Genomic DNA, 135,543 nt, shown 5'->3' on the forward strand with positions numbered 1-135,543 from the left:
GTACTAGACAAAAACATACATATAAAAAGGGCAGTCTCAAATTTCTTCCACGTTTAGGTTTCAATGTATATGATTAAACCAGTTATCTCTATAGACGTTTTATAGTATAATCTGCAATGCGCAATGAAAATATCCAGGCTAACTCTCCATTAAGAAGAAACATAATGAGGCACATTTTCCAGTGGCTGGGATCCTCTTCCAAACCAAAAGAAAAAGGAAAAAAAAAAAAAAAGAAAAGAAAAGAAAAAAAAAAAAGTAGTGGTATGTAGTATTTTCTGGTTCCAATAATTTTAATTACTCTGGACACTTTAGAAAATATACTCATGTTTTAGCTAAATACAAAACTATCTGTTGCTTTATTTGTAGATAAAGACTCCTACAAATATGCACAGTAAGTCCATGAAGCACTTTTAACTATCCATATGGATATTTTGATATTAAATATATACAAACATTGCTATTAAACAAAACAATGGTATTCACAAGAAGCTGCAGAAATGCATGCAATCAATGAAGGTTGAACTTTATAAATTAAAGTCTTCTATACACAATGTACAAACAGTCATGCATTTAAAAGTGAACACTATACCTCATAAGAGCACATTTTCACAGGAATATGCTGCTGCACAAATATTTGTCAATGCCAAATAAATGGAATGTTAGTAACTTAAAAGCATTGTTATTTTACGCCCAGCAAGCTGAAACTTGGTCCTTCTACAGGTGTTATCTGAAGGAAAAGCTCTCATTGTTTTGCATCTCAGTACAGGTGTTTCACCTGGCACAACACATATAAATATTTTGAAAAAGTATAGACACCTTTATCAGTTCAATATATTGTAAATAAAACTTTTCTATCTTACTTAAAATATTTGTATTATGAACTACACCAAAATATGCATGAGTTAAAGTATTGAAAAAAAAAAGTATGTATATCTCGTTTGCTTTCAAGTTTCAGTAACATTTATATTTCTTAAAAAACTATGTATACTGGCCAAGAAAATACAGTAGGGAATTATCTTTACTAACGAACTTATAAAACTGCCCTAATAATTCATTGTCCTTCGGGATTTGATATTTTATCGACTTTGCAAAGTTTCCTCTTTAAAATGTTGCAGGTATTTCTAAAAGCCAAAAAAATAATAATAATAAAATAAAATCTGCTGGTGGAAAAAAACTTTACATTTCTCTTAAAATACTAAGAATTTTCATGGGCTGGTGATCTCCAACGTGACTGTAGATTTCTTATTATAGAGTTTGCCATGGTACCAAGTTTCTCATGCATTTCAAAAAGCTGGCTTCCAGAGTAACTGTAGAGATCTTCTGAATCCAGTTGAAGAGCAAGAGCACTAATTTGTGCCATAAGATTTTTAGACAACGGGGTGTCTAAAGTCACAGGATCAATCAAATCTAAGAGAAAACAAAACACATTAAATCTATACCAGTTTAAAAAAAAAAAAAAAAAAAAAAACGATTTGTATCTCCAAACAAATTGAAAAGGAGAAAAAAGGCTAAGTACACTTGTTCAAGAAAACAAAATGCCAAAAAATACTGTTATTCTGTGTGATGTAACTGAACAAAAATTTAATGTACTTATTCTATACTTTGAAGGACTAGAAGACTGACACAATAATTAGAGAAAACCAAGTAAGACACACCTAAAATTATAGGTTTTCTTCCCCCATATACTCAGCATGAAGGATGGGACACAATTGGGTGAATTAACAGTCCGTTCAAATTAATATTGGGCTGGGAAGATGTCTTGGATATTAAAAGCCTATTCTTCTACAGGAGCAATATTCTTCCCAGCATCCATATGGCAAAACACAGCTGTTTCTAATTCTAGTTCCAAATACATACAAATACATACAAGGCAAAAATGTAAATGGCAAAAATAAACATAAAAAAACCTTTTTTCACATTGGTGGCACATACCTTTAATCCCAGCACTCCAGAGGCAGAGGCAGGTGGATCTCTGTGAGTTCAAGGTCAACTTGATCTATAGACTGAGTTCTAGGACAGGCTCCAAAGCCATAGAGAAACCCTGTCTTGAAAACCCAAAAGAAAAGTAAACCCCCCCCCAAAAAAAAATTTCCCTCCCTAATCTAAGGGTATGAAGAAAGTTAAATTTTTCCAAAAAAGTTTTGTCCTTCAAATGCAACTATCATGCTTGGCTAACATACCTGAGGCAAGCCTTTCTTCATCAGTTGAGAGGGGCTTGCTTTCTACTCCATTTACTGCCTTCTCAGAAATATCAAAAACTGGAATATCTTCAAGGCCACGAGATTTCATCTTGATCATACATTTATAACAGTAACAAAGAGAAATAAAACTTATTTTTAACTGAAATGCCCAGTCTATAATCAACACAGTTAATACTGTTTAAAAAGCCCACTCCTACTCAATACACAAAAACAGTATCCCAGCAGGCATGGTAGAGCAATTCCGTAATCCCAGCATGCTGGGAACAAATGCAGGGGGTCAGGCCAGCCTGATCTCTATAATGACTTCCAGGCCAACCAGGGAGATATAGGGAGTCTCAGCCCAAAGTATTTCTTCAAAGAGCACAGAAATTTATACTATATAATTGATATATATAATTTATGATATATGATTGGTATAGTTGGTAAAACTAATTACCCAAGCTCAGAATTTGTAAAACAGCAACTCTTAGCAAAACTAATTACGGATAAATAATCAGTGGCTATCTTTTATTTTCAAAGCTACAGAGAGCTCACTGGCAGAACACTGCCCAGCATGAACACAAGATCCTGGACAAGGATGGAAATCAGAATAAACTCTCATAAGGTGTTTCCAGGTTTGATAGATCACTGCTCAAAGAAATTACTACGACCATCAATCCTATAGAACAAACAAGATGAAAAAACAGCCACGTAAAAACTTTGGTATCAACAATTTTAGAAGGATTTCTTATGAAAATCAAAGGAGAAAAGCAAGCGATAACCCCATCCGTACAGGAATGAATAAAGAAAATGTGATATCCATGGAATATTGTTCAGCCATAAAGAGAGTAAGATTCTGACATATAATAATATATTAAAAACCTAGAAAGTAAAGTTTAAGCAAAGAAGTTAACAACCAGAGTTGGTGGTGTTCTAATATTTAAAAGTTCCAGAGTAGGTAAGACTATAGAAAAAGCATAAATAGTGAGTACCTAGAAACAGCGGGTAGAAATGAAGCATGACAGATAATGAGTTCAGGTATTCCTTATTTTGGAGTATTTCTAAAATTACATAAATCATAGGAATGGTATAAATCTAATATATTAGACTGCATGTGTCAAATTTTATTTATATGTGTACTAAATATTAAAGCTATTTAGAAATGTACATAAACAAGAAACCTTTTAATATATAAATCTAAGGATGTAAATAAAATTTTTCATAGCTAATTCTAGAGCCTATTAATAATTCAAAAAATAAGAAACCAGCCATGATGGCACACACTATTAATCCCAGCACAAGGATGGCAGAGGCAGGTGAATCTCTGTGCGGCCAGTCAGATCTACATAGTAGACAGCCAGACCTACATAGTAAGACCCCATCTCAAAAAAAGGAGAAGAAAAAAAAAAAAAAAAAAAAAAAGACTTTTTAAATAAAGATGTCACTATTAACATTATTAGCATTTTCACTGATTTAATTATATCATATGAACATATATAGAATGTGTGTATGAATAAAAGGTGTATCTCTCCCTCTCTTCTTCTCTCTCAAATGTGCTTTGGACACAATCAGCTTGTTCCAAGGAATCTGACACACTATTCTGGTATCTTTTAGAGTTCTGCATGCACATAGTGTGCATGCAAACATATAAACTGAAAGCTTTTAAAAAGAGAAAGTATTTCAGAAATTCTACCTGAGATTGCAAATTAACAGTATAGTTTATAGGTTTTGCTTGCTTTAATACAATTAACCCATGAACAAAATGTTTTTAAGCATCATAAACAATACAAAAAACAAGTAATTTCAAAAATACAGTGCACATAGCATATACCCTGAATATGTGGCAATGAGGAATCCTAACAGACAATGATTTTCATCCATTTACCCACAATTTCTAATACTATCAACAAATAGATCATGACCCCTCATATATTTATCAAGTGAACATTTTCATGGGGGTGGGGGGGGGGAGAGACACACGCATGTAGTTTTAGAATCTAAATAAAATCTGTCCCTGGATGGATGGGTGGGTGGGTGCGTGAGTAGGAGGGGAACAATTAGGAAAGTTTATACTATGTATAAAAAGTTAAAACTTGATGTCTCAACTATACACATACATTTAAAAAAAAAAAAACTGATGTATAAATCTGCAATAGTTTTAGACATATTTGAATTTGAGCCTTTAGGTTTTAGGAAAGCTGTAGCCATGGAACCATGAGTTGGTGGAAATGAAAAAGGAGAAAAGATTAACAGATTCTGAAAAAATAAATTTAAAAGTGAGTCCCGGGTACAGTATATAAAAAACAGAACTAAATAAAAGAACAAACTTCCCAGTCTAGATAAAAGTTTTTTATTGCTGTTGGTGAGCACTTTCGCTGGGTCTTTCTTTCTTTTCTTTTCTTTTTTTTTAAAGGCAAGATCTTGCTCTGTGGTCCAGACTATAGTCAAAAAGTATTGATTCAATTGTCTGCTTCCTAAGTACAGACATTAGCGAGGCAGACACTGCTCCCACCTGGATCACCTACTAAAAACATGATTCTTAGGCTAGAGAGAGCTCAGCAGTTAACAGCACTGGTTGCTTTTCCAGAGAGCCTGGGTTTGTTTCTCAGTCAGAACCCACAGGGCTGCTCACAAACATTTGTAACTCCAGTTCCAAGGGATCCCATGCCCTCTTTCTGGCCTCTGGCCTCTGTAAGCACTGCACACATGTGGTACACAGACATGCATGCAGGAAAAACACTCAAATAACAAGTTTTTACCTGTTGCTCATGGTATACCCTGAGAGCCTTTTTTACATTAAACACCTTTGGAGAGCGAATGGGAAGAGTTTTTATTTCAGATGCAGTAAGAGTACTCAAATCACCAATCGTTTTTATATTCTTGGCTCTGATAAGTTGTCCTAGACCTCTTGCCCTTTTGAAGAGAAAAAGAGAAAACATAAGTATTCTTTTATTGATTGTACCTACCTGTGTTTACTTCTCCACTTAAACTCAAAGAGTTTATTTATATAGTCCACATAATGTAAAATATCTGGAGAATTCAAAATAAAATTTGAATCCTAATGTGTATCTGGGCTTTAAAAAAATAGTGGAAATCTAATGATTCTTTTTATTCCACACTTTAATAACATAGGTATGTTCTCACTGTTGCACTTATATAAATAGTCACAGCAGGGATGGAAAACTCACTTTCACACCAGCTTTCTATTTATGGCTCAGGTCCTTCATCAGCTATAAGCTATTTTCAGTTTTTTAACCTGTCTTATCCTAGACCTTTTTAATGTGACTTCCTTCTAAGCTTATCTATGTACATGTCTGACACACTTCTTTAGAAGAATATTAAGAAATGTCTTACTGGGGAAGTATGCAGTTACATGTAATAATTCTCTTAAGATTTGGTAGTCTGGGGCTAGAGAGACAGCTCAGAGGTTAAGAGCACTGCCTGCTCTTCCAAAGGATCTGAGTTCAATTCCCTGCAGCAACCACATGGTGGCTCACAACCATCTGTAATGAGATCTGGTGCCCTCTTCTGGCTGGCTGGCATACATGCAGACAGAACACTACACAGTAAATAAATAAATCTTAAAAAAAAAAAAAAAAAAAATTGGTAGTCTGGGCCTGGAGAGAGTGCTCAGTGGTTAAGAGCACTTATTGCAATTTCAGAGGACCCAGATTCAATTTTCATTACCCACATGGCAGCTCACTGGAATGAATACAGTTCTAAGTAATACCCTCTTCTTCAGGTTTCTAGGGGTACCATGATCACACTCATACATAACTCATACATAAACTCAAAAATATGTGAATTACAAGACAAATAACGAACAAGATTTAATTGAAGCACAAACAGAAGCTCTTCAAGGAGGTCTCTATGTGAATCTATATGACAACTTATTTAGCTATGCAATTTTCATGAACTAATCTTTCTAATCTTTCATTTTTTACAATACTTACAATCCTCAGAGGGTTTACAATAAGACAATACAAGATATGTATGCAAAAAGATGCAAGTACTTGTTCATATTAGGATTTATGCATGGCTTTACTTCTGAAGTGAAATGTGTAAGAAGTAAATGCCAATTAATTCTAAACATTACAAGCTTAACCACTAAGACATTCCTCATAAGCCAGGCCTAGCAATACAGTACTGTAATACCAGATAATATGAAGGAAGGGAAAAAGAGAATCCAAAATACAACGACACTTTAGGACACAGAGCCTGTGTGTGAAGCATGTAGTTCATACAGGAAAAGCTCATTAATGTATTTTATTTTTTTTGTGTCCCTCCTCATTAAGTATTAATGTGAATTTAATCCTTATGGATCAAAAATCCACAGAGTAACAAAGAGCTCAGACTGACTTCAAATTTGATGTGCAGTAGAAGATGCCCTTGAGCTGGTCCTTAAGGTTCAGAGCTCAGGATGACCTCAAGCTGTGTAACCAAGAATGCTTTTGAACTGGCCCTACACTCCTGGCACCAGCCCAGCACCTGGCTTATACAGTACTGAGAACAGAACTCATACCTTCATTAATGTAAGTACTCTACCAACTGAACTTGAACCCTAGCACCAGATTACCCCCATCATTACTACAAAAAAAGAAAAAGAAAAAAGAAAAAAAAGCTGCATCCCAAGCAGGCTATTAACTGGTAGTCCTCCTGCTTCAGTTTCCTTAGTAGCTTAGACTCCCCTCAACAAACTGGGAAATCTTAGCAAAACTATGCCTCAAAACCACAAAGTATGAACCATAAACTTAACCGCTTACCACATGTTTGATGTAATTTGAGGTAAAATAATGTCAACAGATGCTGCACAGTTCACCAAAGCTGGGTAAACACTCTCTGTTGTTGGGGATAGCATGGATTCTTTAGCCATTTCTGTAACCTTAGAATAAATTTCAAAACCTATTAAGCAACAGAACTGAACAATAAAGTATAAAGTTACATAAAAACTAAAGCACTTCTTACTAAACACTTCTTTGAGCTCTTAAATTTAGAGCTCTGTGATCCTGGGGACAGAAATCCTTTGATTGAAGTGGTGTTATGCTAGATAGAAGTACAGAGGGGAAAAAAAAAAAAAACTCAGAACCCCAGACAACTATAAATGTTACAACTTAAAACATACAACTAAAATTGTGGTCACCTCTGTAAAATTTTAGGAAATGAAAATGAACAGGATAAACTAATGATTTACCTGTGGGATAGCTGATTAGCATGAAAAAAATTCAAAGCAGTCTGTTTCTTAATCTTCAAATACAAATTTGTATACAGATATATATAGATTTTAAGTCCATAGCTTACCTTAGTGTGTGAAGTAGGTGAAGTTTTAACACTTTTTATTATGGGAGAGCTATTTGAAGAATGAGACCTAACAACAGAGCAACGCCTATCAATGTCATCTGCCAATCCTGCTTGGTATATTGGGTCTGCAAAGGAGACACGTCTAACCTGAAAGTACAGGACAAGTTTTCATTAAGAAGACAACACCCCACCTAATGTGTTGAGTTTGTGCAAAAGCAAGACAGTGTTTGCAAACAAACTTCTTGCACAGTTGTTGCTTCGTTCAGATATTATTCATTCTAACTATACTCTCCACTATCTCTGCAGTGACAGAAAACTTTAAACAAACTCTTCTAAGTTAACAAAGTACAATATACAGAGTGTGGTGGTACAAACCTTTAATGTCAACACTCAGGAGGCAGTTTGAGGCCAGCCTGGTCTACATAGTATAGACTTGCATGTTCCAGGCCAGTCAGGGCTATATAGTGAGACCCTGTCTTAAAAACAAAATAATTAAAAAAAAAAAAAAAAAAAAAAAAAACCACAGGAGTGAAATCCCAGCAATCTGGGGGCTGAGGCATGAAATCTCCAAATTAAAGCCAATCTGGAGCTACATAGTGAGACATGTATCTCAAAAACCAAAACAAGGGCCAAAGAGACAGCTTAGTGGTTAAAAGCACTAGCTACATAACCTTGACAGCCAGAGTTCAAATCCTAGCATCAACATAAGAAGCCTGTTCTACAAAAGTCTGTAACTCCTGCTCCAAGGGTTCTGATTTGCCCTCTTCTGGCTTCACCAGGAGCACTGGCTTATGCATACTCACACACGTTGTGGTTATTCCTTTACACTATAAATATGAAGATTTATTATTATGGTTGGTTTAATAAAAAGCTAAATGGCCACTAACTAGCTGGGCAGAAGGTATGACAGGACTTCTGAAAAGGGAAACTCTGGGAAGCAGAAAGGAGAGTTGACAGCCAGACATAGAATAATCAGGATTGAGCATAATGGAGATGAGTGTGTGGAAGAATGTAGATTAAAAAATATGGGTTAATTTAAGTTCTAAGAGTTGCTTAGAAACAAGACTAATTGAAGGCAAGGCTTTTAATAATTAATTCATCTTTTGTGAATTGGTCGCCCAAAAAGTCTACACACACACCAGTAAGAATCCTGTATAATTTGATTTCAGTTAGCCAGTGGGTTTACAAATAGACAGTAATAACTAACTTATATATCTGATTTAAGCAACCATCCTAAACGTGTTTGTGAATGTGTAATATATGTATACAGACACATATGTGCATGAAGAATCAAAGGACAACTGGAAGAGAAGGAGGTCATACCTTATGTGCTTGTTGTACAACTTTTGGTGAGATGGCACATCTCATTGGCCTGGAACTCCCTAAATAGACTAGGCTACTGAGCAGAAGACCCAGGAATATATTTATCTCTACCTCCCCAACACTGGGTAGCACATGCCACCCAAGTCCAGGATTTTTCTTAAATGTGGATTCTGGGAATACAACTTGGGTCCTCATGCCTGCCTTGCAAATCACTTTACCAACTAAACTAACTTCCTAGCCCAAGTATCATGTTAGCAATTTTAACTATATTAACCTCATTGTGTCTAATTTGGCTTCTTCTCAGGGTCTACAATATGTTCACATTCAGTTATTAGCTATAAATATATAACAGAAGTCATTCCACATCACCTAGGATTGACTTTCAAGAATGGGCAGCACATAAATATCTGTCATAAAAACAATGTTAGCCTGTTTTATCTTAAGACAGACAATAGATCTGCCCTCACTGGTATAACAAAATTTTAATCTCAGCATTTAGGAGGCAGAGACAGAAGGATCTGAGTCCCAAGACAAGACTACATAAGAGACCCTGTTTCCAAAAAAAACAAAACAAAAAAAAAAAAAAAAAAGCACAAGCCTTTGGTCCCAGCACACTGGGGGGAGAGGAGACAGAGGCAGAGTTTTAGACCAGCCTGGTCTACAAGAGCTAGCTCCAGGACAGCCTCCAAAGCCACAGAGTAACTCTGTCTCGAAAAAAAGAAAAAGAAGGGGGGTGGGGGATGGGGGAGAGAGAAAGACTACCAAACAGTAGTAATTGCTAGTTAAGCCTTTGGAAGAATTCTGCAGCAGTAAATCAAACTCCAAGTGTTGTCTCATCTGGTTATTACCTCCTTACCCTTTGCAATCTACAATAAACCTGTTTTTCTAAGAGAAATAGAAAGGGGGGGGGGGAGGCTTATTTACAGCTACTGAGATGTGAACTCCAGACCAGCCAGGGATGCATAGTGAGGCTCTTTGATATAAAACAAAGAAAGCCAGCCGTTGCTGACACAGGCCTTTTAATTCCCAGCACTTGGGAGGCAGAGGCAGATGGATCTAGTTCCAGGACAGGTTCCAAAGCAATACACAGAAATCCTGTCTCAAAAAAACAAACAAAAAACCTTGTAACTGTTACATCTTCCTAAATGACTTCATCTTTTAAGTCTCAGAAGCAGTTTTCAATGTATCTTCCCAGTTTGTAAAGCAAGGCCAGAAGGAGGATCTAACAGAGTTCATGATGCAGCTGGGCGGTGGTGGCGCATGTCTATAATCCTAGAACTCAGAAGGCAGAGGCAGGTGGATCTCAGTTCAAGGCCAGCCCACTCTACAGAGCAAGTTCCCATAACAGCTAGCTAGGGCTACACAGAGAAACGCGGAGGAGGAAGGGAGGAAGGAAAAAGAAAGCTAAAAGAAGAGACAAAAAAGCAAACTGCACTTACACAAGGTCCTAGCACCCACATCAACCAGCTTACAACTTGATGCCTCTGGTTTTGATAGTCACCTGTACTCCTGTGTACATATCATAATACAGATAACTAAAAGTATAAATATCTAAAAAAAAATGTACTTGCTGGCCAATCACAAGACTATGCCACCAGACTATAACCCTAGATAGCTGAGGCATAAATGACAGTTCATTACAAGGTCAGCATGGATGACATAGAAAGGTCCCCACACCCAAGAAAAGGTAAAGATCAAACAAAGCACCATGTGCTCACTCTCGGAATCTCTCTCTCTCTCTGTGTGTGTGTGTGTGTGTGTGTGTGTCTGTCTGTGTCTGCCTGTCTCATAATTCAATTTCTTTAACAGAATTAGAGTGACCATTAAGACATCATGTCCAAGTATCTATAAGTAAGTGCTGAGCCTTCTCAATCAACAGCAATCAATGCTGCCTGCCTGGCTTCTTAAATCTTAAATTATAGAAAAAAAGGTCCTAATATGACCCAGTCATTATGCTTACAGTGGACCCCATACACACCTGCATCAAGTTCTTCAGTATGAGACCCAAGACTACATGAACGATTCCTGTCCTTTCCACACCAACCATGGCAAATAATCAGTGAGTGGCCACCACCCTAATACCCTATCCTTTGCTAGGTTTCACCGATAATACAAGCAAACAATAGATTGATTACAGTTACCATCATTCTTACCTTGTTAACTGGTGATGAGATCTCATCTTCGTGGGATCTTTTAAGTCCTCTCTTTAAAATGCTTGTGGATGGTGAAGCCAAAGGAGACCAGACACAGCGTGCCTGCATACCACTAGGACTTTCATTTGCTGATCCAAAGGAAGGATCCAATTCTCTCAATTTTTCAGGAGAAGCATTATTGTTTTCTGATACTAGTTCAGAAGTCACTTCAGATGTCAGAGACTGTGGTAATTCCTCCACTTTCTCTGAAGTAAGACAAACTTCCTGCAGATTATCATTATCCACTCCAGTTGGATTGCCACTTAATTCTGTCTCGTCCAATTTATCAAGCTCAATGTTTCTTTCAGTTTTGTGATAAACACTTCCTTCTTCAGAACTCTTTTCAGGTGTGTCACAAACAAAGCTTTCAGTTTTGACATCTGGTCTTCCAACTGGTGCTTCTTCAGATGTAGAAGTACTAACAATCGTGTCCCTATTGTTTGCCCCAGTGTTGTCAATTTCAGCCTTCAACTGAGCTGATACTGCTGTTATGTAACTTTCTGTTTCTTTGTTCATTTCCTCACATGAGCTTGAATCAGATTCAATGCTATCTACCTCGGATTCCACCCTTGCTGGATGCTCAGTCTGAATACTCTTGCTTACAGGTGAGATTTTATCAGAAAAACCCACATCAGAATTCAAGCCCTCAGTGGCTGTTCCTTCAGCATTCACTTCAGGTGTGACTGCTTCAAAATCATCTTTATTTTCTTCCTCCGTTGCCATATCTACAGAAACATCCAGTTGGCCACTCTTCTGTTCAGAGAAGGAAGCTCCAAACGTGTCATCTCCTACATTTAATTCCATAGCTTCAAGCCCCTCTGAGTTGGATCCAGCTATTACTTTGCATACATTCCCTACATCATTGATGTCAAATTCTCTTTTCAGAACAGCGCCTGGACTTTCTACTTTGTTATTTGAAAAATATTTCTGTGAAGTGTCCTTAGAATCACTTAAGCATGGGTCTTCAGCATTAAATGCCTCTTTACATGTCTCTTGGATTTCAGATACTGTTTCACTAAAATCTTTATCTACTATTTCAGATGGGAGAATGTTTTTCCTATCTTCTTCCAATCCAGTTTCAGACATAATTAAGTCACCAGTAGTAGCATTCTCTTCTTTAAGACCCAAATAAAAATTCATGCTAGGTTGTTCATCTACCAACTTTGTTTCAGTGTCATGCTCATTAGCATCACAAGTTTCATGTGTAGTCTCATGTGCTTGCAAATCTGTCTTTGTCTCCATGTTCTTCACAGCACAATTCTCTGTGTTCTTTAACCCAATAAATGACTTTTCCTGGGATAGTGATTTTTCCCCACAGCAGTCACAGCTCTTAGATCTCCTGACTCTCCTGCTTCTCTTGTGTTGGCATTCAACTGCTTGGGCCCATTTCTCAGAAGGCACGGAAATGTCTGATGTCTCCACTTTTGAGCATTCACCCACAGTATCAGAATCTCGTTTATGTAATCTCTTACTGGCATTCCTAGTCCTGAGATTTGATTCAGGCACAGGTGGACTTGCAAATGAGTTATTTACACATTTGCTAGTCTTACTTTTGTCCTCACCTGTAACTGGTGTATCAGTAACTTGCAGTGAATCTGAAGAACCAGTGGCCTCCTGAAGGATGACCCTGTTTGTACTTTCTTCACAAATCTGAGCCACTGCATCTACATCAACTTCAGGAACTGTCTGGCCATCATATGTCTCATTTGCAGTTTTTATACATTCCTCTTGGACCATTTTTTCTTCTTGCTCTCCAATGTCAACACTATCACTGCTTTTATTTTTCCATTTTCCAGATCGTTTCTTCCTAGAAATTTCTTCCTTTGCCTCAGAACTATCAGATTCTGAGTTTTCAACATTTGAAAGCAACCCCTGAGATGCTCTTCTCGTCTGGTAACGTGTACGTCCTCTCAAAGGCTTCTCAGATGACTTATCTACATTGTCCTGGGTACCACCTCCCTCAGAACTAACATCCTCATGGTCCGATTTTCTTTTATTTTGGCCAATTTCAGCATTAACATTGGGTTCCTCTATAGTTTTCTCATCATGTAAACTATTTCCTTTTTCAGTTAAGTTTTCCTGTACAGGTAACTCAGCAGGTAGTTTTTGCTTGGGCAACTTGTCGTCTTTTATATGCAATGGACTCTTTGGAACTGTTTTTTCTTCTTCCTTCCGTCTTTCCTTTTTTGGTTGACCATTATCCTTATCTTGGCTGTCAGTTGAAGACTCTATTTCTGCACGCCGCCTTGAAGACCGTCTGAGGGTTTTTGGATTTGCAGCTACTGCAGCTTGACTATCTTCGTTTACTATTTGATCTGCTAGTGTTGCAACTGGGGGTGTGTTTTCTTTAGATTCCATATTAATGCCTACGTTTTTCTCTTCTGTATTTAAGTCTTCCAATAAAGAATTTTCAACTACTGGTTTAGGAGTTCTATCTTCATGCTCTTGGACGGCTTCAGAAGGATGATCGTGATTTTTTGACTCACATTCTCTTTGACTGAGCAAGTCAGGAGACTTATTTTCTGATACATGTTCCTCCTGTTCAGATCTCAGGGAAGGCTTAGACTTTTTATTAGCTGACTGCTCAGCTTTACTCCATCTCCGGCCTGATTTCTTACTTCCATTAACTAATTTTTCTGAATCAGATTTTGAGTGAGTAACTTCTCTTTTCCTTGCTTTTGGTGGTATATCAGTTTTAGTTGTGTTTTCCTGGTTATTTCTCACTGTAACAGTGGAGGACATGTTATTCAAAGGGGATGGGCTAAAAGGTCTATTTTCTGAACCATCAAATTTCTCCAAAGTAATAAAGGTTTGCCTCCGACTTGTAGGCTGTGGAGGAGTTCCAGAAACAGTGGCATTAGAAACTGAACTACTGTTGAGCACCAGTGGACTTTCTGTACTAGATGAACATTCAGCTTTTGTCTTTGACGAAATTAACATATTTTTTGTAGCATCAACATCAGAGCTCAGCATTTCTGAATTGGTTTCAGCAACAGAACCACAGTCATTTGGTAAGGATTTTTTTTCAGGATGTTCATCCACATCACAGTTTTCCATGGCATCTTGAGGGGTGAAAACTGCACTCTCCATTTGCTCCTCCTAAAAACAAATTACATACTAAGAAATTACCTTAGGAAATTTAAATATAATACTGTAATAACTAAGATTTTCTTGGGAAACAAGTATAAACTCTGATAATTCAATATACTTCCAAAGCACTGCAAATGTTCCCAAAATATCAGCAAACAACTGTCTAAACTGCTAGTGTTAGCTAAAGCCACACTGGAGGCCAAGACTGCTTGGTAGGCAGAGATTAAGAGAAACCATAAAACTACAGCTCCATAGGAGCTACAGGCCATCCTGGACTACAGGAGGCACTACTTTGATCCCTTCAACTCCAGGTGCCACTTACAATGTATTTGAACTACATGTATCATGTACAATTCTGTTATAAATGCATGGTTCAGAACTAGGAGATTATTATAAATTGTAATTAATGAAACAAAGATCTAAGAAATGTTACACTTTTCTACATCTCATAACAGTAGGATGATTATAAAAACACTGAAGTATCAAACAATGGTTATACCTTAATTATCCTGGTATCTTCTTTTGATTTTTCAGTTAAAGTGGGGCTTTCCCTAAGAAATACAATTATACACATATTAGATTTTTTAACTATATAATTAAGAAACTAATCATAAAAGTTATGTACTCACATAGATTCTTCTTGACTAAACTGAGCAGAAAATAAAGTGTCTTGTGAAGCATCCAGATTATTATACAAGGCAGGAATATCACACCTGGGGGCGGGGGGAGAAATGTTATACATAAAATTCCCAAAACCTGGTGATATTCCCAGCCAAGTTATGGCTGGCTGGTAGTGGCACACCATCTGTCAACTATCAAGATTTCCGAGGCACCAAAAAACAAAAAAGCCAATAGGTATGATGACATCTTAGTTCTCACAACAAAGTTGCATAGAGCTCAAGATAAAAAGCCCACAAACCGTTTTGTCTTAAGAACTTCTTTCTGGTGCTCAGTCAGAACCCTTGCCTTTGCCTCTTTTCCTTCTGGAGGTATGAACACAAAGTCCGTAGACTTTTCCTCTTCCAAAAGTTTACTGCTCTTTAGTTTTGGAGATGATGATTCTAGTTTCAGCTGTAGGTTTTTAAGAAGTAAATATATGAGTTTCCACATTATTTTCTAATTCTTGTTTTCTAACACTGATATTTTTTCAAAACTGACTAGAAAGTTTAAATTAACACACACCCGTATATATAATCTGTCTATTAAAGCAGTCCAGGTTGACCTGAACTTATGATTCTATCTTGACCTACAAAATGTTAAGATTACAAGCACAGAAACAATATTCACAATAAGAAATTAAATGTCCTATGTGTTCTCCTAACTCTAATATTCAAAAGATAAAAGTAGTAAGCTTTTTAGGAGGGAAGTCTATAGAGTTAGAGATAGGTGCTTTACCTAAGCAACAATTAAAGTTCTTCTAATCAAAGCACCTAAACTACTGTAATGTACTATGCTGTTTTCATTCTCTCTTCCTCAGGAAAGCTGCCCAAGATAACTAAATGTAATACTGAGAATGACCACGAGGCTAAGCATCATACAGATTTGCCACTCTGGGCTTCTTATCGACACACTATCACAGCTGTCACTATCATCCTAACACAAACCCAAAATTTACTTGGACTTCCATAGCTCTTTCCTCCAAATAAGAGTTTTTTGTGTACTTAAAATTCCAGTAAATATACTTTTGAAAACATACTTTGCCCGACAGCTTCACATTTTCTTTTTTATCCTTTGTTTGAGCCAAAAAGGAATCTCTTTTTCCACTTGATTTTCTTTCCATGCCACTTATCTTGACATTTAATTGTGAATTTTCTGCCTATTAAGTTAAAAATGAACACATCAAGTACATGCCTACTCTACTTGCTTCTCCTTTTCAGAGTATAAAAATTTGTCTAATGATTATTCGTTTTAAACAGTATAAATTTCTGACAATTTTAGTCTACTGAAAACAGGAATGCCACTATGCAAATATACTTACCTACTGCTATAGTCAAAATTCTTTCAGAAAAAAAAAAAAAACAAAAAACAAAAATCCCACAGTATTCCACTGTGTTTTTTTCTTCTGATTCTAAACACACTTATTCCTGAATGAAAAGCTTCATGTAGGCTAAGGAAAAGGTTGCGTTACTGAATTCTTTCCTGTTCAAGTTCTGATTATTGCTGCTCACTCATAACAAACTACTCAAATTTTAAAAAGTGGGGGGGGGGGAGAACCCCAACTTACAGCATCTGAATATGGTACACTGCATTCATCCATCATTTCAACATTTTCCAAACCAGGCAAGAGAAGCAAAGTCTTTTGTTTGGCTTGTCTTAATATCGGTCTGTAAAGAAAAGTGCACTGATATTTTAAAAAAGCACACCAGTAATATTAACAATATTACATTAATTTAATTATGGGAATGAATCCCTGGCTGGCCTCAAACTTGTGATTTAGCTCATTGACCTTGAGTTTGCAGCCATATCTAATTTATGCTGTGATGGTAATAAAGCCCAAGGTTTCGTGTATGCTAAGAAAACAAACACTATCATCAACATAGCACCAGTCCTGTTTATAATTTTTATGTAGCAACTATACCTGATTTGTGTCTATTTACACATATACAACACTTTTTCTCTATACTTTTCACATCACTTCCAATCTTCCTTAACTTTCAAGCAAGGCATAAATATGCTTTGTGACTATAATTCCATCACACTGGAAGGTGAGACAAATCACCTGGTATTCAAGACCAAACTATGCTACAAGTGTGAAACTTAAAAAAAAAAATTAAGAAACGGGGGGGGGGGGGGGGGGTTGTAAGTGGTACTTTAATCGCTAAATGCAGTGACACTTCCACAGGATCCAGGTTCAATTCCCAGCACCCACAACCAGTTCCAGGTGATCCAATTCCCTCTTCTTCCCTCCAAACCACCAGGTATGCACATGTCATATAGATGCACGTAAATGCACCTATACACATTTTTTTTAAAAAAAATTCAACAGTTTTTAAACTATCAGAAATTAATGAGGTGGCTCAGCAGTTGGATTAATAAATGATAAATTAATATATCACTACATTTCTCTTATCTAATATAACAAACAAGAAAAACTATATACAACAAGATCACTGACTTGCTCTTCCAAAGGATCTGGCAGCTTCACAGTCTAACTCCAGTACAAGGAAGCTGCAATTAGTAGTGCCCAGTAGAGACAGAGATCAGACATGAAAGTGATGTTCAGACACTCATCCAGAGGAAACACTCCTTCATATAAAGTATTTTCTCAATTTCTTTTTAGGATATGCTAGACTTTCTGGCATATGCTTTTAATTCTAGCACTCAGAGGCAGGGAGAAGTGAACCTGTGAGTTTGAGGACAGCCTAGGGTTATATAGCAACCCTGTCTAGCTTCATTAATAACCTTCAAGTCTATACCCTTGTTTATTTATGGAGTTTTCCAATGTATATACTGATTCCCAGAATGTTAAGTCTAACAGAAGTCAACCCAAGTTTAATGGCTACTACATAGTTTAAGAATACAATTAAGAAACTATATAGTTTACATGATAGAGCATGTAGCTATAGGAAGTTGTGATGCTAACTTACTTTAATTCCTCGGGATAAACGAGAGCTGTCGCTTTAGCAAATGTAGCATTCCACAACAAAGCACTCTGTTTCCGAATCTGTTTGTTCTTGTGAAGAAACACTATGCACAGAAGTGGAGAAAGCTGTCCAAGAAGTTCGCTGTCATAAGCTCCAGAGTAGTTGTACTGTAGACAAGCAACAACTTCTCCTAATAGCTTTTCTAACTAGAAAAGAATGGGAGAAGCAAAATGTATAAATAGAAATTTACAAACATGTTACTATTTCAATTTTTAAAATCTAGACCATCTTTAAACACCATGGTCACAACATACACTACTCTGTCAATGAACAATCAGGTAAATTTAAGTACTAATATTGTAATTTGAAGTTGTCTGTTAGCAGGCTAAAATGTATTGATAAATTGTAAATTACAGCCAACAATCATCACATTAAAAAGACCTGAGGAATTTCATGAATTTAAAATAGTAAATTCTAAAGAAAAAACCCAGCTCCCTAAGAATGTATCCATATATTATTTTATGACCATTAAAATACAGCAATGGGGCTAGAGGTTCAGTGGATAAGAGCACTTACTGTTCTTCCAGAAGACCTGTTTATTTAGTCCCAGCACCTGAACTATCTGTGCAGGGGATCTAATGCCTTCTTCTGACCTCCAAGGTAGCATATATTTACATAATTATACACACATGCACATATTTAAAAAAAAAAATTTTAAATGCGGCAAGATGACAAGGAGTGAAGGCACTTGCCATTAAAGCTGATAGGCATGTCAGTCACTGAAACCTACATGGTAAGAGAGTACCAATTCCCACACATCCTCAGACCTCCACTCACACCATGGCATACATACATGCACACATATATGCGCGCACACAAAATGTATATACAAATGTAAATAATAACCACTTAAAATCAATTATGTTTGAAATTGGTAACTGCATAAACCATATGCTGTCTTCATTGACCAATAAAAGGTATATTTTATGGACACTATCTACTTACCTTGCTGTTCAGACTACTATACACTTTAGGAACTTCATCAAGCCTGGGAAGACAGATATAAATTTGTTACCATTTATATTCTAAGATGGCATCACTTACACTAGTTATCAAGCTAATTCTCCAAGAGAACAAACATACACACAAAAACAAGGAGAACCATGCACATTGTAATGTGAAATATCCCAAGAATTACAAAAGATTGCCAAATATCAAGCACAAAGTAAACATATAAACATTAAGAAAATGAATCTTTAAAAGTGACCTCAAAGTGTTCATGGTAACTACTTGTCTATCATCCTGTCTTTTCTTTGTGCGGGGTTAGGAGTGGAAGCCAGGGCCTTTACTAAGCTATTTCACCATACCCACACATACTTTTTTTTTTTTTTTTAAAGTGTGGGCAGGTGCCTGGAGGCCAGGGAAAAGGCAGAAGTCAGAAGAGAATTACTTGAAGCTGGAAATACCAGCAGTTTAAGCCTCCCCATTGTGGATGCTGAAAGCTAAACTCCAACCCTCTGTAAGAGCAAACACTCTTAACTACTCAGCCATCGCTCTGGCTTCTGCCTGTACATTTTTTAATAAAATAATGATTAAACTATATAACAATCTGTGGCTGGGGGGGTTATGATGCACACCTTTAATCCCAGCACTCAGGAGACAGAGTCTCTGTGAGTTGAGGTCAACCTGGTCTACAAAGTGAGTTCCAGGACAAAAAGAACCTTAATCAAAAAAAACAAGGAACTTTGTTCATCAGACATAATGGTTAATACAAATAATGATATACATACAAATAATGCTTAAATGTATCTTGATACGAAAAGCTGGGTATAGAACCATAGAAGCCCACTGATCAGAAACTGGGATATGCGTTTAAGAGAATGAGATTTCTGTGTGTGTAATTGAATAGTGTTTAATTACATACTATCAAGTCAAACATCTATACTATACATTTAATAAGTATGTTTCTTTGCATAAACAACGAAAAATCACTTGCAAAACTGAAAAGTGCAAAGGGAGGAAAAAAAGTCAAATGAAATAGTTCTAAGCCCTATCTCAAACTTCTATATACTAGACTTATTCTAGTATACCATTCAGGACAACAAATCTGATAAGAAAGCAAGTTACTAATCATACGTAAATTACGCATTATCATGGCTGAGAAGACAGGCTCAGCTGGTTAAGTGGTTGTCACACAAACACAAGGACCTGAGTTTGATCCTGAAAACCTGAATGAAAGCTAAACATAAGGGCACACAGACTTACAACTGTAGGGCTAAAAAGGATACCTAAGTGCTTCCTAGAGTTTGCAGCTGGAATTGATGAGTTCAGGGTTAATGAGAGGCTGTCTCAGAAAGCAATGACAGTTAATAGAAGGCAGTCTATGACTTCTACATGTATGTGCATACATGTAAACATATTTATGAACATGTACACATAAAAAAATCATATATACTTGATTCAACATGGATAAGCTAAAAATACTTACTTTGAGTTTTCATACAATAAAGCCAGAGGTCTTGTAAAAGTTGCAAATATTTCTCGAATCATAGAAGGCAAGGAAATATGTCCAAATATATTGGAAAGCATGCTGATGATGGAGTTACCAATAGTAAGCAATGCATCAGAACACTTTTCCTTGAAGCTCATAGTGTGGAAAGAATGGATCACTCTCACAATTAGCTTAAATAAAGAAGCCAATTTCCCAAGGGGTTCCTTCTTCTTTCTGGACCAATCTGAAGATCTCTGTGGTGCTAAGACATAATTGGATTGATTACAAACTTAAGTACGTACTTTGGTATGTGTCACTATCACTTTTGTATTTTGCGTTCAAATGCTAAATACATCAACTATGTATGTTCTTGCTGTTAACTAAAACCTCAGATAAACCTTCAAATAATAAAGCATTACTGAATAAATATCACTAGAGTAGTTCTAGAAATGAAGATCAAATCCAACATGAGCTAGCAGATCTCAAATAAACCCCCCCCAAAAAATACATTTCAATTTCTTTTATTCCTCAGAATTTCAACAACTAGTTTATAATTACTAAATCACATGCATAATTGGCAAAGACAAATTATCATGAATTTTCAATAATTATAATAGAAATTAATCTTCCTAACTCATCTATATACAGTTCATTGATTCCTGCAAATGAGAAAATACAAACACTATTTTCTAGACTGTAATATTTACTTTAAAGTACATTTTCCTTTTCAGTTCCTCTTAGATCATCATTTCTCTCCAGATTCCAGGTACTAAACAAAGCCCATGTTTCTCTTGCCCTGAAAGTCACTCTTATTCCAAAATTATCTGTTTCTATAAAACAATCAAGTCTTAGAGAGCTCATATTTAAGGGTGGGGAAAAGTCTACCTCACACCTTACAAACCTCATGGTCAACTCAAACTAGAGTTGCTACTAAAATATATTCTCTCTAGGATCAGTTTCTTCAACATAAATACATGTTAAAAATGATATTCAAAAATTCTTGTATAAAATGTTGAGTCTGGGGTGCCAGGATATGGCTTTGGTAAGACAAGGGATGTCAGGAAGCTGTCCCAAAATTGTCTGACAAAATTTTATCACAAAAATTACCTGAGCAAACTTCAAAACCTGCAGCAAGGTCCTCACTTAAATTGGAGAGGTACAATGGCAGCAAGAACCATGAATCACCACATGACAATGAGAAGCATATCCACAGAAATAGGTAACACATATCACTACACATCCACACCCCAGCTTTCCTCAGAAAGAAGATCCAGAAACAATGGTACCTTAGTAGCAATGAATTGCTCTAGCTTTTTACACCCCAGCCTCAGATAAAAAGAACTATTTTTCTGGGGGAAAGTACAAAATATAACTGAATAATCTGCAAAACTCACAAACAGAAACTTGTCAAAATACTTTGATAGATGTCATTCAGTAATAAAGTGCTTTTCTAACAAAGATTCTGGGTTTGATTACCCCAATACAAAAGTGGGGTAGGCTGAATATTGTGTTATATAATCCCAATGCTGGGAGGAATAAACAGGAATATTGGGGGGGGGGGGAGGCTTTGCTGACCAACCAGTCTAGCCAATCAGTGAACTCAAACTTTAGTGAAGTCCTGTTTCAAAAAAATTAAGCATTAAGAAATAGAGCAGTGATTCTCAACCTTACACTTCCTCATGTTGTGCTGATCCCAACCATAAAATCCAAGCATCAACACTGATAGCTTGAGCTGTTATGTTGGAACATGTTATCTACACTTCTAGAATTCAAACTATGATTCTATTCGATAACTGAAATAAGAGAATGACAGTTTAAAACAGGGATTTTTACGCTGTAACTGGTTTTAAAAAAAAAAAAAAATTTGACTTGGGGTAGGAGAGGTTATCTGTTGAGACAGGTTTCTCTGGATAGCAGCCCTGGCTGTCTTGAAACTCTATACACCAGGCTACCCTCGAACTGTCTGCCTCTGTTTCACAAGAGCTGGGATTAAGGCGTGTGCCACTACCAGGTAAGAAATTGACTTCAGACACAAACTAATTTAATATAATCAAATGAAAACAGTGTGATCATTTCAGAAATCATTGTTGAGTGGCAGCCATGGAAGATCATGCCTGTAATTCCACAAGATCAACCAATAAATTCTAGAACTATCATCTATAAAGTCCCAAGCTAGCCTCGGGTACCATGTAAAAGCCTATATCCAAAAAACAGTTTTACAACCAAAGTATCAAAGAATTAATAAGATACATTAGTAGTCATGATAAAATCATGAGTCAGTGTCATAGAGAACAAGGTACTTTGGACTAGGATATATAGCTAATTTGGTAGAGTGCTAGCAACCATGTATAAAACCCTGGGATGGATCCCCAAACATAGCAACTCAGTATGTAGAAATAGGAAGATATGAAGTCAAGAACATCTTTGGTATATATGGAGTCGAAACCCGGCCTCATGTAAGTAGATGTGTAAGTGAGTTCCTCCTTGTGGCAAGTTATAAGGCCAATCTGGGCTGTTTGCCTCTGCCTCAAACAAAAAAACCAAAAACAAAGTGGATATTTACAATCTCTTATGGTGGCCACAATATACGATTTCTTGCCTGGTAGTGGCACATGCCTTTAATCCCAGTTCTCGTGAAACAGGCTAGGTCATGTTATGTAGCACAGGCTGACCTGACTGTAATCCTCCCAGATAACCCTGCTAGCTACAGGCATGCACCCATCTGGTGACAGTTACTGGAGAATTTAAAGATCTGGTGATATTAGCAAAATACCCTGATAAGAAGTTTGTAAAGTGAAGGAAAACAATGTGTTAGGAATTACTTAAAATGCTATGAAATACTGTATAAGCCAGTAAAGGTAAAGAAAATACTTACATTTGATTTTGGGCTGATATTTAATATTATATGGTGAAAAGTCGATACAATCAACCATGACAATAATAATTTGAGAGATCCTATCCAAGAACAACAAATCCTACGAAAGAATTTAAGTACCATAATTAGAAAATCTTATTACAGGAATAGTACTCAGTCAATACACACACACAATAATAAACATTTTTTTTTGTTATTTATGCTACAAATACATGATCATAAGTACTTCCCAGTGAGGTGTTCTATGGCAAACATTATTTACATCTTTACATTATCCAAAAAAAAAAAAAAAAAAAAAAAAAAAAAAAATAAGGCATATCCACCAATAAACTCTATTTGCTTGGGATCTATGCAAGGTATCTGCCATACTTCCATTTAACAACTCTCCCTCACTAGAGTGACAACTGAACTATGGAACTTGTTGGTTTGGAAAATAGGCACCTACATGAGGAAGTTCCAAGGGACTGAAACAAGATCTATCTATATCTACATATATCCAAGTCTTAAAAATTATATTAAACCCTGTGAATTCAAACACTATGAAAGAGCCGCTAATAAGCTCCTCTACCTTGTTTGCTCATCCTTAATTCAAAAGAAATAAAAGTAGGAACTAAAAATGTGGAGCAGCGAGGACAGAAAAGATATGTCTTTTCCCTCTAAAACTACTACTTCTTGGGGCATGCAGATTGTCTAACAAAGAAGGTACAGAGAAAAGTGGGATTCTTCACCAATGAGATGAACCATCAACCTTCATAAGGGTTACATGGAGTGAATGGGATTCAGTGCTCAGGATATCCAAACATATTCCATGACAAAGACAAGATGCCACAGTGGGAACAATAGCAAGCTCAACAAAGCCGTCTAAGCCAAAGAAATCAAGAATATTTATTTAGCATCATATCAGAATGTTGGTCCAAAATATGTGAGGATAAGGATTCAAACAAGTCTGTGCTTAATTAATTGAGTCACCGTTAAAATGTCCAAAAATCTAAAAAAGCCAGGTGGTGGTAGCCCATGTCTTTAATCCCAGCACAGAGGAGGCCAGCTTGTTCTACAGAGTACGCTCCAGGAGCTCCAGGACAGTCACAAAGCTACACAAAGAAACCTTGCTTCATAAAAACAATTATCTACTACTAAGAAGGCTGGTGAGTTGGCTCTGTGGGTAAAAGTGCTTACAACCAAAACTAACAATCTGAATTCAATGTTAAGATTCATAATGTAGAAAGAGAGAACTGACTCCCATAAGCTGTTCTGACTTCAAAAGGTGCACTGATTACACACACACACACACACACACACACACACACACACACACACACACACACACACACAATGAGAGAATAGTATAATAAAAGAAAAATCTAGTCAGTGTAGATGAGAACTACTAAGTGTCAAAGTTAAAAAAAAAAAAAAAAAGTTACAAATCAAGCAAAATGGCCAAGAACAGTAACAAAGGCTTGGAATGCCAAAGTTGAGTCCAGTCAGGGCTACAATATTTCCCTGCCTCAAAATACACAGAGCTGGGGGTGGGTGGTGGTTGGGGGAAGGGGTGGGTGGTGGCTGCATACACCTATAACCCAGCACTGTGGAGAACAGAGGCAAGAAAATAGCTTGGGCTTGCTGGCTGACAGTCAAACATTTAATTAGAAAGCCCCAAGCTTAGTAAGAGACCCTGTCTTAAGAGGATAAGACAGAATTATAGACCAAGATAGCCAATGTCCTCCTCTGACCTCTACAAGCACATAAGTATCACATTTTCATACACCGCCATCCCACACATATATCCTCACACCCAAAGAGAAGGGATCAAGGTGGCTCAGGAAAGGAAAGCAATTGCCACACAAATCTGACAACTTAAATTCAACCCCAGAACCTCTTGTGGAAAGAAAAGACCAACGTCCAAAAGTTGTTCTCTGGCCTCTACAAATATTACAACACAACTTTCCAAGTTCCCACCCTAATATCAATAGTAAATTTTAAAGTAATATTAATGGGAGATTAATTGAGGTCAGTTGGTATGGCAGAGTCCCTGCATTGCATGCATGAAGTCTGACAAAGTAAACCAGGTAGGGTAGGCCACACCTATAATCCCAGCAACTCAGCACTCAGGAGGAGGGGAGAAAAATCACAAGTTCAAATTTCAAACTTCCATAGTGCCCCAAGTTAATTCACAACACTAACAGACATGTGATCTCACAGTTCCCCATTCTTCAGACCCTCATCCCTATTACCAAGCTTCTATTCAACTAGCTACATATGGTAAGTCCCACACAAAAACAAAAAAGCCAAAGTCCAAGACATCCCATGCTTAAAAACAAATTCCATATTAATAAATACAAATAACAACCTGCAATGACTTCCAAAAAATAACAATGTTTTATTCTAACAGAATAAAACAAAGATGATTGAAGATGGGCTGTGGTGGCACATGCCTTTAATCCCAGCACCCCCAGGAGGCAGAGGCAGATAGATGGATCTGAGTTTAAGACCAGCCTGATCTACAGAGCTAGTTCCAGAACAGCCAAGGTGAACACAAAGAAACCCTGGGGGGATGGAGGGTGGGATAGTTCTAAAACCATAAAAGAAAGCATATTGAAAAGCTACAAGGAGGAAAATCCAAGTCTCAGACCTAATTATATCAGAAACCAAAAGTGCCTGGAAAGACATATCTCAAGTTCTGGAAATTTCTCCACTGTCAACAAAGACCATCATACCCAGCAAAATATAAAAAATTCAAAGAGCTGGATATGGTGGCATCATCTTTAGTCCCAGCATTAAGGAGACAGAAGTAGGAGGATTTATTCAGTGAGTGAAACTGCTATCACTCCTTCCTGAAATAAGAAGTAAATACTTTCATGATAAACACAGGTTAAAGGAATGTCTGACCACCAAGAGAGTCTATCAGTCTGAAGATAAGAATGACTATAACCCAAGGGGTTTCAGGGAATAAATAAGTACTTGGCTCAAAAGATTAGAAAAGGCCTTTCAAAAACCCAAAATGGACAGGCAGTGGTGGCACACGCCTTTAATCCCAGCACCCAGGAGTCAAAGGCAGGAGGAGCTCTGAATTTGAGTTCAGCCTGGTCTACAAAGCAAGTCCCAGGACAACCATGACTACACAAAGAAACCCTATCTCAAAGGGAGGGGGGGGGTTTAAGAGGGGTAGGAGATAAACATAAATCATTCAGTATCTCTGAACATCAAGAATCTCAATTCCTCAATAAAATGACAAGACTAGGCCCAGAGACATGACCCAGTGGTTAAGAACATGTGCAGCTCAGCTCTCCTAAAACAACCATGTGCAAGCTCATGACAATCTAACTACAGCTCCAGTTCTTCTGTGGGCAGTGGTGAACACACACAGTACAGATACAAGCAGGCAAGGCACCTACACACAAAACACCAACTCGCCTTTTCAAAATGAAAAACTTGAGTAGCACATGGTTGTTAGAAAATAGGATCCATTTCTGCTGCCTCCAAGAAACACACTTCGCCATCAAAGAAAGAAACCACTTTAAGGTAAAAGGAAGGAAAAGGGTATTCCAAACAAAAGGTTTTAGGAAGCAATCAAGTAATTTTAGTATCTGGCAAAATAGACTTCAAACCAAACAACTCAAATGAGTTAAGGTCATTTCATACAATACACCAAGAGAATATTACAATCTTAAGCATATGCACAAAAACAGGCATACCCAGTTTTAGAAATATTTTAGATGCAAATATCAGAGATCACCCCAACACAATGGAAACAACAGGTGACTTCAATACAAAATTTTCACGAATAGACAGGGCATCAAGACAAAAACTAAACAAAATATCAATTAGAGTTTAATGACACCACACAGCAAATGTATTCACTCTACAGATTGACATAAACACTGAATACACACACTTTTTAGCCGAGTCCATAGAACTTCCTCCAAAACTGACCACAAAGCAAGCTTCAACAGATAACAAAATTAAAATAACATCCTGCATTCTAAAGCTAGGTATCAATAGCAAAACTATAAAACATAAAAATTAAACAGGACTATCGAATGACAATTGAACTACTGAAGAAATTAAATTTCAAAAATTCCTAGAATTGAAGGAAAATAAAAACATAATACAACAAAATCTATGGGGCATAAAAAAGGCAATACTGTAAACTTCCTATATGACTAAGAGCTTAATATCAAAGTGTAAGATCATATCAATAAATTAATGATGCACCAGGGACCCAGGAAAAACAATAGCAATCCAAACCCAGAAATAAATAGGAAGGGATAATCAAAAATCAATTAACAACAATACCAAAAATCAACAAAAGGTGCTTTGAAAATATAAGCAAGATTGACCAATGTCAGCTGGGTAGAGTATGCCATTAATCCCAGAAATGGGACAGACAGAAAGAACAGAGTTATTGTATTGCTTTCTGCTTTCTGGTTGTATCTGGGGTGTACTTTACAAGGAGGTAATTTCATGCTCACACGAGAAGTTCTTGGAAAAAGTTCTTGGCTGGGGAAGTCATATAGCACAGGGATTCAGGCCTACTCACCAGAATGCCAAAGGTTGGAAACCTCAATGAAGAGGCAGAAGACAACATACTGGGGCTAGAGAGATGGCTCAGCCGTTAAAGGCTAGGCTCACAAACAAAAATGTAAGAACAGACTGAAGCTGTCAGCCCAAGCAAGTGCTGCACAAAAAGTCCCATTCAGCAGTCATATCCCTCTCTAATGGCCAAAGCCCATAAATAGTCTCTCTGCATGTCAGAACAGCTATGTAATTTTGACCCATTCAAAGGAGAAAAGCTGTTCAAGGTGCTTCCCTTTCCATGCCAACTACTTCAATCCAGTAAGTTCTACAAAGAAAGATGATCTCATAGCCTACAGCATAAAGGGGAAACAATCACAGCTCCATGCAGCCACACTCAGTAGATTGCATTCTCCTTATCATTTAGGGATTTTTAACTCAGACCTAACCAAGATTCATGCTTTGATGGACAGAATTTCAGAACTAGTCAATATAAAGGAGAGCTGTAGTACAAAGATATTTTAAGAAAAGTTTAGACTAGGGTCAAGATAAAGAGGCATCCCAAATTAAAAGCACTAGTATTTTCTGCATTAACTGAACCTCTTATACAGAAGCTTCAGTAAACTGGTAATTGTTTTAATGTTATCTCCAAATTTCAAAATATATACAGGGGGAACACTCACTGAAAGGACTTCATCTTCCAAACTGCACATTATTTTAGAAGAAAGTTCTTCACAGCACAAATTCTCTTCTGCTGTTGCCACCAAAGCAGCACAGCGTGCAAACGCCCTATACAATTCTGACCAAGTTTTAAGTAAAGTCTTCATAGTAGCCTAATAACAAAAAAGAAATTTGTTAAACTGACACCAACATAACCAAATATGTAACAGGAGTAATACATTAAGACTGAAAAGAATGAAACATTTAATGTGTCAGAGGAATCAGTTATTAATTCCCAATTAAATTCTATATGAACAGTATCAGAAATTATCAAAGGTCAAAAATCAAATACACCTCATTTCAGTGTCCTCCGCCTCCCCATATTCTTCCAACCCACATTAATTCAAGAAAAATTAGAGTTGATGATATTCATATTTAAAAATAGTATTTCCAGAAAGACACAAAATCCTTACATGAACAATATACATTCTTACCATGGGAAATGACTGAGCTGAAAAAATATGATTTATTGGTAAAGTCAATGCACCATAGATGGCACTAAAATTATGTTCTAAGGCATCACCTTGATTCACTTCATTGGTCTGAAATAAAAAAACATGGAGTTAGACAAATTACCATCTAATTCTAATTCTACCTGGTAATATAACTCATATAACAGATTCTCAGGGCTCTAAAACAGAAAAACAGATTTCTTTTAGTCTTCAGAACTTATTGTTGGAGATAAAAGTACATACAGCCCAGTGATTATCTGGAGATAAACTTTTTTCCCTTAGGCTTGACTCTACCACTTAGCAGCAGTTAATTAAAAAAAAAAAAAAAAAAAAAAAAAAAAACGTAATGAAAGATTTTAGTTTGCTGAGCAAGGATGTAGGAAAGGGGCATGAGAATAATTCTTGCAAGCGGAATATAAAAAATCATAAAGAATGGACATTGACATGGGAGGAAAGGACAAAAATTATGAGAACAAAGTAAGTTACTATGGTGATGTGGCTAGTTAGTGGTCATGCTAGGCTGATTCTGTTAAATAAGGTTAGTAACTGAATCAATCTCTTGTAAAAATAACTGAAGTCTCTTCCAGGTCTGGCCCACATCAAGGAAATGGGCCCCAACCCTGAACAGATGGTTCCAGATGAATGGTCCTGGCTGGGTCATACCTGACCAATGGACAGTCTGGGGTCTTTCTTTACCTGTCATCCTGTTGTTTTTCCTTTAAAGAATAGGTCACACCTGGGTGATCTCTCAAACATGAAATTATACTTTGTAATTATACTATGTATACCTTGTGCCCTATGCATGCATGCACTCTTTAAAAAGGGCTTGAACCCTCTGAGGGGTGTGCAGCTTTCCCCGAGATTGCTGTCACCCGAGTGCACTCATTCAATAAACACCTCTTGCTTGTTGCATTTGGGTGTGTCGTGGGGCTCTCCAATCTGTCCATCAGGATCCCAGAATTAGGGTCCAACAATAATTCTCTTGTTTACACCACCTAGTCATGTGAAATTATTGTTCTCAGAAACCTTCAGGAACAGAGAGAAAAGAAGGGGAAGAGAAAGAGAGGAGGGGGGAGAAAGAGAAACAGGGCCAGAGACCCTGAAATACACTAGGAAACAATCATGCTGATTATGTTGGTTTGAAAGAAAGTGGCCCCCAAGAGAGTGGCACTATTAGGAAATGTGGCTTTGTTGGAGTAGGTTTAGCCTCGTTGAAGTACATCACTATAGGGGTGGGCTTTGAGATCTTTTGTTCAAAATCCACTCAATGATACTGAGTCCACTTCCTGTTGCCTTCTAATCAAAATTTCACAAGCACCATGTCTGTCTGCTTACATATCACCATGCTGCCCACTATGATGGCAATAGACTAATCCTCTGAAACTAGAATCCACCCAAGTATAATGTTTTCCTTTATAAGGGCTGCTATGGTCATGGTGCCTCTTTATAGCAATAGAGGCCCTAAGATGTTAACTTTAAGTTCTGAAACAACCTTAATCTCCCAAACTACAAGTTATAATTCATACATGTAATCGCAGTATTTAGTAGACTGAGGCAGGAAGAGTTGGAGGCCAACCTAGGCTATTCTGAGTTCCAAGGAAAGATGTTATAGAGGGACATCATCTCAAGACAAAAACTGCAAACACACAGAACTCTCACAAAGGGCCTCTGCTACCATTCAAGGTGAAATTCTTAGAAATACAGTCTAATATCCTTCTAGAACAGTACTAGCTTAAGATTAAGAGACCAATTTTTGTGGTTTAAAAAAAAAAAATCTCCTGGAGCTTTTATTCCATGAGTTACTTGTATCAACCTAAAGAATACTCAAAAGCAAACAAAATAAACCAAAACAAATAACAAAAACACAAAAGTGAATTTGCATCCCATATTAATAATATTTAAAACTTTATTAACACTAAAATGTAAAAACTAATCAACTCTTAACAGATTTCAAGCTTCAGAAGGCTAAATATGGAGGCACGACGACTGGACACTATGCATGTAACCTATTAAAAGTAATTACAGGTCAGCACACTATGGTAAGCACACACTAAAAATTCCAGCTTTGGGAAGCTACAACATAAAATGAGCTTGGCTGCAACAGAGTAAGAGTTTGTTTCAAGGAGAAAACAAACCAAAGACTATCTTTTATTTTTCCCTACCTGGTACACTTCAATATAAGTATTCTAATTATCCAAATATTGGGAGGATGGGGCAGAAAGTCACAGGAGGCCAGCAGAGATTACACAGGAGATACTGACACAAACCCCCCCCCCAAAAAAAAAAAAATTTAAGAGAAAAGTACCCAACCCATAAATACACTTATCAATACAGATGCTGGTTTAATCAGCACTATTAGAAGAGAAGGAACTGTTGTTTGCCCTACACTACCTTCTTAACACTAAGGAAAATGGAATCAAATACACGATCAATCACAAACTGTTCATTTTTCTTTAAACTCAAACTTGTGATCTGTCTAAAGGGGGAGGGAGCACCTCATAGCCCTGAGGGAGCAGAGGCAGTAAGCTGTTCAGGCTGATGTACAAGTATGCTTTCTAAGTACCAGTCCAGGACTCTGGGAGGGAGGGAGGGATGGAGGGAGACATAGCACGCGTGTGCCTTACCTGATGGATCACATCAGTCAGGGGAGTGACTATAATACTCCACATTCTCCAGAGATGTTCCTTGTTTGCCAACTGCTTTGCATTCTGATTAATCACACTTAGTACAGAATCACTAAAAGCCAATGGTGAAGTTGGACCAGAAAGTACACAACCTACAAGTGTTTCTAGATTGAGAAAAAACCTTAAAAAATAGAAACAATTTTCAGAATAAGTATTTCTTCTAGAAATACATTATGTATTAGCAAAATTCTAAAACAGCTGAACACAAGAAATGAGTTTTTTATTATTATGGCCCTAGCCTCTAACACCACTACCAGCTTATCTCTAGTTCGTACTTCTGTACCACCACAACCTCCTTCCCCAACATAAAATATTAAAGTAAGAGAGAAAGAGAAAACCCTATGGTTAAGAGTACTTGTTCTTCCAGGAACCTGGGTTACCGTTCCCAGCCTCCACGCTGTCCCCATCCATGACTACACATTCAAGGGATTTGACACCCTCTTCTGGTCTTCAAAAGCATTAAGGCATACATAAGCTATAGACATGTGCAGGCAAAACACACACATAAAATCTTTTTTAAAAAAATTATGGTAAACCCCAGCATTACAGAATCTGACGCAAAAAGATCTACAATGAGCTGGATGGTGGTGGTACAAACCTTTAATCCCCACAGAGGAAGGCAGATCTCTGTGAGTTCAAAGCCTGCCTGGTCTACAAAGTGAGTTCCAGGACAGCTAGGGTTGCACAGAGAAACCCTATCTCAATAAATAAATCTATAATGAGATGGGCCTGGGCCACAAAGCCGCATCACAAAACACAAAATGATCAACTGAGTTTGGTGGCTTATTACCCATAATCTAGCACTTAGAAGTTGGAGGCAAAATTGCCAAAAGTTTGAGGCCAACCTGGACTGTATATAGAAAGGGTATCTAAATTACATAATCATCTTTCATGAGAAAAAAAAAAAAAAAATCAGGAAAAAAAAAAATCAGGCATGAGAGTAGATTAGTGTTCTATACAACTAGGCTAGACAGGGTTAAATAAAAATATGGTTTAAATATAAATGCCAACAAACAGACAAAAAGGCCATGGCAATACACTTTTGCTATCCTAGAAAAAGAAGGTAGAGAGAGAATTATCAATTCAAATCAATTACACAGCAATTCTAGGCCATCCTGAGACTCATGCCATGAACAGGATTTAAAATAAAAAACAAGGTACAAACTTACTTTTCATCTGCTACACCACATTCTACAAGATTGTTGTTGAAAATTAACTGAATTAAGAATAAAGCTGGAGTTCCCTAAAAAGTAAAGAAAAGGAAGTCACAATTTCCAGTAAAAAGAATAGTTTAAGACTTATTTAATGATTTATTTTGGCATGGAAACTTTAGCATTATTTAGTGTATGATAATAACAAGTTCATTTCTTAAGACTACATACCAAACCAGACACAGTGAGTGTCACATATTTGTAATCACAGCAACCAGTAGGGTGAAATGGAAGGAGTCTGAGTTCAAGCTCAGTATGGGATACCTAGGGAGACCCTTGTCTTCAAAACAAGTCAGGCATGTCCATAGCACTTAGGAAGCAGACGCATAGAGATATGTGAATTTAAGATTTAGTATCAAGAATGGTTTATAGATCAAGTCCTAGGCCAACTAGGGCTACATTTAAAAAAAAAAAAAAAGAGGCTAAACAGATGGCTCACTGGTTAAGATTGTGTTCTGCTCTTACAAAAGACAAAGCTCAGTTCCCAGTAACCACACCAGGTAAATCACAACCACCTTTAACTCCAACTCCTTGCCCTCTGAAATTACTGCACTCAAACATCCAAGCACAAAGACATAATTAAATAAAATGAATAGTAAATAAAATTAATATAAAAAAAATCAAATCCATCTATATGCTCTGATCATAGTTCTCGTGAGAAATCAAAGATGGTGAGGTGTCAGATAATAAACACACAGATACCCATGCTGGACTCACAATACCTGTTTCACACAACAAAGTATATGTCATATACTTACTATATTAGCATACTAAGCTTTCACATATTTTAGCAGTAGCCAGTAATTTTACTCCATGCAAACAGAAAACATTCTTTCTAGAGTCTACTATTCAATCCAGGAAAAGAAAAAATGTTCATCTACTGACATAGCACCATCTTAAATTTTTCACAGTAATCTACTATCTTGCATAGAAGTTTAACTTAATCAACCAAATCCAATTAATGGTCACATTAAGAACTCTAAGGGAGTTTGTTTCGCCAATCTTTATCATTATCACTACACTACATGTAAGATACTTGCATTAAGAATATCCATATTAGCAACCTGATATGCTGGTGAACCTAATACTTTCTGAGGAAGTCCTTTAACTGTAATTTCCATGAGGACCTAAGAAAGAAAGATTTTACAATAGTTAGCAATAAAAAAAAAAAAAAAAAAAAAACCTGTTACTCAGTAAAAACTTTATGTCATCTATATTTGACAATTTATCAGTAATACCACTCGTGATTCATTACATAAATTAACTAATACAGTGTGTGTGTGTGTATATATATATATATATATTCACATTACTTCTACCTTGTAAGTTTTTGTGTTACTATAAAAAGTAGCCACTAAATGAACAAATATCCATACTTTAACTGTTTTTCTAAAAATGAAACTTCACAGCTTTTTTTTTTTTACATCACAAGAAATTTTGCTGCTTTAATCTCAGAACACAGGAAGTAGAGGCATGTGGATCTGAGTTTGAGGCCAGCCTGGTCTACAGAGCAAGTTCCAGGATAAGCTCAAAAACTACAGAGGAAACCCTGTCTCAAAACACTATCCCCCATACACAAACATATACACCAGAAAGAAAACCAGAAAGAAAATTCTGCAATGACATACATACTAAACAGGCCTAGAAGCAAATACTTCAACAGCTTGCTAACTATAAATCAAATCTCAAGATTACAAATCCAGAGATATTTGAGTCTTCTAAACTGTTCTCCAAGTCTTCCTGTGCTTATTATTATATGAACTACAAGGTGTTAAGTATCAAAATAATTACCTTAGCAAATAAAATCCTATTTTGAACAAGATTTAAAAATACACTAAAGTTGACAGTATTAATTTGTGCCTTGTCCAGAGTGTTTGGCAAGCATAAACCCATTTAACTATTTAAACTACTACTAACTACACACTACATATACTAAGTTCAGACTGACAGGCCAAGAAAGCAATTAACTGCCCAAATTCTGCACTAGAGTTCCTGATACCATCTACTATGTTCCACCAGCACACTGTATTTAAGTAACAATATCATTTGTTCATTATGAAAATTAAATACTTATTTTCATTACTACTATTTAAGTTTAAAGCCTATTTAATACACAAGTGACAATGTGCTATTGTCACTAAGTACTCTGAACATTAAAATTTCTTCAGTTCAAGTTGCATGTCCTATTGCATTTTTTTTTGTATGAAGCTGATCCCTCTAACATTCTGCAGATGTTTGCAGCTACTGCTACAACTATTTACTATAAAATTTTCAAAGGACATTTGAATGACTTGGAATACAGCTAAACTACAAGCCAATATTCAGTATTATAAAGGTCTGTGCCAAACATATTTGAGCAAGTCAATATAAACTAAGTTTCAAAATGAGACCTTAATATATTTACCAGTGTTTTTGATACAGGAAATACTTCTGACTTCACTATGTTTTCCAAAGATTTTAGTAGGAGGGTCAAAACTTCAGAGCCTGATCTTTCTTTTCTGTTTCCTATCAAAGAGTACAAAAGGAAGCATATAATTCCAAACTTGTTTTTAGGTGAGCATATCTAAGAGTTAAGAAAATTAACTAAGTAACCATTTCTAGTTACACATAACACAAATAAGGCTTACATTTGCAAGTGCAAGTGAAGCACTGCACTTGTGCTTGCTATGAAGGCCACTTAGCAATGTAATACGCTTACCTGATTCAGTAACTGACTTCACCAAGCTAATTAGCTCTTTCCAGATAGCACTGACTACAGCATCTGTCAAGGAATAAGAACTTTTAAGATAGGGTTTAGAGCTGAGCATTGGTGGCTCATGCCTTTGATCCCAACATTCAGAAGGCAGAGAGAGGCAGGAAGATTTCTTTGAGTTTGAGGTGAGCCTGGTCTGTAGAGCGAGTGCCAGGACAGGCTCCAAAGTAACACAGAAACCCTATCTCAAGGAGAAAAAAGTTCAGTTCCTAGTACCCCATAAATCTTCAAGTACAGTTCCAAGGAAATCCGATGCCCTCTTATGCTCTACTTGAGCACCAGACACATTTGTAGTTCACACATACAGGCAAAATATTCATACATATATAACTCCAACAAAACCTAATCTTCTGTTCTTTACACTAATAGCAAACTGAGCACAAATTTGAATATTATGTCCTTATATTTATAAAACCACCATTACAAACTTTCTCTGGAGAAATTACACCTTTGTAAAAGGACATGTTAGCAATGGGCCTACCATATTACAAAGGATAAATGTTTTCGTTTTTTATCTGTATTTTCTATGCTGAATACCCCATCACTTTTGCAAAAAGGAAAGCAAAAAAGAAAGACACCAGAGCTGTGCCTGGTGTACACACACCACTCCTGCACTTAAGAGGCAGAGACAAGAGGACTACCACTCGTTTCAGGACAGGTGAGCTGCAAAGATGCTTTTCTCCAAAGAATGCAAATTTCCCCAGTCTAGACTACATGAACAAGCACACAGCCACACCCACAATACCCTTTTATTTAAAAAAACAAAACACAAAGAAGTGCAACGATATGGCTCAGCAAGCACTTACTGATGGTAAATCTGAAGCCTGAGTTTGACACTAAGATACCACACAGGGGAAGGAAAGAACTTTTAAAGTTGTTCTCTGTCCTCCATGTTAATGCCTGAATAGACACATACATGCACAATGGGTGAAAATATATGCTTCATTTTACAAACAACTAAGAAGTGTTTTTATTTTATCTACTTATTTTTGGGTGACAGGCTCTAGGTTTGAAAACTGGGTCAGTCCCAAATGAGTAATCTTTGTCTCCGTTTCTAAAGTGCTCAGATCGTGTTTGCCACCATAACATACACATATATGTTTTGAAGCAAGGTCTTGTGCGGTCCAGGGCAGCCTCCAACTTTTAGCAATCCTCCTGTTGCCTTACCATCCCTAATACAGGTATTACAAAGGTAAACCACAATGCCTGGCTTTACATTTCTTGCATTCATTTCTTTTAGGCCATGAACATAAATTTAAATGCAGATACTAAAGCCACAGAGCCTAGGCTTGAATCAGATCTACCAGTCCCTATATGATTTTATGCATTGATTGTCTCTTAGTACAATCCAATTTCTTTTCTTGTGTAGCCTTGTTTTCTGAACATGCTACACAGACAATGTAGACAGGCATTAAATATCAGAGACTGGCCTGCCTCTGCCTCCCCAATGCTGCCAGTCACTCCTATCTCCCTATTTAGAAAGGTTTAGCACAAGTGACTTCAAAGAAATACTACAAACTTTTGGTGCACAATCTGGTCAATGAGTTAACACCAAGTAAATATTTGTTTTTTGCCTATTAATTGAGAAAGGGTTTTTGTGTGTAGCCCAGACTGGCCTTGAACTCAGAGATGCACCTAATTCTGCCTCCTGAGTGCTGGGATTAAAGGCATGTGCCACACCACCCAGCAATATTTGCTTTATGGTTCTTTAAAGGGCTGGTGACTGCTTCCAACCGCGATAACCTAAACTCCCAGGACCCACACAGTGAAAAATGTAAGCCCCAAAATATCCTGACATCCCCATGTCCTATGGCACATGTATGATCACACACAAACTACATAAATGCTTAAAAATAAATAAACTTTTTGTATTAAAAATTTTCCTAAACTTACCAGAAGCATCTCTGCCAACTGCAACAAAGCTATCATGAACAGCAGTGATAAGTGTATGTGCATGCTTGGAAAAAAAAGAAGGGCTGCTGATTAGGGGGTGTTCCAGTGGCTCTAAAAGGGAAACCAAGACAAGAAGTTAAGATTTATAAAGCAAATTTCTCAAGAAAACAAAAAAAAAAAAAAAGTATCTAAAAACTTTTTACTTAAAAGATTTAAATTCACTTCACACACAAGTTTATCCCTATTATTGAGATGTTGTGTAAAACAGAGGCCTCTCCTCCATACAGTAAATTTCAAAAACAAATACCTAGGCTCAGTACAAGCTTGTGTTGCTTAGCAAAATTCAAGACTTCTGGACCCAACAAAAAATGAAGCATCATTTCCAGTCCCAAAAGCTGAATGGAAGGGATTGAAGCCATTCCACCTATATTTGAACTCGTGTTCATGCGTGGAGTTGTGGGGACTCCATAAGGAGAAGCACCTTTAAAAGAGAAAGATCCATTTATTCAAGTTATAGTTCCTATCTGAATATCTTTAAAGACATGATATAAATTTCTCAGACATTAATACACACCCTGAAATTACCAAGCCTTTCTGTTCCAAGATTTTCTGTAAAAAATCTAAAATGCTGAAAAAGGCTAATAGAGTAATGACAAATAATTGCTTCTGAATGCTGTTAAGACCCATTTTCCATACTAGCACGTAAGTCTAGTCATTCTGAGTTGCTTATTGGCAATCAATTCAAGTAGCATGAAAGGAGCTGGGTTTTATTTGTACACACTTGCAGTCTGAACATTTGGAGCATGAGGAGTTGTCAGTTCAAAGCAATCTTGGTCAAGAGAGTGAGTTCCAGGCTAGCCACAACTACATAGTTGTCTAATACACAAGTTCAACTCAGTCTAACAATAGATGACCACTGTCTCAAATAATTAAATAAAAATAAAATAAAATAAAATCTATCTAGGCTACATACATAGTGAAAGCTAGCAACAAAGCAAGATTAAGAAACTGAAAATCAAAACTTTTTTCCCCACCACTGATAATAATCCAGTTAAAATTATCAATACCAAAGAAAAGAATATAGATAGGAATACATTTGAGGTATGGCCTCTAATCCCAATATTTGACAAGTACACATTCAGGAATTCAGGACTAGTCTACATTATGGGATTCTGTCTCAAAATCAAAAGCAAAATAAAAAGAACTTTTTACTTAAAGGACCTAGTCTCCAAAGAGCGACTACTCCTTCAAAGACTTTTCAAAAGAAAAGGAAGCAAATCTTTCACCTTTATGTCCAGGAGTCAGTGGACTTAAGCCAGGAGAAGTAGACCCTCTAGATGAATTGCATTGCTGGGAAGCAATACTATCAACACTTATTGTACTCTGAATCAGAGGCACACAAACCTAATAGATGAAAAAGAAACAGCAATAATTCCATTGTAAAATGGTTAAAAAAGAAATTTTATAAGATTTTTGTTTTTGTTTTAAAGACATGGTTTCTCTGTGTATCCCTGGGTGTCTATTGACCAGGCTGACCATGAACTCAGGGATCCACCTGACTCTTGAATGCTGGGATTAAAGGTGTGTACCACCACCACCCAGCAAGATAATGTATTTCTTCAAGAAGCAATCTTAATTCTTCTGACACAGAGGTAGATCAGGCCAATTAAAAACTTAAGATCTGAAGCCAGGCAGTGGTAGCACACGCCTTTGATCCCAGCACTCCAGAAATAGGAGTTTGATGCTAGCCTGGTCTACAAGTATAAATGTACCATAGTGTCTTTATCCATTCTTCCATTCAGGGAGCTAGACTGATTCCCATTTGGGGCTACTATGAAGAGCAGCAATGAACATGGTTCATATTTATATTTACCTGAGGTGTCATCTGTGTTTCAGATAGTTCTAAATCCTGAACAAAATTGCACACATTAATAACTTTTGCAAATAAATTGCGTTAGTTGCATATGCTAATGATTTGTTTGTATATTTTTTCTCCCCAGATCTCTTGCAGCCCGGGCTGTCCTTAAACTCAACATGTGCTTTCCTTAAACTCAACATGTAACCAAGTTGACTGACTTCTTATTCTTTGGTGTCTACTTCTCCAGTGCTAGGGATAGACATACACTAGTACACTCCATTTTTGTGATCCAAAAGTTTGACTCTAGGGCACCCAGCATGCTGAGCAAGCACCCTGACTAAAATGACATCCCCAACCTTTAAGTTCTTTAATTCTTCTTTGGTTTTGACTATTAAACCCATGGTGAGGAACAGGCTAAACACATACTCCCTACAAGCAGTATTTCCCTAGCTAACCAAAGCTTCTGTGAAAATTCAAATTAGAAAATATCAAGACAGGGCTAGAGAGATGGCTCAGAGGTTAAGAGCACTGACTGCTCTTCCAGAGGTCATGAGTTCAATTCCCAGCAACCACATGGTGACTCACAACCACCTTCCATGAGATTTGGTTCCCTCTTTTGGTGTGTAGCCAAATATGCAGATAGAACACTGTATATGTAATAAAAATAAGTAGATAAAATTTTAAAAAGTTATTTAATATATATACATATATATACATACATACATACATATATACAATACATCAAGATGGTTAAAGCTCACTTCTAAAATCATCCACAAGTCTCATCTATGTTCTCCCAAATAAATAAGTTGTACAACCAGATTAGGCTCTTAGAAGCTTATAATGGCAGAATTTGGTAATTACATTCATTATTTGTTTAATGCTGATTTTCAATTATGTTGTATAGGAAACTTCTATCTAAAACTCAGAAACTACGGCCGGTGATAAAATTCAGTGGTAACTTCTCTAGTATATATTCAGAGTCCCAAAGTTCAATGCAAGGCTGTCTAAAAACAAACAGTATTGGGCTGGGGATGTAGCTCAAGTGGCACGTATGGGTTTGATAACCTGGTGCTACAGCTGTAAACTCTATAATCCCAGCACTTAAGGCAAGAGGATCAGAAAGCTACTCTTGGCAACAAAGCAAGTCCTAGCCCTGGACCATGAGATCCAGTCCCCCCAAAAACAATCAAAAAACAAAATGGCATGATGGCTCAATCATTATCCATACAAAAATCATTAACTCAAGAGAATGAAAAACATGGCCTTAAATTCAAGGCCAGCCTAGTTTAAAGTATGAGAGCCTGCCTTTAAAAATGAAAGGGTACCTTGAAAAACAAAAACAAAAAAAGAAAAAGGAAAAAGAAAACAAAGGATACCAATGAGGACAATGGCTGGAGAACAAACACCTTCCAAGAAAGGAGTTCCTGCTTTATTAATATGTACTTAGAATGTAAGAAATACACTACAGATTACAAATAAAAGTTATCTTTTAGTATTTTAATTATAAACCACCAATGGAATTGCCACACAAAAATAGCTTAGACCAAATTAAATTAATTTAGTGTTAGTGAATGTATTAAATGACTACTTATAAATAAGTCATCCAGAAAAAGAAAAAAAGAATTAGAATTTGTATTTCAAACCTTGTGGTATGTTGCTTGCTATTTCATTAATGTTGATTGCTAAACACTAAGAGTTCACCTTTGTAAATAAAGAGCTGTCAAAAGATGGCTCAACACCTGGTGCTCTTAAACAGACCCTGAGTTTGATTCCCAATGCCCACATAGCACCATTGCAACTATCTGTAATTCCAGTCCCAGAGATCTAACATCCTTTTCTGGCCATCCCTGGTACCAGGCACAAAAGCAGTGCAGACATACACACAGGCAATATACCCATATAAATAAAACAGAAATTTTAAAGGGTGAAGGAGAGATCATTAGGCAATTTAACAAATAGCATTGACTGTTCTCCTAAAGGACCTGGATTTGATTCCCAGTATCCAGAGTACTCACAACCATGATAACCCCAGCCTCTTCTGTCAGAGGATACAAACATGCTATATACAGGCAAGACACGCATACATACAAAATAAACTAGATAAATTTTTCAAATAAACAAATTAATGTTCTATACTGTTATGTTGGCATTTACTGATTAGAGGTTTATGGATACTCCATCTTAGGCCACTGGAGAATACACTGTAAGAAATACACTCAAGTTTTTATAAAGCATAGAAGTCCTTAAATAAAGCCTGGTGGTGGCGCACACCTTTAGTCCCAGCACTCGAGAGGCAGGCAGATCTCTATGAGTTCAAGGCCAGGCTGGTCGACACAGTGAGTGCCAGGACAGGCTCCAAAAGCTATACAGAGAAACCCTGTCTCAAAACAAACAAAACAAAACAAAACAAAACAAAAAAAAAAAAAAAAAAAAAAAAAAAAAGACCCCATCACAAACAAAAGTACAACAAAGACACATCAATTTTTAAGTTAACAGTTCATAATTCTGTTACCTGCTCAAAATTGCCAGGGAGCTGAGGTCCAAGTCTCATCAGTAAATACCACCAGACTTCTAATTTTGTTAATGCTAATGTCTCTGTTCTCACATGGATGGAACTCAAAGGCTGCATTAATAACTTGAGTCTTTTTGCACTACAAAGTATATCTTAAAAAGAAATATAAATAAGATTACTGTAGCAAAAGAAGTCAGACTAAACTTCTTTGACAAATCCTAGTACAGCTGGACCAAAAACACAGAATAGAAATTTTAATATCAGATACAGTGTAACAAACATAAAACAGGGTTGCTATTCCCACCAGCAATATGGACCTGTGGCAATACCTAAAAATTTCAGGTTGTTACAACCTGGCATTTAGTGTACTGAAGCAAAGGATGCAATTTCCTAATGCCTATTAATCCCAGGCTCCCAGGCCAGGACAAGACGACCAAGAGTTTCAGGCCAACATTGGCACACTACAACAAAGATTATTCTAAAAATCAACTAGTAACTTAAATCAAGCACCATCAAATTTTCAGAAAGCAACACATTTACTCAGCTGTATCCTATTTTTAATAATTGTTAGAACTCAACATACAAAAATTCAATTACCACTTCTTAAGAGTTCTAGATGTTGTGTAACAAGACTACCAACACATATGAGCAAACCAAACACCTAGCTACAGTTTTTTGTTTGGAGACAGATTTTTACTATGTAGCCTTGGTTGGCCTAGAACTCACTATATAGATCAGACTGACCTCAAGCTTTATGAGATCCACCTCCTGAGATTCTACCTCTTGAGAATTGGGATTAGAGGGATATGTTAAATTTTTATTATACTGATGTTTTAGGCTATTTTCTCATCTCATACATACATTTCAAATACTCCACTGAGCATTATGATAAGGTGAAGACAAGACTAAAGAATCCAGTTTGGAGCACATTTCTAGAACTACAGGGAGAAAAACTAAGTTACTGATATTTTCATTTCATGGCTACCATTTTTCTTACCATCTGTTGTCTGTATTGCTCCTGATAAATCAAGTTTTCTAAAATAGTTTGATTAAGTCAGGCCTACTATAGTGATTTCAAATAGATACAACACACATAATGCTTAACATTCAGTTTAGAAAGCCACAAACAGATTTTTATTTTGTCTTCTAAACTTATAAAATAATTTAGGATAAATATAAAATTTTCAATGTCTCGCAAATAACATTTACATATTTATTCCTATTCCCTTAAGGTAAAGTTATTAATCAAAGAATCAGAAAAAGCTTCATCACTTAATCTTTACTAACAGTAAATTAATTCATACAAAATTAAAAATTTGAATAGTTTCAGTCTCATCTACATTTTTAGAACCCACCTTGAACAAAGCATATCTCAGGCTTGCAAGTCTCCTAATGTTGGCCATGAAATAATGCCAAAAGATTCTACTAAATAGTTCTCTGTCCTTATCATGGCCCAAATGCCCACCTTCACCACACACAGACACACATAAATATTAAATTATGAAAATAAACTAAAAAATCCTTTAAAAATAAATAGAATGATTTACATACATACCTGGGTTTAAGGCAAAATTATCTATTAAGCTTTTCCAAGCAATGAAAGCTATCTTTTTAATCATAGGTATTCCACTACGGAAGCCCAGTTCTTCCAATTGTAACAAAGAATTGATGAAACTCCCACTTCGGTGTAAGGTCTAAGAAAAGAGAAAACATGATTTTTGTAGTTCATAATCAAATAAACAAAGCCACACTGCTTGCAAACATACCTCTAACACAAGTAATGGGGGTGTTTTAAGCAAATTAAAAGAAACAGTATGGGGAAAACAGCTTGTTCAAATAAAGTGCTTGCTGTACAATGATGAGGACGCAAGTTCAATCAATCCCCGGAACCCAGGCTCAAAAGCTAGGCAGATAGTGATGGTTGTACACTGGACGCAAAAGCATGCAAATGTGCTTTCAAGGTCAGTCTGACCTACAGCACTTTAGCCTAGGCAGACAAAACCTGGACAGAAAAGCCAGTGAGATGGCTCAGCTGTGCAAGTGGCTGCCATGCAAGAAGCCTTTGAAAACCAGACTTTGACAGATCTCCAGTGGTTGGAAATGAAAACTCCACAAAGTAGCACACATCTACTACCTGTAAGTGCATACGAATCCAACACGTTTTAAGGATGGGCATGGTGGCAAACACTTTGTAATCCCAGTGCTAAAAGCAGAAACAGCTGCCTACTCAATGAATGCATATGCATGTAAGAATCCACCCTCAAAGACAGAAGCTGGGCAGACAGTGGCACATGCCTTTAATCCTAGCAGAGGCAGGAAGATCTGGCAAACTGAGTTTACCAGGAGCTCACATAGTGGGAGTGAACAACTCATCCAAGTAGTGCTGATGGGTGTTATACAGATCATTCACACAAATGTAATAAAGATTAAAAAAGGGCAAATGGCACCTAATGATCAACACCTGAGGTTGACTTCTGGACTCCACATGCATGTACACCTGTTAATGTGCATCGGTGTAAACATGAGCATACCCACACAAGCTGGGCACAATGGTTCATAGCTATAATCCTCTTGAGCACTGTAAAGAAATGTCACTATTGGTTTAATAAAACACTGATTGGCCAGTAGCCAGTCAGGAAGTATAGGCAGGGCAACAAAACTAAGAATGCTGGGAAGAGGAAGAGTAAAGTCAGGTGTAGGTGTAGACAGCCAGATGCCGAACCAAGAAGAGAATGCCAAAAAGGTACCAAGCCATGAGGCTAAATAAACATAGATAAGAGTTATGGGTTAATTTAAGTGTAAGAGCTAGTTAGCAATAAGCCTGAATTACTGACCAAGCTTTTATAATTAATGTAAGCCTCTGTGTAGTAATTTGGGAAGGGGCTGCTGGCTATTTGGGAGTTGCTGGTGGAATAGTAACTTCCACCTACACTGATACATGAGGATTGCTGCAAATGTCAGGTCTACAGTTTGAGCTACATGGTGAGTGGTAAGCTCCAGAGCAGTTTGAGTATGGATGGGGCTACTCAAAGTAAAAATTCTGACATGGCCGGGCATTGGTGATGCACACCTTAATACCAGCACTTGGGGAACAGAACAGGTGGATCTCTGTGAGTTCAAAGACAGCCTGATCTACAGAGCGAGTTACGGGACAAGCTCCCAACACAGAGAAACCTTGTCTCGAAAAACCAAAATAAATTCTGACATGTTCAAATTATGCAAATACCAACTAGTTCGTCATCTGTGACACTTACCTTTCCAAGAAGTTTGACAAACAAAGGCCATAGTTTTAACACATAAGTCTCGTTTTTACTCATAAATAGCTTTTGAAGTTCTGAGATTAATTTCTGTAAACAAAAATAACATTTATCAAATACTTTGAGAGAAAATCCACTATCCAAGCCTAAAAAAATATTCAAACTTTTTTTGAGCCAAATAACCTCTCTACAGTTAAAGTATACATCCTCAAAAAAATACAAAACTGCATCATAACAAGTAACTAACATGTGACTTTCCATATAAAGCATGATGCCAATAAAATCTTCATGTGCTTGCTATGCAAGCATGAGGACCCAAATTTGATCTCTAGACATATGTCTTAAAAGAAATGTATGCATATTTGAAATCCTGAACCTGGAAAGATAGAGAAAAGAGGGGCCCGCAGTCTCACTGTCCATCAAGTTCTAGGCCAGTGAAACAATCTTTAAAAAAAAAAAAAGATTGCTCCTGAAGAACACCAGAAACATGGGCCTCTCTATGTACCCATAAAACACAAACATGCACATATGCCAAATAAAAAAATAATCAACACCTCATAATGAACCTGGCTTGGTGGCACATGCCTTTAATCCCAGACTCTGGAGGCAGAAAGTCTGAATTCAAAGCCAGCTGGGTCTATGCAAAGAGCTCCAAGCCACTCAGGCCTACAAAATGAGATCCTATTCTCAGAATAGCAGAAACCAACTTAAAATCGTCCCCAGGTCCCATTCCTATGTAGTTATGAGCTGTGTATTTGTCCATCCCCTGCCTCTTAAAGTGTTCTACAACATTCCCTGAAAAGCAACTGGGGGTGTTGGCACTAATGACCCTCTCACCTAAAATGAGCAGACACTATCCAATTATTATACACATGGCCAATTCTTTTTTAATCACTAATCACACATTCTGTTTTTAACACCTTTCCTTACTATTATGCCTATCTTTTTTTCTTACAAAAAAATACATCACAGATTTACACAGTAACAATGTCTTTGGAACAACTCACCATAAAACACACACAATGCTCAATAAAGGTCGCTAAGAATAGAAGCTAGTAAACTTAAGATCTGAAGCAGTAGCTAGGAAACTGCACTTACAAGAGCTTATTATAAGCTTTAAATGTGTATATACTGAGATGTTAATCCATTACAACTCTTTTTCAGAAATAATCCCTCTTTATTCACCACTCATTAGATAAGGGAATAAAATATCTAGACTTTAGTAAAACCTATAACAATTCACTTATTATCAGAGTAACTTGTGTAAGCTAACTTTTCTACATTTGTTTCTGATGCTTGAAATGGTACACAAGGCATGCAGTGGTGGCACTCAGGAGGCAGAGGCAGGCAGGCAGGCCTGGTCTACTGAGCAAGTTCCAGGACAGCCTCCAAAGCCACAAAGAAATCCTGTCTCAAAAAAAACACCACCCCTATCATTCCCCCCCCCACACACACACACACAAGAAATTTCTACACAAGGCTTTGTGTATTCTAAACTAGCACTCTACCATCTAGTTAAAAATCTTTGTTTTGATTCAAAACTCCTTTAGTCTTGTAACTACACCAATGAATTCAAGCAGAATTCAGTAGACTTACAAAAGGCAATACTTACAGTAGTCATAAGGTGCTCTGTAATCAAGGCTATTTCTTGTTGTTTCTGAAGCAGCAATGGCATCCCCATCTCCAGAGCGGTGGCTCCCCGCAAATGTACCTTTTGTGCTGAGTGAACTACTAATGGTATGACCAATTTGGCCCACCTCACAGATTCTTCTCCCATTTTAAGTGGGGCTTGTTCAATTAGCCTACAATAGAGAAATTGATGACTAAATTAAACTTAAAAAGTGAGGTCAAGTTAAATTATCAAGAAGCAAGGCCAGGTGATGCCTATAAATCCAACTGTTCAAAAGACTATGATCACAAGGTTCAAGGCCTATGTGAATGACATACTGTGGTGAGTTCAGCCTTAGGCACCTTGGTGAGATTTCATCTCTAATTTAAAAAAAAAAAAAAAGAAAAGAAAAAAAAGAAAAGAAAAAGAAAAAGACATCATGTTTGAGGTGCAACTTAGTGGTAGAGTATTTTTGCCTAGTAAGCTCAAATCACTCCCTCACACTGTAAAAGAAATTACCAGAAAAAATAACCATAGAAATATACATAATATGGCCCAATTAAATATATATTCTCAAATGAATATTTGTACAGACAAATACATTAATGTGTATACAGAGAAACAGATTAAATTGTACCTGTATACATCTGTATTGCACAGTGCATATGCACTGGAATTTCTTTTCTTTTTTTTTTTTTTTTTGATTAGTATAGTTTATTTTTTTACAGCACTTAATCCTTCTAAAGCACTCTACCACCAACTTTCAGGAGCTATACTCCTAGACTTTTCACAAAATGTTTAAATCAAGTGTAATCTTAATCTTAGACTTGAACCTTTTTTCCCCCCCAAGTATAAGACAGCCTAATGTCCTTAAGTTTTGATGTCTGGAAGATACACTGGGGGGAAAAGAACTGAATTCCTCAATTTGTCCTCTAACCACCACAAAAGTACAACAGTATGTGCAAACCAACAATTGTAATTACAACAGCTATACTATCAAACTCAACAGTATTAAAGGCAATCAGAGAAATAGGACATAATCTACAAGTCAGTCATACATCAACACAGTTTAAGCAAACAGCTGAACTAAAGACATCTTAGAAAATTAAACTACACAAACTGTGCTGCCAGCATGTCTAAGAGGAAGGTGCAAGGATGCTCCTGGCTAGCTCGTTTAAAGGAGGATTCTGAAAGTAAGACATACAATTTTTAGATCTGAACTATGACCAACAAGAATATAGCCAAACAAAAACCAGCAACTTACAGAGCCTGTCTTGGAACTAGTTCTGTAGAGCAGGCTGGCCTCGAACTCAGATTTTTTTTCTTCATCTTATTACCACCTTTCTCTTGTTCAAGTTTGTCGTCTAAAGGATATTCACTTGTATTTTGGGGTTTTTTTTTTTTTTTTTCTGGTTTTTCAAGACAGGGTCTCTGTGGTTTGGGGGCTGTCCTGAAACTAGCTCTTGTAGACCAGGCTGGTCTCAAACTCAAGAGATCCTGCCTGCCTCTGCCTCCTGAATGCTGGGACTAAAGGCTTGCCCCACCACCTCCCAGCCACTTTTGTTTACACCCTACTGTTCTAAGTTTGTGTGTGTGTACATGTATATGAGTACTAAATGTACCAGCATGTGTGTCTATACATCCACCCAGAATGGAGGTCTCTCCTTTCACATGGACTCCAGGGATTGAATTTGGGTTGCCAGGCTTAGTAGCAAATTGCAAGCCCCACTGTTTAATATCTACAAATCTTCATATATACAAATCCTAAAGCATAACTATTCTAATTTATACAAGAACCAACTGCATACCTTATAATAACATTTAATGCTTCAAAATCAACAACAGCAGAATGTACCTCTCCTTTACTAAGTAGCACTTCCAATGAATCAATAATACTGGATACCTAAACAACAAAACAAATACATATAAATCAAATAAGCCAGGACTGTATTGTTGGCACATAATTTAGATGCTCCTGAATTATACTCACCATTTTGCTAACAAGTTCACTGGGAAATGTCTGTTTGGATATTACCCACAGTGCCCTAGTACACACATTTTTGTCTGAACTCTTAATGATATCATTCAAGGTTAAAAGCAGTTCTTGAATATTTGCCTCTGAAAAACAAGCGCAAGTTTTAATTTCAATTATGTAGCATAGTTAAAATCTTTAAAATCTCAAACATAAAAGTAAAATAAAAATAATAAAGGCAGATGGGGGAAATCAGAAATTGGAGATAATCAGTCTCCAGAGATTCTGACAGATATCACATTTTTTGCCAAAATACAAAAACCTGACCAAAAGCACAAGACAGTAAAGAAAACTAACATTAGCAGACTGTAAACCATTCATTCATCTTCCACAATTCAAACAACTACAGTCATCTAAAGATACTAAGTCTTACACAAAAAAAAAAAAAAAAAGCTGGAACTCTTGATGGGGGAGGTCCTTCTGTATGTGTTTCTCTTACTGGCTGATGAATAAAACAGATTGACCAATAGCCAGGCAGGAAGCACAGGCAGGGCGACCAGACCTGCCTGTGGGGATAGGATAGATGAGGATAGGAAGGCAGAGGGAAGCCAGAAGAGACGCTATACTGCCAAAGGAGTAACATGCCGGATTAAGGTTAAATCATAGCCTTGTGGCAACATAGATAGAAATGGGTTAATTATTAATTATTAAGACAGAGGTAGCCAGTAAGAAGCCTTAGCCATCGGAAAACAGTTTATAAATATAAGTCTTTGTGTGTTTATTTGGGGCAAAGCAGCTGTAGGACCAGGCTGGAACAAATGTCCATCTTCAAACTCTTCAATGAGGGAGGATAGTAGCAACTTTATATCCTTATTACCCAACCTCTCAGTCCCTCTAATAGTAACCTTGTAGGTTTCCTTTAAAATTGCAAACTACTAATGACAAAATAGTATTACTGAACATTTGGAAAATATACTTTTTATTTGTTTAAGACAGGGTTTCTCTGTGTAACCCTAGTTGTCCTGGAACTTGCTCTGTATACCAGGCCTGCCCGTGCCTCCCAAGTGCTGGGATTAAAGGCATTGGCCACCACCACCCAACTGGCTCTTTATTCTTTCAATACCACTTCCAAACTGACATTTACCACTGTTATATAAGACCTTTTCATCATGATAAGTTCCTTAGAAAATAAATATGCCTGTCACATAAATCAGATAAATTACTGTTAACTTCAGATTTAAAAAATATATTCTAGCCAGGGGTGGTGGGTACAACTTTAATCCTAGCAACTGAAGAGGTAGAGGCAGGGTGATCTCTGAGAGTTCAAAGCCAGCCTGCTCTACAGACTGAGTTCTAGGACAGCCAAGACTTTATAGTGAGACCCTGTCTCAAAAAAAAACAAAACAAAAAGGGAGCCAGGAGTTGGTGGTGCACACCTTTGAATCCAGCACTTGGGAGTCAGAGGCAGGTAGACCTCTGTAAGTTCGAGGACAGCCTGGTCGACAAAACTAGTTACTTTCACGACAGGCCCCAAAGCAATACATAAAACCCAGTCTCAAAAAACACAACAAAACAAAAAACCCAAAAGGGGGGAAAAATTACATACATACATTTTTTATAGTATTTGTAACTATGTGTGTTTGTACATATATACACACTTTTTAGTAGGGTGTGTGTGTCCTACTAAAAAAAGGTTTGGGACCAATCAAGCAAGACTAAGACACTTAAGTCCCTTGCCATCAAGTCTATAATGATAATTTCAATCCCAGAACCAACTTGGTATATAGGACTCCTACCAAGTTGCCCTCTGAGCTTGAGTGTAGGTGCACATGGACCAAGTAAATGCCTTCCTAAATGAGGGGGATGTCCTAAACTACAAAGTATAAAATTAATCCATAAATGACAGTACTTTAACTGTATTAAACTATACTTTACACTCAACAGATATTAATAGTTATAATCATTTTACCTACCTGATAATCCTGAGGTAATTTTGGGATTATATAAGCAAAATCCCAAGGCCTGTAGAGCAGCACTACTCAGTTCAGAGTTCTGACTGGAAATGTGAGCCTACAAAAACAAAATCACATTCACAACAGTTTCTTGAATCAAAGCCGCCTACAAGCCAAATTCAATGCATTTCAAACCAATCAATCACCCAACCTTTTGGGAGTAAATGAAAACCAATAGGGAAATTTGGCAAAGGAGAAGATAACTAGAAAAAGATCAACTGAAGGGGTTGGAAAGATAGCTCAGCAGTTACTGTTGTAGACTCGTAGACTATCTAGATATGGTTCCCAGCACCCACATGGCAGCTCACAACCTGTTAACTCCAATTCCTGGGATTCGGACATCCACTTCTGGCTTCCATGGTCCACATGTGGTATACAGACATGCATGCAGATAAATACCCATATACATAAATGTTTTTACATTAACTGAAAGAACATTTTTAAGTAAAGATAAATGACATCTCCCACATATCCATGCAAAAAAAAAAAAAGAAAAAGAAAAAGAAAAAGAAATGGCCAACAAATGAAAGATGTTAAAATTATCAGACAGGAAATAAATGGGAGCATGATTCTTCTACAATGAATAAGCAAAGACTCAAATGCAAAGTTTACATCCTAGTTTTAGAATGGAGTAATGCCTTCTTCCTCTAAGACTAGGAAAGGGAAGCAGTCACAATGTAGCAATTCCCAGGTAGCTATTAGGCATTTTATCTCAATATTAAAAGTTAAAAAAAAAAAATGTTCAAGAAATGTGTGGCTGGGGATGTACTTCAATTGGTATAGTACTTGTCTAGCATGCATAAAGCCCGGGGTTCAATCCCCAGCACTGCATAAATGCAAAGTGGTGGCACATGCCTGTAATCCCAGCACTTGGGAGGCAGGAGGATCAGAAGTTCAAGGTCATCCTCAGCTATATAGAAGTCCAAGGCAAGCCTGGACTAGAGACCCTGTCAAAAAAAATAGTAATAATTTCAATAAGGTTGGGATATTTAGTTCAATCTTTTTATTCTAAAAACAAGAATATTAAGTGTTCATGTTATGTCATGAAGTCACTAAATGGTCAAGTGAGGCTAGTAAGACTACAGACTGATAATAAGTATTACCAACAAAAGAAAACAATTAACTATAATTTTTTAAAGTGTTAACAATTTTCCAACCAGGCATAATTATCAAAAATTGAACATGAATGAAAACAAAGAACATATAAAATGGGGTTTACCAATGCCAGCCTACAATCCCAAAAACTCGGGAGTCAGAGGCAGGAGGATTGTCATGTAGCTAGCTACCTGTTTCCCAGTCACGGTTTCACTGGGAAACGGTCTCAAACTCACTATCTCAATCAAGTGCAGACCAAAAATAAGGATAACATACTCATATACTTATAAAAAAACAAAGAGATTTTATCTGTGACGACTGTTTTTATAAGAGACAGGCTTTGAATTCAGGCAGCCCTGAACATTTTAACGGGGGAAAAAAAAATTTCCCAACCTGCAAAGTGGGGCTTAAAGAGCAAACTCAGGCTGTGGATATAGCTTGATGTCATGGACAGTGAACTTTACTAGTATGTCAGAGGCCCTGAGTATAGAAAATTAAAATGAGGTAATTACAAGGTAATTAAGAGTACCTGATGAACCATAAGTTATCAATAAAAGATAAAACAATCCTGTCAATATAACTGCAGATGTTGTGTATTCAGGGTAATGCACTGGCTAATTCTACTGCCAAAGTGAAGAAGCATTTACTAGAAAGCTACTTAGAAGTTGCACCTGGAATCCCAGCATTTGGGAGGCAAAGGACTCAATCTAGTGAGTTTTATCCAGACCAGTCAACGGCTTCAGAGGGAGCCCTGTCTGTAGTCATTAAGTTTAAAAAAAAAAAAAAAAAATAGATGAATAAGCACAGACCTTTAATACTGTATAAAGCCGAGGAAGGTTCTTCTCAATTTCTGTAATGACTTCTTTTCCTTCTTCTCCAGTCATACGACTTTAAAGGAAATAGAACATAAGCTTGGGCAAAAAAAAAAAGCATAAACAAAAAAGTACAGTAATCACTTTAAGGATTATTTTCAGGGTTGAAGAGACGATTCTGTGGTTAAGGACACATACCACTCTGGCAAAGGACCTGAGTTCAATTCCCAGCACCCCTGTCCTGAAGGCTCAAGAACCAAGGCCCATCCAACACTTAAAAGATTACTTTCAAGCAGTTGGAAAAAATTAATAAATCTATACTTAGAAATGCTTAAGAGTATATAGAAATCATTGTAAATTACGTCAGAAATAAGCGATAACTGGCACAAAAAAAAATTTCCCTCTAACCATGGATTCAACTTTTTTTTTTTTGGATGAGAAAAGGAAAAGGGAACCCCTTTCCCTAGTCTTTCTAATTTTATGGTCATTTGCCAAGAATCAGAAAACTTCTGAAGTCTTTCAAATAAAGCAAATATCGGGTTCCCGGCTCTATTAAAAAATAAAATGCGGGGCGTGGTAGCACTCTGAAGGCTGAGACAGGCGGATCACTTTGAGTTACAGGCCAGGCAGATCAGCAGACTGAATTCGGGGACAGCCAAGGCTACTTACTACAAGAGAGAAACTCTGTGTCTAGGGGAGGAGAGTGGGGAGGGGAGTAGCCAATTCTGGTGCTGATTTGATGGCTCCCGCACCTGTAATCTCAACCACGCGTAAGCTACCGCAGGATCCTAAGTTCGAGACCAGCAGGGTCCACCTGACCCTAACTAAACACAACAATTGCGGAACGCCGACTCTCTCAAACCCCATGCCTGTAGCAGGCTTGCAGTGAGAGCCGGCCCTCTTCATACTCTCGGCTCCAAACTTTTCAGAAACGCTCCCGTCTGCTACCCAAACAAAAACGCTCCTCCCCGAAGGAGCCCGCGGACGCCGACGCCGACGCCGACGCCGCTGCGCCCCGCAACGTCACTGGGCAGCACTGGCCCGGTTGCACCGCAAGCTGCCCGCGCCCGCCGCGTCCCCACGCCTCCCCCGGCCCCGCGCCCCGGGCTCGTCCCCGGCCGGCCTCACCTGGTCAGAGTTAGGTAGGCGTCCGTCTGCTCTCCGGGAGACGCCGAGGGGTCTTCCCAAGTCTCCAGGAGCGGCTCCAGGGGGCTGCGACCTGCGGCCGTCATGTCGGCCACCCTGAGGTGAGGCCGGAAGACACCGTGACCGGTGGCACGGCCCGCGCGGCGCCCTCACCCTCACCTGCACGCCGGGCCGCCGCGCGCTCGCAGGCCGCCCTCCCGCCCGTCCGGCCGCCCGCCCGGTTCCCGCCGTCGCTTCCCGGGCAGCGCAGCCGCGAGGGGGAAGAGGCAGCGCCGGCCGAGCCTCCCGCTCCTCACCCCACGCGGGAAGTCCGCCCCGCCGCACTCCGCCCCGGGCCGCCGTCTGCTCCCGGCTCGCGCTATTTACTCACGCGTGCCGCCCGCTCCTCCACGACCAAGATGGCGGCGGGGGGCGGGCCCAGTGGCGCGCGGGAGCCGGGGCAGGCCTGGCGGGAGAGGCTCGAGCCAATCCAACGAGCGGCGGCGCGCCGGGCTGCTCGATGGCCTGCTGCCCGCCCCCGCCCCCGCCCCCGCCCCCGCCCCCCGGGTCACCTTCAGGTGTGGGGTATCTATCTCCTGGGCCGGGGGCTAGAAATAGGTAATGGAAATGAGCGCTCCGTAACACCTGACTCAATCCGGTGCTCCTCCGACCAAGTTTCCAAACTCCCAAATCCAGTGCTTCTAGAGTGAGCAAACCAAACCATTGGATTGAGAGTCAAAGGCAGGCTTGTTAGGCTTGGTTTGGTTTTTTATTGTTGTTGTTTTGTTTTGTTGGTTTTTTTTTTTTTTTTTTTTTTTTTTTTTTTTTTTTTGGTGTTGGGTTTTTGTTTTCTGGGGGTCCAATGCTGAGCCTTGTGCCTGGTGAGCCTAGCATTTTAAGCCACATGCCCCAACCCAATGGCTAAGTCAGACGCATCTCAAGCATGCCCACTTTCAAACAGATTTACCCCGTCTCAATTTTCCTCTGAGATGAGGACTAGTTGCAGCACATTTGGGTGCAAAGAAAAAGTATAGGTACAAGAGGCCAATGGCGTGCATAACAAAGGCCTGGAAATGGCAGTATTGGTGTGCAGATTTCAAAATACTGCCCATTGGCCACTGCCTAGGTTGCTTTCTTCAATTATACTCCAGGTGTTGAGAGTGAGCTTGTTACACGGTGCGGAGAAACTACAGCAAACCCCTAAAGAAGGTGCTTCTCATTAATGTCATTTGGTGTACCTCTAAGCATGCCCTCCGCAGAAGTATCTCAACGTTAAAGACTGAAGGACCGGGAAGCAGGACCTTGGCCCACACCTTTACTCCAAACACAAGAGTATGCAGAAGCAGGCAGATGAATTAAAGACACCCCCCTCCCCCCCCCCCCCCGTCTTCCTAGGGAGTTCCAGGCCAACTAGGAGTACATAAGGAAACCCTGCCTCAGAAAACAAACAAACAAAATACTGTGAAAGCAACAACAAAGACTAATAAGTCCTCCCAGTGCTGGGCTAAGCTGAGTGCTTGCCTAGCACACATGAAGCACGGAGATGTAACCTCAGCACTGCTGCTTGTCCTGAGCAATTCACCACCTCTAACTTCCCTGTGAAAACCCTTATTTTTAGAATTATGGTCAGTTTAGCACAGTGGTACACACTTGTATCCCAGCACTCAGGCTGAGGCAGGAAGAATCCCCCAGTTCCAACCCAAACTCACTTAGGACTCATTTAGTAGGATTTGAATCCACCCTTCAGATGAAATCTTTCCCTCATTTGCACTTTTACCACCCACATTCCTTCCATAGAGATTTAAATTCCTCTGCCTCCCCAGTGCTGGGATTAAAGGCATACATCAACACACCTGGTTCTTGATCTCCTAAAAAGACTTAATTTTCTGTTCAAAGGTAATTGCAACAGAAGTTTTGAGTGTATAGTTAGATCCACCTACAGTCTCAGTGGGTTCCTTACTCTGCTCTTTGGTGTTTTCTGTCTCATTTGAAAAACTGAAAGATTGGGCTGGAGAAATGGATCAGAGGTTAAGAACACTGGCTACTCTTCCAGAGGTCCTGAGTTCAATTCCCAGTGACCACATGGTGGCTCACAACCATCTAAAATGGGATCTGGTACCACCTGGGGTGCAAGCATACTTGCAGGCAGAACACTGTGTACATGACAAATAATAAATAAATAAATAAATGAGTTTGAGGCAGGAGAATAGCTATTTGAGGCTAGACTGGTCTGTATAAGAAGATCCTGTCAGGTGCAGCAATAGAGGCAGTAGCTGGAAGAAGAGGTAAGGTAAACATTTTTTTTTTAAAGCCTGAAAGATTAAAGTCAAAATAAGCTCCCTTCCCCACAGAGACACTTCCACACATCTTCCAAACTGCTGGCTTCCTCCAAGGTTCTCTTTTCTAGAAAATTAGTCAACACAAATATGTGATCGCTTACAAGTCTGAAGCAGTAGGATGGCTATGAGTCCCAGGCCAAGCTGAGCTATATAATGGATACCAGGACAGTCAGAGCTATATAAGAAGACCATTTTTTGTGTCCAAGAAACAAGTCAGGTGTGGTGGTACTCACCTTTAATCCCAGAATTTGGGAGGCAGATGTAGGAGGATCTCTGAGTTCAAGGCCAGCCTGAACTTGCTATATAGTAAGTATAGCTATAGATACAGCAATTTCCTGGATAGCCAGAGCTATATAGAAAGGCACTGTTTATAAAATTAAATATATATATATATATATATATGTGTGTGTGTGTATATATATATATATATATATATATATATATATATATATATATATTACATAAAGTCCCAGCACTTGGAAGGTAGAGGTAGAAGGATCAGGAATTCATCATCCTCAGCTATACAGTATGTCTCTGAAAGAATTTGCCTATGCATAGCAGAAATCTATCTTTGTTTGTTTGTTTGTTTGTTTTTTATTGGTCAAGGGCAAAGTTAAGACTGGGTTTCCCAGTATAGCTTTGACTATAGAGTTCACTGTGTAAACCAGACTGTCTCCAAACTCATAGCAATTGTTTACTTCTGCCTCCTAAATTCTGTGATTAAGAGCATGTGTCTCCACACTTAGCTTTTCTTAATTTTTTAACATTTGTCTGTGTATGTGTGTGTGTATATATATATATGTCAGAGGATAGCTTGAAAGAATTGCTTCTCTCCACCATGTGGGGTCCAGGGCTCGAACCCAGGTTGTTAGGCTTTCTAATAAAAACTTCTACTTGATGAGCCAACTCAGCAGCCCCCTTTTTTCTCTGTCTTAAACGTGTCATGAGGGAGAGGGGAATTTGGAATCTCAAGAGCTACAAATATAATCAAAATTGTGCTGTGCGATCGGGCAGCTATAAAGTTCTGGGGAAGGGAAAGCTCCCTAAGCTGCCTGTATCGTGACAGCCAGATTTTTCAGCTGAAGAGCTGAAGAGAAGATAAAGGGTGTTGGAGGTGCCTGTGTCCTGGTGGCTTGAACCACCCAGGGAGGTTAATTAAATGCTAACATTTTCAAAAAACAAAACAAATAATCAAACTGACGATCTTTTTTTGTTTTGTTTTTCAAGACAGGGTTTCTCTGTGGCTTTGGAGGCTGTCCTGAACTAGCTCTTGTAGACCAGGCTGGTCTCAAACTCACAGGGATCCACCTGCCTCTGCCTCTCGAGTGCTGGGACTAAAGGTGTGTGCCACCACTGCCAGGCTAATTGACAATCTTGAGAAGAGGAAAAATGGTGTTTTATAATGTGATGGGCCTTCTGAAAGAATTTAACCTTGTTTTGACAGTGTCTCATTGTGTATCCTGAGCTAGCCTTAACCTCCTGACACTCCTGTCTCCATCTCTTGAGTGCTGGGGTTACAGGTATGTGCCCTCTTGTCAGGGTTCAATCTTTATTTGATTGTCACATGAAGTATTTTCCTGGGCTGTCAGGTATTCCATAGAGAAAGTGTTTTCTCTATGGCTGTGAGGGCCTGAGTTCAGATCCTTGGCACCAATCAAATTCTGGGTGTAGTGGCATGTATGCATCGACACAGTCCACCCATAAAATCTACTTTATTTCTCCCTGAGAAGGAGGTCTATGTGTTTCCGCTAGTCCCTTCCTCTGTATCTAACCTCTTTGGATCTATATGTTGTAACTTGGTTATTGTTTATTTAATGGCTAACATCCACATAAAGTGAATATATACCATATTTATCTTTCTGGGTCTGAGTTAATTCAATAAGGATGATTTTTTTTTCTCATTCTATCCATTTGCCTGCAAATTTGATGTTGTCATTTTTTTAAACAGCTCAATAATACTCTGTTGTGTAAATGTACCACAGTGTCTTTATCCATTCTTCAATTCAGGGAACTAGATTGATTCCCATTTGGGGCTACTATGAAGAGCAGCAATGAAGGTGATTGAGGAAGTGTCCTAGTGGTTGGATGAATAGTACTTTTGGTACACGCCCAAGAATAGTATAACTGGGTCTTGAGGTAAATTGAGTCTCAAATTTCTGAGGAACTATCATATTGATTTTCATAGCGGCTGTACAAGTTTTCACTCCCACCATAAATGGAGTGTTCCCCTTGCTCCATATCCTCATCAGCATCAGCTGTCACTTAGCCATTCTGACAGGTTAAAGTTGAAATCTCAAAATAATTTTGATTTTCATTTCTCTAATGGCTTAAGAAGTTGAGCATTTTTTAAATTTACATTTGAAACAATGTTTTACATGTTAATCCCAGTTCTCTCACCCTCCCATCCTCCCTTATCACCCCCACAAACTCCAGCCCATCCCCTTTCTGCTCCCCAGGGAGAGTGAGACCTTCCATGGGGAGTCTTTAAAGTCTGTCATATCATTTGGGGCAGGGCCTAGGCCCCATGTGTTTAGGCTGAGAAAATATCTATGTGTACTAGGGATAAATACTGATCCATTACCAGAGGCCCCATAGACTGACCAATCTCCCTAACAAACACCCACATTCAGGGCGTCTGGATCGTTCCTATGCTAGTTTCCCAGCTATCAGATTGGGGTGCATGAGCTCCCCCTTGTTCAGGTCAGCTGATTCTGTGGATTTCTCCAGGTTGGTCTTGACCCCTTTGCTCATCATTCCTCCCTCTCTATAACTGGATTCCAGGAGTTTGGCTAGTGTTTAGCTGTAGGTGTCTACTTCTGCTTCCATCAGCTACTAGATGAAGGCTCTAGGATAGCATATAAGATAGTCATCAATCTCATAACTGTGCAAGGGCATTGAATATAGCCTCTCCACTATTGCTTAGATTGTTAGTTGGGGTCATCCTTGTAGATCTCTGGGCTTTTCCCTGGTGCCAGATTTCTCCTTAAATCTATAATGGGTCCCTCTATTATGGTATCTCTTTTCTTGTTCTCCTCTATTCTTTCCCTGTCTCATTCTTCCTGTTCCCTCATGCCCACATCTCCCCTCCTCTTCTCCCCTTCTCTTACTCCTAGCTCCCTCTCCCTTCCCTCCATGCTCCCAATTTGCTCAGGAGATCTTGTCCCTTTCCTCTTCTCGGGGTGGGGTAGGGGGACCATGTATGTCTCTCTTAGGGTCCTCCTTGTTTCCTAGCTTTTCTGGGGGTGTGAATTGTAGGCTAATAATCCTTTGGTCTATGTCTAATATCTATATATGAGTGAGGACATACCGTGTTTGTCTTTTTTTGTGTGTGACTGAGCTACCTCACTCAGGATGGATTCTTCTAGTTCCATCCATTTCCCTGTGAATTTCAGGACTCCATTGTTTTTCTGCTGAGTAATAGTTGAGCATATCTTTAAGTGTTTCTCAGCCATTTTGGTTTGCTCTATTTCAGAATTCTCTGTTTAGATCTGTACCCCAGTTTTTTTAATTGGATTAGTTTTTTGACATCTAGTTTTTTAAGTTCTTCATATATTTTGGATATATATATATATTTATATATATATATGTGTATATATATATATATATTTCAGATAGTCTTTTATCAGATGAGTTGGTTAAAAAAAATCCTTTCCTATTCTTTAGGTTGCCATTGCCATTTTGTCAGAATGACAGTGTCCTTTGCCTTACAGCTTTTCAGTTTCACAAGGTCCCATTTATTAATTGTTAAGCTTGGTGCCTGTGCTATCAGTGGGAGGATCAGTTGGAGATAGGGATGAAGGAGGGAATGCAGGAAAAGAGGCTTGGGGGCATTTGAGGGACAGTAGGGAAATAGTACAGTAGAAAATTCCTAAAATATATGAAGGCAATCCTAGTGAAATCTCCAATGAAAGAGATAGAGCCCCTAGTATCACCATACTAGGCGTCCAGTACTAGGACTGGGTTATGTCCAATTGAGCTGTTGGCCAAAGGAGTCCCATTGAAATCTCCAAACACCCCAGACTGTTGGCAAGACAATAGATAGCTCTCCACAAAATGACACAAAGGCATCTTTGCTGAAGACAACACCCATACAACTCATTGAACAAGGAGAGGCAATGCTAGTGTCTACATACAACCTTCAACCCCTTGTACTAGTGTCTTTGGTACAGGAAAGTACTCTGTAGGCTACCTACCAAAAGAGAAATATAAAATACCAATCCAGCCACAAAACCTTTGATCTACGATCTGTTCAGCCAGCAAAGTATTGTAAGGCAATGGTAACACAAAGCTTGTGAGAGTAGCCAACCAATGTCTGATTTGACTTAAGGCCAACTCCACAAGATGGAACACATACTGGACACTGCTTAAGTGACCAAAAACCAGAGACTAGATAGTCCAGAGACCTAGGGTAAAACCAAACACTAAAAAATTCTAATGATATTCTGCTATGTGTTCTCATAGACCATTGCCTTATTCACCCTCCTCAGAGAGGCTTCCTCCTACAGCAGATGGGAAAGATGGGAACAGATGGGAACAGATCCACAGCCAGACATTGTGAAGAGAGAGAGACCTTTGAACACAGTTGTTCTAAACAAGATGTTACCATCAAATCCTCCCCTCATAGCAGAAGAGGCAGAAGGAATGTGGGAGCCAGAGGGAATGGAGAATTCTAGGAGAACAAGGCCCTCCAAATCAACTGAGCAAAGCTCATATGAACTCAGAGACTAAAGCAGCACAGGGCCTACACAGGTCTGCACCAAGTCTCATATATATGTATATATATATATATGTGTGTGTGTGTGTGTGTGTGTGTATTATATGCATATGTGTAATATATATATATGTGTGTATATATATATGTATATACATACATATATATATATAGTAACAGACTTCTTATTAGTTATGAATGCTTGGCCTTATCGTGCTTATCCCACTAGATCATAACTTTAACCTGTTTCTCTTCATCTGTGTTTTGCTTTGGGGCTTTTTAATCTTCATTTCATACATACATGTCCTACTCCTTGTCTGGCTGGCTGGCAGCTGCCTGACTGACTGGTGACTGCCTGGTTGGCAGTCCCTGTGCATCTCCCTCTCTTTTTCCCTTGTTCTCTCTTCTTTCTCTCTCAAGCCTAGATTTCTCCTCCTACTTAATTATCTCTGCCTGCCAGCCCCACCTATCCCTCCTCTGATTAACTATTGGCCATTCAACTATTTATTAGACCAATCATGTGCCTTAGGCAGGCAAGGTAAAACAGCAACACATCTTTACATAAGTAACCAAATGCAACATACATAAACAAATGCAACACACCTTTACATAGTTGAAGTAATATTCCACAACATAGTATAGCTTTCAGTTTAGTACTTTTATGGCACTTTTAAATGTGTGAATGAGTGGGTTTCTGATTCTTGTGCCTTCTTCTTGAGCTCTTCTTTCTATTGGTTTGCCTTGTCCAATTTCAATGCATTGGCTTTTGTTTTATCTTATTACATTTTGTTTTGTTAATTATTCGTTAAAAATAGGAAATTAAAAAATTAAATGTGAAAAAAAACAACCAAACAAAAACCCATGCCTTCTACCACCAGTCATGATCTGTAGTCTTCTGGGGTATGCCATATGATTGGCTGACTGAGGAAGAGAAGATTAGGACCTGATTTATTGATGGTTCTACCCATAATGCAGGTACCCCTCAGAAATAGAAAGCTACAGTATTACAGTGCCTTTCTGGGACAATCCTGGAAGATACTGGTGAAGGGATTCTTCACAGTGGGCAAAACTTCAGGCAGTACACATGGAATTACAGTTTAATTGGAAGGAGCGATGGCCAGGTGTGTGGTTGTTCACTGATTCATGAGCTGAAGCAGAAGGACTAGCTGGATGGTCAGGTACTTGGAAAGAGCATGATTGGAAAATTGGTGACAAAAGACACCTGGAGAAGAACCATGTAGATAGATCTTTCCAAGTAGGCAAAGGATGTGAAGATACTTGTGTCTCATGCAAATGCTCACCAAAAGATGACATCAGCTAAGGAGAAATTCAGTAATCAAGTCGTCCACCTCGCCTCAGTATTCCTGTCATTCCTCATCTTGTGCTGACCCCAAATCATAAATTATTTTATTGCTACTTCATAACTAATTTTGCTACTTTTATGATTCATTATGATAGTGACCCTAAGGGGGTCGCACCCCAAAGGTTGAGAACTGCTGCTCTAGACTGTGTTTTTACCCAGCAGCAGTCGTAGGGCAAACAAATCCTACCAGAGAGGGCTTCTGAAAATTGTGCACAAATGCCAAGCTTTGGGCATTAAAATGTATTAACACATAAGCATAATTTCTTGGACTATTGGCAAGAAAAGATGAGCATTGCTCCATAACAATGTCAGAAGGTTTAAAATCCAGTGTCCAATCAATTCCTAATAATTCCTCTGTTGCATCAAGCTTTTTTAAAAACTTGTTTCTTTTTTCTTTGTTTTTGTTTGTTTGTTTGTTTTTTGAGACAGGGTTTCTCTGTGTAGTCCTGGCTGTCCTGGAACTCATTGTAGACCAATCTGGCCTCAAAATCAGGAGTCACCAGCACTTGTCTATCTTCAAGTTTTAATAGCATAGAATTTATGAAATACATTAAAGAACTCAAACTTGGCAAAGCATACCCAAGCAGGATATTAAATTAGATATACAGAATGCCAATAATGCAGGATATAAAAGTTCAAGACATCTTTGACATTAATAATGAGTTAATGGCTTTTTAAAATTGTTTCTGCCCTTCTTCTCCTTACACTGATTTTACCAGTACTCACTGAGGCAAATTAATCCTTTATTGAGGAAGTCTTAAGGAAATTGTGTGCAAATAGCAAGTTTGCCTAGCATGCTCAAACTCTTAAGTTTAGTACCCAGCATGGGTTTTCAAACATGGTACATTCCTATACTTCAGCCCTTAGAAAGCCAAGCAGGAAGATAAGAGTTGAAGGTTATGCTTGGCTACAAAGTAAGCTTGAGATCACCTTGGGCTACAGGAGACACTCCCTCAACAAAACCAAAACCATTCATTTGGAGATTAATGGCCCAGCACAAGGTTTTTTGCTTTGGGAGGCTTAGGGGGAGGGTTTTTTTCTTGGGAGAATTTTTTTTCTTTCAGTTTTTCGAGATAGGGTTTCTCTGTAGCTTTGGAGCCTGTCCTGCTCTCCTGGAACTCTCTCCATAGATCAGGCTAGCTTCGAACTCACAGATAAAACACTTGCCTCTGCCTCATGAGTGCTGGGATTAAAGGCTTGCACCATCATTGTCCACTCACTACACAAGTTTTAACAAAAATAATCACACCATTTTACCTATAAATCAACCACAGGTAGAAATGAATATAATCAGCAGTTAAAAGCACTAGCTTCTCTTTCTGTGGATCAGGGTTCAATTCCAGCACCCATATGACAGCTCCTAACCATCTGTAACTCCAGTTTCAGGGGATCTGAACTGACATCGTCACACAGACATAACAAACACAAATGCATATGAAATAAAAGTCAATAAATTATTTTAAAATAAATAAAATAGATATCATATACTATAAAAACTCTGCTTCATTTTATGACCTTGTGACAGGATGAAAGGGCTACTGCCTTGGCTTCTCCTCTATCTGGAATCTTCTGTGTTGCCCCTTCATTACTATCATTTTCACAAAGATTTTACACCAATTGTGAAGTCACACACTGGCTGCAATCTCTGTAGCAATAAGCACTGTTAGCAATGTCTGCATTGTTGATGCTGCTGCATTTGGATAGGCATACTATGTTCCCTCAGTGCCAGGCCCGCTACTTTCAGGATTACAAGTACAGGCAGAGCACACTGTTATGTAAACCTTTAGACTTAACTCCTAGGTAAATACTCATTCCCTGAAATTATTTTCCCTTGAGATCTAGAATGTCACATCTTAGCTTTTGTGTAGTAATAAGATATAGGATTAAAGGCCCACCCATCTAGGAGAGTGTCATTCTTGTCATAAATCCTTCTTAGAAGAAAGAAATGAAAGGTGTGGTCATCTCTATAAATGTTGCTAAAAAAAACAGCAAAAGCAATTTGAAAATATACTTACTATCCAGTATGATGTGGTTTATGGAAGCAAGTCTATAAAACGACAGCATCCAAGTACCCACCTACATAAAATTATAGCATCTGAATATCCATCTTTGGGGCTGGGGAGGTAGCTCAGTTGATAGCTTGCCTAGCATACAAGAAATCCTGAGTTCCATTCCCAGAGTCACAGAAAACCAGTCATGATGGTGATCACCTGTAATCCCAGCCCTTGGGAGGTAGAGAGGGAAGAATCAGGAACTCAAGGTCAAGAGTCCCATGAAGTATGTTATGATGAATATCTTTTGTCTGTGAGGTTCTTTCAATACCAGTGTCAGTGTAATAATATTCAGGGTTGTGTTAATTGGGTCATGTGTTGGTCTGAATGAGAATAATTCCATAGGCTCATATAATTTGAATGTTGGTCCCTAGTTGGTGTAACTGTTTGGGAAGAATTAGGAAGTGTGACCTTATTGGAGAAAGTGTGTCCCTGGGAGCAGGCTTGGGGTTTTTTAGAAGTCCCCAGCACATCATTCCCAGTCTCTGTCCCTCTCTCTGTCTTTTTGTCTCTCTCTGCCTCTAACTTGTGGATCAGAACGTTACCTGTTATGCTGCCCCAGCTCCATGCCTGCCTGCCTGATGCTACGGTCACTGCCATGATGATAAAGGACTAACTCTAAAACTGTAAGCAAGCCTGCAGGTAAATGCTTTCCTTTATAAGCTGCCTTGTTCATGGAGTTGCTTTACAGAGATAGAAAAGTAGCTAAGAGGTCAGTAGTTCATACAAATGGACAACTTTTGGATATTACAATTCATGAAGTATTACTACTTTAGAAACAGGCCTCTGTCTCTAGGCTTCCATCATGAAGCCAGGGTCAAGTACTTTCCACACTTTCTCTCTTGGCATCTGTCTTCCTTGGGATCTTTGGCAGCAGCCACAGAAACCCGGGTGACAGTGGAACCTCCCACAGCCTTGCACTCCAGTCAGCAGTCCACTAGACATAAGCAGGTTATGCCAGAAACATGGAAGAGCACACCCGTATCTTCTCTCAGTGTCAGAATTTATTGTATGACAGTAAATTCACAAGGTTCTATGCTTTCAGCGGCTGCAACTTACCATATAATACTACCTTCCTTGGTGATCTGGCTGAGGGGGGGGTGTAGGTTCTTTTATTCCAATTTTAATCACTGACATTAACTCATATCACACAGAGCACAGCACTCAGTACATATATGTGTATATCCCTATGTATTCATGTGCCTTACAAATGAATACAAGTTGAAGAAGCTGCAGCAGAGTTCAAGAGGTTTCAGAAGTTGTCTGAGAGCCTGAAGGAACCAGAGGAGGGAGCTGCTACTGGAGTTCCCAAAATGCTAGGATTATGGGTACCACCTCACTGGGCTTGCTTGTGTCTTATCTGCTCCTTGCTACTCTGCTTGCATTGGTACTATTCCATATTGGTTGCATAATGGTCCATATTGAATAGTTTCCTATTTGAGTTACTATCTTTGTCTTCTGAATGGACCACACTTGTATGCTCCAGTCCTCAATGTTTGGAATATAGATTGTTTTGTTTTGTTTTTATTTTTTCAAGACAGGGTTTCTCTGTGAAACAGTCCTGGTTGTCCTGGAACTCACTTTGTAGACCAAACTGGCCTCAGACTCACAGAGATACACCTGCCTCTGCCTACAGAGTACTAGAATTAAAGGCATGGGCCCCTACCCCCCCAGCTTGGAATATAGATTGTGGTTGTTTATAATAACCCAAACTTTCATTGTCATACTGTGCTGAATTTTAAGTTGATTATGCTTCATTTTGGGCATGGGAGTAATGCTAATTCTTTGCTTCATTTCATTGACCCTCTGTATGTCAGGTTCTTATGGAGACAGTATGTGGATGCATCATGCAAGAAAGCCACTGTTTCTAATGAAGCTTTCATTGTAGTGAGGGCGAGAGAGGAAGGAAAATGTGTTGAATGATAAATGGGTTAAAGAAAACAGGGGAGGGGATGTACAATTTTGCAGAGAGGGAGTTGAAATAAAAGACCCAGAAAGACTTCTATGGTACTTGTGATGGAAAATGAGTGGAGACTGAAGTAATCGGGATTGGTCATTTGAAGTGAACTGCAGCTGAGCCACTAAGTGGCCAGTACACCCTTTGCAAGCCTTTTCTGCCCAATTGGAGGAGTAACCCTGTGTTGATCAGGGAAGTACTCATGAATCATGGTCTTGTTCTTCCACTCTCTCCCAACTTGTTTTACTTGTTTTGTAGGCTTTTGATTAACTTCCCTTTCCCAGTCCCACTACATAACTAGTTTATAGTCTATGCCTTTCGTGTTAAATATTTTCTCCCATATGCCTTCTTCTACCCTCCCTCCCATTCCATAAGGTACTTAATCCTCCCTGTGCCATTATTCTCCTTTCCCCCTTTGATACCACTGGCATTCCATACCCCTTTATATCACCAACATTCTATACCCTTCTCCTTGAAGACCCTTTGCTACCACCACCCATGACCCTTTACTAGTTAGTGTACTGCCTTCTGTGGGTATTTCAATTTAAATACACATATCCAAAGATATAAAGCTAATACGTGTAAGAAAGAATGTGTGGAATCTCTCTTTCTGTATTTGGGTTACTTCATTTACAGTGATTGTTTCTAATTCCATATATTCATTAGTGAATTTAATAATTTTATTTTTTCCCCCAAGCTGTGATCATTTGTTTGTTACTCTTTTTTGTTTGTTTGGCTTTTTGAGGCAGGGTTTCTCTGTATTGCTTTGGAGCCTGTCCTGAAACTAGCTCTATAGACCAGGCTGGCCTCGAACTCACAGAGATCCACCTGCCTCTGCCTCTGCCTCCCGAGTGCTGGGACTAAAGGTGTGCGCCACCACCACCTCCCAGCTGCTTTTATTTTTTTTTTTTTTTGAGGTGGGGGTCTTTCTTTTAAAGGGGTCCTTTGTATCTGCATGCAGACTAAGCAACCATAGAACCCTGGGCTGACCAGGCTCCTGTCTGAGTGCTTTCTGCCAGGTGATAGGGGCAGGCCAGCGTAATGCCTGAACCCTTACACTTACTGCAGTGTTTGTCTGTCCCTTCAAGGAATCCAGAGAGCTAAAAGTCAAATTATCAACTACACTACACTGTTGTGTCTTTGTTTATTTCTATGTAAAGAAGAAAAGTTCTGGGCCTGGAGAGATGGCTCAGTGGTTAAGAACACTTGTTGCTTTTCCAGAGGACTTGTGTTCAGGTCCTAGAACCCACATGTCAGCTCACAACAGTAAGTCTAGTTCCAGGTTATCTGATATCCTCTTCTGACTTCTACAGGCTCCTGCATGCACATGGTGTATAAGAATACATACATACACACACACACACACCACTCAATAACTTTAAAAAAGAAAGATTCTATTTTAATTAGCTTCTGATTCATATTTCTACATCTAGGCCTATGTCTCCATAAAATTAAAGACCTGCAAGATATTTATGTCCAAAGATATTTATTACGGCAATATTTATGAAAACAATCTAAAATCCTAATATAGATTTGGCTTAAATAAAGCAGGAAACGATCATACTAGGGGATATTTACAGCTGCTCAAAGTCTCATTTTGTAGAAAAGTCAGTGATCTTAGGAATTACTCAAGCAGTAAATGTTAAATTATAAAACTATACATAATGCAGAATGCCAAAATATATAATCACATATTTACATGTACTACAAGTAAAAAAACAAATTGAAGACAATTACTGAAAAATCTTAGACATCAGTTATTTCTACAGAGTAGAATTATGAGTTTTTTTTTTTTAACCCATTTGAAGTTTTCTGTATTTTTCCAATTTTTCCTACATTTACATATTGCTTTCACATTTGGAAAAATAATAAATACATGTTAATAATAAAATACAAAAGTGAGAACAAAGGAGGTCCAAAAGCTACAAACATAAATATTGTATGTTTTGAATATTTCTTTTAAAATGTTTATAGATGGCTATATCTTCCAGCTAAGAATTTTTTATTTCCAGTAGTACTTGTATTTTTGGTTTGGTTGTATTTGGATGCAGGATCCACTGTGACGTATTTAATCTGGAAACCTCCAGCTGTGACAGATGCATCACTCAGAAACTTCAAGGTCATGACATTTCCTGTGGGGGGGAAGGCACACATAGGAACAAAGAAGTTACTTCAGTTTGCTTTGTCTAACAATTCAATGACTTATCATCTCACAAAAGAGGTGAATAAGACTGCAGAGTCCAGATGTAGATTCTCAAATTTTATAGTCTGTGCTTGTCACACTCAGTGTGGAGCTAGTGAGGGACTTGGTGTTTGAGGCAGATTCTCAGTGGAACCCTGGATGTCCTGAAACTCATAGACCTGGCTGGCCTCAGAACTCAGTGATTGGCCTTCCTCTGTCTCCTGAGTGCTGGATTAAAGGCCTGTGGCACCTGTGCCTGATGAAGGACTTTCATGTTTAACTCTGGGCCTTTAATCATGGGGGAAATATCTTTTCTATTTCAGAAGATTATCCATGGCTCAATGCTCCTGCACTGTTCTGCCCTTCGAAATTAAATGAAAATAAATTAATAAATAAAAAAATAAATAAATAAATAAAATAATAAATAAAATTTTCAAATAGGGTGATTACCTAGCATGATGAGGCTCTGGATTTCTTAGCACCACAAGGTGAAAAATAATTCTCCTTATGGACTAATCCGTAGAACTATACGAATGTGACAGTAGTTAGAGCTCATGAGGTGTGCATGGGCCACTTATGACTATTTAGTATAACTGGTGGGGAGCAATAAGCCTTGCATTATTAAGAAGCAAACTTAGGGCTGGGTGTGGTGGCACATGCCTCCACCAGTTGTCTGTGAGTTCAAGGCTTAGCCTGGTCTACATAATGATTTCCAAGCCAGATAGGGATACATAGTGAGAAAGGCTCTGTCTCAAAAAATAAAACCAATTAATCAACTAATATAAGACAAAAGAAGACGAAGAAAAAAAAAAAAAACAAGCTAAGAAATTGCCAGGCGGTGATGGCACATGCTTTTAGTCCTAGCACTTGGTAGGTAGAGGCAGGCAGATCTCTGTGAGTTTGAGATCAGCCTTATCTACAAGAGCTAGTTCCAGGACAGGCTTCAAAGCCACAGAGAAATCCTGTCTTGAAAACAAAGCTAAGAAATAAACTTAAATGCCTACTTCTTAGAATGGACTTAAAATGTACCTTAACATATGGACCAGAAAATGCCCAAGTAACATGTAGTAATATTTCAGGGGGAAAGATTTAATAAAACTATATTATTATTATTATAAGTATGGGTGTGTTATTGATGCTTGTCTGTGTGTGTGAGGACTTGCCATGGGATACATGTGAAGTCAGAGGACAAATCTGCGGAGATGATTCTTTCCTCCCACTTTTACCTGCTGAGCTATCTTTTTAAAGTTTTCTTATTTTATTTTTGTATTTACTTAAGTCACTTTATGTGCACAAGTGTTTGTCTGCATGTATGTATATGTGTACCATACGAATGCATCAGAGCCTCTGGAATTGGAGTTACAGCTGCTTACGAGCCACCACGTGAATGGTGGGATCCAAACCTGGGACTCCTGCAAGAGCAACAAGTGTTCTTCATCTTTGAGCTATCTTGGGAGCCCAGGAAGCTTTTCATAACTTAGATACTCAACCCATAATTCAATTAAAAAACAACTCTACCGGGCTGGATAGATGCCTCAGTGGTTAAGAGCATTTACTGCTCTTCAGAAGATCCCAGTTCAATTCCCAACACCCACATACCAGCTAACAAATGTCTCTGACTCTAAGATCTGCCTCTAACCCTCACAGGGACATATCTGCAGGCAAATAAAATATTGCAATGCAAATAAAATAAAAGTAAATAAATTATTTAAATAATTCCTGGGTGATCCTCCTTCCTCTGCTTCCACACCCAGCCCTGCTGTTGGGTTTTTGTTTGTTTGTTTGTTTTGTTTTTCTTTTGTTTTTTTTTTTTTTTTGAGTTTTTACTCCCCAAAGCTTTAAAAACCTTGTAAAGCTCTAAAGAACATAAAATTCGTCCTTGAGATAAGAGAAATAAGAGGTTTATAGTGGGTTTCCCTTCTTGGGAAGAGTGTAACACTAACACATTAATAAGGTTTAAACAGTAATCGTCCAAGAAGAGTAGAGAGCTTCACAGCTTGTAAAAATTACACCTTAGAACCGAGAGTGCTGCAGGCAGGGTGTGGATGCAGTTTAAAAAGACTTAGCGCTGTCTGCCCTCTCTAGAGTGAAGCTGTTCTTAGGTGCAAAGCATTGTGATAGTTTTATGACTTGGAGAGAAAACAGAACCTATCAGAATTACCAAGAACTGGTGCTGGAAAAAGGAAGAAAACAGACTTCAGAGAAAACAAAGCATTTCACTAAAAAATAAAAAATTTAAAAGGCAGTTCAGGATAATTTCAAGAGTATTGTTGCCTATTGTGATCAATTTATGTCACTAAAGGACATTTTTAAAGGGCACTACTTCTTAGAACATGAGCATACAAAATAGCTCTGGGTGTGTATGCCTGTGTGATTTAGCAGGCATTGACTGTAATAGCTAGCCTTTTGAGATTCACTACATAAATTAGCATATTGAAAGTTTCCTGTGGTTGCCAATCAAGAAACCTTTTTATCTCTGTGTAGCCCAGCATTGCCCTTTTCTTATGCAATGGCTGCTGATAGAAGTGTGACACAATGAAGAAGTTGTTTACTCTGATGCTGTGTTTAACTACTCAGTCTTTTATCAATGATTATTTCCAGCTATTGCCATTATTACTGTTGTTGTTATTATTTGCTGTGCTGGGAATCAAATCTAGGGCCATCGCACGTGCAAGAAGAGCACTCTGCTATCGAGCTCAATGCCAGTCCCCACTCATTTATCACCACTGCAAACCCCTGGGGATGCCAACTGCAATTCTTAGGGACCTGTGGATTCAAGCTGATGCCTGCCAATGAAACTGTCCACACACACCATTTTGATCACAAAGGTGGCCAAAATCTTAAGAATAAAAACTGGCATTGTCACAAACTAACGAACTAGTCTTAGTTCTCTCAGTTTTAAAGGTGAATAATAATGACTTTGAGGGCGCTATGAAAAAGCAACTTAATGTTTTGCTGAGATTTGGGTCTTACCTGTGCTAATGATGTCTTCTGGAAGTTCATCACCACAGTATCTGAAAGAGAGTTTTTAGGAACAAGAGTTCACACAAAAAAGAAGCACACAACTACCAATGTGGCTCTTATTTATAACAAAATGTTTTATTCCTTACAATAGTGGCTCAATTTTCTCTACTCAACAGAATAAGTTTTTTGAGATAGGGTCTCATCTATGTAGCCCTGGCTGGCCTGAAACTTGATATGTAAACAAGGCTGGGCTGGCCTAGAACTCACAAAGGACTTCTTTCCCCTGCCTCCCAATGCTGGGATAAACTTTTTTTTTTTTTTTTTTAAACACATATTTGTAAAGATGGAAAGAAATATGTAGTTTTAATTAATCTCACAATCTTTTTTTTCCCCCTGAGACATGGTCACATAATCCCGACACCCTGGAACTCACTATGTAAACCAGACTGGCCTTGAACTCATAGATCTGTCTGCCTTTGCCTCTTGAGTATTGAACTTAAAGTGTGCACCACAACACCTAGTCTCATTTTGTAGATCAGGCTGAGCTTGAACTCACGGAGATCAGCCTGCCTCTGCCTCCCAAGTGCTGGGACTAAAGGCATGTGCTACCACCACCCGATGAATACTAGTTTCTTCTTAATGCTGTGAATTTTGTAAGGAATAGGTATGGCAATCAGTGGTAGAGTACTTGCCTGGTACTGTGTTCCTCCCAGCCTTTACTCACAGCATTTTGGTAGTGATAGGATGTGGAGGTATATAGTTGATGGTATTATTTATAAACTATAGGATAAACTAATTAAAATATAGGAAAGTATAGGTATGAAATACCTAAATATAGACTATATTGGTATGGTCTGTTTTTTCTCTTAATTATGAAATATATATATATATATATATATATATATATATATATATGGCTTTCTAAAGCTACAATGATTCCAGAGAAAGGATGAGTATGCTATAATGGAAAATTACACATATAAATGCAATAAATAATAAACCTTATAGAAAAACCTGAAAATGTACTATATGATTTTCTTTAGGTCCATTGGTGATTTTAGAATTAAAACACCATCCAATTCTAGGCTCAAGTGATACTTTATGTGTGTCTGTGTGTATGTGCTCAACTGCATACTGGGTACTAAGGACCAAATTCAGCTCTTCATGAATACTAGGAATACTTTAGAAAAATGAAATTGGCTGCATTTCCTAGTCCAAAAAGTTCTCATCTCCCAGCCTCCTTCATTTCTTGTCATGCATACTTTCAGTCAAAAATCCCCGTGGTTTATGCAAGAAATCTCCATTTTTATTGTTTTTAATTTATACATTCCATCAGAACATAAAAACGGATTGAGCCTAAGCTAAGTGTGTTAGTGCACAACTGCAAACCCAGTTGAAAGAACTGAGGGTTCAGGACGACCTGGACCATCACAGTGAACTCCTGGTCAGCCTGGGCTCCATAGAGACCCTACCTTGGACAAAGTGAAACAACTGAGCCTGCCATTTTGAACTGCCCCCACTTTCAGGTTCTTCTACTAAGTTCCTGTCAGTACAGTAGAAAACTGGTAATTCATTAATAAACAATAATCCATTGATAAACAGTAATACAAGTTATTAAATGGTACTTGAATTAAAAAACATCTGATTACATACCTCAATTTAGAAATATTTTGTAAGACACTCAAAACTTAAACTATATGAAGATATTGGAGCAGGTGTAAGACCCAAAATTACCCTATAAGGCCTACCTGCCCAAGGACCAGGTAATTTCATGGAATGCTTGAAGTTGTAGTTTTAAGCTCCACATTTACAAGGACTAGGTAATTCCATGGGATGCTGGAAATTGTAGTTCTTGGAAAATGACAAAGCCTCAAGGGACAGTAGTGTGGCATATGAGTTTTGTCCACAAAAGTTCCATAACACATGTCTAGGGGCCCCTCAGCTGGGGTATTTCCTGGAGTGGTGCTGACCAAAGTTCATCTTGGTCAGTATTTATTATTTTAATAAAGCTTATTTCAAATTCAGCCCCAAAATGCTGTAACTGATTCTCTATCAGGATTAACACGGGACATTTTCCAGGCAATGGTGGTCCACGTCTTTAATTCCAGCATTCAGCAGGCAGAATCTCTGTGAGTTCCAGGCCAGCCTGGCCTAGTCCAGGATAGCCAGGGCTACATACACAAAGAAACCCTGTCTTGAAAAACCAAACTGAAGCAAAACAAAACTTGAACATTTTAACGGAAAATTCATTTTCTGTGTCTTTAGTCATGTGAGGTTTTGACTAGACAATGAGGTTTTACAAGTCAACACTCAAAGGCAGCTTCATTGCCTTTTGTTATTAGTATAGGTACAGCCAATTAAGTAAAGTATTTGTTGGTAAATTATATGGAAGCCAGAGGTGATAAATATGCCTGTAATCCCAGCACTTTGGAGGTGGAGATAGGAAGATCAGGAACTCAAGGCCTGTCTGAACTGCAAAATGAGTTCAAGACCAGCCTGCAATCCCAGCTCCCCTGATAAAGAACAGAAGAGCTGGGAGGTGGTGGTGCATACCTTTAATCCCAGCACTTGGGAGGCAGAGGCAGGTGGATCTATGTGAGTTAGAGGCCAGCCTGGTCTACAGAGGGAGTTCCAGGACAACCAGGGCTACACAGAGAAACACTGTCTCGAAAAACAAAAAAAAAAAAAAACAAAAAAAAAAAAACAAACAAAAAAAAAAAAAAAAAAAAAAAAGAAGAAGAAGAAGGAAGAAAAGAGGAAGAGGAGAAGAGGAAGGAAGGTTTGGAAGGAAGAAGAGGAAGAGGAAAAAGCATCACTTACTGTTGGAGAGAGTAGAAATTCCAAGTATCAACAATATCATACATAGGAACTGGGGAGAGAAAACCAAAGAAATATGATCCTGTGTAAGAAGCATCACTCACCTTCCTACGAAGCCATGGACATCATCATAGCTGTCATATATTTCTACATAGTCAGCCAGGCAACCTGGGTCATGTTCAAGGTCAAAGTCCAAAAAGCTCAGGTGAATTCGCTGACCGTACTTGAGCCGAATATGCCAGTAGCAGACCTGGTTGTCGTCATACTCATTTGGGAAGCCTGGAGACTTAAAAATTCTCTTTGGATCTGTAAAGACACCGCCACACTCCTTTGCTGAAATAGGAAAAGAAAGTTTACTTAGACATTATTTATTATTTTTATATAAAATACTGCAGACATATATTATCTGCAGTATATTATGTATGCTTATAGCTAATAGTAATTTCTAAATTTTCTTTAAACTTAAAAAATTTAATGTGTGTGTGTGTGTATGTGTATACCACCTTCCAGATTCCACCTTCTGGATTCAGTCTTTTTCTGCCAGTATTCACAGTGATGGCTGAATTCAGGTCACTAGGCTTGGTGACAAGGTTCTTTACACCTTGAGCCATCCGGTAGGCCCAGTGCCTAAATTTTCTAAAATTTGAACATGGACTGCTTGTGAATTTTAAAATGTGAAAATAACATTTGTATTTTTGTTTACATTTTTCCTTGCTTTGATTTTTTAAAATTAATTTATTTATTTTTTATTTTACATGTCGATCCCAGTTCCCTCTCCCTCCCTCCCTGCTTTGATTTTTTTTTTTAAGGCATAAAATGTACAAGACTTTTATATATACTTTGGTGTATTTTGCCAAATACTTATTCATGTTACCAACAGTCTCAGCAAGGTGAGACGGATTTTATCCTGTAGTTGCCAGACTGTGGCCTGTAATTTATTTTTGCAAGATCTTTTTTGTTTGTTTTTTCGAGACAGGGTTTCTCTGTATTGCTTTGGAACCTGCCCTGGCATTTGCTCTGTAGACTAGGCTGTCCTCAAACTCACAGAGATCTGCCTGCCTCTGCCTCCCGAGTGCTGGGACTAAAGGTGTGCACCACCAAGGAAAGGCTGCAAGATCTTTTTATAAAAGTCACTTTAGCTGAGTGGTGATGCACACCTTTAATCCCAAGACAGAGGCAGGATGATCTCTCTGAGTTCAAGGTCAGCTTGGTCTACAGAGTGAGTTCTAGGACAGCCAGGGCTACACATAGAAACCTGTCTTGAAATAAAAATGTCACTTAATCTAATTAAAATAATTTGTAATCTATGTCTCCTCTTTCTCTCTTTTTGAGACAGGGTCCCAGACTGGTTTTGAACTTGCCAAGGTAGATTAGTTAAACCTTGAATTTGTGACAGTTCTCCCTACATCTGCCTCTTGTATTGGGATTATTGGTGTGCTATGCCACATCTGGTTTTCCCTTGCACTTTTGGATACTGAGGCTTCAAGTCAATTCTAGCTTGAGCTAAGCACAGGTCATACTGCTAAGAGACACTCCAGCCCCAAATTGGTATGCTCTAGAACACTAGAATTCAGGATTTGGCAGCAGGTTTTGTTTGTTTTTGTCATTTGTTTCTTGTACTGCAGTATGTTAAGACTGCAGTGTGTTAAGAAAAACAAATAAAAAGAAAAAACTAAACCCAAAGAAAGTCAGGATTGATGATTTGCAACATGACCTAGAGAGAAAACTATGGAGGAGCCTACGTCATTTTAAATTCTCTGTGAGTTAACTGTTTAGGGGTGATAGAATGTGGAAGCTAAAAACTAACCTATTACTGGGTGTGGTGGCACACACCTTTAATCCCAGCATTCCAGAGGCAGTAGGGCTGATCTACACTGTGAGTGCTGATCTACACTGTGAGTTCCGGGACAGTCAGGGAAACACAAACAAAACTCCCAAAACAGCAACAGCAGTAACAAAAACAATAACCAAACAAACAAACCAAGGAACCTAAGTGATTTGTTGGTTACAGTCCTGTGATAAATGCATGTGCTTGTTTTGAATGTGTGTAGTATCCAGCTCTAAGCAAAATTCTTTCAACTTGGAATCCACTGTATGTTGCTCAGAGACACATTAAACAGTGCTGTGACAGGAGCCTAGCATGTTGCTATCACTCTCCTACTTCCTACTGTGATATGGCATTCCACATAAGGTAGATCTAAAACTGCATCACAGCAGTGTGTTAGTGAATGCCAGAAAGGCTCTGTAACATAATTAATAACACTTTGTTGTGTTGTCTGGGAGAACAGGTCTGAAAAGAAGAGTCTGTTCTTTTCTCCAAGAGCATGAACAAAGAATACTTCTCCTTTAGTGAGAATATGAATGATGGAACACAATTCAGTGCCCTAAACAGCAAAGAAGGACCTTTGAATGGTACATATAATTTTATCATCATCATCACCACATTCACTCATTTTTAGAAGGAAAAGCTGTTTCCTTGTAGTAATCTCTTGTTAGGTAACTGCTTTGCTGTTGTTGTTTGTATAACTACTTTTGCAAATACAGAACAAACCATGTGGGTTGTAGCAATAGGCATCCCATCTCTCACTCCTGTTGAGCCGGATTCCGTAGTCAATAATACCAGTTTTCCCAAATCCACAGTTGGGCCCAGGTTTCACTATGGGATATCCAACTCTTCCCTTGGCCATCCATCCAGCAGCACAGACATGAAATCCTGAAAGAGGCAGAGAACCTTATGGATTCACCCAAAAAAAAAGTCTACAACTCAGTAGGAGGAGGCAACCACTTCCTACTATAAGTTTCTCAAGTGACCAAATGCTCTTTGTATAGAAAGGGAAAACCCCTGTGATTATAGCTCTGGAGACTGAGCAGAAGGATCAGTTCAAGGCCAGACTAGGCTACATAGTGAGACCAAGCATTGGGCCTTAAGTTAAATCCCTAGTGCTGCAAACAAAACACAACACCAAACCAAAACAAAGTTTGAATACAAATAAATCATATATATATATATATATATATATATATATATATTTTTTTTTTTTTTTTTTTTTTTTTTTTTAAAGACAGGACTTCTTCTCTGTGCAACAAGCTTGGCTGTCCTGGAACTCACTTTGTAGACCAGGCTGCCCTTGAACTCACAGAGATCCCCCTGCTTCTGCTTCCAGGGTGCTTGGATTAAAGTCATGCTCCACCATGTCCCACTTACCTTTACCTTTTTTCTTAAGACATAATCTCATATACCCCAGGCTGGCCTTTAACTATTTAGCTAAGGCTGACCCTGAACATCTGATGTTCCTGCCTTTGCCTCTAAAATGCTGTAGGATTACAGGCATGCAGCCCCACCATGCCTGGCCGTAAAATTTGAATTCTGACTTTTACTAGCTAGTGGGCCTATTTGAAAAAAAGAAAAAAAATGCAGGTAGACAAGGATTCAGTTTCATGGTGAGTATGAGAATCATCTGATTTCAGATTATTGAGCAGTTGTCTGAGGAAACTGGGTGTGCATTTGATTAAAAACCCGTAGCCATTCATCTGTGAGTTTAACCAAAGGGCAATTAAAATTGCTTCCTTACAGATCTGTATCTGAGATGCTTTGGTTCAGTGGTAGAACACTTACTTCACATGCATGATGCCCTAAATTCAATCCCTGCCAGAAAAGAGGGTACATTTAAACATGTACAAACATTATTCTTGTCCTTATTTCTTCAGAACTACCTTAAAAAAAAACTTATTTAGCATCATTTTATTGGTGTCAGATCCCCTGAAACAGACAGTTGTGAGCTGCCATGTGGGTGCTGGGAAGTGAACCTCAGTCCTCTGGAAGAGCAGCCAGTGCTCTTAACCTCTGAGCCATCCATCTCTCCAGCCCTCAGCACTATCTTTATACAGTACTTACATTATGGTAGGTATCAAAATAATCTCTGATTTAAAGTATATAGGGTATTCATGTCTCAGCCTCAGGAGGATAACAGCTTTCAGATCAGGAAGAGTTTGTTTCAAATAAAAACCAAGTAAGCAAGCAACTAAAACAAAAAGGAGATATGGGTGTAGGCTGGTGGTGGCATGCCTGAGTCTGTGCAGCAGAGTCTGGCCCTGGGTTTGAGCCACAGGACTTGAGAATCCTTGGATTTTGGTTGTCAATGATGATCTTGGAAACAATCCCTTACTGATGCTGTGGGATAATTTAACATCTATGTGTTTGTCTTGGACAAAGTGTAATAATAGCATGGGCTTTGCCAGACATTTACCTATAAGGAAAGGAATTCTGAAGGGGAGACTCGAGGGAGAGTATAGCCAGTTTTCCTGTAAAAGAAGCAAATAGTATCGGCCAGGCTTAATGGTACACATGTTTAATCTCAGCACTTTGGAGGCAGAGATAGAAGGGATAACTATCAGCCTCTGAGACCAATGTGTGTTATGTGGGATCCCATCTCAAAGCAAATAAAAACAAAATTCACAAAAACAACAAACAAAAAAAATCAAACAACTGACCAAACACACCCAAATAACAGCAGCAGTTAATTGCTGGCTGGTCTTTTTTTTTTTTTTTCCTTTCACCATTGTAGGGAAATTTTAATCACAGCAAAACTGGTGGTAATTAACCTGTGTATACAATAAAGCTTATTGGCTTTGAACACCTGATTCTCCTGCCTTCACCTCTGAAGGGCTACTAGGATTACAGGTTTTTTGTTTTGTTTTTTTTTTTTTTAAGACATGGCTTCTCTGTGTAGCCCTGGCTGTCCTGAAACTCATTTTGTAGACCAAGTTGACCTCGAACTCTTGATCCTCCTGCCTCTACGTCCTGAGTGCTGGGATTAAAGCTGTATGCCACCACAGCCTCACAGTTTTTAATCCTATAGTACAGCAGTACAGATATATTCTCTTCCTGTCAAAACACTTTTACAAACGCCTGGGCATGACAGGAAGATTACAAGTTTGAGGCCAGCCTGAGCTATATGGTGGTACTCTTCTATTGAATACAAAAAACTAAGAGAAAATTTCCTTAAATTATAATATTTCTACTACTGTAGAAGTTATGGAGGTCCTTGCGCTCACAGATAAATACTAGGGGAACCAAGAATGTCAAACACACAGGGTTGTTTCTTCAAAGAGAGAAAGATGTACAACCTGCTTTCTGTCAGGAAGTCTGGGAATGGAAGTGGTTAATAGCCTGGTGACCTTGGTGCTATCTATGTGGCTGAGACCACAGTGGATCCTTCTCTAGACCCTTTCTGTGACTCTTGTCAATCTATAGACCATAATAACTTTATGGAAGTTGTCACATGTAGTCAATCTATAGACCCATTTTTATGGAAGATGTCATATGTACTTTAGAGAGTTTCCATGTCATTGGATCTTAAGCTTTATTGTGTACATGGGTTAAGTATCACCAGTTGTGCTGCATTTAAATATGCCTAGAATAAACTATTCAGGGTCAGACTTCTAAGGTTTGAACTAACACCAGCTACTGAGTCACGTTGAACCGAAATAACTACCTTCTCTAATTCCTCAGACTGTTACTCTAAGGGCTGTGGTGGTCACAGAGACCCCTACTAAGTAAATATTTGGAAAACTGCATAATTTAATAGTTGAGGAAATCAACATTCAGTCAAGATAGATAGATCAAACAATATTTGAAGTGAATACCAATTACAGTAACATTAATTTTTTCAGTAAGAACAAGGTAGGGGGGGTCTTTATTTTTCTTTGCTGCTTATTTTTAGATCACAGACCCTCTATCCTCCATCCTGTCGTCTTCTAGAAATCTTGGGGACAGAGAATTGAGGAGCCATGCTGTGCTGTGGCCTTGTAGGAACTCCCCTTCACAGCTGCAAAGTTAAGTTTGCAGCCCTGTCTAGTACTTGACTCACTGCTGTATCAGGAGTCACATGGACCAAATCAGGCTAAATTGAAAGAGTGGAGCTTCCTGAGTCCCCTGGGAAATCTAGAAAAGACTGAAACCTCCCTTTGTTCTGGGGATTAGAAGGCCTTTTCCATGGAGATCCCTGTCAAGCTGTATATACAGGGTGCCTATCTCACCTACCCTCTCACTTGAAGCTCTCTCCAGGTCTTTTAAGGGAAGACCCCCCCCCCACTATCTTCCCTCAAAGAACCCTCAGGCATGATGTTCTATTTTTCCTTGCTGTTCCCTCACAGTTCATGTCTCCCTACAGACCCTGGTGTTGACTGGAGGCTCTCCTCACCAAGCTCATTCTGATGGGTAGTATCATGTCAGCTCCTTACTCAAACTCACTGTATCTCTGCCATGACTTTTATTTTACTGGATGCTACTCAACCCCCCATGAGTTGCTGTTACTAGGAGCTTCTGACCCTAGGCAAAAGGAATGAAGGAATCCCCAGAAAGCAAGGATGTTCTTACAACATAGAGAGCAATCCCAAACAGCTCCAGAGAAAAGTCTTAACAAGGGTTATAGGAGAGGTGGAAACCCCCGACCAAGGGTGAATAAGAAGAAAAATGTTATTAAATTAGTTACCGATTTTTCTGGCAGCTTCTAGTTGCTTGTAGGTGGCGAGGCGGCCACCTTCAAATTCACAGACAGTCTTGGCTTCTGCATAGGTGAGCTTGTATTTGCCAGCCCGAGCTTCTCGGTGGTACACGCCCGCTGCTTGTTCTGTGAATTTACAAAATGGCATCAATACACTGTTATCCATTCTTGTAGAACAAAGGAAATTTTACTTCAGCAGGAAGATTACATCAGATACATGTTCTTGCCAAAGAAATTTCTAGGTCGGCTGCTATGGTAGTTAAGTTTTTATTGTTAGAAAGCTTCAGGGAGAAAAAGAATAAGGGGGAATTTTAGGGGGAACAGAGGACATATAAAGACTGGCATTTAGATTGCTTCTGATATCATGAAATAAAGTTTTTTTAATACATTACATTTCCAGACTAACCACAAGTAATCAAGTTTTGGTATTCTTTTGGCTTTAAGTCTTTTTATTTAAATTTATTTCATGTGCATTGGTGTGGAGGTGTTAGATGCCCTGGAACTGGAGTTATAGATAGTTGTGAGCTGCCATGTGGGTGCTGAGAATTGAACTCAGGTCCTCTGGAAGAGCAGCCAGTGCTCTTAACTGTTAAGCCATCTCTCCAGCCCCTGGTTTTAAGTCTTAAAAGCGTGGAAATGTAGATGAAGGAAACAGATGAAGGAAAGTAGGTGAAGGAAGGAGGTTTAGAAGGCAAAATAAACCAGTGTAAATGACTTCACTATGGAAGCTCACAGTCAGGCAGACAAGTCCATTTGAGGGATGATGAAGACGTTATAATTGAGAATTTAGTAAAGAACTTCAAAACAGTGAGGAAATCTGATGGAATACTCAGCAAGCAAGTTGAGCAGTAAAGAATAGAGATTTGAACTCAGCAGAGAAAAAAATTGGCGCTTCTCTAATCGTTTTTCCTGATTTGTTTGTTCACAGGTTGTCCCCAATATATCTTAGGAGATGGCAAGACACACATACCCAGTCTTCCAGTAGGTCACTGTTTCAATGAATTGTTTGGGGACTGCAGTGATGTCTCCATAGAAACAATGTGAAGAGGTTCCCAGGACAATAGTCACAAGTTTATCTCCAATAGTGCTAGCAGTACCACCCAGTTGTCTAGATCACTATTGAGCATTTGTGTACTGATTTGTCAAGTCAGTCACTGTGGAGATGTTCCCAGTGAATTCTTGGACGCCTCAGCATACAGCAAGACATACATCCAGAAACATGTCCTGATTCAACTCTTTTTTGTCTTCTCCAAACTAAAATTGGTGCTGTCACAGTTTGATGGGAAATTATGCAGGTTATGTTTCATATTTTCCTAGACTCCAAAGATCCCATTCTAACAAAATATACAGCAAAGGCCCATCACTTAGAGAAGACAACAGTCAATTTGACTTTTTTTTTTTTTCTATTTTGATGCAAAGTCTCATGTGGCCCAGGCTGACCTCTAATATGCAGCTGAGGAAGACCTTTAATTATAATCTTACCTTTAAATTCTAACCTCTGAGTGCTGGGTTTACAGGCATGTAACTCATGGCACTTGGGAATTCAACCAGGGTTTTGTTTTTGTTTTTTGTATGCTAGGCAAGCACTCTACCAACTGAGCTTATAGCCCACACTTAGGGACCAGAAAATACTAGCAACATCAGATTATTACCAGTGGAGATGATTTTTGCTTTGTAAATGACCTGTTACTTTGGTGTCGTTCATGTGACAAAACCTCAATACACTAATTAATTTGCAGTTTTATTCTTTTAAGCATGTAGTTTGATAAATTTTTCTAGGTGTTGGGGATCAAGCCCTGTCACCTCAAAGAACTTAGACATGAACGAGTGGGCAACTAACATATATTTACCAGTTTAAATTTTTTAAAAAATTTATGTGTACATGTGTTTTTTTCTGCATGTATGTTTGTGCACCACATGTGTGCCTAGTGTTTGAGGAGTCCAGAAAGAGGGCATTGAATCCCTTGGGACTGAACTGCCAGGTGAGTCTTAGGAATCAAATCCTCATCCTCAAAAAGAACAACCACTGCTCTTAACCACTAAGCCATCTCTTCAGCCCTGTTTTGTTTGTTTGGTTTTTGTTTTTTTACATAGGGTCTTGGTATATAGTCCAGGTTGGCCTAGAACTTGTAATTCTCCTGTATCAGCCGTTTATGTGTGAAAATTAAAATATGTACCACCACACTGAACTAAGTATCTTTAGCTTAGTCACTATACCTTTTGGTAGAGGAAAAAGACACATGCTTAATTAATTTATTATAAATATTGTTGTTGGGACTGGAGAGATGGCTCATTAGCTGCTCTTCCAGAGGACCTGGGTTGAATCCCAAGCACCCACATGGCAACTCACAACTGTCTGTGTCCAGTTCCAGGGCATCTGGTGCCCTCATACAGACATGCATGCAGGCAAAACACCAACTCACATAAAATAATAAAATAATATTATTGAAAATAAAATTAGAAAAAAATTGTACAATTTACTTTAATGTATGCCAACTGTTCCTCAAACTGGTTTCCTTAATATTTTACTTCAGTTGTGAAATACACTTCTGGGGAGAGATTAACAAAGAGTTTTAGAAAATAATTTCAAATTTTCTTACCGCTAATAAAAGGAAATTAAAAAAAAAAAAACTATTGGAAACTGATGGCATACGTCTGGGTGATAAGATTACTATAACTGAAACAACAAACTTCATGTGCCATATTTTTAGTTTGTTAAATATTTCTATTCCATTTCTACCTTATGAGCAAACACACTGAGAATTCTTGATGTACGTAGTTGACTAAGGAAGTTAATGGAATAATTGATGATCAGTCTCACTATGTAGCCTATGCCTTCCTTGTAGTCTCTGTCCTTCTTCAGCATCTTGAGTCTTGGGGATTACAGAACTTCTTTCTCAGAAACAATTCTACATGAAGTACTTTTGGATTCTTTGTTTGTTTTTTGAGACATGTCATTTTTTTAGATCTGGCTGGCCTGAAACTCACTATGTAGATCAGGTTGGCCTCAAACTCACAGGGATCTGCCTGCTTCTTCAGTGCTGGGATTAAAGGCATGCACCCATACACTTGATACTGCCTAGGGAAGATTATAAACACAGCAGTCTGAGTATATATTTGTCCACTTTATTTATTTATTTATTTAATTTTGAGGCAAATATTTGCTATGTATCTCAGGCTACCCTGGAACTTCCAATCTTCCTGCCTTAGCCCCCACATATAGGAAATACAAAATCAAGACCATTATTATTTTAAATTATTATTTGTTACTTATATTTCTGGGTTTAGAAATTTAAGCTATTAAGATGACGCCTAGTACAACGAAACTCTAACTTTTAAAAGATGCATACATCTAATGAAATGATATTTTGTTAGTTTTCTACTCTGCCACTTTATTTAAAAAACTCAATTTTTTTTCTCCTTTTGGCAAATGACAACAGTAGACTGTAGACTCTAGTATCTATCTGCCTGTTCTCCTGGGAGGACTTAGGTAAGCTTGTAGACATCACCTACTTGGGCCTCAGTTTTCTCATCTAGTAAATGGGAATGATGACTGATGATGCACCCCACTCATGGTATGCAAATTGTCTGTCTTTGGCAGATTCAGTACAAAGACTGAAAATGATTGTTATCTGTGCTTTTAATGTTCAAGATCCAGGTTAACTGACTGGCATCTCTTGTCTGTCAGTTCCTTTCTTGTTAAGTTGCCGTTAGGAAATTAGAAGTCACAGAGTTCAGATGTCCTGTTCTTCACAGATGCTACCAGATCTAATTCTCTTTTTTTCCTATATAGGCACTAATATTAAATTGACCCAACCAACTGTAAACAATTTGTGCTGGGCTGACTGATCAGTCATTTGTTCCAGATCGAAGCATTTGACAGGGTCTCAAAGTCCTGACCTCTGCCCTTAACCAAGGTTTGGCTTGCTTCTCTCCACTGTTGGGGCAGAACCATTTTCTATCCATGTTTACATTTTTGTAGCATACACATTCATTATAAAAACAATGACTTCAAATTACTCAATCCCAGGAGAATTTGATAGCATTTCAAACTATCCCCATATGATTTTAATTCTTCCTAGCTTCATGGTGTTTCCCCATTTCTGACAAATGTGTGTATATTTCCTCAGTTGGACTGTGTGCACTACATTAATTTCAGAGCCCATCTTGACTAAACAGTCACACTGCAAGTAGTTACTGGCTTGAGCTGGAAAAAGAGGCGGCAAGGCTGTGCCTTCAGATCCAGCTTTTTAATGAAGTCCTCATGTTTACAGTTATTTCCAAAGTGAACCCCACTGAAAGGGGAACAGAGTCTACAACCATGTGTTTCCTAACAAGCATAAAACCAAGATCTAGGTTAATGTTGCTCTCTCTTTATTTCTTTATTCTGGGCAAGAATAAAATGATCCCCTGCCAAGCAATCAAAGGATAAATTTTTTCTCTATGCAAAATCAACTGAATCATATGGATTCTAGTATTGCTTTGAATGCAACAATGGGTTAATGTTCATTTCTGTGTTAATAGTCATGTATTGGTCTATTGTTATTCTTTAGTGTTTAGCCTAAGACATCCCTTACATTTAACAAGACAACAGAAAGAACTTTCCTCACTTAACCACCAAAGGTCTAGGAAAATACTTACATGACAAAAAAAAAAAAAAAAAAAAAAAAAAAAACAAAGCCTGAGGAACACATTAAAAGTACAAAGCATTTAAAAAATTTTTCCCCTGTATTACATTCTAGTTTTGTTAAAATGTTGACAGATGGTTAGAAAAATTAAGATGTATGCTATAGCTCAGAGTACATGGAGTTTAGAGGTACTGTAGAAGTTCTGCATCTCCCATCTTACCTGAACTCATTACTGTGAACGCAGTTTGAATAATAATAATAATAATAATAATAATAATAATAATAATAATAACAACAATAATAACAACAATAATAAACCAAATCCTATTGTACTGGTTGCTTTGTTTCATATAGAAATGCCCACTAGTGAGCTACCATGTCTACTTTGAAAATCTTAAAATATATTTCCACAATGACACATCTTAACCCCTGTTTTCAGTCGAACAATGCATTGTGTAAAATGATAGCCTTAAGTTTAAAAAGCAAACTTCCTTTGTTTAATGGCATGTCAGTCATTATCTCTCTTTTTAAAGAATTTTCTGTGAAAACATCAACCTTGACCAAGCTAGAAAATTTTACTCCTTCAATTCAGTTCTCTGTGATGTCAAAGGATCTGATATCCCCAACAAGAAGCTCGAGAGTGGAGTTTCTTACCAAGCCATATGGAGTTATGAAAGATTCCATTCTTGAATCCCCATCCGTGAACCTCTTCCCACAGCAAGAAGCACAAGCAAATGAGAACGACCATAGCTTCAGTTGCAGAGCCGTTTACAGTGTCAGGGCTGCCCAAGAGAAATTCTCAGAGTAGCGGCTGGAATGTGGCTGAAACATCTGGTTTCCACATCTTTTAAATAGTTTTTTTCGGCTGTGAGGTCAGCATCTACTCTCCAATGGCACTTTCCGTTGCACAGTTAGTTACACAATTAGTTCAGTGTCTGAAGCAAGAAGCCCTCTGACTCATTTGCATTGGCAACCAGAGCGGAGGGCGCGGGATGAGCATCCACATTTTAAATTCACTTTCAGAAGCAAGTTCGTTTATTGTGCCAGTCACCAACACTTTTCTATTAGGAAGTTTGTGTCTTTTGGTGCAGATTCAGAAGCCATTAAAGAAAATCAAGCTCCAGCAGGAATTCGCTGAGAACTCCTAAAGGTCCTTGTTTGCACTGTTAACTTTGGAGTTTGTGGTTTAACATTAATCTTTAACTTGATGTGATATTATCCCATAGCTTTCCCTAAACCTTGCCAAGTAAGTCTGTGTAGAAAATTTAAAACAAAAGCGGATGTAGGCTAGTTAGCAAATCCAGCAAGGAAGAACATTCTCTCTCTCCCTTCCCCTCCTCAGCTTTGAGAAAAAAAAAAGAGTCAAATTTCAGAGAGTCTTAGGACATTCAGGTAGTCTTGGAATACCATACTGTAACAAGGAGTATTTTAAGTAGACATTAGCAGGCTTGGAGGAATTTATAGTCTCCCCCAAACCCCTCCCCCCCCTTATAGTCTACAGCCTGCCAGGCAATAGGCTGGAACGCTTCATTACTGGTCAGAAGAATAAAACCTGAGTCATATTTCTGGTCCTGGGAGGAGACCTGGCATCCTGAACTGTCTAGAAAGCCATTGATGGATAACTATCTAAGCCCGACTCTGGGATCCCTAAAGCTTGTAAGATTACCATATAGCAAGAGGCTTTCTGATAAGGATCAGCAAGGCTGGATGGCAAATGGTTGTAATCTCAGCACACTTAAACTACAAAACTTCTCCTTCCAAAGATGCATATGTACCAACCCACTCAACAGAGATGTCTATGCACCTACCCACTCAACCTGTTCGCATGCCTGTCACCCTGGCCAATTTAGTGAGACTCTAAAAACAAGAGAAGGAGGGAGGCAGGAGGGAGGGAGGGAGGGGGGAGTGCACTGAGTGCATTTGAGGGTACAGTGTTCACAAGGACCAGCAGAATGAGGAAACCAGACAAAGATTCTGATAACAGGCAGATGATGATAAAGTTAACAAAAGTTGGCCCAACTTTCCAAGATCAATTTAACTTGGATGAAATGATCTGGGACAGTCACTGTGCCTTCCAGCTTCTCAAACTCTTCTCTGAATAAAAATGCAGGTGACACATCTAGTCACATTCTCACTGCAGTTATCCTTAAAAAGGCATTTCCTGCTGTTGGTTGATAGATACTTCATGTAGCTTTTGTTTTTTACTCTTGTTGGTCATTCTTTCTTAATTAGCTTCTCTATTTTTAAATTTTTTAAAAAAATTTTATACATGTGGGCATTTTGCCTCATGTATGACTTTGCACTATGTACACTATGTACATGTCACAGAGAACATCAGATTCCCTGGAACTTGAATAACAGTTGTGAGCCACCATGTGGGTGCTGAGAACTGAACCTGGGTCCTCTGCAAGAGCAGCAGTGGGCCAGGTCTCCTTCTGTCTCCTGATTAAAGGCATACGTCACCACACTGAGCCTGGAGACTTCTTTTTAATGAACAAGTTTATGTTTCCAAAGGGTGTCTATGGGGTATAGACTGGACTCTATACCTGTAGTTATCAAATTTGAAAATTTGGACATTGTGCCATAGAAAGTGAGAGATGAAGAAAAAGTTCACCAATTAGATAGAGTTTGAATTTGGTGCCCATGTAAGAAAGGCTATGGAGAACAAAGACAAGGCCCATGAAAATTGGATGAGTAGGTAGTTGTCTCTGGAATGTGAAATTACATGAGTATTTTTAGTTTGTGGCTTGGGAAGCAAATCCAGCCTGACTTCTGCACTGCAGCAGGGTGTCACAGCCTTCCCACTTTGTACTGTCACTTTCTCTGGTCATGCCATTTCTCATCCCTCTCAAATATCTCACCTCCCCACTTTTCAAAATTCCTCCCAGGAAAGCATCTGCAAGTAGCTAGCAATACAAGCCCTCTCTGTCTATCCGACTTTCAAAGATGCTCCAAGGAGAGCGGGGTGTGAGCAGTAAAGTTGTTTTAACATGAAAATTTCATGCATTTCACTGGTGGATTAACCCAATTGAAAGCAGAGGCTTTCTTTCTCTCATAACAGCCACACAGAATACAAATATTTTCTTACTTCTGAACAGTATTTGACAACCTTGTCCCTCTTTTGTCGGTAAAGAAATAGGAAACAATGACTAAGTCTGGTGTGATAGAATCCCAGTATTTGGAAGACAAGGCAAGAGGAAGAGAGATCCCAAGTTCAAGGCAAGCATGAGCAATGCAGCTAGACTCTGTCCCAAGCAAGCAAACAAGGCTAAGGGTGTGGGCTGTGGTTTTGAGAGTGTATTCAATTCCACTGTGTAAGAAATGATGAATAATGTTATATATGGAAAAGCTGTAGGTGGATAGTTGGGGAGCTGAGAAAGAGTGTTGCCAATGGACTTAATATGAAAACTACCTAAGAAATACCCAGTTCCCAGGACATACTACTCATATATGCCTTTTGGGTAGCTAAGAGAAAACAGAATTGCAAAAGGTACTCTCAAGGCCAGGAGACTTCACCAGTCAAGTCCTTCACTTTCCATGGATGGGGCCAAACCCAACAAGGCTTCTTTTCTATGAGTCCAACTCTCATAAGCCCATGTAGTTACTGGATACTTAAAGGCCTAGAAGAGCACTACACATCTAAATTGGGGAGGATCATAGAGCAAGCACTCAAGATCTCCTGAGCTGGTGCATTGGCCCTAATAATGTCATTCTTGTAAAAATCCAGAGGTGATAATAATAATAATAACAACAACAACAATAATAATAACAATTGTCGTGCTAAGGCAGAATCCAGACATCCATCGAAGAAGGAGATATTTTGAATATTTTTTTCACATGGTCAGTCTCAGCTGGGCAGGGTGTCTTGAGCATTCTGTGCTTAGCTACCAGGTTAACTTTCACACAACAACCCCCTTGTCCATCTGCATTCTTTGCATATAAAAATTCCATTGAAGTAGGACATGTTAGTGCTCGCCTATAGAACAATAACCTCTTTTACCTCTGAACAGTATTTGACAACTGTGTCCCTCTTTACTTGGGAAGTAGAGATTGGAGTCTCAAAGCTCAAGGTTTTTTTTGGCTATGTAGCAAGTTTAAGACCAGTCTAGGCCACATGAGACCATGACTTTAAAAAGGCAAAAACAAAACAAACAAAAAACAAAAGTTCTAGCACTCAGGAGGCAGAGGCAGGCAGATCTCTGAGTTCAAGACCAGTCTAATCCACATAGTGAGTTCCAGGACAGCCAGGGCTATGCAGTGAAACCTTGTGTGGGGTTTTAACAGTAATGGCCCATAGACTCATGTATTTTAATATTTGGCTCATAGGGAGTGGCACTTATAGGTCTGGACTTGTTGGAGGTGTGTAACTAGGGGGTAGGCTTTGAGGTCTCAGAAGCTCAAACCAGTTCACTTCCTGCTGCCTGCTGATTCAGATGAAAGAACCTCTAGCTTCTTCTCCAGCACTATGTCTGTCTGCATGCTGCCATGCTTCCTGCCATGATGATAATGGACTGAACCTCTGAAACTGTAAGCCAGCCCCGGTTAAATGTTTTCCTTTATGAGAGTTGCTGTGGTCATGGTGTCTTTTCACAGCAATAGAAACCCTAAGTCATCCTGTCTTGGGAAAAAAAAAAGACAGAAAGAGAAAGAAACAGAGAGAGGAGAGAAAGACCTCTAAGTCTCGATGACTTAAAATAACAAAGGTTTCTTTCTTTTTCTTTTTTTTCACAGAAGTCTGCCTGCCTCTGCCTCCTGAGTGCTGGGACTAAAGCTGGTGTTCCACCAATGGCCGGCTACAATAAAGGTTTATAGTTCATGTTATTTTAAATGACATGATATATGGCAGTCTTTGGGACTATCACATCCAAGGGATCTAGCTCCAAGGAAACAGAACATCCACTATCTCAGATGTTTCCTGCCGTGACAGAAGGACAAGGTATTCTGGATTACTAATAATTTATTCTTCATTCTGAGATGAAATAAGTATTACATTGGCCAGAAATAATTATGCAGTCCTACCAAATCTGATCATGAGTACAGCATCGCTGCATATGAGTCTGAGAAATGGGAAGTTTGTCAGTTACTAATGGCATACCATGAAACTATGAGAAGTCCAATATCTGCTTTAGATCGCTTTCAAACATCTGTTTCCCCATAATCTTGAAAGCACATTATTCTGTTCAGTGTTGTTCATAGTTCTGTACTTGCTGTCCAAAAGCTTTGGGAGATACAATTATCCAACATTTCACTTCTTCAAGGATTTCCTATTGTTCTGGTTTATGTTTCATCCTATTGCCTGACCCTGAACAAGTTGGCAGTCATTACTGAGGGGTGGAATGTCATGCGTGCTTATCATTTGGATCTGAAATGTTTCTCATAGGGCTCCCATTTTTAGAGCTTGGCTGTTAACTGATGGGCAAAATTTGGGAAGCTATTGAATCATTTTTAAAATTATTTAATATATTATAAATTACATTAAAGAATTTTTAATTTTCTGTGTATAGGTACGAACACTTGTGTGCAGGTGTTCCCAGTGGCCAGAGAGAGACATCATCACATTCCTGTGGATCTGGAGTTATAAGTGATTGTGAGTTACCAAGTGTGGGTGCTGGAAACAGAACTTGGGTTCTCTGCAAGAGCAGGAAGGTTCTCCTAACCTCTGAGCCATGTCTCCAGCCCATGATCTATCTTCCTTCCTTCCTTTTTTTCTCTTCCTTCCTTCCTTCCTTTCTTTTTGGTTTTTGTTGTTGTTTTGTTTGTTTTTCAAGACAGGGTTTCTTGGTGAATAGCCTTATCTGTCCTGGAACTCACTATGTAGATGAGGCTGACATTGAACTCCCAGAGATCTGCCTGCCTCTCCCTCCTGAATGCTGGAATTAAAGATGTATGCCACCACTGCAGGCTTTGGGGTCTTACTTTACTGTCAGCATAATTTACCATTCCTGTAAGAAATGAGTCAGTGTTAGTGCTGAAGGAAAGGTGGGGTGGTGCCTTACTGACATCTTACTAAAATGGTCAATTTAAGAAGAGGAAGAGGTGAGAAAATGACACTGCGTGATTGAGATATTTCCTAACTGCCCGAGTTTCCAGCTGCCTTCCATATACAGATCCTCAACCATGTGGCTTGTTTCTCCAGTTACTAACCAGAGCTCCTCCTTGTACATTCTTTTAACCCAACAGCTCTCTGTATCACCTGATAAGTCTTTCTGTTTTATATTCTTTTTCAATATATTTTTTGTGTTTGAGTATTTTGCCTGTCTGTACACCATGTCTGTACAATGACCACAGAGGCCAGAAGAGGGTATCATATCCCCTTTTACTGGGGTTACAGACATTTGTGAGCTGCTGTGTGGCTGCTGGGAATAGAACCCTCTGGAAGAGCAGCCAGTGTTCTTAACCACTGAGTCATCCATCCATCCCATCACCTGATATGTTTTGAGAACTTCTGTCTTCCTTTCCCTGAAGGAGTATGGTTTTCCTCCTGTTGCTGGTCTTGTCCCGCCGCCACGCCAGCCCCAACTCACACACTGAGACTCTGTATTTGATATAATGCTGTTGGCCAGTTACTTGTTTCTTATCGGCTAGCTCTGTCTTAAGTATTAACCCACTACTATTTATTTCCATGTGGTCTCATCTTACCGGGGAATGGGGCAGGTGTCTCATCTCCCCAGTCTCTCCATGTTGACTCCTCCTTACTACTTTCTCTTTCCTCCTTGTCTCCTAGTTCTGCTTATCTTGCTTTCCTATTGGCCCACAGTGCTTTATTCATTAACCAGTATGAGAAACATATTTACAGAATGACTTCTCCCATCATCTCCTCTTTTCTATCTAAAATAAAAAAGAAGGGTTTTAACCTTAACAAAGCAAAATATACCACACAATAGTTATCAAATAAGAATCACAGTTAACCATATTTAGTTCATTAACATTTAGCAAGATTTGAAGAAAATATTCCATCATCTATCATCCTATCTTTGTGTGTCTAAAGTCTATGTAACTTATCTTTAATCCTAACTAAGGGAAACTATAACCATAACTATCTGTCTTCAACTCCTTCAAAGACCACAGAAGGTATATAAAACAGGAACAAGACTCCAGTATTCAGGCATTCATTCTCCAGCCACACTGAAGAGAGGAGCATTCATTCTCCAGCCATGCTGAGAAGAGGCAGCAGGATCAGCCCTTTCAGCCTGAGGTAGCACTAAGAGCTAGTGGCCAGCTACTTTGCTATTCTGACCTTCAGTTTGAAGTTTGAAACCCAACACCAGTCACTGGGCCTTTTATTTATCATGCTACAAGGTTGACATCAAACACATATTGATCGACTTAACTACCTCCTAAGTGCTGGGATTAAAGGCCTGTACCACTTGGCTCTGTCTGCATTATGAATATCTAGCATTAAGCTATGAAATACTTCAGGTTAAATTTTTGTTGATTTTTCTTCCTTTCTTAAAAAATATCTATTTTATGTGTTTGGACATTTTGCTTGCTTGTATGTAAATTCATGCCCATGAGACCAGAAGAAAGCAGTAGATTCTCTGGAACTAGTGTTAGGGACTGGTTGTAAGCTGCCACACAGGTGCTGGAAACAGAATTCGTGCTCTCTGGAAGAAGAGTGAATGCTCTTAACTGATAAGCCAACTCTCCAGTCCCCTGCTGTTTCTTTCTCCCTTATTTTGTTTTGTTTTTGGAGACTTTCTGCTGCTCAGGATGATCTGGAACTTGCTGTGGAGGCAAGGATGACCCTGAACCGATCCTCTTGTTTCTAACTTCTCTAATGTTGAGATTGCAGATATGGGCCATCACACCTGCTTTATGTAATGTCATGCTAGACCTGGAACACAGGGATTTGTCCAGCCAGAGAAGCCTTCCTCCAACTGAGCTCCTTCCCAACTCTGGTGAAGGGTGCAGACAGGTAGGCTGATGGCTATTTCAAGGGCCTGTGTCCTGGGGACATCACTTCTACTTGGGTTCCATGTCTCTAAAGATTTCATTTAAGTGGAGCTACTTAGCAAAAGGATTAAGCAGGGACAAAAGTAGAGGGACAGAACAAAGAAAATTATTCCAGGGAACCCTTGTTACAAATATATTCCATTTGTGTTGTGACTGAATAAGTTTATGATTGACATATATTGCATAAAGGTACTGACTTAATCTCATGGCAATAGCGATATTAAATATCATGGCCAGACAGATTATTTATACTTTGTAAACTCCTAATGAAATGAGTAATTAAGCAGGTAGGTCTGGGAAAGGATTAGCTGGTCTTCTAAGGAATAGAGATTCATCATTATAGCTTCAAAACCAGGTCATACAAATCTGCGCTGCAGCCGCACACCACAGATGGTAATCTGGATCACTTTTAAGATGGCATTTGAAAGGCACTTGAAAAGCGTATCTTTTATTCCTCCAATACTTATTTCACTATTATTTATTTGTATTCATATCTGTCTATGTAATTTTATGTGGACCACAGATGTGTAGGTATTCAAGGAGATCAGATGGTTTCAGACCCTCTGGAACTGGAGTTTCAGGCAGTTGTGAGTTGCTTGATATGGGTGCTGAGAATTGAACGCTGGTCCTCTGCAAGAACAGCAAGAGCTCTTAACCACTGTGCCATCTCCCCAGCCCCTTAAAATACTTATTTAGCTGGGCAGAGGTGGCTCACACCTTTAATTCCAACACTCAGGAGGCAGAGGCAGGCAGATCTCTGAGTTTGAGGCCAGTCTGGTCTACAGAGCAAGTTCCAGGACAGCCAGGACTACATCTGCAAACCCTGTTTCGAAAAACCAAAAATCGTCAATCAATCAACCAATCAATGAACACTATTTATTTTTAGCAGAATTGAAGGTTATTAAAAACAGAAAGAAAAGTGCTGGAAAGCATGTCTATAGCTAGCTCCATACAGATGATTTCTTTGCAAATGAGAGAAGTTTCTATCCAGCAGTATGCTACATAAAAAAGTAAAGAAAATATGATCCTGTAACATCTGGCAAGAATAAAGCTATTCTGAAGAAGGCACTGGAGAGTTTGAAACAATGGGCCCTAAGACATTGAAATTTCCCAGAAGTCTCATGCTGGGAGAAGGAGGAGGCAGACTTGGTGCTGCCAACCAGAGGAGGAAACTGCCCCCACCCCCACTCCAGAGATTTCACACAGTTCTGAAGACTTGTCAGACAACCTTTCACGGGAGACTGGAACCCAGACAATAATGGTGGCAGGGACACATGGCTTCACAGTTATGCTTACTGCCTGTCCTCTGTTTAAATCAAAACCTGAAGTCAGAGTCCTGCCGATGGACTGGTGTGTGTGTGTGTGTGTGTGTGTGTGTGTGTGTGTGTGTGTACACCTCTTTGTCCTTCAGTCACATTGAATAAATTATACTTTCCTTCTTTCCCCTAGTAGTTTCTCTTTTTATGTATGTATGTATGCATTTAGGTTTTTGAGTCAGGGTTTCTCTGTGTAGCCCTGGTTGTCCAGGAACTCATTCTGTAGACCAGGCTAGCTTCAAACTCACAGAGACCTGCCTGGGATTAAAGGAGTATGCCACCACTGCCTGACTAGTTTCTCTTTTTAATTGGCCTATTAATGATAGGTGGCTGAGCCTTGTTTGGGGGTAGGGGGCTCTCACAACATGGGCTCTGACCCTAACTAACACTATGGTTACAATTTCAAAAGTGTTTACTCTTGCCTACCAGGTCAGTTTCCAGATTGATTCAATCCTTTAGTAGAAGTTTTGGAAAGAGGCTTAATTAAATGTGATGTCATGCTTCATTGTTATCCCACAGCCGCCATAGTGAAAGGATGGTCTCCTAGGAAGCTTCTGGGTCTCCAAATTTTTCATACTAACATTGGTAGGGTAGTTTCTTTCTTTTAAAAAATACTATAAAAATTTGCTATTGCCTGGCAGTGATGGTGCACACCTTTAATTACAGAACTCGAGAGGCAGAGAGGCAGATCTCTGTGAGTTTGAGGCCAGCCTTGTCTAAAGAGTGAGTTCCAGGACTACCTGGGTTACACAGAGAAACCACATCTTGAAAAACCAAACCAACCAAACAAATGATTAATATATATATGCATGGTGTGTGTGTGTGTGTGTATTTGGGGGGTAGGTGTGTATTTCACTCAGCACATGGGGAGATCAAGGACAACTCTGTGGAGTCAGTTCTCTCCTTCTTTATGTGGATTCTGGGAACCGAACTCTTATCAGGCTTGTTCAACAGAAGCCTTTACCCACTGAACCATCTCTATTTCCTGCCTTCAGAACCAATCACGATGTTCGTCAAACAGTACATATATACTACTGAAATCAGTATAATGGGTCCTTAAAAAGCTGAAGATAGAAGTAGTACACAACCCAGCTATCCCATTGGTAGGTGTGTTCCTCAAGGAGTCCAAGCCAGACAACAGAGTCACTTGTACGCCTGTGAGTTTTGCAGCACTGCTTATAATAGCTGAGTTACAGGATCAGCCTAGATGCCCATCATCAGATGAATGGAGAAAATGTGGAACATAAGCACAATGGGCTTTTCTTTAGCCAGAAAGCAATGCCATTATGTCATCAGCAGGAAAATGGATGGAACTTGGTTGCTGTGGGCAAGATGTTTATATCTTCTTCAACACACGAGTAATGCTCCCCTTTTCCTTACTTTTGGCCATATGGTTCCACTATGTGACCCCCAACTGGCTGGCCTGGAACATATTATCTTGTTGCCTCAGGCTCCTGAGTGCTGAGACCACAGGCCTGTGTCTCCACGCATGGCTTCAACATCTCTTCTTTTGGTGCAACAGACAGAGCCAAGGGAGAAAGGAATCAAGCATGTTTTGTGGCTTTCCTTCCATCTCTAAGAAGCATCAGTAGTAAGAGGAATTCTAGGTTTAATTTGTGACTCCCTTTCTCTCCCAGCAGTCCCATCAAATCCATTTCTATGTTCTGTGGTCTCTAGGAACTGCCCCAGGTGGCTGCTGATGTGTAGCTGGTAGCTGAACCAGGAGGACTTTGAAGACCCTAGAAAGTAGCCTCAAAAGTTGAAAGTTTATGGCCAGATGGAAGAACCCACTAATCAGAAATTGCCAACAATATTCTAGTGTACTAGTCTCTGGGATTTAGTATTACCCTGATTAAAACAGTGCCACCAGCTAGTTTGGTCTTCTGTCTTTATGGTACTATGTCACTGCGTCCCATGTTTTCACTGTTTCACCTGGTTGCTATCTCCTGGCAACTGCCCTGGGTACTTTTTTGAAAACACAGGAGTTGGGGATGTAGATCAATAAAGGAGCGCATGTCCTGGATTTGACCCCCAAGAACTGCCCACTCCCAAAGCACAAATCAGGCCTTGTAGGTCTTCCAATTAAGAGCACAAATTTTCTTTTCTTCCTTCCTTCCTTCTTTCTTTTCTTTTTCTTTCTTTCTTTTTTTAAAGACAGGGTTTCTTCTGTGTAGCTTTGGAGCTTGCCTGTCCTGGAATTCTCTCTGTAGACCAGACTAGCCTTGAACTCCTGCCTCTGCCTCCCAAGTGCTGAGATTAAAGGCATTCTCCACCACCATCTTGCTAAGAGCTCAGGTTTTCTTATAGAAACAAGAATATCATTTTTTCTTGTTTAAATTATTTTATTTCATGTGCATTGGTGTTTTGCCTGTATGTATGTCTGTGTGAGGGGATAAGGTCCCCTGGAACTGGAGTCCCAGACAGTCATGAGCTGCCATGTGGGTGGTAGGAATTGAACCCAGTGCAGCCAGCACTCAACCATTGAGCCATCTTTCCAGCACTGATTTCCAGATCCTCCCCATCTCTCATTTCTCCAGTGTTACCTTGCACACAACAAATTCGTTCCCACTTTAGGATTTTATCGATTATCAAAATGATCACCCCTTCATCATATTCCTTGTATCTCATCTCATTTAATGTCAATTTCTAGAGGGGAGAATCACGGTTTAATAAGGATCAGGATAAACAATTAGGTCGAACAGATGTTTATTCAGAGAGAAATAACTCACAGCATAGACAGGTGAACACCAACAGGTTCCTGCTTCCAAGAATTCCTCTGGATCTCCTCCTGTCCCCTGGCGGCTGGCAAGAGAGCTCTCCCGGGCCTCCTCAGACCTAGTTCCCCAGGTCACTTCCGCCCCTGGCTCCACCCCCCAACGGGTGTGGTCAGTGCCACAGAAGGAGACAAAGTGAATAAATATCCCACTACAGGGAAGACTTTGTTGCCCAATGTAATGTCACCTTTGATCTTACTTTTCTCTTTCAATTTTAAAATTCTTTGATGTTTCATTCATGCATATAATGGATTTTGTCACTTTTCACTGCCTCTTCTGCTCTCTGCCCCCTCTCCTTTTCTACTAAAATTCTTCTCCTTTTAAACAAGTTCCTTTCCCTCTTTCATATTTTCTTGTGTGTGACCAACTTTTTGTCTGAGCATGTGTAGGAGATTACTGGAACATGGACAATTTACCATTGACTTTATCCGTAATGATAACCTGACACTTCTTTCCCCAGGAACTATTAGCTGCCATTGTCCTTCAAGAAGCAGTGGGACCTCATGGCCTCTCCCCCATCCAGGGTTGTGAGCATTTGAGGCAAGCACAGTACTGACTGATCCACCTAGGTCCACTGCTTTTATTCTTCCCCTTGCTATTTTGTTCCACAAGTTTACATTCCACTGGGTCAAAGCTTCTCTCTCACTGGTGTCAGCTCTAAGTCAGGGTGGTCACTAACCCCCTTCAGCAGCTTCCATAGTCTCTGGAAAGAAATTTCAGGCTCCTTCCTGCTGTGGACAGTGACCTCATGAGTTAAGGAACAAGAGGAGGAATTCTTTGTGTCTTTATGGCCTCAGTGATTCAGGGAATTGAAAATAGCCCCCTCTCCCCCGCAGTCCTGGTTCTCAAGGATTTACTTGACCTGAACTTGAAGGTCACTGACACCTGACTTGTCCACCCTCATGTCCTTACACAGGTGATACCCACTTCTATGGGCTGCATGTTTCTGATTTCCTGTTACATTTAACACTATCAGCATTCTCTATCCCAGGGGAAACTTATGGATGCTGGCATCCACTGGAGACTTCTTTTTAGCTAACTCATTGTGTGGACAAGGCAGGCCAGGAACACAGAGTTTCTATTGTATTTAAAGCAGACCCACCTTAGGAGATATACGACTTAGAAGGATGTTCAATCCAGTCTTGTTCAACATGAACAGACCAGAAGCCATCATGTCAGCTGACAAGGAAATCATTAAACATTAGCTTTGGTCAGATCATGAACATTGTGCCACAGTATAAGGAATGAGAGGTAAGAATTCCAAGATCAAAGGCATGGTGGCACACACCTTTAATCCCAGCACTCAGGAGGCAGAGGCAGTCTGATCTCTCGAGTCCAAGGCCAGCCTGTTCTATATTGCCCTATAATGCCAGGACAGTCAGGGTTACACAGAGAAACTCTGTCTCAAAACAAACAACACCCATAAAAAAAATCCAAGATTTGTGGGAGAGCATTTGTTTGTCAACATTATTTATTTAATAAGGAAATATAGTTTTTGATTAATTGTCTAAATTTAGAAATGAAAAAATTGATTTGTTATATGGGAGAAGGCATGGCGTTCTGACATTCTTATTTGATGAAAATAAAAATGAGGGTATTGAGACATTAAACTCAAGTCAAGGTCATTTGTATCAGAATAGACTAAGAGGCAGGGTGTGCTGACTGGTGTACACTCATCATTAGTGAGGTGGAAATGTTGCCTTTTAGGGGGAATAGAGTGTTTTCTGAAAGACATCTTTATCCTCGATGAGCCACTGCACAGCCAAGGTTCGGGCAGATCCCTGGCCTTTGGATGGGATACAGAAAGCACTGCTGTGACAACCTTGAGAAGCAGATAATACTGCACACACTGAGATGCAGTAGCTGCCAGCAATAAATGTAATCTTTCAGCAAAGAATTATCTTTAAACTGTGTTAGTATCTTGCTGAGATAAACCTGCCAGGTCCAAAATGTTCTCTGCAAAGGGAAACATACACTTGGAAGCTGGAAGACCCAAACAGATCTCCAGCAGAGAATGTCAGTTCTTCGCAAGTATGGCTGGGAACAAAGGGCAGCTGGAGAGGAAACACTGAAGCAGGAGGACATTTTCTGAGACTCACACACTTCTGGGATGACTTTCTTTCCTCAGTTGCTTGCACTCCCACGTCTTGGGAGTTTTTCTGTCTCTGAGGACAGTTAAATGTTTTGTTTATTTATTGTCTACTGTTCTAGGAATCAAACCCAGGCCTCAAGTGTGCTGGGAAAACTGCACCTCTGAGTGGCATCTCAACCTGCATTTACTTATTATTAGGTTTAAGTGCTTGTTTTAAGGAAGGGATATTTTGTTTTTTAACTCAGTGGCAATTAATTGACAGATATCTTTGCATATTTGGTATTCTTTGCTATCAGGTGTTATGCTGAGAATAAAATAAATAAAAATAAGTATATAAGCTAAATAAATACAAACACATATATTTAAATGTTATTTTTTGTGTGTTTAAATACCATTTCACACATATATTCCTTTGGAATATATTATAACCCTTAAAACTCTGCTTTGATAGAAATTCTACAGTTGCCATGTGAAAATACTAAAATAACATAGATATAATAGTTATAGCTATGGCAGATGAAAGATCTTAAAGGTTATATAATGAAAACTTTTAAAAGCATAAATGTAGTAACTCACTCTTTATAAAGTACACCATTTTATGAGCTTAGACAACCATGATGGATAAAACAAGGATAGTTTTAAGGATAGTTATAAAGTACTAAAAAAATTGAAAGAAAAGCTGTAGTTAACTGAGTGTGGTTTAAGCCCAACACTGGGAGGCAGAGGTAGGTGGATCTCTGTGAATCCAAGGCCAGCTTAGTCTACATAGTGAGTTTCAGGGCAGCCAGGACTTCATAGTGAGACCCTGTCTCAAAAGCAGTGTGTATGTTATAAGTGACTAAAGTGCTTGCTGGCATATGTAAGACCCAGGGTTCAATCTCCAGCCCTGAAAAACAATATTGCCCATGGAAAGAAATTATTTTTTAGTGGTGCAGCTGATGGTAAGGAGGTAATGTCTCTGTAGGTAACCTCTACCCATTTTCCTGTAAGCAATCCTAATCAAATACATTGGGTGACACACTCACAAAAACACCACATATACATCACACATATAAATTCTCACACAACTCTCACACACCACATACACCATACACACAACACACACATACTCATGCACACATACCACACACACACAAACACCACATACACACCACACACACAAATACCACATATACACACAAATAGCACATACATACCACACACATATAAACTCCCGCATAACCCTCCTACCACACACACACAAACACACACACACAACCACACATAGAAATTCCATACAACCCCCCCCACTCATGGACACACACTACACACACAGCACACACATGAATACACCCCCCACAACATATGAATACACCCCCACACATGAATACACACACACACACACACACACACACACACACATGAACACACACACCACTCTGAAAACAGAAGGGAAACTAGATGAGAAGGGGAAGAGGACCAACAGGAATGGGAGTGGAATGAGTGGTATAACCAAAATGAATTACATACATATATGAAGATGCAGTGAAACCACTTATTGTATATGATTAGGATTTGTGAGTAGAAATTTAGAAAAAAAAGATGACTGGGGCTGGAGAGATGGCTCAGAGGTTATGAGCACTGGCTGCTCTTTCAGAGGTCCTGAGTTCAATTCCCAGCAACCACATGGTGGGACACATCCATCTGTAATGAGATCTGGTGCCCTCTTCTGTCATGCCGGTGTACATGCAGATAGAACACTGTACACATAAGAAATAAAGAAATAAATCTTAAAAAAAACGATGACTGGATTTTGAAGGAGAACCAACAAATGATGACAGTTATGATCACTGAAGTGAAACCCTAATAGATGATGCAAGCTGAGATATTTAAAAAGGAGGGGTTCCCTTAGAACATGATGCAGTACAACAGACAGATGAGAAGTAGGACCGAAGGCTTTACAGCTTTCACATTTATTCAGGCAGAGGCATCGTGTTCTCAAGTTCATGTGTCTTCTAATGTGTCTAGTTTTCACTTGTACTTTTCACTCTGGAACTTATTTCACTAAAAAAAAGTGTGTGTGTGTGTACAGATACATGTGTGCCATAGAATGTGTGTGGAGGTCACAGGATCACTACTGGGAGTTTCTTCTTTCCTGTCACTTTGTGGGATCTGGGGGGACCTTACTCAGGTCATCGTCCCATGTACCGTGTTGCCTCTACCTACTGAGCCATCTTGTCAGCTCCGGAACTTCTTTTTAAAAATTAATTTTAAGCTGGACTGCAGTGGCACACGCCTTTACTCCCAGAACTTGGGAGGCAAAGGCAGTCAAATCTCTGAGTTCAAGGCCAGCCTGGTCTACAAAGTGAGTTCCAGGACAGCCAGAGCTACTAAGAGAGACCCTGACTTGGAAAAAAAAAACAAAACAAATAGTAATGATAATAATAATAATTATATAAAAATTTAAAATTAGATTTATACCTTTAATTTTATGTGTGTTTTGTCTACATGCATGTATGTGTACCACGTGTGTGCCCAATGTCCAAGGAGGTCAGAAGAACGTGTCAGAACCCCTGAAATTGGAGTTGGTGGTTATGATCCACCATGTGATGCTGGGAATTGAACCAGGTTCTCTGCAAGAGCAACAAATGCTCTTGACCACTGAACCATCTCTCCAGTCCAGCATGGAACTTTTTTTTTTTTCTGAGACAGGATTTCTCTGTGTAACAGCTCTGTCAATCCTGGAACTAGCTCTGTAGACCAGATTAGCTTCGAACTCACATATGTCTACCTGCCTCTGCTTCCCGAGTGCTGGAATTAAAGGTGTGTACCACTGCAGACGGGCTCAGCATGGAGCTTCTTAATGCTGTAATAAGCCACTAAAGCTAGTCGTCTCTGGGGAGGGCAGATTTGGCTGAGTATAAAATCAGATAAAATGCCTCTTGTCTTTATCATGGCACATTTGGTGTTGCAACTGCCATTAATAATGTAGACTTTGAGGTCAAAGGATCCTAAGTTTTCAGATATTTTGTTTCTTTTTGGTTTAGGGAGGGAGGGGTTGAAGGAAGAGGGTGTCAGTACCCGCTGCTTCATCCCATGCTAAGAAAAGGCTGTTTAAGGGCCACAATGGTGGATTGCTCTGCTGTGCAGTTGAATCCACTCAGGAAATTTTCTTTTTGCTCCCCAGGGCAAACTGCTGTATTTCAGCATTTATTCAGAAAAGTTTATCGTCTGGGTGGGGAAAGGTGTTTGCAGCTCAAGCCTGGCAATTTGAGTTCAATCCCGGGAATGCAGATAAAGATTGAATGAAAAGAAATAGCGTACAAAGTTGTTTTTTATTTCTGTGCCTATGTTGTGGTTCATTCTGTAAATGGAATTCTTAATTGGTCTAAATAATAGAAACCTGGTATCAGATATAGAGGAAAATGCTGAGAAATCAGAGAGAAGAAGTAGCAAGCCAAAGCTACCTTTACCTCCTTTGCATTTCAGAAGACAAGAGAGTACCTGTTTCTTCCTTGTTTATATCCTCTTTCTGCCCAGCCATCTCATTTCTTGTCTTTGCCGTGCTATCTTGCTTCCTGTCTGTGCCCAGCCATCTCACTTCCTGTCTGTCTGTACAAACCTCCAGATCTCTATGGTTAGCTAGTGGTACCCTCCATCCTCTGATCTTCAGATAGGCTTTATTTTTACAAGCAAGATATTACCATATCACTCCCCCACCGCATGAACAAGCACACACAAGAATAATAAAAATTAAAAGTTATAAAAGTGTTATTATTATTATTTTGCTTTTTTGAGACAGGATTTCTCTGTATAGCCCTGGCTGTTCTAGACCAGGCTGACCTTGAACCCACAGATCTGCCTGCCTCTGCCCCCCCCAAATGTTGGGATTCATGGCAAGTGCTACCACCACCTGGCAAAAGTTCTTATGAAAACAATATTTTCTGAATCAAAAAGCATGCAGAACATGTCACTACCCACACAGCAATCACTCTAGTGAACTTACATCGTGTAAAACAGTGAACACCTTCTGCCTGAGAAGCCCTAGTCACACTGTAAGGGCCTCAGACATAAATGTGGTACACAGATATACAAAAAACAAGCAAACAAAAACAAAATTCATGCACATAAAATAAATCTTGTTTTAAAAGGTGCTATCTACCTAAGGGTCTTAACACATACCTGTAATCCCACCACTTAGAAGGAGAGGGTAAGGATGGTGAGTTCGAGGCCCCCCCCCCCATAGCTGTCACTCTGTGTTTCTTTCCTAAGTGTGGTTCCCAGTGTGACTAGTGCTGCTCAGGCAGGAGGTGTTCACTGGATATGTAGTTGTAGACAGTTCTACTGTATGGCTGCAGAGAATCGAACCTAGATCCTCTGGAAGAATGAGAAGTGCTCTTAACCACCAAGCCATTTCTCTAGTACCTAGATAATATTCTTTGTTTTTATTTTTGTTTTCTGAGACAGGGTTTCTTTGTAGATCAGGCTAGCCTCAAACTCACAGAAATCCGCCTACCTCTGTTTCTGGAGTGCTGGGATTAGAGGCGTGTGTTACCACCACCCAGCTCTAAGATAACATTCTTAATTTGGGAAATATAGTTATAAATACAATGTAACTAGCTGTCTCTATTTCATTTAGAATTTAGAATAATATATTTTTTAAAAGGAAGTCTTCTACTAAAGTTGTCACTATGTTCATTTCTTTCCCTATCTCTAAAAGAACAGGGTTGTGCAACAGATTGCAAAGAAAAGGGCAGAGGTATAATTTTCAACACAACAGCCTTTCTTCCTTCTCCTGCCCATTAGTCTCTGTCTCTCTCCCTCTCAGCTAACAAATGAAGAGAAGGAAAGCATCCAAGGGATAGTAAGAGCTTTAGGATTTTCCAAAGGGATTTTCCTCTCTTTCTCCCCATGCTTGGCTTCCCCCCCCCCCCCAGTCTGCTGGAAAGCGTGCTGGCAGGATGAGGCAGGATGCAAGAGTGTGAGGGTGTTCTGTGCTCTCTGCCAGGAGATTTCCCAAAGCAGAAGTGGGCAGAAGAAAGAGACTGGGAGAGCTGCTCTAGTCCAATGAACACCAGGCAGCCAGAGCACAGGCACCTTCTCTGATTTGCTTGTTTGTTAGGAACTGTCCCAGGCTGGGCACAGTACAGTGGTAGCATGCTTGTCTGACATGACCAAGGCCCTGACTTCACTCTCTAGCACTGAAAAAACCCAACAGACTGCACTCTTATACTAGACCCCACCACCACCCAGATTCCTCTCATTTTTGTCACTTTGGTGTTGCCTTGGTTGAATGATTGTTTACTTTAAAAGTAGAAAATGCTACTTTTTATGTCAGAGTTGAGTTTTTCTTAATATTGTCAATAGAGCTGTTACATAAATATTCTATTTCTAAATATAGAGTCTCATGTACCCAACACTGGCCTTTGTAGTTAAGGATGACTGTGAACTTCTGATCCCCTTGTCTCCCCACCTGTGTGTGCCACCACACCTGGTTTACAAGATTCTGGAACTTATAACCAGGTCTTTGTACATATCAGTTGTGGTGGTTTGAATAAAACTGGCCCCCATACGCTCCTAGGGAGTGGCACTATTATGAGGTGTGGTCTTGTTGGAGTAGGTGTGGCCTTGTTGGAAAAAGTGTGTCACTAGGGGGCAGGCTTTGAGGTCTCAAATGCTCAAGCCAGGTCTAGAGTGATTCACTTCCTGTTGCCTGTAGATCCAAACATAGACCTCTCAGTTACCTCTCCAGCATGCTGCCATGTCCCACCATGATGATAGTGATCAAACCGCTGAAGTGTAAGCCAGTCCTAATTACACTTTTGCTTTATAAGAGTTGCCATGGTAATAGTGTCTCTCACAGCAATAGAAACCCTAACTAATGTGCCAGGGAAGCACTCTGTCAACTGAGCTACAGAGAAGCCTTTATTCTATTTTTCAAGCAAAACAACGATAAATGGCCAGCTTTTGCCATTCCCCACTAAACTGACTGTCCTTTTTCATGCAACCTTCCTAATTATTTGTCTGAATATAAGGGTTGTTTTATCTTCTTTGCTGTAGTGGGGTTTTTTGGTGTGTAGAGAAAGCAGTGTTGCAAGTGAGCATTGCTTAGTTTCTTCTCTACAATTTGAATTTTAGATTAAGCAATTTTTTAGTTTATTTTACTTTTACTGTTTTTGCCTAAATGTGTCGATGCACCACATGCATGCAGTGCCCACGAGGGCATCAGGTTCCCTGGAAATGAGGTTAGATGGTTGTGAGCTACTCTGTGAGTGCTGGGAATCAAACCCAGGTCCCCGGGAAGAGCAGCCAGTGTTCTTAACCACTGGGGCAATGCTCCAGACCTACAATATGATTTTTAAAAGTAGGATTAACCCAGCAGCAACAGCAGCAACAGGAAGCAGTAGGTTATTTTTTTTCCTGACATTTTTCAGATGAAGACTGTCTTCAAGCACTATCTCTAACATCTCCATGCTTCTTTTCTCTGCCTTCAAGGGGCTATTCAGAAGGACCATGTCTGTGACAGGTGAACTCCTCCCAAATCCCACTGAGCCATCTTCTTTGTGAAGTTGTGGTGGTTAGAATGGGAATAGCTCCCATAGGCTTATTGTTTGAATATTTGGTTCCCTATTGATGGAACTGAGGGTGGGTGGGTTTTGGAAGTTTTAAAAGCCCACAGCACCACAGCATTCCCAATTAGTTCCCCACCACTTTTTTTTTTTTTTTTTTTTTTTTTTTTTTTGCCTCATGCTTGTAGATTAGATGTAAGCTGTCAGCTATTTCTCCAGCATGGTGTCTGCCTGCCTGTTGCCATGCTCTCCATCATGGTCATAATAGACTGAACCTCTGAAACTGTAAGCAAGCCCCAGTTAAATGCTTCTTTTTATAAGTTGCCTTGATCATGGTGTCTCATCATAACAACAGAATAGTAAACAAGACGGAAGTATTTTCTTGAGGAGTTAACTGCTCAAGCAATGTCCTCTGTGTTCCCACAGCACACAGAACATATCTCTGTTATGTACAGTGGATGCTGGGAATCAAGCCCAAGTCCTCTGGAAAAGCTTCCAGTGCTCTTATCTGCTGACTTATCTCTCCATCCCCACCATTTTAGTTTATACTAGTTTGATTACTTCTTTTTAAGCCTCCATCATTAAAAAAATCATTTATTTTTATTTTGTATGTATGGTGTGCATGTGGACCACATGGCTCCTGAAAAAAGTACTGAATTCTCTAGAACTGGAGCTGCAGATGAGTATGAGCTGCTGTGTAGGTGCTGGGAGCTAAACCCACATCCTTGAAATAGCACCATGTACTCTTAACCTCTGAGCCATCTCTTCAGTCCCTAATTTTCTTTTTTTGAGACAGGATCACAGGTAGCCCAGGCTAACTTGAATTCAGTATGGAGCCATGGCCTTGATATCAAGCTAGACTAGTTTTGAGATGGAATTATTAAACTTATATTTGTAGAGTAGTGACTATTTGTGCCTTGAGTTAATTATTTTTTGTGTCAGTGTCATTCTATTATTTCATTCTGCCACACCTACTCCAACCCATTACTCAATCTTATCCAGCATCTCTGGGGATGGTTTTGTAAAGCATTGCATTATGCTGACCTGGTTAAGTTATTTCAGGGGAAGACACCATGAAGGTCATAACATGTTCCTGGAAAATGGACGTACTGAGTCAACTCTCAATGGTGCTGTCTGCCCAGCCTTACTACTTCTGAATTACACATCACTACTAGGAAGTCCCATAACAAATTCATTCCAAATGACGTATTCCTAATAAATCTGGAGAAGATTTCAAAAGTCCTAAGAGCCAGTGAAAATTGTTTTATATATTGATCCAAATGTATAACATTTTTCTATGTTTGTGTTGTAAGATCCTACTAGAAAAAGTGCAAGAGGATTTGAAATGGGGTTAGAAAGTTTAGCAATGTTTGATTTCATGTTAATGTTAACATGATTTCTTATTAATAACAGTGATGAAACCACAGCAACAGCTAAGATGCATTGGGTGTTTTAAGGGTCACAAACTGTATTGTAGATATCCCACCTTTAAAATAAATTTAGTTTCTATAACTTTAGCTATTCTGGGGAGACCCAGGCTTACTAGCACCACCAGGGTCTGTCAGATAAATGGCCTATGTGTGCTAACGGCAAGCGAGCCTTGCTGTTAATTTTCTTCCCAGTTGAGACAATGGTCAGTTACCTCTCCCTGATGCTGTGACATTGCTTGTAGTTCCTCTCTGGGTGCCCATAGCCCAGAAGAAGCCTCCCTGCCTGCAGGTGTTATGCAGTTTTGCCCAAACCTTCATATCCAGTCCCTTTATGGAGCAGCTCATATCACCGTGCTGGAGTGCATCATCCCTTTTCCAGTAGTATCCCTGTTGAGATAACAACTAGCTTGGATAAAGACAGAACCCTCAGTTTAGAAATAATCTTCCTCAGAGTTTTAATGGCACTGCCTCATTGGCTGCCTCGACTTCTGATGATCCCTTTCATAAATTTTTGCCCTGTCAACACTAGAATCTCCTAAAATATCCTTTATGTTGATAGAGTTCTGAAATTTCTCAAAGTTGTGTCAGGGTCTCCTGTAGCCCTAGTCTGACTTTGGATTTTCTGGGTAATCAAGGAAGAACTGAGTTGGATTATAGATGTACCACCATTCTTTTTGTTTGTTTGTTTTCCTGAGACAGGGTTTCTCTGTGGATTTGGAGGTTGTCCTGGAACTTGTTCCATAGACCCAGCTGGCCTCGTCTACGGAGATCTGCCTGCCTCTGCCTCCCATGTGCTGGGATTAAAGTTCTGCACCACAGCCTGATGTTGTACCACCATTTTTGATTCTCTGCCAGGACTTGGCCAAACATGGGACACACTGTAATTATGTGAACTCATGGTTTATTCTTCTGTTTTGTTTCATTGATCCACATATCTGTATTTGTGTCATACCATGCTGTTTGTATTACTATGCCTTTGTAATATAGCTTGAAATCTGGAATGGCAATCTCTCAAGCATTGTTTCTTTTGCTCAGAATTGCTTTAGCTCTCTGGGGTCCTTTGTAATTCCATACATAGAGCTTTTTTTTTTCTATGAAAATATTGTGGGGATACATATTGGGATTACATTGAAACTGTAAATTGCTCTTAGTAGGATACTCATTTTCACAATATTAATCGACCAATCTATGAGCATGGGAGCTCTTCCCATTTTCAGGTGTTTTCCTCAATCTCTCTCTCCAGAGATTAAGTTTTCATTGTTGAGGTCTCCCATCTCCTTGGCTAGGCTTATTCCTAGATTTTTATTTTGAGGATATTGTGAATGGTAATGGTTTTGTTTTGTTTTTCAAGACAAGATTTCTCTGGGTCACTTTGGAGCCTGTCTTGGAACTCACTCTGGAGATCAGGCTGGCCTCTAACTCACCAAGATCTTCCTGCCTCTGCCTCCTGAGTATGGGGATTAAAAGCATGGGGCACAAATGCCCGGCTGTGAGTGGGAGTGTTTCTATGACTTCTTTCTGAACATGCTTGTTACTGCTATATAGAAAGGGTGCTTCCCCCCTTCCTGGTTCTGTATCCTGCCAGTTTACTAAAAATGTTGATCATTTCTATAAGTTTTCCGGTGGAGTGTTTGGGAACACTCCATATATGGGCATGGTCAGTGCCACAGAAGGAGACAAGGTAAATATCTCACTACAAAGCCCTGTCTGGAAAAACAAAACAAAAAAATCAAACAAACAAAAAAGCTGAGTAAATGTTACAACAGGAAAATCTGAGTTTTCCAAGATAAAATGTACAACATTTTAAACTGAAAATAATTAGGTAAATACAAAATAAATTGGTGTTCTAAATTACATGTATTACTTTTTTAGTTGCTACAAATTTATATGCACCTCATAGTGCATTGTTATTTTTATTTAGATGTAATAAATAACAAACAATAACTTAGTGATGCATTTTAGAAGTAATGTAAATGTCAGCTAGAGCATCAAAACCCGAAGTAATAAAAGAGCCATTGCCCAGTTATAGGATTATAATGTTTTTTCCTTTTTTTAGTTTTTGGGGGTTTATTTGTTTGTTTGGTTGGTTTTGGTTTTTCAACTGTCCTGAAACTTGCTCTGTAGACCAGGCTGGCCTCAAACTCACAGAGATCGGCCTGTCTCTGCCTACTGAGTGCTGGATCAAAGGTGTGTGCTGCCCCCTCACAGCAGAATGAAACATTTTAATTTAGTAGATACCACCCAAGAGAAGGCAAGAAAAGAGAAACAGACAAGGAAAATGGGAAAACAAATTATGACATTGTTGATTAAATCCTTACATATCAGAAGTGACATTTAATAGGAGCAGACTGAACAAGTGACTGACAGACGAAATAGACTGTAAGGCTGGCAGGCCAGGGAAGACCCAACTAGGTGTTATTTACAAGAAAGAGATTTTAAGCGGGAGATGGTGGCTTGTGCCTGTAGGCCACTGAGTCACTGGGACTGCTCCAGTGTGAGGTCAGGGTGCACTGCAGAGTGAAACCCTGTCTCAGAACAAAACAAAACTTTCATAAAGGATGTTTTGCCATCTCTCCAGCTCAAAATAAAATGTCTTAAGTAACATGCTAAGGGACACAATGTTCCTAACAGTTCCACATGTGATAGCTGCAACTGCAAACAACCCACTGTGTACTGAAAGTTACTCACAGCCCAAATCAGGCAAAAGATTTAGTGAGCTAAGGTGTTTGTGACCTCGCAATTTCTCTGTGTTAAGAATCACTTAAGCACTTGTGCAAGGTCCCACTTCCTTTCCTGATGTATTTATAGTTTAGTTAATGTTTACAGTTAATGAATATTAAGTACATATATAAGTAATATATGTGTATTACTTATTAAAGCTTGCTTTTGAGATTTTAGTATTATTTTATGTGTGTTTATTCTGTACACACTACATGTGTGCAGTGCCTGCAGAGGACAGAAGAGGGCATCAGGTTCCCCTGGAACTATTGCTAATCATCTGACATGGGTGTGGGGAACCGAATGTAGGTCCTCTAGAAAAGCAGCCAGGGCTCTTAACTGCTCAACCATTTCTTCAGCCCAGTGAATCCACTCCTTGATGCATGATACTATTCAAAGTTAAAACTACTGTTTCAATTGCTGCAAATTTCCATGTGGCTTTTGTAGAACAGACACTCAACCCCATGGCCCAGTATCTGCTGTCTAGGACTATTAGGAGATCTCTCAGGATGTGGACATAGCGTCTTGAATTGTCAAAATTCATTGAACTGAGAGCACACTAGATGCTCAGCCAGTAAAGGTGGTCACCACCAAACCTGATGGCTTGAACTGGATCCTTAGAACCCATGTGATGGAAAGAGAGAATAAATTCTCAAAAGTTGTCTGTCCTCTGACCTCTTACACACACTTAATTACTTAATTAATTAATGTAAAGGTAAAAATAGTTTAATTCATTAATCTGAACCTGTTGTCTATATATGCCCCTGAATATAAAATATACAAAAGCACCAGACAATGGTAGTGCCTGCCTTTAATACCTACACTTGGGAGGTGGAGGCAGGCAGATCTCTGTGAGTTTGAGACCAGCCTGGTCTACAGAGTGAGTTCCAAGGCAGCCAGGGCTGTTATACAAAGAAACCTTGTGTCTTGAAAGACCAGAATAAATGTGTGTGTGTGTGTGTGTGTGCATGTACATAAGCAAATGGATAATAATAAGAAGTACTGCAGAACAGTCTTTGTATACTGTAATTATGTATTACTCTCATTGTTAATGAAAAGATGATTGGCCTGGCTGATGGCTAGGCAGGATTTTGGGGGTAGAAAGAATGCTAGGAACGGGGATGGAGTCAGGAGTGGCTGGTCAGATGAAAAGGAAGCAGGACATGCAGGAGAGGTAAAAGCCACCAGCCTTGGCACATAGATTAATCGAAATGAGTTGATTTAAGTTGTAAAAGCTAGTTAGTAATAAGCCTGAACTATTGGACAAGCATTTATAATTAATAATAAATCTCTGAGTGGTTATTTGGGAAGTGGATTGGATTTCTTAAAAATGGAAGTTGGACTTTCAATGCCGAATTGTTTTAGTCACTGTTAAAGAAGTAAGATGTATTGATCCTCCTATCGTCTTCTCCCTATACGGGAGCCCAGACATGGTGAGGAATAAGTGGGGAGGAGGCTGAATCACAGAGAAAAGCTATTAAAGCTGTCGTATGCTGGATCTCTCCTTGTAGCACTCTGTATGTGCTGGCACGGCATGGGAACACCTCGTAGCTGAACACCTCGTAGCATAGCTGTGGATCAGCGTTACTCACAGGGTGTTTTGTTAGATCTCTGGGAAGGAACTAGAAGGCATGGTTAATAAAAGTTTGAGAAATCTAATAATAATTTTTACCTCAGAAGAAAATGTAACAGATTCCTATGACATCATGTCTGGCTAAAATATAGGAATGGGAAAAAGGAGACAAATTTTTTTCACAAATAATAAATGGCAGCAGTCAACTACCAAGTAGAATAAAATGTTATTTTCCTCCACCTTTTCACTGTTATAAATAGAAAAGTCACGTACGCTCAGAAGCCTACAAGTACAGAGAGGGTATGATCAGGAAGGGTCTGTTCCGAATATCTTAAAGGAATGTTGTCTTATTTCATTCAGTGAATGAAATAAAATTCCTCTTAATGATTTTCTTTTTTCTTCCTCATTGTCCTAATTCTAAACTTCCTCTCTATAACACATTGTTGTTCATACTCAAAATGATAGTTTATTGAGGGCAAAAATAAGACTTTCTCTGTATTAACATATAAATATAAACATGTAACAATGAAAAAAATCAATAAAAAGCAATTCGAGTTTTGCTCAAGATAAAATTGGAAGTTAATTTCTGTCCCCAGGAGCATTCCAAAGCATCAGGATGAGACAATTCCAGACTCCTAATTCAGATTTCTGCCCTGTTGCTCCCTGGGGCTGTTGGTAGAATAGTTCCTATATTGTTGCTCTGACATCTTCATGTAAAATATCTATGTCTATATTCTAGGCAGCAAGGTTTGCTATCATCCATGTCTTATGTTCTATTGTGCATAAACTGGAGACACAGACCCCTAGATTTGCTCATAAAATCTACCACTCACTAAGCCCTGTACACAGAGGTCCTCCTTAGGTGGCAGCTGAACTCCCACTTGAGAATTCCATTGCTGACAAGGATGGAAGTTTAGACAGTGACAAGCAATGGATAGAGCTGTCTTCTGACCACTGAAAACAGTCTACAGTGTTGCCTGACCTCTAAGAATACAGCTATGTCATTACACTCGTCTATTGATGTCACATGGCAAGAAGTCTGCACCACCCCACAAATAGGCAAGGGAAAACACTTGCTTGCTCTCACTGTCACCCAGAACCTCACTGAAATGATGGGAAAGAAATGCAAAGGAAATTTTTGAAAAAGCCCACGCACAGAGAAGAGGAGGAGCTATGTGTAAAAGGCAAGAGATGGTACAAACGGACTGTAACAACTGACTTCCTGTGAGAGAGGAAACAGAAGCGAAAGGCTGCCATGGAGCTGAAAGTCAAGATGCTAAGAAGCAGGCAGAAATGGTTGCCAAACCCTTCAAATACCCAGAAATTAGAGACACAAATTGTCTCTGAATGTGAGAAGCAGAAGATGGTGACAACAGGACTGGCTGATGGCTTGACCTAAAAGTAGTCTGTGGTATTGTGATTCATATTTTGATTTTTTGCTGCTAGTTCCTGGATTGTGACTCTGACCAGCCTGTGTCTCAGGAGGTCATGTGGCCCTCCTCATTCCTGGTGGGGAGGAATGCCATAGACAGGAAAGGAAGATACCACACACAAGCTTTGTTGAGCTTCTCCACCCAGTCTTCCAGCAACCAAGCCTTTGCAGTAAAGTCCCCTAAAAACCCCAGAGACCAGGGTTCAAGGAGTTTCTAGGCAGCCAGTCTCACAGAAGTTCTTGGAGGTTGGAAGGCATGGGCATTCTGAGCTCTTTTTCCCATACTCACCCTCTGCATCTCTCCATCAGTGTCCTCTGATGTCTCCTTTCCATGAAAACTGTAATCCTGATTTCCCTTCTTTCTGTGAGCCATTCATACAAGTTAGTTCAGTGCAAGCGATGTTTCAACATTGCCCATCAGTGCCACTGTGCACATGAGCATGAACATGGAGAGATAGCTCAATGGTTAAGAGCACTAGCTGCTTTTCCAGAACTCCTGAGTTCAAGTCCCAGCAACCAACCACATGGTGGCTCACAACCATCTGTAATGAGATCTGGTGCCCTCTTCTGGCATGCAAGCATACATCCAGACAGAAGATTATATACATAATAAACAAACAAACAAATAGATAAATAAATTTTTAAAAAAGATAAGTACATTGCTGTTTGTCGATGTAGATTGTATGTTTAATTGACTTAAGAATTAGGGTATTGTAGATCTACACAAATTTGTGCTCAAATTGATATGATGCAAGCATACACTATCACATCCAGCCTGCTCATTCTATTTATATTCATTCCTCAAATGAAAGGAGGTAAGGAGATGAAATTTCTATTTGACATAGATTTCTACTGTGTATCATGAAAGTGCTTTCCCTAATACATTGTTCAAGCAATAAGATGGAGACAGGATCTTCAACATGTTAAACATTCACAAACATTAGCCAACAACAATTCCACTTCTGAGAACACTTACAAAGAGTGCATTTGACAATAGACAACAGAGCACAGATATGTTTGCATAAGCACAGACGAGGTTAACTATGGAGAAGAAATGGAATTGGGGAGAGAGAGATTAGACAAGAGCCATTTCAGCTTTCACCATATGGATGCTTATATTGTTGGATAATTTTTTACTTCAATGCTGAGTAATGAAGCCAGAGCTCTTTTCAAGTTAGGCAAGCACTCCACTACTGGACCTAACCTGCAGCCCTTTCTGTTTTATTTTCTTGCTCTATGGCCCAGGCTGCCCTCATATTGAAATACTCCTGTCTCAGATTCCTGAATGTTAAAATTAAAAACATGTGCCACTGTGCCCAGCTATGAAATTAGTTTTAAAATACAGGCTGGGGTGTGTGGAGATATTGTCCCCGAGTCTCTTGTAGCCCAGACTGTCCTCACACAATAGGTGTGCTCTACCACACCTGGCTAGGTGTGCTAGGGTTGAACTCAAGGCCTCCTGCATGCTAGACAAGCACTCCACCAACTAAGCTACATCTCCAGCCCTCATGTATTTCTTTAGTATATTTTCTCCCTTCCCCCTGGTGTGTGTGTTATGAACGTTTATGTGTATATAAGTTCATATGTGCACACACACGCAGGGGAGTGAACAAACACGAGTATAGGTGTGCCTGTGGAGTTGTGAAGATGATGATGGATGTCCTCCTTGGTAGCTCTCCACTGTTACCTTTTGAGGCAAGGTCATTCATTAGAATTAAAGCCCACCAATCCCAACTAGTGCTGGGCATCCTGCCTCCCCACAAGAGGCAGGATTACAGGCAGCTGCCACCCTGCCTAGCTTTTATGTGGGTTCTGGGAATCTGGACTCAAGTCCTCACAGTTGCACAGGAAAAGTAAATGCTCCACCACCGAGCTATCCCCAAGTACCAGTACTTATTTTTGAAGATCCTGTATCTACACATATTCTTGCAAATGGTAGATATCTTTGTGTGTTATATTAGGATGCTGCCAACATGCAATAACTCTTAATGTTATCCATAAAAAACACAGTTCCCACTTCAAAGGGAACAAGAGTTTATTCTTGAGCCAAATATGTGTGACCACAGACCGCCCCCACCCCTTGGGGGTGGGGGGATACATATTGAGATTGCTCCAAATAACATATTCCAGTGTAGAAATCATTTCATGAAGTTTGTATAGTTACAGAATAAAAGAAAATCACAAACCAGCACATTTTTCCAAATGCATTGCAGGGAGTGGCAGGCGGGCAGCTTATAATAGAATGGAGAACTTTCTACTACAGATTTCAGACACTATCTGATGACAGTCTTAGCCTGTGGATTCATGGAGGCCAGTGGTTTGTTAAAACATTATAAAAGTTCACCTGAGTGAAGTCACGAAGGTGTTAGAGGTGAACAACGAGTAGACTAAACACAGCCCAAGAGAATTTTAGCTCTGAATCTGCAACATTCCAACACTCTACAACCCCAAAGGTCTAAGCAGGCATCGGCCCTATAGGATCTTTAACAAAGCTGTGACTTTTTTTAGAGGAGTGTCAGGTCACACTATTAGACTGTAAACCTGATTGGATTGTTTTGTTTAACTGACTCTATAGGAATGGTATAATATTGTTACTCTGAGATTTGTATTTCTTGGCTAATTTATTGGCCATTTTAGATTTGTGCTGTTTTTTAGGGATTGCTCTCAAATACTAAACAATGGCTTTGGCATGTTAGACCAAGGGAAATCTGGGCCTCATTAGTGAGTCATTCCCGTTGGCCCTGGTAAGACAAACATGGGCTTCAGAGGCAGAGCAGTGGGCCTTTGTCCTGCTCTTAGATTGTGAGCAGGAGCGATTGTAAAGGCCACTATTATTTTCATAAGTGGAAAATGCTGGGATTAATCTGCTCAACATGGGGTGTATGTTTTAGGCTTTTTTTTTTTAAAGATTTGTTGGATTTCCTTCTCCTGATCCCCTGCTCCAGCCTCCTATGTCACTTGCAAAGCTGTCTCGGCCTTTGGCTGAAAGCAAACGCAGGGCTATCAGCAACATGAGGGGAAAATTTTGTTGTTGTTGTTGTTATATTTATTTAACGAGGGGGGGATGGTCATTTCTCTCCCTCCACCATGTGGGATCCAGGTTGCACCGCTTGGGGTTGGATACCTTTGTCCACTAAGCGATCTCGCTGACCCAAGGGCAAGTTATTAGGTCATCAGAATGGACCGAATCAATGAAAGCAGATGGACTGGTTTGAGAAGTAGGAAATCTCAGGGAAAAGCAGGTCAGATAGCAGAAACTCAGGCATGATGGCCCACTAAAACAACAGGGACTCCGTCTCTTTGTTTACCTCCATCTATTTTCTTTTTTCATCTCTTGCAGGACTACGTGCAGAAGAAAGTGTCGAATAAACGGGTGCTCCGCAGCGTCTGTGCAATGAATCGGAGGTGTTAAGAGCCTGTGTTTGAGAGATTCTTCAAGAGAATGAGAGTGTGAAAACAAAATGCATGGTGGCCATGGCCAAGGACAAAGCCCTGATGAGGATCATAGTATTAATAGTGACTTGTTGATGGGGCTCTGGGGACACTCAGCAGAAGTCACCCTTGCGTTTTTCATAAGATTACTCATTTCTTTATAAGATTGCTTTATCTTTCACATCTCAACAAGTTATCAAATGGTCTTGTTTTGTTAGCAACCAACAACCAAACACCGGAGATAAGCGAGTTTAACCGTGAGCAGGGGTCAGTGGGGCTGATGCAGGGTGCTCGGTTCAGCCCTGTAAACCCATGAAGGCTGGGGGTTTACAAGCACGTTGACATCCTTTCCCTGAAACCCACTAGGGTGTCTCAAGCTGCTTATATTTTTAAAGATCTAATAGGAAAATTCTGGGAGCTAGAAAGTAGACTTGGATGGCAACCACCTTAGGAGAAAAGAAAGTAAACGCTATCTCTGTAGCGAGTCTGAGCGAAATTTGTAGTTTTTTCCTGAAGAGAATGAAGAGGCTCAGGAGTTGACGCTGAGGAACCAGCGGCTCAACGTTCCACGTGACCACAATAGTCTCATGTGACTGCAAAAGTTGCTCGGATCTGCTTGTCTTTCTTCCTTTTGTAAACACAAGGGAGGATCAGCACAAAATGGCTCTGAAACTTTCTCCCAGAATGCAAGGGGGTGGGTGTTAGTTTCCGGCAGGGGAGCAGCCTGCCTCTGCCGCTAAAGCAGTTAGGTCGCCAGGCCGGGTGACATGTGTGCCCCATAAAAGTGCCCGCCTGGCACAACTCGCTCTCTTTGCCTCTTTCCTCTCTTACCCCCTTGCTCCTCTCTTGCCTCGTGCTCCTTTCTTCCTGTCTTCTTCCTCTTGTTTCCTCCCTGCCTGCCTGTCAGCCTGCCCTTCTCATGTTCCTGCAGCACTGACAAGGCCTTTCGTTCTCCCCGCAAAAACAAAACAAAACAACAACAACAACAACAAAAACTTCTTTTGCACTTTGCATGGTGTGGCATACCTTGGCAGGGCCCACTGAAACATACCCACTTGCCTTTCTTTTTTATTTATCATTACAGGGGCTGGGGGTGGGGATGGGGACATGGGGGTGGGGAAGAGCAGGAGGGATGCTTAATTGCAGCTGCTACCACCAGCCAGCAAAGAAAACTGAGGGGGAAAACAAGATGGACAGTTCCTGGGCCCAATTAGCCAAGGGAAAGAGGAGACCCAATAAACAGAATCAGAGATGAACAGGGAAACAGTATGACACCAAAGAAATTCAAAGCATCATAAGAGAATGTGACTCTGTGAGACTACACAAGCAAGAGCATGCGGCCTGCACAAATTGTTCTCGATGGGTTTTAAAGAGGGGAGGGGAGTGGGGGGGTCCACAAATTTGAGTAGGCAGGAAAAGGAGTGGGGCTGGGGAGGGGTGCATATGATCACAGCAGAGGTCAACGACCTAAACAGACCCATAATAAATAAGGAGATGAAAACTAACAAAAACCTGGCGAAAAAGCCTAGGCCCAGATGAATGCACAGCAGATCTCTGTCAGAAGACTCAAATGTGAGTGAGCATAATTCCACTTTCAAAGAGCTACAACCAATGCTTAACTTACTTAAAAAAAAAAAAAAAAATAGAAACAGGAGGAGCATTCCCAAACTCCTATGAAGCCAGTACGGATCTAATGCTAAAACCAGGTAAAGGCACAACAAAAGAAAGGGACAGGATAATATGCCTACTGAATGCAGATGCAAATATTATCAATACTTGCAAACTGAATACAGGCAAATATCAAAAAAATATCATCATCACGATCAAGTTGGCTTTATCCCAGAGGTGTTTAATATACTAATAAATCATATAGATGGACTTAAAGACAAGAATCATATTATCATCTCAAGAGATATAGAAAGGCTTTTGACCAAGTTCAATATACCTTCTTGATAAAAGTCCTAGAGAGAGAATTGGAGGGAACATACTTCAACAGAATAAAGGCTATGTATGATGAACCTATGATCAACATCACCTAAATGGAAAAACTTTGAAACAATCTCACTAAGATCAGAAATGCGACAGGGCTGTCCACCAACACTACTCCTTCTCAATATAGTGCTCAGAGAACTAGCTGGAGCATATGGGAAGAGAGAACATTTAAGGGATATGAGTAAGAAACTAAGAAATTAAACACACCCTAGTTGTGAATGATATTATTTCACTACAGGGCTTCTCCCTGTAGCTCTGGCTGTCCTGAACTCTTTCTGTAGACCAGGATGGCCTTGAACTCAAAGATCTACCTACCTCTGCCTCCGCTCCTGTTAAGGCTGTAGAGTGAAATGTCCTTCAGGCTCATGGTCAGCTTTGATCTAAGGCTGGTGGGACTATGTTGAGAGGAGGTGGAGACTTTAGGGGGTGTGGCCTAGTTGCAGGAATGTCTGGTGTGGGAGGCCATCCTTGGGGCATCTTATCTCTGACCCTTCCTGTCTCTGCTTCCCATCTGCCCTGAGGTGAAGAACCTCTGTTTCTATACATACCCCCACTACCAGCGTCCGAGTCCATGAGGCCAGCCAAGGATGGACTGAACCTTCTGACCTGGGAGCCAATAGAAACACTTTCTCCTTTTAGTTATGTTGGCTATATTCTTTTTTTATTCTTTTTTTTTTTTCAGCAATCACAAAACAAATACAGGTCTCTAGAAGGAAAACCAAAACTAAACCAATACCAATCCAAAACAAGGCAACAAAGACCAAATCTGAAACCTGAGCCTGTAAGGAAAAGCCCTTGTCAAGAACCTTGTAAACTTTAATGTGGTGCCTTGTTGAACCATAGCCTGAAAAAATGGTTTCTAAGGCATCTTATACGTGTTAAGCCTTGTACTGCAGCCTCATACCAGACAGAAACAAAAATCGTCTTCCTGGCTGCCTCTCATGATATGCAGAGCTGTTTCTTCAGGCAAAGGTAATGGACAGTAGGAGATGGGTGAGTAGTAGTTCATATGTGGCTCCTCTGCTCTCCCTACAGAACCTAGGCTAACAGTTTTTCCAATAAGAAGTATCTCCTACCTTTTTTGAATTACACATTGTAGGCATTTTGACAGCTAGGATGGAATGGACAATGGACAGGGACTCTGGCACTGGGGAGCCAGAATACTGAGTGTTACAGCACAGAAGGAAAGGTATTCTGACACTCGGGAGTCGCAGAATACTAAGTGTTACAGATCAGATGGAAAAGTATTCTGGTACTCGGAGCCCAGGAATACCACAGGTCACAGTAAGCATAGCAGCTTACAGCCCTGCTTCAGAGAAAGGCTTCTCCAGTGTATCAGCTTTGCTCTGGCAGGAGAGGGTTTTCCCAGTGAAATTGTTACAGTTCAGCTCCAGTCCCCCCCCAGAGAGTGGAGTGTTAACAACTTCACTTTGCCTGTCTCTTCATCTCTGAGAAAGGTCTCACCCAAACCCCATTCAAGAGATTTATTTATTGGGAGGGAAGAATCCAGGAAAGTGTCTGCCCTTTGCCAAGGTGGCAGAGGATAGCCGTGAGGCCGAACAGCCACAAGCTGCACAGCCACAGGGTTTATATAGGGATTCTTAGGTGGTGGAGTTTTCCCAGGGAGATTTCCAGGGTGGGGATTGGTCAGATTTCAATCCTTGAGCACAGACTGGCTAGATCTGGTGCTCAGGGATTGGTTGGTTTTCTACACAGGTTTAGGGTCACATTTGGCGCCGGTTTCAGGTCTAAAGTGTGTTTCTTTCACTGGTCCTTTTTAGCCTCTTGGCTCTGATTTTAGGACCAGTATGTATTTCTTTCACTGCCTCTGATTCCAGGGGCAAAATGTGTTTCTTTGGTACTTGTTTCAGGGTCAGGGTGCATTTCTTTGGTTCTGGCTGCAGGGCCAAAGTGTGTTTCTTTGGCTCTGCTAGGGTGTGTTTCTTTGGTTGGCCCTTTTTCTTTGCACACATAGCACTTTAAATACTTTATAAATATCCAACAGAATCTTGGAAATTTAGGCTTGTAAACATTTTTGTTCAATTACTGAGTAACGGAATTCCATTAGTTATTTATGACACTTAAACTCATTCTCTGAAACATAGTAGCTTTCAGCAATATACATTTATTATTTCATACAATCTCGAAGGCCAGAGATGCAGGATTGGTACAGATGGGTGGTTCTGGCTCAGTCTCTGACATCATAGGCTGAGGCTGGAGTCATCGCAGAGCAGATGCTGGCCTGGAGGAGCCACTTCCAAGCTTACGCACACAGTGAATGACTGGCATGGGTTCCTCATCAGCCATGGCTTAGGAGTCTCTGTTCTTTGCCAGTGGGGCTTTCCCTTGGATGCTTGAGTATTCTCACAAGATAGCCGTTTTCCCTAGAATGAGGAGAGGGAGGGAGGGAAAGAAGGGAGAGAGAGAAAGAGAGACATTGGGGGGGGGGAGGAGAGAAGGAGAGACAGAGACCAAGAAAGAGGTCAGTCTTTTATGACATAATCTGAAAAATGACATCTGCTCACTTCTGCTGTCTGCTGCTGCTGCTCTCACAGACCAAACCCACCCTATGTGGGGATACCCAGAGGAAGCTATCATTGTGTGATTTATTTTTTGGTTTGTTTTAGTAGCGTTCATCTATTTTTTGTTCATTTATTTAAAACTTCTAAGTTATATTAATTGTGTTAGTCAGGTGTGTTGGTACATGCCTTTAATTCCATTGTTTGGGAGATAGAGATGGGTGGATGTATGTGAGCTGAGGTCAGCTTGGGGTACATAGGTAGTTCTAGTCCAACCAAGGTCACATAGTGAGATACTGTCTTTAAAAACAAACAAACAGACAAAACAAAACCAAAAAGTAAGTGCGCGTGTGCTCACCAAGCCCACACAGCACAGTGTATATGTGGAGATGAGAGGACACGTTGTGGAGTCAGTCCTCTCCTCCCACCATGTGGGTCCTAAGAATAGAACTCACTTCATCAGGTTTGGCAGCAAACACTTTATCCCAAGAGCCATCTTGTGGACCCCCTGCTTGTTTGTGCATACATTTTAAGGCTTGTAGCCCAGGCAGGCTTCAAACTCATCACACCTACACCCAAAACTCTGATCCATAGATGTGCAGATTGTTTCTTCTCAAGCTAAATCAGAATGATATATGGTCTATTAGAAGTGTCTGAGCTGGGGACTGTGGCATACACCTCGAATTCTAGCATGTAAGAGGGCCCCACTGGAGCATCACAAGTTTGAGACCTGCTTGGGCTACCTCGTGCTCTCTGGGCCAGCCTGAGCTACATGATGAGATCATGTCTCAAAACACCCAAACCAAACCAAACTGAAACCAAAGCCAGACATTTGGGACTTCAGACCAGGGTGCACTACTCAGCACGACTGCTGAGTTGCATTTACTCATGTTTCCACAGCACTTTCCAAACCTTCCCTCAAATTTACTTCATCTGTTTCTGTTTGTAGATGCCCTCCTCCCCATTATAGGAAAAACAGATTTTAAAAGTCCTAGTAAATGAAACCAAAGTATTCAGAAGCGAGTTTCAATGATTTTCTGTCCAGTTCCCCCTCTTTCTAAAAACTTGCTCACACTTCAGCTCTTATCAGGAATCAATTCTAAGTTCAGGAACTGCACTCATGAAGATTTAAGAGTTTAGCATCGTAACTCAGTGCTTCCACTGAACACAACCCCATAGCCAGCTGTGCCATTCACACAGAGCAGATACCTCAAAGTTAAGTCACCTGCTCTGCCAAGTACCACTGCCTAATAAAGTGGCATATTTATTTAAAGTAGACTTTAAAATGAGGGGCCCAAAAAGCATACAAAAGAAAAGAAGGCAGATGAGGAGGAGGAGAAGAAAAAGAATAAGAAAAGTGTGGATACAGTAGACACAGTAGAGTGCACCTCTTTTCTTTCTAGAGACACGGTTTCTCTGTGTAAAAACCCTGGTTGTCCTGGAACTCACTTTGTAGACCAGACTATGAACTACAGAGATCTGATGGCCTCTGACTCCCGAGTGCTGGAATTAAAGGTGTAAGCCTCTATTGCCCTGCCACATTTTGTCTTAAACAATCTTTCTATATGAACGCCTTTAGGTAATGGATGCAGTCAAGTTTGCCTGCAGCTCCTTGCCTTTGTGCAGAGCTCTTAGCTCCCATGCATTCCTACCTACTGGTTTGGGGCACTGTGGAGCTGGCAGTACAGAGAAAGAATTGTTACACAGAGATATATCAAAACTTCTTCTGGGAGAGAAGGGAAGACCATGAATCACTCTTCCCTAACAGTAAATGACATAGTATCAGAGTAGTCACTTGCAGTGGTGGCCTGGATTCTCAGCCTCACCATTCCCTGGCTGACTCAACACCACACATTTATCTTCTGTGAAACTAGGTGGAGATAAGAAAATCTAATCTATGTAGAGGGCTGAGGCAAATGCTGATTATGCCTGTCTGGAATGTAGTTACTCATGGTGAACTGTGGCTTTTATTGTTGTTGCTATACATACTCCTTGTGGTGGCTTCTGATTCTCTCCCTGCCTGTATAAATTTTCATAGTTTTCCATTAGGTCTTTCCTGGTCACACCATGAACTCAGGTGCTCTGAGAGTTTGTCCAGACCAATTTTTCTTGCCTCTTGCACTCTGTAATCTCTTCCTTCTGTAGAATTTTGAGAGCCACTTTTATAGAGTTCTTTCCATCAAGTCTTGGAGTCCTAATTCTATCCTGTTAGACATATACACTTGTTTATCCAGCACCTGCCTCACATCCATTCTTCCCAAACCTTCTTGAGCCCACGCGATGTGATAGTTTCAGTAACACTGGGAACTGAGAGGAACCTTAGACACTTTCTTTTTCATTCATTTATCCATCAATAATCATTAACTCAGGCACTTTATGCTCTGACAATTTATCAGTTCTCTATCCTCCAGGAATTGACTCCCAAGCCTACTCTAACCATCCCTGGGCTCTACCCTTCTTTCTCAGATCTGTCACCCCTGTTGTCATCTTCTCACTAGTCTGCCTTCATTTCTTTCTTTCAGTTATTACTCTATGAAAAGGATGCTCTTCCTGTCTGCTAGACAGAGAGTACTGGTCTTTGTTGAAGTCTTTCTATAACATGAAGCTCCTCCTCCTTCTCCTACTTCTCTCGTTCTCCCTCTTCTTTCTTTTGATACAAGACCTCTCTATGAAGCTCAGGTTGTCCTTGAACTCAGATCCTCTTGCCTCAGGTTCTCCAGTGCTAGCATTCCATGTACCTGGGCACCTACTTTCTTAAAATCCCTCACAATTAAGTTTTAAACTTCATGAGTTGATGTCAGTCTATATTTTCCACCTTGTCTGGAGGGGCTGTCTTCTTTTCCAACACTATTCTCTTCTCACTTTCCTAAAACACTTGATGAGTTCATATTCAAAATCAGGTGAAGGCCAGGTATGGTGGTGCACACCTGAAGTCCCAACAAGAGTTGGTGATCACGAGTCCAGGACAGCTAGATAAATTTTGTTTCAAAAATCTAAACCCATAGAAAACAAAACTTACAAGTGAAGTAACACTTTCCATCACTAACCTCCTTTGTATATTGTTAATATAACTCTCAGAATTTCCTCATTTCCTCTTAGTATATGTGTATGTGTGTGTGACACACACACACACACACACACACACAAAGAGAGAGAGAGAGAGAGACTTGGTAACTTTTTAGTACCATAAGTCTATTCACTTATATAAATAAACATAGTTTATAATTTATTTCCTCATTAAGAAACAATGAAACTAATTGACTAAAAACTAGAAAACTCAAATAAAGGCAGAAAATAAGTTGCTCCCCAACTTTACTTCCAAATAAACCATGTATGTTTATGTCGGGAACTTTTCTGTGTATATAGATATAACAGAACAAAGGTGGAATTGCTGTGAACTTAATATTTTGTAACTGTACTTAAATATTGTTTTAAAGTATAAGCAATTAATAAATGAGGAAGTGTAATTTTTAGTTTAAACTAGTATGGTTTATTTCTTCTTCTTCTTCTTCTTTTTTTTTTTTTTTACTTTTTCCCCCAGATAGTTCTGTGGGGTTTTTTTTTTGTTTGTTTGTTTGTTTTTTCAGCAATGCAATAAATTGAAACCAGGGCCTTATGTACACAAAGCAAGCATTCTACTTCTGAGTCACATTTCCAGTGGCGCATGTATACACACACACACAAATAAATATTTTAATATGTAAAAGAGTTTCTTGAAGTTGTGTGTGTGTCTCACATCCCATGGTGCACATGCGGAGGTCAGAGGACAGTTTTATGGGAGTCAGTATTCTTTTACCATTTGGATCCTGTGGGTGGAACTCAGGTCATTAGGCTTGGGCAAAAGGTGATATGGCTCATCTCTTTGAAAAAAGAAAAATTAAAGGAAAATAATTGTATGACTCTAACAGAGAAAATAAATGAAAGTTCACCTAAGATAGAAATTGAGCCTAAGTTTGGGCATGGTGGTTCAAGCTGGTAATTCTAGCTCCTGGGAGGCTAAGGCAGCAGGGTCACTAAAAGTTTGACAAGGCCAGCATGGGCTACATAGTGAGTTTCAGACTAGCCTGAGCTACAAAGTGAAACCTTATTTTTTAAAAGGTCATGCTATCTTACCAAACCCTGTGAAAAGTAGATTGAGACACTTGATAGACAGTTGCATAAAATGAGCTCTGGTTTCTTCAGTACTGAGGTTCTGTGTATGAAGACAGGAGACAGAAAAATGTCAGACCAATTGGATTGAAATGACTAATAGGGGATTCTCAGAAATTAGAATAGAAAGTTGATTTGGTCCATCTTGTTGGCCAAGAAAGTCAAAGAGTTGCGTGCAGAAGTCAGATCTGCAGCCTGTTTGATTCTGTCTGTATTTGGGAGCTGTGTGTGTTAAGTGTGCTCTGGGGAAACTCAGAGGAGTTGATTTCTGTGAGTGAGGAGCTGTGGTCAGAATCGTCCCCTTCCTCCTTTCCTTCCATCTCCCCTCCAGCCCCCGCCCTCTGCTTTTCTTCTATGTCTACAAGAAGTGATCAACTGGACACTCGCAATGAAGTTTACTGTTAAATTCTAGCTGTTGAGTGCCGAGGTTTGAATCCCAGGCTTTTTGTATACGAGGCAAATGTTGTGCCACTGAGTTAGACCTTCACCCTGCCATTAACCATTTAAAATGGTCCAGTGGCATCCAGCATCCCTCACTGTTATGCTGTTCATCTCTGAACACTTTTGCACCTCAAAACTCTGAAGTAAGCAACTGTTCATTCACCTCTTTCTTTAGCTCCTGGCAGCCATGGCTGCACTTTCCATATCCGTGAATTGATTTCCCTAGGGATCCACCTGTAAACAGAGTCATAGAAGATTTAAACTTCTGTGAATGACTTATTCACTCAGTTAAACTGTCATCTTAAAGCCTTTGTCCAAGGTTGCATCTCTGAAATACTATAAACATCAAGGAAGTCTCTAACACATGACTACATCATTCATTGAGTTGAACTTACCTAGGTCATAATCTTATAGCCTATAGTCCTTTTAAGGACCCAGACTTCTGGGGCCTGGGCTAATTACTGTTGAACAACTTGAAAGTAGTCCAACATTTCAAAATTTTATTTGGTAACCTACAGTTCTTAGAGACTCCTTACCCCCAACACCTGAGACAGGTTTTCTGTGTTTAACAGTTCTGCTTGTCTTGGAACTCTTTGTAGACCAGGCTGGTCTTGAACTCATAGAAATCTGATTGCCTCTACCTCCCAAATGTTGGGATTAAAGGTGTGCACTACCACCTCCTAGCTCTTAGAGATTTTTAATTCTCAGATATAGCTTCTATTCTCCAAAGGAATAAGACATGTTAAGGTTAGAGCTGGGGTTAGTCAGAAAAAGAGGGAAACTAAGGCTATAAATGAGTTCCTGTTACGTTATTCAAAGGATACTTGAAGGTCATGTCTGTGAGGACTACACCTCCTGTGGGATAACACTCTGTCCATGCTACCCAGATTGTGTTTCATTGAGGGAGAAGTGCTTGACATTACTTACATTCTGTGCCCAACAACCAATACAGATGCTTGGAGAAAGCTATGCTTTTTGCTTCTGTACAGCTATGCTGAAAATCTAGGAACAGCCAAAGATGGGCAAGAGATGATGCCTCATTTTCCTTTCCATCTCACCTTCTTTACCCATCATCTGCAGCCAGCACCTTGCTTCTCAGGTATGGTGTCAGTTAGCTGCAGGGGAGAACCAGAGCATATGCTTCTCTTGGCTTTGTTGTTTTCCTGTTGTATCTGAGCCCCCTGGGCCATCGCAGTATTTAAGGTGAGGTTTGTCCATGTGGATGGAAGGGTGCTGCAACATGCAGAATGATGGGTATGTTGTCACTGTTGTCACAGTAGACAAAATGGGGTTGCCTCTGAGTCACAGCCCCCACTTATACACCCTCTCCTACATGTGTCAGCAGACTGATGCAATCTTTGGCGATTTTCTGGAAAACAGTGATTTTGTGTGTGTATGCTTCCCAGTAATATTAGTTTGGTTTATACCCAAAAAGAATGAATGGGCTGTAATCTTCATAAGTACATATTGAGCTAATTTTTCTTGCTTTTTTCTGGAGTTTTCCTCAATAACATTTTCATCATAGTAGCAGACTCCAAAAAGTTTCAAACTATGGAAACCAATTTGAAGATTAAAAACATATAGACTGTTTTCTCAAGTAGTGAGGCTAATCAGAATGAAATCTAAGAAAGTGTCATTTTTTCTATTCTTTCATGTTTGTGCCATGGAAAGAAATTTCCCTGTAAATAAGTTCTCTTGTTTCTTCCAGTGCAAAGTCAATTACAAAGAAGCCTTTTGACCACCTCTGGGAACGGATGGAAGTCCCATTTCTTTGAGTCATCTGAGTAACTCGGCATGAGTCCATTCTACAGACTTCAGTAGTGATGACCTCACTTTTTTTTATGTACCGAGTCTAAAACTTTAGTTTACATAGTAAGACTGCCTTCTCTGATAAAACACCTCCTGTCTGAGACCAAATTGCTGTTGCATTTTAATAAATCCTCCCTATTAGACTTCGGCCACTCTGCACTTTAGTGTGTGGTTAGGTCAACCAGACAACAATGGTCTGGCTCCAGGTCATTACCTATATTTGTTATTTGGCATCCAATGAGTAGCGCTGGTAATAAGTTGCTTAGCTGGAACCCTCAGATAGCAGCATGACATTCTAGGGGAAGCAATGGCCATGGCCAGAGCCTAGATCTTGCTGCTTTTTTGTCTCCAGTGTGAGGACAAGAGACAACTACTTAGATGCAGTAGTTGCTCCAAGGGAGTATTTCTCCTACAGTGTTCCCCTTACTGCAAGGAAACTAATATTGAAGTCATTTCCCAGGAAATGTTTTAATGCTGTAAGACGCTATTCAAGCCAGGATTCTTAGTTTAGGTTCCAAAAGTCTGTGGATGGCACAGGGACAAGCAAGATGTCTGGTATTTTTGAGCAGTTTTGTGTTTTTGTGGCTGTTTCTAGGAAGAGAATCTATGGCTTGCCTCAGTCTCAAGAATGCCACACTCTTGTCTTCTGTAGATAGGTAACCTTCGCTGTCAACTGGACAGGCTTTAGAGTCACCATGGCAGCATATCCTTATATGTGTCAGCAAAGGTACAATTCAACGTGCACAACCCACCCTGAAAATGAGCACCACCACATGGACTGCAGTCCTGCATTGAATAAAAAGGAGAAAGTGAAGAGACTACCTCCCTAATCGCTCTGTGCTTCCTGACTTTGGTACACAGTGGCCACCCACTGCTGGCTCCTGTTGTCATGCTTTGCACTCTGACTCCTGCTTCATGATGGACGGTACCCTTGAACTATAGGTCATAACAAACCCTTTCTCCTAAAGCTGCTGGGGTCTGGTATTTGGTCTCAGCAATGAGCAATGAGATTCATGCATCTTCTCAGTGATTCTGGATGACTTCACTGGGATATTTGTAGTTTCTAATTATTTGCTTAATCTTTGTTCAGAAGTAAATGGTAAGAGCTGGCTGCTGGGAGGCTGAAGCAGGAGGATCACCACAGGTTTGAGGCAATCATGGCATACAGGGTGAATTTCAGGTTAGACTGGATTACAGAATGAGATCTCAGCATCACCATTCTCCAAAACCAAGAAGGAAAAGGAAACCACTTTGCGTAGGGAGTGAGTGAAGTGGTGAGTGAATGTGTGTTGTTTGATATGGGTACATGCTCAACGTACAGAAAGAGTTCTCCGAGGCCATGCTCCAGTCATTGTTTGGATATGCCTAGAACTCACTACATTGCATAAGAGGACTTCAAACTAATAGAAATTCTCCTGTTTCTGTCTGCTGACATCTGGTGTTATAGGCTTGAGCCACCATGCCTGGCCAGTAGCACCATCCTGATTTGTTGGCACAGTGCTGGGGTGTCGCCACTATAAAGGAAGCATTCTATGGATGCTTGTTGAGAGCTCACTTGTCTGAGTGTTTGCTGAGGTTTAGAAAGAGCAGAGGAAGTGCCTCAAATAAGGTGTGAGCCAAAAGGGGCCTTGTTTGTTCTGGAGCTGGGAGCTATCCAACTCAGTTGGATGTGGGGAAAGGGAGTGACGGATGATACAACAAGAAAGACAAGTGTAGCCAGCCAGTTTTGGTGACAGAGGTACTTGGGACTGGGGAAAGAGTGTACTGAATACCCTGTGGTTTGGACTTTATGTATTAGATGTCATCTGTAAGTGGTTAACATGTGGAGTGGCATGATGAAGGCAGCGTTTTTAGAAGAATAATGTGGCTGGGAGGGCAGGATGAAAGGAAAAAGGGATTCATTGGCAGGGTAGATGCCAGATGTAGAGCCACCATGGAAAGCTCTGGGAATGATACCATCAGCAACTGATTTTGATGAAAGAGGGTGTGGGGAGAAAGGGTGCCGCCTGTGACACCAGAATGAAAAGACAGTGAACTAGGCTTCCTGGTTGTTTTTTGGCCATCAGGTCACATTGCTTTTGAGGGGAGGGTAGATTGGGTTAGTAGCCATGCAGAGGCTCCATGGTAAGCAGGGAAATAGCACTGCTGACCCAGGTGACATCATGGTGGCAGGCTGAACGGACAAGACTGGAAAAATATCTACTCCAATTATCCATGGGGGGTGGTTGTGTGGATCTCAGATTTGTTATTTGACTTACTCAATTCAAGACCAGCAGCTAACTAAGTCAGAACTTGGCAGCCTGGGAACCTTCCCTAGTCATATTGCACAACCACAGTGCACACCAGGAGGCCTGTGCAGTGCACCTCGGGGAGCTGACTCAGGTCCCAAATTTCATTAAGTCATCTAGTTATTTTCTCTGGTACACCATCCACCCATTTCAGCTCGAATCATCTCTTAAACCTGGGAAAGTATAGTAATGCAATGTCTAATTCTGCATTCTTTAAAGAGTTATTGTTTTGTGCTATGTTGGTACTCAAATTCAGTGCCCTGTGCCTGTCAGTTTGATGCAGCTTCACTGAGTAACTTCTTCAGCCCCCGTGTTTGGCTTTGTAGCTAAAAGAGCTTTCCTTGCAAAACTGGAGACCCGAATTCAGTGCCCAGAACCCCCAGTTGAAGAAAAGAACCCATTCCTAATAGTTCTCTGACTTCTCCATGAATGCTGTGGCACATGCCTGCCCTACACACACACACACACACACACACACACACACACACACACACACACACACACACACACACGACAATAATAAAATAAAAATTAAAATGTCTTCACAACTCCCTATAATTGTGAGATGAATATTATTACATTGGGATCCAGGACCCTTCCTTTCTCTGAGTACTTGCTTCGAGGAAGTGGTCACATTTGTGACATGCTCTTCATCAGGAAGTCCTGCCTTACAAGAGGTCAAAAGGCAATGTAATCAAGCAACCATTGACTGAAGCTTCTGGAACTATGAGGCAACCTCAACCTCACATCCCTCTTGAAGTTGATTTTCCCATGTATTTTGTCATAGCAATATAAAATTATCACACTCCTGTTTTAAGACACAAACACTGACTTCCAGAAAGAATCAAGGAAATACAATGAGCAGTGCAAGCTTTGCTGAGCTTCAGTTAGATGCCAGACTCTTTTCACATGCTGAAGTTCACCCACCTCAGTTTACCTGGCATTTGAAGGTGACAGTTTCTGTCCCAAGCCAACTTCCTGAGTGTGTTTGGTCATCTGCCTGAGAAAACTGAGTACCAGCACCATAATCTGAGCACTTAAAAAAGGTTGAAAAACAGTGGAGGTCAGCCATCCCCAAAGGCAATGTTATTCTCATCTCAGTTTATAAAGTCAGCAAGAGATAATATCTGAAAGAATACTTTTGTGTTTTATTTTCATTGGGAATAAAGCTTGTTTTTTTATTTATAATTTCCCTGGAGGAGTTCAAGCCCTGAGAGGGATAAATTAACACTGTTTTTTTTGTATCAAACATGATGAAACTGCTCCATGCAGATATCATGTTATTAAAATGAGCCCTGTGTGTGAGAGCATTCTATCTTGTTACACTGCACACTAGGGCAAGCTGCTTAGAATCAATGGGAATGAATAATTAATTAAAGAAAAAAGAATATTCCTTTTAAGTTCCAAGACACATTAGTCATGTTCTCTTTTCCCTGGCTTCTCCCTACTTCCTCTTTCTAGTCTTCTGTCACTGTGAACCACTCACCCCCATGGTTCACTCCTTCCTCTCCAGCTCAGAGTAGCCATAATGTCGGCCCAAACACGGGCAAGGGGCCAGTGCTCTCTGAAGGAGAGGCCTCAGGAAATGAGGGCAGATGGTGTTCTTTCCTCAGGAAAAGACCATTATAGGCTCCTAGAAACACCCCACTTCCCTCTGCTGGATCTACCACCACCCAGGCTGGCCAACAGGAAGAAAGCCCTGGGTTTTCTAATGAAAGCATGACAGGCTTCATACAGACGCTTCCTTGGAAGGGCTATTTCCTTCACTGAGACACAGCTTGGTTAATCCCTGGGCAGTTCAAAACCCAGCACCACCCATGCTGTCTGGGAACTTTCTACCTGAAGACTACAGTCTACCACCACAGGATCCCAGTACTTTAACAGTTGTCCCCAGAGCTTTAACAGGTGTCCCCAGTCCTCTGGATGCTGAAGACCGAGAAGAGATGTCTTCTAGCATACAAATATGTTGCTTTCTTTTCTTGAAACTATGACGCACACTTGAAAGGAAACCAACAGATAAATCTATTAAAATATCTTTATATACAAGTAAAGCTTATTGAGACCAACTAGAAAACAAATTCAGGTCAAGAAGTTATTTTTTTCTGCTTTGTTTTTAACAGTCTTAACTGATGAGTGACTTTCTTTGCCGAACCATTTGATATCTTTTGCAAGTACTGTTCAAGATAGGAAAATAATCAGAAACAATCTTTCTAACACCAACCCAAAATAGGTCTCTTGACAGTTTCTGAATGCCTCATACATCCCCTTAGGCAAAAACAAATGACAAAGTCTTAAAAAAAAAAAAAAAAAAAAAAAAAAAAAAGAAAGAAAGAAAAGAAAAGAAAGGGCAATCGAAAACTGCCCAATAGAATAAGTCCTTCTAATGTTTCTTTAGCAGCTGTCACTGTATTTTTTTTCCCCAACTCATTGAAAAGCTGTGAGGATTAATTTGAATGCTTTATTTGATTATTTCTCATTTGGGATTTTTGGCAGTAAAAAAGTAAGAACTTAATACTTTGTATTTTTCCACTGTTTCTTGGAGACAGTGTGCCAGTTAGCCCAGGCTGGACCTCCAACTTCAAACCCTCTCGCTTTTGAGTGCTAGGATTATAGGTGTGTGTGCCTCAAACTCAGGGTACTGGGCATGCTGGTCAGAGCAGGGTAACTTCAACAACAGCATTCTCTTCAACAATCAGATTCCCTTGATTTCTTTTTATAGGTATTCTTTCCAGGGATGGGAATCAGACATTACATTTACTAGGAAAGTGCTCTGCAGCTGAGCTGAGTTTCCTAAAGCTGTTTTAAAAACATACCAGGAGGCTAAGTATTTGATATCACATGAGGCTTAGTACTTGAGGTGGTCAGAATAGGAATGGCCCCCATAGACTCATGTGTTTGAATGCTTGGCTCATAGTGGCACTATTAGGAAATGTGGTCATGTTAGAGTAGGTGTAGCTTTGTTGGAGGAAGTGTGTACTTTGAGGTAGGTCTCATATATGCTCAAGCATATATGTTGCTTGTGGATCAGAGTGTAGAACTCTCAGCTCCTTCTCCAGCACCAAGTCTGTCTGCATGTTGCCATGCCTCCTGTCTTGAAGATAGTGGACTAAACTTCTGAAACTGTAAGCCAGCTTCAATTAAAGATTTTACTTTATAAGAGTTGCTGTGGTCATGGTGTCTCTTCACAGCAATAGAAACCTAAGACCCTGATATCACATGAACTTGGATATTAACTGCTATTTATTTTAAGCCTTGAGTTTGTAAGCCTCAGTTGTTGCTTACAGTCAATGACAATACTTCATCCTCTGTATACTTTAACAACACAGAATTTTCTGACTGACAGCTTGTGAATATATATATATATATATATATATATATATATATATATATATATATCCATGACTCAGGAAGGACTTAGTAAGATAAAACTTGTTACTCAAGTTTATTGTTATTTTACTAGGATTTGTTTCTATCTCTATGTATTTGATTTATTTCATGGTGTTATTTTATATTAATTTTCATAAATTTACTCACAGAGGTCAACATGAAAACCTCCACAAGTATAATATTAGGCCCAGACTTATGCTGTGGTTAACCAACTGGTAGACTGGCATTAGTGGAGTAGATGCAGTCACTGTGTTAGTAACTATAGCTAATACAAATGAAACAAACCCCCATATTGCCTTAACAGTATTCCTCTAGGTAAGAGAGATCAAGCAAAGGAAATACAGTGAGAATATTGAGAGAAAGCAGAGTAAGAAGCCAGGTGTGGTGATGAATGCCAGGAATCTGAACATTTAGGAGGTTGAAATTCGAGGATCAGGAGCTCAAGGCCAACCTTGTCTATAATGTGAGTCTCAGGCAATTCCAATCAGTCTCAAACAAACAAACAAATAAACAAAAACAAAACAAAGGGCCTAGAGAGATGGCTCTATAGTTAAGAACACTTGCTGCTCTTCCAGAGATCCTGGGTTGGATTCCCAGTACCCACATGCCTCTAACTCCAAAACATCTGTAACTCCAGTTCCAATGGTTCTAACTTCCTCTTCTGGCCTCCACAGGCACTAGGCATGCACTTGGTACACATGTTTGCATGTAGGAAAACTTTCCATACACTCACAAAAGTAAAATTTAAAAGAAGAACAAGAAGAGGTGGGGTGGTGCACACCTTTAATCCCAGCAATTGGAAGGCAGAGGCAGGTGGCCCTCTATGAGTTCCAGGCCAGCACCAGCCTCCTTAAGGAGTTCCAGGCCTGCCAAGTGAGACCCAGTCTAAAAGTAGGTAGGGGGAGAGTAAGGAAGGCAGTGTGATGTTAATGGCTTTTGGGAGAGCCAATTTTCTTTAAGGATGTGACCCCTGGTAAGTTGACCATACTCTGGTGGGTAGTCATATTCCGTTAGTATATGGGCAACACATATTTGAACCAGTGGACTACAAAAAAAAAGAGGAGAAAGACCATGAAGATGGGAAGGGTGGGGTTGAGAGGAATTAGATGAAGGAGTAGGAGGGGATTATGACCAATACATTGTATGCATGTATGAAATTCTCAAAAACTTAATAACAATATGTGTTTAGGAAAAGGATGGCAGTATGACACAGCAAAGGCTGTCTGTCACTGAACCTTACCATGGACAGGGTGCTATGCTGATGCAAAGCTTCACTTTACTCCCGAGCTCCATTTTACAGACTAGACAATTCAGTCTGGGAATCTTTGGCTGTTAAAACTGATGCTTAAAGCCACATCTGAAAGTAAATCTATACTTTGATCAGGGTAGCATTGCCTGTCTGATAGAGTAAGGCTTTTCCCCTACCATTTATACATTGCAATAGCCAACCTCTGGAGAACTAGAACAAAGTTAAAAGTTGACTTTGCAGAATGCCTGCCTAAAAGTCAAGCTGAATTCAAACTGCTAGAATATGATTTGGCTTTAGAATGACAGGGTCCCAGTTGGGACTGGTGGTGCACTTGTAATCCCAGCACTAGAGATGCCAAGACTAGTTTAAACAAAACAAAATAGAATATATACATCATGAGAGTAGTTGAGGATTGATTTCAGGAGAAGAAAGGGATGCCAGAGAGATCCCTAAGCAGGTAGAAGTGTTTGCCTGGCAAGAACCTACATAAACAAGCCAGATTCAGTGACCTATTTACACCTGTATTTGTAGCACAACAACATTAACAAAAGATGCCAGTCTCTCAAAAGCCTTCCTCTCTACCCATCCCTTTGTTTCTCTAAGTCTATATTAGATCAGCTACTCTGTAGTCATTGTTATATTGCCTAGTATCTCCTTCCAAAAACAAAAATAAATTTAAACAAGAAGAAAATTATATTGAACTAGTAACCCCTGGTTGTCAAAATACAAAAATCACTACAAATTTAGTTTAAAAACCAAGTTGATGTTTTTTATTTGTGATTCTAGAATCAGAATATGCTGAATTGGGCAGAAAATAGTTTTATAGGTCAAAAATGAGGGGGTAGTTGAAGATCACAAACCCCACACAAAATCAAATAGTCTATTAAAAAGCACACTTGTAGGATTGTTTTTATTTAATGTGTATGAGTGTTTCACTGGCGTGTATCTGCATCACTAGTCTGTCCAAAGAGGCCAGAAGAGGGCGTTCATCCTCTGGAACTGGAGTGACAGTAGGTTGTAGGGGACCAGCTCTGTAAAATAAACAAATGCCCTTAACCACTGAGCTATCTCTCTAGCCTCCAAATGGCTGTTTTAAAGTTGTTGTGTTATAAAGGTTAAAGCTATTATTCTGCGGTGTAAAATTGGCTTGCTTAGAGATTTGGTCATAATCTGTTATCTGATTTATTGGAAGGATAACTTTCTTCTCCATGGCCTGGGATTTCAGCACAAGCCACTTCCCTTTTGCTCTGACCTGTTGGTCCTATACACAAACTTAGTCCAAACCAATGACCTCTTCTAAATTCTCATTAACAAATTCATGCTCCTGCTCAAATTCAGAAGAAAACCTATGTAATACACTGACAACTTTCCAACTGTACTGACAACACACAAGAAATTCTTTATCTTTTAA

The 135,543-nt window shown here is 39.5% G+C and overlaps 2 protein-coding genes across 2 annotated transcripts; both read right to left on the reverse strand.

Moving 5' to 3' along the window:
* Window positions 1–259: 259 nt before the first annotated feature.
* Rif1 (replication timing regulatory factor 1) lies at window positions 260–54,037 on the reverse strand. The gene is made up of 36 exons (XM_051184715.1): window positions 53,904–54,037; window positions 53,516–53,629; window positions 52,385–52,463; window positions 50,442–50,538; window positions 48,487–48,614; window positions 48,305–48,399; window positions 46,500–46,689; window positions 44,885–44,977; window positions 43,186–43,324; window positions 41,631–41,782; window positions 38,544–38,661; window positions 37,565–37,738; window positions 37,258–37,368; window positions 35,311–35,373; window positions 35,017–35,117; window positions 33,653–33,739; window positions 32,571–32,644; window positions 31,342–31,522; window positions 28,700–28,807; window positions 28,229–28,378; window positions 23,034–23,133; window positions 20,156–20,420; window positions 18,673–18,715; window positions 17,671–17,873; window positions 16,308–16,407; window positions 15,780–15,899; window positions 15,003–15,154; window positions 14,713–14,796; window positions 14,583–14,634; window positions 10,955–14,092; window positions 7,479–7,625; window positions 7,146–7,223; window positions 6,944–7,062; window positions 4,940–5,093; window positions 2,181–2,289; window positions 260–1,407 (listed from the first exon to the last, which is right to left on the reverse strand). The coding sequence occupies exons 2-36, from the start codon at window positions 53,617–53,619 to the stop codon at window positions 1,196–1,198; spliced, it is 7,320 nt and encodes a 2,439-aa protein (XP_051040672.1). The 5' UTR covers window positions 53,620–53,629; window positions 53,904–54,037; the 3' UTR covers window positions 260–1,195.
* A 13,676-nt stretch (window positions 54,038–67,713) lies between these two features.
* On the reverse strand, window positions 67,714–85,898 carry Tnfaip6 (TNF alpha induced protein 6). The gene is made up of 6 exons (XM_051184708.1): window positions 85,685–85,898; window positions 80,391–80,528; window positions 76,448–76,609; window positions 74,001–74,229; window positions 71,089–71,129; window positions 67,714–68,065 (listed from the first exon to the last, which is right to left on the reverse strand). Exons 1-6 carry the CDS (start codon window positions 85,776–85,778, stop codon window positions 67,902–67,904), a joined length of 828 nt encoding a protein of 275 aa, XP_051040665.1. The 5' UTR covers window positions 85,779–85,898; the 3' UTR covers window positions 67,714–67,901.
* Between the last annotated feature and the right edge of the window lie 49,645 nt (window positions 85,899–135,543).

Source organism: Phodopus roborovskii, unplaced genomic scaffold (assembly GCF_943737965.1).
Source record: "Phodopus roborovskii unplaced genomic scaffold, PHOROB, whole genome shotgun sequence".
In the NCBI taxonomy this organism is placed as follows: domain Eukaryota; kingdom Metazoa; phylum Chordata; class Mammalia; order Rodentia; family Cricetidae; genus Phodopus; species Phodopus roborovskii.

Excerpts from the sequence above, each read along its gene's own strand:
- Tnfaip6 (XM_051184708.1), bottom strand. The coding sequence starts at position 85,778 with ATGGTCGTTCTCATTTGCTTGTGCTTCTTGCTGTGGGAAGAGGTTCAC. Across the intron at positions 71,130-74,000 it reads GTCCATGGCTTCGTAGGAAG|ATACTGTGGTGATGAACTTC; the intron begins GTGAGTGATGCT and ends ACTCTCTTTCAG. Across the intron at positions 68,066-71,088 it reads AGAAGACATCATTAGCACAG|GAAATGTCATGACCTTGAAG; the intron begins GTAAGACCCAAA and ends TCCCCCCCACAG.
- Rif1 (XM_051184715.1), bottom strand. The coding sequence starts at position 53,619 with ATGACGGCCGCAGGTCGCAGCCCCCTGGAGCCGCTCCTGGAGACTTGG. Across the intron at positions 37,369-37,564 it reads CAAGCTTGTACTGAGCCTAG|AGCCACTGGAACACCCCCTA; the intron begins GTATTTGTTTTT and ends TTTCCCTTTTAG. Across the intron at positions 1,408-2,180 it reads TGAAGAAAGGCTTGCCTCAG|ATTTGATTGATCCTGTGACT; the intron begins GTATGTTAGCCA and ends GTTTTCTCTTAG.